General features: G+C 39.4%; 1 protein-coding gene across 3 annotated transcripts; it reads right to left on the bottom strand.

Annotated features, from left to right (window-relative positions):
* Positions 1 to 4955: 4955 nt before the first annotated feature.
* On the bottom strand, positions 4956 to 110961 carry LOC119647034 (protein dopey-1 homolog). Of its 3 annotated transcripts, none has more exons than XM_038047779.1 (19): positions 110851 to 110961; positions 60794 to 60979; positions 45397 to 45578; positions 34132 to 35041; positions 31111 to 31439; positions 30954 to 31038; positions 22300 to 23158; positions 22041 to 22149; positions 20891 to 21975; positions 20622 to 20833; positions 19907 to 20527; positions 18960 to 19817; positions 7403 to 8599; positions 7130 to 7315; positions 6772 to 7072; positions 6512 to 6707; positions 6420 to 6431; positions 5918 to 6245; positions 4956 to 5791 (listed from the first exon to the last, which is right to left on the bottom strand). In XM_038047779.1, the coding sequence occupies exons 2-19, from the start codon at positions 60944 to 60946 to the stop codon at positions 5576 to 5578; spliced, it is 7839 nt and encodes a 2612-aa protein (XP_037903707.1). In that variant the 5' UTR covers positions 60947 to 60979; positions 110851 to 110961; the 3' UTR covers positions 4956 to 5575. The 3 variants fall into 3 exon arrangements, with proteins under 3 accessions (XP_037903707.1, XP_037903704.1, XP_037903705.1); XM_038047776.1 differs by having other exon boundaries at positions 30771 to 31038; XM_038047777.1 differs by lacking the exon at positions 6420 to 6431 and having other exon boundaries at positions 30771 to 31038.
* Positions 110962 to 122757: the final 11796 nt, after the last annotated feature.

Raw genomic sequence — 122757 nt, forward strand, 5'->3', positions numbered from 1 at the left:
CTATGTAAGACAAATAAAACAACGTATGTACGCTCAATGGAATTTTTTTAAGCTTAGGCTAATTCATTCCGTAATTGATTACGCACGGCTCCTTGGAGTTTTCTTCTATTGTCAATTGCTCTATAACGAAGTCAGTAATTGCAGCAATTTTTATTTGTTCTCTTGTGCACAACTATTAGTTAACGATATCTGCCTCTGAAGCTTTCACAACAAAACTTCATAAAATCCTCTACAGTTTTGTTGAAAACAATAGTTCTACCCCTGCTAAGGGTATACATATCAGTTATGTTCCCTACGATAAAGATATATGAACATTTTTAAACAATTTCATCGACCACTATTACTAGTTTCACCAGTTCATACAAACAATTCATTTAGTTTGTTTAGTTGGGGTTTAAGAATACACTCAAAGTACAGTGGGCGACAAAAATATCGCACACCTGAGAGTCAGTAAAACGTTCTACAAAGTGGGTACGTAGACTAAAATACATATTTATTCCTGAACATACTTAAGTTTTTCCCTAAAAATTGAACTGTTAGGCCGAATTTTTAGTTGCAGCAAAAAATAGCCTTAACTAGTTTGGATTCCTGCATCATAATAATAGTAATATAATAATCATTCCCACAACATTCCATATTGGATCAGGGCCTTGAAGCTTGTTAAAGCACTTCATTCAAGACCGTAATGGTACACTACAGTACACTGACTCAGGTACTCATTCACCGCCGGGTCGACTGGTATCCGACATCCCGTCAAGATAACAAATCCCTTTGCCATCAGTGAGATTGAAACAGCGACCTTCCACTACGGTAGCCCGGCGCTCTAACCCCATCCGGACACACGGAATCAGCGTAGAGGAAAGCAGAGTGTTTAGAAAAAACAACATTTCAATATTTAGAACAAGTCGAGAAACCGGAAGCTGGACGCTTAAGGTATGAAAGGTTTTGTGTATTTCTTATATAAAGACATTTGAGTGTGCATTTGTCCCATTAGTACTTAGCACGTAATATATGCATATATTATGTGAGAGTATTGACATTCATAGTCTTGAATTTCCAAAAAAGCGAAAACTTTGACCTATTATAACTTTGTTGATATTAGTGCCATTTCGACCAAACTTGGTTGGATCATGCTCTATATTATAGCCTACATCACGGCACTGCATTTCGTGGTGCTAAGGTGAACTTAAGGGGGTTTTTTGCATCCGATTACTAAAAATTATAGTTATATACTATTATTAACTTTATTTGAACAGATATCGATGTGGAAGGTATTTCGGAGCCCCAGGCACCAGCCTCCTGATTTTTTTTCAGATTTTTCGGTTCGCAGAAACTACGCGAATGGGTTCGTTAAAGAAATGATCACCTTCGACCCCCCGCACTCCCCACCTCTACAACAAATGACCGGTTTTGGAAAGTACTAATTGAGACCTTTCATTTGATACCCCACATGACTATATTTGGTGAACAAAAGTGCACCATGCAATTGTATTTGATTTTTTAAATGCTGCTGCTTCTTCTCACAAAAATCCTCGATCCCCTCCACCCATCTGGCCAATTTTACCACGTTATCTCTTCTCACATAGGAGGAAAGCATTAAAACTATTCAGGAGCTAAGCGGTGGTCAAAGGGTAGTATAAGTCCTAGGAGGAAACGCGGATTGGTACTCAGGATGAAGCGTAAAACCTGGGAAACGCTTGCTGAACCAACACCAACAGTTTTACTACCAAACCCTATCTCGCTCCCCCCAACTGAACGTGGATGGCGGACTTTAAATTATCCTCCGTTATTGAATGCTTCCCCTCGATGATGTGTTTGGCTACTCATGATTACAAGACATGTGTCAGTCTGTTTTTCGCTTTCACCAGATTTGCTTCCCTTATATGATCGATGAAGTTCGTTGTTATTAGCCTTCTGTTTTGCCCTATATATGATTTGTCGCAATCGCTGCAGGTTAGTGATAGATTTCGCTTTTCCTGCTGTCACCTTTGGAATCCTTCACGCTTCCTAATCGTTTCTTCAGTTTATGTGGTCTGCTAGTAAATATCACTTCGATATCGTATTTTTTATAAGATTTTTAACCTGGTAACTGATTTGGGAAAGTCCTGTTTGTATGAAAAGTACGGCCAGGTTTTTTCTTTCCACTTTTTTTCCAATTTTTTTCGGACTATCCCTAGAATCGACACCCTACTGAAACAATTCTTTGTCGCTGTTTCAGTAATGTGACGCCTCTCGTTATTCAAGCTTTTCTCTGAAAATCGTCTGGTTAACATACGATGGAGCATTGCACCTTACGGTGCCATTTTTTGTAAGCAGGAGTGGTGTTATGTTGCTGGGATCGTTCTCTGCGTGGAAGATCGTTCCCGGTAAATGTCAAATTCGATTTTTCTCTCTATTGTTAATGAGTAATTTCAAGAAGGATAGTTGGGGGTTATTTTCGACTTCCATGGTGGATATTATCCTCTTGTGGATAATATTCAGTTTGTCGACTCTCGTTTCAAGCTAATTTCGTTTCCCAATTGCAAATGCCAAGTTTCTCTATAAGTTCCTCTATTCACTCCAAAAAGATGTCGCTGGAAAATGATGATATCGGATTACCTATTTTGACGCCCCCGATGGTTTTGAAATATCTATTCCTGAACATGAAGTAGCTTTGACTCATACATAGGGTAACTAACTCCATGCATTGTCATACTTCCCTTCTCCATTCCCAAGATGACTCATCGATCATTTCTAAGTATGCCAGTGCTTCCTTTACTGATATGCTAGAAAAAAGAGTTTTTATGTCGAATGATACCATACTTTCCTCATCCGAAAGTGCTGAAATTTCTGAATACGTTCTTCTCCGTTCCTTATGGTTCGTTCTCCCGTTGCTACTCCTAGTTCGTTGAATCTATACAATAGTCATCGTGCTATCTTCTATGTTGGTGAATGTCGCCGCTATGATCTCACGCATCTCAGGAGGAGGATATGCGAGGGTTTACTTTTGTTTGGCGGATTTTGGGGGTAACGTGGTATTTAACGCATTTTCAAAAAGCGAATGTTCTCACAGGTGTTGGCTATCGCCTTTTTAAGTTTTAGCAGTTGACTAAATTCCGACGTGAGCTTGGTTGCCATTACTAATTCTACTGTTATGTAAGTCGTTTTTTCCGACTTGGTTTTTAGTAAGAAAAAAAAAACAACAAACAAAAGGATATTTAGTCTTTCATTTTAGTTTTCTCTTATAAAAACAAGCCGGACAAAACTACCTACATAACAGTAGAACGATAATTCAATCTCTCGTCCGCTTCCCCAGTGGAAAGGAAACAAGAAGCGCAAACTGGAGCAATAACCTCGATACCAATTACGAAAATGACTTGAATGACACCCCTAGGAGCGCAAAACGCACGGCCGCTACCGGCAAAAATAACCCAAATGCGATCTTGAGCTTCATTCGCAACTAGAGACTTGCGCGGAAAGTTATATTTTTTAAACCTACATTGATTTGTTGATAATGAGCTTCAGAGAGCGCTAGCATCCAAATAAATTCTAAGACTTAAAGAAATGCAGGTTCCACCATTGACCCCGGTACGAGTCAAACATAAATCAGATTAGACAGTTTCACGACCTCGCCAATTCACTCATTTCAATGTCGGCGATGGTAAAATTTTCATATGCCGTATGCATCGAATCATTGCCACAAGTTCCCATTCGCCAAGCCAGAAACAAAACGTTGGGATTAAATACAATAGTATATAGCAAAGGGTCAACCATCATTTTGCAATATTAGGAAATTATTATGTTAAAATTTGAAATATTTAAATGGAAATTTGTTTTAGAATTTTAGCGAAAGGTACAAACTAGTAGAATGTTATAGATAAAATAAAATTGATCATTTTAAAAATCAAATTTGTAATATAAGTGAATGATGCTAACACGTAAGAAAACGAAGAAATGTTGCATATCAGAGAATACACTCCTTCATCAGATTATCACTGGACAAGGTGAATGAAATGTTGCACATGCTACAAAGCTGCTGACGCTACAACAGCTCTGCAGAAGCTGCGGGACTCTGTGGCGAGACCATCAAACCCAGCGGCTTTTCTTCTCTTAGGCAGTTTGATGGTTTGCAAGTTCTTTCGGGACGCGGTTTATGATACTGATATCATTGCTTTCCTGACTAGCGCAATTATAAAGTCGCGTTCAAATCGGCGCACATTACAATTTCATAAATTTCTCACACTATAGGAGTTCGAGCGCGTCCCCACCACTCCTAGCGATCAACAATCACTTTCACGATTCCACAGTCAGGCTTGGCAACCTGAATAACGCCCGAAAAAAGGTTGCGGTCGAACGCTTATCAACATTCCATCTACTTTCCGATCAGCCAAATGTTTCCGTCACTGGCGAACGACAGCTCAATCATGTAAGTGAGCGGTGTTGAACTTGAATGTGAAACTCTCCAACCTTGCGAAAGGCAGAAGCGAAGACAAGCGACTTTCCGTTGCTGATCCCTTTTGATGTCAGCGTTCTTCTTGTTAGGCACATCCAGAAGACAACTCCTAAGTAAACTGCTGATCATGTCAGATCAGATTGACTTCCCATATATTGCTGATCAGTTGAAACCCAACTGGACTACATTCGATTGCTAGCGGAAAGCGTCCTTCTCCTCTGTGTCTGTGCATCCGTGCCTGGTCCGGAGCAGCCTCTAAGTAATAAAGGTGTACCTGACTTTAGACACTATAATAGCACAATGTTACAAGAGGGAGAGGGAGAACTTAAAACGCTGGGGCTCTTGTTCTGGTTGGAGAAAGCGAGCATTGATGGGGTCCTTGACATGGCTGCATACATTCCAAAAATCAACTCGTGTTCTAGTACCATAGTTGAAAGTTGTAACTGATAAATCCATCCGTCGTCCGTCGCAGGCATGGATAACATTTGATTGCATTGACAAAAAGGAAAATAAACACCGACAGTTTAGTATGCATTATTTGTTTATTAACGCTAACCTAAAAATTATTCTTTGAAAAAGAAAAAAAAACATTTTCATTTAACATAACATATAAATATTTCTCTACGGTAAATTTACATCATATAACAAAAAATATTTGTCACTTCTCTAATTCCGATACATTTATGTACATACAACGCTCAATTGGTACGTTCTCGAAAACATAATACAAAGCAAGATCAAACTAAAACTAGAACAATGCGATAAAGGAATATCATGAGCTAATTCGTGAGAAAAAAGAACAAGTCAATTGAAAAATTCGGTCTAACTACATTTTATTTAGAATTTTCTCCAAAATGCACAAAATTCGCTTCTGCTGACACGTGACCATTCAGAAATTGAAAATTACGAAATATTTGATGTATTCAAAGAAATTGCACAGAAAATACTACTTCCGTTTCTCGAGTTGTGATTTCCACTTACTTAGAGATATCGGTTAAATTGTACAAGAATTCGTAATGTGTTGAGATGTGAGGTGAATTCGAGTGCACGCGTACCTTAAAATCACACATAATAAGGGGCCGAGGACGATGTAGATAGTGCCGATGAGCACTTCGTGGTGTTGGTTCCTCCGATTGCCGACTTTCATCTTGAAGTTGAGGTCATTTTCTCTAGAAAATCGCTGGCTAAGACGCTTTCAATTTCTGCTAAGCAATTCGCCACCTCTTTATCACAGTCGGCAAAGTTCATAGGACTAGCCGACATGACACTGAGCGTTGAGAAGAAACCGTACAGATCTTGCAAACTAGTTATTTGTTGGCAGGTGAGCACAAGGTGTGTGCCCTTCTTGTTCTCTGATTTCTGTAGGAAAAATGAAGAAGAGACAATTAGGGGATTATTTCTCCTTATAATTGAAAATATTGATGAGTTTGAAGCATCAGCAGAAATTAACCGTGCCATTTTTAATTTAACACTATTTAATCTTACCGGCGAGTGAACAGCGTATTTCAAATCCATCAACCGAGCAATTCGCCGAACATGTGGCACGTAGCCCGAACAACTGTACAACTGGACTTCTTCCATATGACCATTAGTAACTATCTTTTCTTCGGGTGCATCGAATTCGGTGCCAACAAACGCCCACCTGTACATTTGAAAGTGTGGCAAATTTGTTGCAGGCAACACGCATCCCAGCTCCAGCAACTTCGAGGCTTCTAGCTGCACGTTTCGCCAACAAGCCAGATGATTCAATGAGGAGATTCCATTTCCTGTGTTCACTGACCATGACACATCGATACCAGAGAGACGTAATTGACTAGATAAAGAAATGTATAAAATCATCTTTTCGAATCAATAAACAGAAAACATTTTGAGAATTACGAAATTGAACTTGAAAGAAAAATTTGCTTAAGTGAATTTCGACTATCCAATTATTTGTGCAAATTCTAAAGATTCAAACCAAAAAAATCTATGGCGATCAATGCCTAACCTGCCAGAATTCCTTTGGGATGTGTGTTAGGAATAAAGACAATCGATTAGCTTCCAATCTCCCACAAATTACACACGCTGCAAAACACTTACCTCAATTCATCCGATTCTGTTTTAAGCTCTTCTTCGATTGCTAGGAAAACTTGAACCATTTCAGCAATTATAATTGGCCACAATGACGTAACGTGGTCAGGCGACATTCTCAACAAAAGAACACGGAAAAACAGAAAAACTGCAGCCTGCACTGATGGAACTACTGACGGCAAGCGGAGGCTGTTAGCAAGTTGTTCTGGAGAATTAGAAGAAAATTAACAAAAACTGAGAAATTTAACATGAAAAATTTACTTCATTACCTAAAATCTCGGGCATGTACTTATGGTATTGATCCAATTCACTACAGAATATAACAAAAGCTAGTCGCTTCAAAAGCATAGCGCGTTGTTCATACTCCTGCTCCCGTGATGCGAAGATGTTCAAACTGCCTGTTTGAGCCAATGAAATTCGACTCATCAATTCTCTAAATGTGGTATTGTCATAGGTCATTAAACTATCCAAGATTTGCTTCCAAAATGGCAAGCAAGAAATGTCCATTTGAAAGAAGGAGGGATCCAAGAGCAAATCCAAGACATCTTTCCGCCATGCTTTCCGCGTGTACTGAATAAATGGCATTTATGTATATTAACTTGCAACCCAAGATAAATTTCATTTTACCTGATAACCACTCAAACTGGCCAGCAGGTTTGAACAAGCATAAAATGAGGGAATGTTGCGAATAGTATGATTCTTCAAGTAAGGCGTAATGTTGTACATCAACGTGGTGATTATAGTCACGACCTTGTCCTTCTCTTGAGAACCATACGCGACGTCCAAAAGGTTTGCTAATACCGCCGCTAGCATCTAAAATAGTGTCGAAAGGATATGTTTTCAAATGAATACAATTAATTGCTCCCCGTCTAAGCGGTTTGGTAGATTAATATAATTTACCGATTGTGCTTGCACGCAATACTGTTGATTTCCTGTTAGATCGCGTACACTTCCGTCGGGGGTTGCAGGTGAAATATCCTCTTTAACGGCTAGATTCCTTCGTAACCAAGTAGTTTGTTCTAAGCAAGCACCGGCCACATTTGACAACGCTTCCACGAGACGAGACGTCACATCATGTAAATCCTTTAGGTCCTTCTTGTCTTGGAATGGCATTTGAGGACACCGCTGCACAAATTCGTTGAGTAACATTAATAGGACGAATTGTGCGGGTGGCGGCAGACTGATACCATCTCGTAACAGGGTCAACAACGGACTCCACGAATCGGCTAACTGGGGCGCTGGGGCACTTTTCATGTAGAAATAAAACAATTCCAGTGCACTGACCTCCACACTTAATCCCGCCGGCGGGTGATGAATTGGAGGTGGCGACTTGACGACCTGATGCAAAGTTTGTACAAACGAGTCCATCGGCATTACTCGGATGCTCGATACCAATTTCACGAGACTCAGCTGTTCTGTGCTAGCGTGTGGGAGGTAGTTTTTCACATTTTGGTCTGACGAAGAATTTTTTCGTTCATTTTGTTTCCGTTCTTGTTCTCTACGGTAAATATCTCCGCGTTCTTGCCATGTGACAGAGACTGCTGCTAGGAAGTTTGCACCATGATGTAGAGAAATTGGACTGAGGAACTCCATAAGTTGCTGTTTCACCTGTCTAACTTGACCTAAGTCACTATCCCAAATTGCCGCTACGCTAGCAACTATTCTTGCTAGATGACTTAAAACGGCATTCCTGGCGGCGAGTTGTTGTGGATTTTTCGTTTGACTTTCCGTCGATGATTGAGATGATAAAAACGAATGTACAATGTTGTTCAGCAGTTGTCCGGTATTTGAACTTTGTACTGAGGCACTTGTTTGAGGGTAAGCTTGACTGAATAAATGTGAGAGCGTGGTTTGCTGCGTATTATCCAGAAGACAATAATGACACAAGGTTGTGATTGATTCTAGCAATGAGACTACATAGTCAGGTGGAAAATTACATTGTTGCTTCAGGGTAAGTCCAGATATTTTATCGATATTATTGCACAATTGATGAACTACACTTATAACTATATTGGCTAAGCTGCCAAAGCTGAAGCAATTAAGAGATGATGTTACTAAATCCGTCCAGTTACGATGTAGATGGCGTAAATGATCGGCCTGGAAAATGAAATGTCGAAAAATTAATGAAAAATTCATCATCCAAAGATTAAAGTGGTGAGCAAAATTTTGGAGCAAGTAATCATGTTGCTGCCCCTCTCAATAAGGAAAAGATGAGCAGCATCACTGTAAATGATAGCAGACCGTTTCTATTTTAATGCATTTGTATATATAAATCACTGAAATGATGATCCCATGACAACTACGGTTTCACGTTTCTCGCAAGAAATATTCTATAACGACGAACAAATGTCTCTAAATAGTATTATTCACATCGTCCAACGAAACTTCAAGTCGGTGTAATTGGTAGTTGAGATGAACCGCAAACGACTGTTATCCATTATATATTCAAACAAGTCGGAATACCGGAAGCTCGCGCTTCGGGTATAAAGGTTTTGTGTTCATCTTATGGAAGAAACTTCAACGCACATTTTTCTGTCCGTATAGCTACAAATCCAACATAATCCTTCATATTTTTCCAAACTACGAGAAATACGTACATATTGCAGCCATAGATATCACGCTCACCCTAAACAAACAAACTGCCTATTACCGAATACTGTACACATATATGCACGTATATAAATGGATCGTACCCATATTTCCGATTTACTTCTTATATCTATTTGAATTAGGCACTACCCGCAAAGTTCATTAGCACGCATATATTATATACCTACATACACACATGTCTGGCTGACAAATAACTAAAAAACTAAAACAAAATAATTCTCTGGGACCCAATTCATAAGAACTCATTTCGTTGTGGTACTGACGAATTGATATGTCATGATGACGTCATGCAGGCTGTAGAGTGCACGAAATTCACGAAAAATTGTAAAGTTTCACCCCCTATAACTTTGTTAATAATTGTTGGATTTTCTTCAAACTTGACCAAACTGTGCATTATATTCTTCGTTACAGGCATGCCAGATTTTGTACTTCTGGGATGAACATAAGGGGGGGTGCCGGGTAAATTTCTAAAATGTGGAAATATACTATTATTAACTTTATTTGTGTATATATCGGAACCGGATATATTTTGAGGCCTAGATTTCGTAGAGATGCACCATTTTGATTTTTTTCAGATTTTTCGGTTGGATAGGTTCTGAGAACGAGACCTGTTACACTCTTTGTCGGTCATATTTTGAACCCTCACTCCCCTATGTTTCATCTAATATCAAATATTGAACCAGGTTCGAAAAGTACTAATTGAGACCTTTCATTTGATACCCTACATGGCTACATTCTGTGAAAAAAAAATTTGCACCCTACATTCACATGTATGGGGAGCCCCCCCTTAAACTTAACACAAGATGGCGCCACTTACTGCATGTAAAGGGATCACCAGATTACATACTCTCACCAATTTTCGTGACAATCGGTCCAGCCGTTTCCGAATAAATCGGGTGTGACAGACAGACAGACAGACAGACAGACAGACAGACAGACAGACAGACGGACAGACGGACAGACAGACACCGTCTCGATTCTAATAAGGTTTTGTTTCACACAAAACCTTAAAAAGCATGGATGACCTTAATCTCTTAAGTGGCAATTGTTTGACTTCCAATACAATTGATTACGGTTTAGGGTATCTGCTCGATGTTTTCCTTGATTACTTGAATACTTCCATTTGCTAGCTTTCAGTAACCTCTCTCAACATCGCTATATCTTGGACATCTTTCCAAAAGCTTAGTAGGGGCCGTATGCACTGCCAGATTCAAAAATTTTATAAATAGGTCTCAGGATGAAAACGTTGATTGATACGATCGAGCGTAAAACCTAAGAAACGCCTGTTCAACCAACACCAACAGCTCCACTACCAAACCCTATCTTCACCTGCACATATTGATCGCTGGGAGTTCTTTCCTAATGAAAAACTGCGAAGAAAGGTGTCTAGTCTCACCCCCAAAAATGAGAAGGCGGCTAAAAGTATCAAGAGTCCCCTGAATGTTCGCTTTACATTCTGGGTCTAGGCGGAGTGAAATAGTGGAACTTGAGAGAGTACTCCTCTCTGTCTAACGACACTGTGCTTTTGCACCCTTGAAAGCCAAGTGGTAGCAGATCCGAATCCGATGTCGGAATGTTTCTGACGGCTACTTGGGATCGGGTTCCTCACAGGGTCTTAACTGCAAGATTCTGGTCTACAGTGCTAAAAACGGAGATTTCCGATATAATGGAGAAAGATGTTTTCTATGAGCAATTACATGCAGTTCAGGAGCTTCTAAAGGTGACATTGTGACCGTAATGTGTGAATTGAATGCTAAGCTGGACTCTAAAAATACCTTGCCCGAACATATGATGGTGACCAGTGGCGTTGCCTCATTAGAAGCAAGAAAAACATTGCTTCCAATACGTAATTAAGAAAAATACAGTGACAGAAAAATAACAGAGGAAACTACTGTAAAAATGATAATACGGCTCAAAATTGTGGTTCTTAACGGCAATTTGGCAGAACAAGAGCAAATCAACAACAGAAAATGCCCTGTTGGCAATACACATTCTTTGAGAACCATTTTAAAATCTGCCTCTATGACGGTCCATTCAAATTCATTTCGTTGTCGATCGTTCATCACAAATTCAAAAATTGTATGGAGCCAATGGAATGAACTATGATAAATTCTTATGGATATGTTTTCAGATTTGTCTCCAGAGCAGCAGAATTGGTTGCTGATGAATAGTGTAAATATTTATTTATGTATTTTATAGTATTAATCCCCCCCCCCTTGCCATAAAGTCAGTTGGGTTTAAACTGATTTAGTAGTTGTCTTTTGGGGTTGGAGAGTTGCGATCCCCCATGTCCAACAACAACCGCTTATTTGTTCCAGTTGTCGGTCGACAGTAGGAGGGTTATTTTGCCAATGTGAAGTTAGATACCCTCAGTAACTTTTCCCGGAGGATACGTAGGCTGTCGCCACGTCCAAAAGGCATCAAAAAATCTGACTGACTGTGCAAACATGTAACCGGATCAACGAACGAAAAGGATTGAAGGCTCTATTGATCGCTGCGAATAATTTAAAAATGCAGTTATCCTAACAACATCTAATTGTGACTATTCTATGCTAACGATTTTGGGATAGCACATAGAAAGTGATTACCACTGCTACACAGGAGCTCCAAGCTTCCAACACTTGTCTGCGACGTGTTAACGAGATGCCTGATATTATTTCAAACAAAGAACTTGGTCGAGGCACAGGTCAGTTACCCGTTGACGAATTGATCAGAAGGCGGCAGTTGCAGTGCATAGGCCATATATTAAGACTCCACCATACAGTGGTATCGATTCTCCCAAGATTTCCGACGAGTAGGTCACTCCAGGAGTACTTGACGCAGAACAATAGAGAAGAGGCCTATGATTTTCGAGAAGTTCTGGAAGAAGTTGAAGCGCATTTCAGCGGACTGCGCACGATGACGCGTGGGAGTAGTCGATGCGCTATACCCTACCAAAGGTAAATGGTAACCATATATTAACTTCCACACCTCTACAAAGGAGACTACAGAGCAGAAGAAGGATACCTTCTACCAGTGGAAGGAACCTTCGAAGTCTGCCAAAGGTATGATATCAAAATTATACTTAGAAATTTTAACAGCCAAGTAAAGACGGAGCCCTATTCAGGCGATAGCTTGGCTCCCACAGCTTACATAGAAAAAACAATGATAGCGACTGTAAATTATTAAATTAGTAATGTCACATGAAATGGTTGGTTGAAATACCTGATTTGCGCGGAAGGGGTCACATGAACAAACATGAGGCCATGGGGCCTGACCCGACCACTTTCAACCAAATAGCCCACGCCACATATAGGGGCAGCAATATAAACTCAGATCAGTATCTCGTTGGCATGGGCGCTTCGGGTACGAATAACAACCCCACCTCTAACCCCCTGAAAATCAATTACAGAAGGCATCTATAGCAAAACCTTTTGTAAAACATATAAGGAGGAAATGGATGCCACAATAGCCGCACCTAATAGATGTTCTGGAAAAAAAGCATCGATAAATAGTCTTCACAACCACCTGAAGAAAGTTATCGTTGGTGTGAACGCAAAAAAAGTCGAAACGACTGGTTCGACGATACATGCAAGCTAGCAACGAAATGGAAGAATCGTGCATACCGCCTAATGCAAGCCTTTCAAAAGACGCAGGCGCGCCCAGAGACCTACCATGAAACACTGTCGGACGGAAAAGTGACTTCACAGGCAGAAAAACGGAGCCAGGGACAACCAACAGGTCTTTGGACTCAAGAGATACGGGGAGCAACTGCGACAAGCGCGGAAGTTTCACCAACAACTCAGTAGAATGAAGCCATATATGTACATTTCGATGCTCATCCTACCGAGTCAAAGAGGGAAATCTAATTTCCGACTGTATCGGCATATGAGAGTGAAATGTAGAGTATTGTGTTAAAATACTGAACCACGAAAATATCGACCAGTTGGAGGTCGCGGCAATTCAATGCGACGAACGAATGCAACCACCACCAAGCACCGGTTCATCAACTTATGGCCAAGGTTTAGGACAGCAAATCAATGCCCGATGCCTGGCAACCGGGTATCAATTGTCCCATACATAAAAAGGCGGACAGCATGCAGTGCAGCAATTATAGAGCTATCACGTTATGCCGAATAAACCCATATAACCAGATCATAATTGGCTTCACTCCAGTGCGAAAATTGATGAAAAACTATTGGAATATGGCCGCCATCAGTTAAAGCAATCCTCCCTTGACTTCAAGGCCGCCAATGATAGCTTCCCCAGTGCAAAACTCTATATGCCCATGAGAGAATTCGGTATCCCAACTAAATACATAAAACTGACTAGGCTGAATCTGACCAATGTGTGAGGCTAGATAAATGCGACAGAATCACTCTAGATACTTTTCACAATCAACAATGGTTCAAGACAAGGGGATCATGCATTCTTTTTAACCTGGCCCTGGAAAAAGTGATCTGCGAGGCTGATGATAATGCGAAAGGCACCATTCCCTTTAAGGCCACCCAATTACTGGTCTATGCTTATGATATTGACAATATGGAAAGGTTAACCAAAGATGTATAATCTGGCTTCATCCAGATCGCCAAGACCACGCGAGGTCTTGGCCTGCACATAAATGAAGACAAAACGGAACGCATAGTAGCAATGTCAACACCAAAAAGGAAACAAGTCAGAATACTGAAAACTGGTGCTTCAGGTCTAAAGGGGTTTTGTTCAAAACCCAAAATATTCCTTCATATTTTTTTAAACTACAATATATTACAGACGTAAATATTATGCTCACCCTAAACAAACAAACATTACCTATTATCGGAAACTATACTTGTACATGTACGTATATAAATTGATCGTACGCATATTTCCGATTTACTTTGTGCACAAACACGTACATATGACATATACAGTACATATATTGAATACCGCTTATTCAATGTACAAAATATATCTATCTGAATTAGGCATTGATTTGTTATGATGACGTCATACACGTTTTAGAATGCACGAAATAAAGATCAAATGTAAAAGTTTTACCTTCTACAACTTTCTTAATAATAGTTGGATTTCCTTTAAACTTTGTTATTTCTTATATCACCGCCACACTGCACTTCTAGCATGAATTTAAGCGAGGTTTCCAACTAGGTTTCTAAAATATAGCAATATACTAATTATTAATTTCATTTGTGCGGATATCGGATCGAGATGTGCTTTGAGGCCTAGATTTGCCTCATTCCCCTACGTTCTACGCAATATCAAATATGGGACCAGTTTCGAAAAGTTCTAATCCAGATACCCCGCTTAAACTAAACATAAAATGGCACCACCTGCTATATGTAAAGGGATTCACAGACAACATGTTCTCACCAAATTTCGTGACAATCGGCTTAACCGTCTTCGAATAAATCGATTGCGACAGACAGACCGACGGACTGACAGACGTCAAATCGATTCTAATAAGATTTTGATTCACAAAAATGACATCAAATAGTACTGGTCAACAGAAACCAATAAAGAGAAGAGAATAAAACTTTGAAATCATTGATAACTTTTCCTATCTAGGTTTGAAAGTCACAACTGATATCAGCTATGATGACGAAATCCGCACACGGTTGTTGGCATCCAACAGAGATAATTGCAGTTTACAAAAACTATTCGGCTCACCACAGGGTCATCGAATGTCAATGGTGTAGGCCAGTACCCCAGAACGCTTTTAGGGTTATCGAATTGGTGGAGCTCGGCGCAAATCCGGGATGTCTGGAGTTTCCTTAATAAGACAGGCCTAGTCCGGGCACCGATTTTTGCGCCATTGACTTATCATCATCATGAGAGAAGATTTGAGATATGCGATGATCGCTATCTGGACAATACGGACTTGGTGTGAAGAAATTGAAGACTGGAATAGTAGGAAGCAGTAAGCTCCAATTGACACATTGGGTTGGGCGAAAAAGTTACATAGAACATTATTTGAAATACAATCGATAACCGATAGAGAGAGGGGAAAGAGGGTTAAATACATTTACGCGAAATTGATCCATAGACATGACTATGTGTCGACATGACTTTCTAGCAATGTACTTTAAATCTCCTCAAGAATCCCTGGAAAGGCTAGCCAACAACTTAACTATTCTACAAAATCCGCTGGTATTGATGGGAAAATGCCATCTTTTGCCTTTTTCACATACTTAGCATGTCCGCAGTATTTACGTCAATCGTCTTCGAAGTTTTAGGACAGGGTACCCTCATAATGTATTATTTAACAAGTCGGGAAACCGGAAATAAGACGCTTCAGGTATGAAAGGTATTGTGTATTTCTTTTATAAAGACATTTGAGTGTGCATTTGTCCCATTAGTACGTAGCACGTAATATATGTATATATTATGTGAGAATATCCACATTCAGGTAATATTGGCATTCAAAGCCTTGAAGAATATTAGTCTTGAATGCCAAACCTGGTAGGGTTATGCTCTATGTGATGGTTCGTGGTGCTGGGATGAACTTAAGGAGTGTTTTGAAGCCAATTACTAAAAATTATAGTGATATACTATTATTAACTTTATTTGAACAGATATCAATATGAAGTGTATTTCGGAGCCTAGGCGCTATATAGTGGCAGCCGATTGATTTTTTTCAAATTTTTAGGTTGGGTAGTTTCTGAGGATGGATCCGTTAAAAAACGATAACTTTCGACCCCCCGCACTCCTCACCTTTCCAACAAATGTCAAAACTAAGACTGGCTTCGGAAAGTACAAATCGAGACCATTGATTTGATGCCTCACATATTTGATGGAAAAAAAATTACACCCCCTTTTTCATTTATGGGGACCCCCTCCCCCATTAAATTCAATGTAGAGTTGTGTAACTCATTGTATGCGTGAGCGTTCACAGTTCCCACCTTTCCACTAAATTTGGTGTGAATCGCTACAACTGTCTCCGAGAAAAATACGTGTGATGGACAGACAGAAGGACAGACAGACAGTAAACCGCTTTTAATAAGATTTTGTTTCACACAAAACTTTCAACTTTCCGAAGAAGTGAAATATCTGGCAGTTATTCTAGATAAGAAACTATTTTAGAACAAATATTTAGTGGCAAAAATTAACACACAGCCTATGAGCTATGCAAATGGTCTTTGCTTCGACATGGGCAATCAGGCTTCATGTGGCAATCTGAACTTATATACATTATAAAGAAAAACAAGTGTTTTTTAATAGAAACAAATCCGGTGTAGTTACGCATATATCGATATTTTGGGAGGCAGTTGTTCCTTTCCCAGTCAGTGCTTATTACAATCTGATTGTAAAACATAAAATGTTTGGTACTCTAGTTACAGAGAGTAGCATCGCATCCATTACCGATGAATCTTTGATACATAAGCGAATCTAGTATATTCCGTTGGTCGTGGCGTCTAGTACACTAATGTCTAAATACCTAAGGGCTGATACATTCCCCCACCATACAAGCACACTCTCATAGCTTTTCGAAGACCAATGCTACCGAAACCGACGGTCTTGCACATTTTATAGTGCGGACAAATTCTCTGAACAGTTTGTGTATGGAAACATAAAATATTGATAATGAATAGCCTCGGTAACTACTTCACATATAAACCTGGCTATACCATCATTTTCGGTGACTTCAATCGTCATATTATCGAAAATTTAAACGACAACCGAAGAAATGAGTGTAAAGGGATGGCGAAAGTATCGTGAATTTTGCCGAAACTTACACATACTAAACCGGTGTCACACTTCCCCTTTTTATAGTGGAAATAGTAAGATGCAAAGCCACAATATTCTTATTAGACGCCACCACTTTCTAACAGTCTCCGCAAAATCAATGCACCTTAACATCACGATGAAAGTTTGTAGAATTCTGTAACTTTTATTGCTTCGTCATCGGTGGTACACTGTTCGAGTACAGGAGCTGCCACAAAGTCAGTTAAGTTTGGACTGACCAGCAATAAACATCTTACCAGGTGCACCGTATCACCGTCAGCAGTAGCATTTGTGCTAACATCGGCCTCGAAAGGGACTATTTCTGATGGTCATTACAATACCTGACTGACTGGAGAGAGGTGTAGGCGAATCGATCAAGGTAGGGAGCTGAGAACTCTGTTGATGGCTCCGAACAAAGGTCAATCCGCTGCGCTGGAACTCCTTTGCCCTACCAGTATACGGCTTGACAAAAGGTATTCCACCATTGTGTTCGTCAGGTGAACAAAAGCTGTCTCAAATAAAAACGATTACGCTATTGGATACTGCATCATGGGAGAGCTTGCAAGTGATTGTTGATACATTTTTCGACGATCTCGTGAAGAGAGCTGGCGGTAGGATTCTCATTCACGATGAGACGTATAACAGTCAATGAAGTTCTGTCTCTTGTAAATGACACGACAAGCCACCCTATCATGCAAATATACAGTCCCTGCTGAATACTGCTTCCACTCATTAGTAATCCCTGGGAATCTGAGATGTGAATGGAGTGGGATGGTTGTTAATATTTCGAAGAAGGACCTCTGTCCTGAAAGTGCGATAATTAGAGCACAGATAAGCACAAATATTAAATTGCTTCACGTATCAGCATAACTTGGACGAAGTGGCGTTCCACACCTGGCGTACTTCGCAGTCGGCTTCGCATCAGCGGCTGTCTCAAACTCAAAATGTATCACAGTGTCCTTCGTCCTGTCACCCCCTATAGTTCTAAGTGCTGGTTCATGTCCGTCACGACGTTATGATTACGTAGGCAATCCGCGACGACGAGAACTTACTAGCTAAGATTGGCTTGCACATCCAAATCGCTGAGAAATGACCCAATAGTAGACCCAAACAGGAATGGCTTGATATGACTCGACTTCGCTTAGAAGAAACCTACAGTTAAGAATAGTAGTAGGCAACCCGATTTAGATGAGTCGACTCCGCTATCGAACGGAAGAAAGATTGCAGAAGCAGAAAAAAACCTCGATTTGGCGTGTGTGCCGAAATTAGATTTCATCCGTTAACGCATCGGCTAACACCTAGCTTGGAAAGATTGATCATATTGAAAAGGTTACCTAACCGCCACTTGGGTTTTTGATTTTTAGGTTGTTCATCAGCTTTGGCAAGGTGCAGCTTTCAAGATATAAGTTCTTAGGAATATGCAATAGTCCTCCAAATACTGTAAAAACATGACTCCTTTTTTTCGGGACAACAACAGTCATTTCCTCTTTCACGCGTTGCAGAATGTCTCAATTTCTCACACATTCAAATTAAGTTGATGCAACAATCCTAAAGAATTCATAGGAGATATATGAAATACGTAAACATAAATGTTATAAAGATTTCGTGAAATTGGACTAGCATTAGACTCAATACGCGGCAGATTCTTTTCCTACCTCTTAAATTGTTTCATGCGGATGAGAAATTTCAATTGACTTCATTTGTAAACATTTTTTTTCTCTGTTTATTACATTGGTGAATTATTTTTTATTACGGCCCACATTGTGCTGTCATTGAGAAGGGGATGTTTCATCATTGATGAAGAACACACGAAAAACAAGGAATTGTGAAAATAAATTTAGCGCTTATTGCTTGCTTGTTCTTTGCCTGTCAGTTGAATGACTGTGCATACCATCAGAGGTGATGGATTCTAGTTGGACGTCATATGTTATCGAATATATGATTGTATTGGAACAGTGGCAAAAAATATGCTTCAGTGATAGCTGCAAACGCTTACAGAATGTCCATCATAAAGTAATACGTTAAGTTGCTGTCAGAAATTTCTTTGGAATTTGAAACTTAAATTAGGTACAATAATTTTCAAGAAGCCGTAGTTCTTTTTTCTCCCAAAAATTCATAAATATATAATAAATTAAAACTGTACACTTACCTGCAATGCACTTAATACTGCCGCCAAGAACATCGGCTGTTGACTTATCAAACTGTTAGGTAAATACTTCACATTGATGACTCCACTTGTCAGGCGCGTGGGGGAATTCGAATTCGTATTTGCTGCTGGCACATTTCCATCTGCGCCACTCTTTCCTGCGGTACTTTCATCGCTTTTCAATAATTTTACTTCGTACTCTAGTTTAATCACAGCCATAAGCAATCGCAACAATTCGACCTGCAACGTTTCCGCATGCAGATTTTCATCCCCCGGACTATTAAATGCGAGGATTTGTTCTGTTAATGTTTGACTTTTCGTTGGCGAAAATGCAAGAACCGATGAATTAACACAATGCAAGATAATTTTTTGCATTTTGCACTTAGCCATTAAATCTGCAATGTAACAAGCTAAGCCCTTCCCCATTCCGCGAACAATTTCAATAAGTTCAATACAAATGAGAGTGAGGAGTTCAATACTGGCTAATTGCACTTTACAGTTCCCTTCAATATCTGCAGAGTTTGGCAGTTTATTCATTTCATTGGAATTCTTTTGGAAGAAGCTACGAGCGTAATATAGGCAAATCGTAACTAACGCTTCCAGATACATGCAACCCCGGTAATTTTGACTGAATTCGGTATTCAAAATGCTCCCGGAGAATCCTTTGCCAAAAATGCTTTTGCGGTGTCGAATGAGTAGATGCTTCAATGTGTCATTTGGAATTGACGTAGTAATAGAGAGGCATAAGAATGTCCTCGTGTCGCAAGCGATTATATTGCGTAATGTTTGGAATGCATATAAAGTTTGTTTTGTGTCATACACATCGAAGTATAAAAGCATGTGTGTATGGAATGGATGTAACTGTAATTGAATTAAAATGAAATAGTTTAAATTAGAACATCTCAATATCATAATATAAAATATAACTAATTTTTAAGGCTGAGTTTTACCTTGTCATAATGACGTTTCCTTTCCTCGGATATTTTTCGTTTCAGATATTTTTTGCCATTCCCATCCATCGATACATTTTGTCTTAGTATCTCAACATTTTGCTTACTCTTCTCCAATGCCTCTTTATCCAATAAGCTCAGAGATTTCTTCCTCGCATCCAGCTCTTCTTTGTTCGAGATATTCTCCTCAGTTTTAGGTTTCTCATCAAACACTTCGCTTTCATTCTCGCTATTCGAATAATTAGAATCTGAAATTCCAATTCCTTCGTTGAGACTTCTATCTAAAGTTATCACACTGCCGTTGCTATCTGTCGAAGCCTTTGAAATGCAACTACTACGCTTTTTGTCATTTGACTTCTTACTTTTCTTCGTTTCCTTCAATACATTCTTGATTTTCGCTGGGAGCGGACTTTTCGATTTTAACTTTTTATCACATTTCTCAGCCGCCTGCTCTATTAAGTCGCTAACAAAATGCTCAACAGTTTCTGTGCTGGACGAAGAACTAAAGTATTCATCCGCAGGGTGTGATTCCTCAAACGTTTGAGTTGATGCTAGACTTCCATTACCTTCTAAAGATGAGAGCTCCTGTTTGTCAGTAGTTCCGTTAGATGCCCGATTTAGCTGTAGACCAAAAAAAAATATTAAAGTCAGCAGTTACAAGGAATGTTGTTTTTCAACTGAGATACATTAGAAAGAACCAAAGGTTGCAACTTACGTGGTATGTCTTTCGGTTTTTCGTTCGATCATGCTCAGATAATACCTCAGACACACGTTCGCAATCTCCAACAAACCGTTTGATATCATTTGAAGTTGATATTATTTCCTTTTCAATGCTATTTTCCCGCCTTTCAGATTCAGTTTCTGTCGAACTTTGATCTGAATCACATGATGAACAAAATTCATGCTGAGCCGTGTCTTCATGTCGGTCTAAACAAACAATCATCAAAATATATATCACCAACGATTATACTCTATAATGTATACCTTTCTCACTGTCCTCCATTGTTGGCTGTGTACTTTCGATTTTATTTGGAGCACTACTACTAAGTGACCCTAGCTCCGAATCGCCCGCTTCCACGTCAGATGACAAATCCAAAGGGTTTATTATGAGTCCAATGTTGCTGTCGCTTTCGGTAAGTGAAGCCGTTTTATCACTTACGAAATTGGAGGTTTTGTTTTTGTTTCCCAAAGTTACTCCGAAAAACTTCTTCTGAAGCGATCGAATTGGACTGCGTTTCTTATTATGGGTCGTGTCCATATGATACTTTACAGTTCCGAATTCTGAGCTGATTGCGTAAACATCTCGATCGCTGATAGTATCCATTTCATCATCTATATCGCGGCTAAGCGCTGTATCTGATTGACTTTCATCCATATCTTTCCGAATAAGATGAGCGTGAACAACACCTATTCGCTTTGTGTTTGATGATAAGAGGATTTTATTTAAAGGTTTGAGTACTCGATCTAAATCTCCCCTAAGTAATGACTCCTGCAACCATTTTGTAACAAAGGTCCGGACAGATATATAATACGGCAAGGACAGAATATCTAGTACTCTAAGCAACGTTTTTTCGAAACCTTTGGAAAACTGCTTGTCACGACCTAAATGCCAGAGTAGCTCGAACTTCTTGAAGCTCTTAGATTCGGTTTCACTTAGCTGGACGTTACACGCGATTGTTGTAGGTTCTGTACACATAACGCGAATGTCACCCAGTCGCTCTAATTTGTAACTAGGTAGACGCCTTTTAAGACCACCTGTGTTATTTTCAGAATAGTAACTAACAAGATCATCATCACAAAATTGTTTGTGAGCATTTGACATCCTATTTCCAATCACTGTTTCGACTAGTCCACTTTCGAGACAATTATGGAGTTGGTAAAGAAGTGAGCTCGTCTGCATTGGATCCAAAGTGGGATCGCCCAAGTAGTCCCAAAGAACTGAACAAATAAGTTGGAAAATCCGAGTTTTGTGTTCAATATAACTAACGTGTCCAAATTTCAGCAACGGCAGCATAACAACAAAAGTGACGCCTGGGCTGGTACTGTGCTCAAGTTGAGACTTTAGCAAACTGAAAAATAAACATTTTTGTTTGTAATTCCGTACATAGTGAAAGGGAAATAAACAAGAGTTTACCTAATCAGATCGAAAAGCGTGGATATTGAAGCGAGTTGCAGTTCTTTATCGTTGCGCGTGTAACAAGAGACGAGAGTCAATACTTTTAGCCAACTAGGAATGTCCAAATCTAGGAAAAGGGGGGTAGTCATTTTGAATTAGTACAAGTTCTTGGGGGTGATTGCAAACAATGAATATACTTCATTTCAGGTTTTCTTATATAAAATTGATTGAGGACTATTCAAATAAAAATTCGACAAAATAGAGAGACAAAACCTACCTCCGTGATGCAGAACTAGATTCTGATTGTAGTTAGGGAATGTCGACATTTCCACCAACAAGTTGGATGCGAGCTTTATGCAATTTCTCGCTTGTTCATTTAACTTTAATGACATTAACTTCCCAACTGCCTTTTCAACTGAATCGTCGAATTGTCTGATTCTCGGTTCACATGAGTCCAATCGTTCAGTGCTCGACACACAATCCTTAAACTCCAGGTCACTTAGATCACTAGTTGATTCCGCCACGATGGATTTGTTCAGCAGCGAATGTAATTGTGCTGTTCTACTCACTAAATTTATTTTTAACGTATCGAAAAGTTTGTCAATTTCTCTCAATCGCTCAATACAGCCGTTTTCATACACGGCTTCATTTTCAAAAATATTGTTAAGTTCATCGGGACTTGAGCTGTCTGACACCCGACTTACTGTTATTGAGCATGAACTTATAAATTGTGGTAAGTTGATTTGCAAGACGTGTCGTGTGAGGTAAACTTCAAAGAATATTTCATATTGTTTTATGCATTTCTCTAAAATGGAATACTCCTGCATTGAAGTTTCCCGTTGAGGAACCGTGACCTCTTTTATTTCATCATCGATTTCAGATCCATTTTCGCCGCCATCGGCTCTACTGGTGGGAGTCTCGGGGGTAAGGGGTGGCAAGGAAGAACTATCCGGTGAGTGAGGTTCACTTTGCTTTGAGTGATCTGAAGAACGCTTATTTTTATGTTCGCGTTTTGGACTAGACTTTAGCTTCATATATGGTGACGTCTTTTTATGTTTCAGCTTCTTCACATTAGTAGGGGTGTCTAGGTCGGAGGAAGATGATGGTATCGTAGGTTGTCCCGTGTCTGGAGCTATCTGAAAAAATCAGAAAACCATGTTTTGGTGTAAAAAACAGGTGCCAGCGCTTATTAGCTTCAAAAAAAGTTTGTTTTCAATTACAAAGAATGCCGATGGGGCGAGAGTGAGTGAAAATGTTTAGAGTAATATAACATATGTAAAAGAAGCTTTTATATATGCTCGGCGACAATAGTAGCACTTTTTTTTTTAATTTAACCGACTGGTATGTTTAATTTAACGTATTTTCCCTAATTACTAATAATCAAAAGCCCTTACAAATATATGCTTTTATGGCGGAGTTGGAGTTGACTGCTTGATTTTAAATCGACATTTCGTCGAAAATAAGAAAATTGCGCTATTATCGCAGAGTGAAGCTGTCTGGATTCCACATCTTATAATCTTTGTAGTTGCACAGTACACATTTTTTATGAAAATAAATTTTTAATATATGTAGTCTTTTGAACTATCAACAATCAAATAAAAAAATCGCTAGGTGTCACGGACTGAAATTAACAATAGGTAAGAGTTGCTTCAACCATCTTTGGTCAAAATCAAATTTTGGCGAGAATAACGCCGAGTAGTCAAACTTATTTTTCATTGTTTTCATTCAGTCTTACTTTGCTTGGTTTAGAATAACTATCACCATTAGGCGCCGTGGATTAAAAATTTTCCAGAGCAAGATTCGAGTAGAAATTTTATGAGCAAATTTACTTTATATATGGTTCTCATAAACCCTTACTTGAGATCCCCTACGCTTCATCTCTGTCAATTCCTGGCAAGGCGCTCAACAACAAATAACTATCGTGATAAAGTGCTCCATACACTCAGCTACTCATCGTCGTGAATGAAGACCTTGTCGTTAATGACCCTCGCGGAACCAGGCTTTCATGAGGTAGTATACGATGGAGAAATGCTATTTTCATCAATTTTTGCTCCCTTATCAATGAAACTCCGCTCGCAGTTAGCAAGGAAGCCCTCAGGCCTTTACGTCTATCGATCCGCCTCCACATTTCCGCAATCAGGCAGGTCTTGTAAAGTCCTTCTGAAACTTGCCCGACAACTCCAGAGACAAAGGTATTTTTAATGGCAGGCAGTATTCTCGGGCGGGTTGTTTAAAGTTTACGACGCCTTGGTAGCAAGAAGATTGCGGAGATGGCCTGTATAGTATTTGGAGGACCGACGCTCTTCTCTCCTGTGAGTAGATGCAGTACCGACATTCAAACGAAGGTAAACGACCATCAGAAGATGGTCCATTACGAAGCCGATGTCACCATCTCTTTCTTACGCATATTCGAAAAAGACTACTATTCATAGCGATTTGGTCGATTTGAATAGATGTTCGTTACCGATCAATCGAAAACGAACTGACTTTTGGCAGACCCCTCTATTTAAGCAGACTGCCACAGATGACGAGGTGATGAATGTTTCAGAAATTCAAAACTTTCCACCATTGCTGTTATGGTAACCAAGAGATTGTCAGAGTCCGCCATGACAATCAGATAACCCATTGTGATCACAATGTCATCCTTAGGCAACATTCTTCTCCTCTATATCGGAAGTCTTTGTTGCGTACATAGTACTATACAATTGTGATGCGTATTAACCTGATCCGGAATTTTGCAGTTAAGGTGCTTAACTGCTTCCAGATTACAAGCCGGGGCTTGTGACAGCCGTCAATGATAATCCGACGCCAGATTCGTATTTTCTACCACTACACTTACTGAAATTTTCTCCCAAGTTCGAGAAAGCAGGCATTCTGGTTGTCGAACCGAAATATTTTAACCAGAAGCTAAACGCTTCATGTATGGGTTTTGCTGTTTTTTTATCTAAGAATGTTTGGTCACAATGGTTCCACCTATATATACCTCATAATTTAGGTATATGCGTTGAATATACTCGATAGTCAATTTGATATGGTACTGACATTTTATTTCGTAGGATACTTCTCACGAGAACTGTTCTAACTTTGTTAATAGTAGGATTTCACCCAACCATTCGAGTATAATGCTTCCTATTAAAGTCTACCTCACTGCACAAATCTAAAAATGAAAGCAGTAAATTTTCAAAATATAATAATATACTATTAAATTATTATTTGAGCAGAAATCATGACAACATTTTGAAGCCTAGATACCATGTGCACGGAACACCATAATTTTTCTGATTTTCAGGTGGGGCAGTTCCTGAGAATGGCTCCTTGAAATAATTAATTCTTTTCGGGCCCTGAACTTCTCCCCTTTGCAACCAGTGGTAAAAACTAATATCTGCTTCGAAAAAAACTAGTCGAAACCTTTGATTTGAAACTCAAAATGGCTATATTCGGTGAAAAAAAAAAACATAGCACCCCTCCTTTACGTATTAGAACGATGTTACTCACTATATGCAAGAGTATCCACAGTTCCCACCTTTCCACCAAATTTCGTATCAGTAGGGATAGGGTAGGGTACAGTCGTTTCTGAGGACATGATTGTGACAGACAGACGGCCGAACAGACAGTAAACCTTAAAAAGGGCTGGGGAGAAGTAGATATCTTATTTGCACAGCTTAAGATGCAGGGAATTCGCGTGCAACTGATAAGTTTGAACTGATATAACTTTGATACTAATAGCCAAATTTCCATGAAATTTACCAGTATTATGCGCGATACCGTCCTCTATGCAATGCAAAATATAAAATAAGATAACACTGCTAGGATGAACTTACAAAAAAAAGTTACAAAGAGAAGAAAACAGGAGCCTTTCATCAGAAAGATAGCTGGCGGTAACTAGGGAAAATGGAAAATGGTTGGAAAATTTTTCAAATTTCCATGGACTTCAAATAGATATACTATACTGAGCCAGCGTCAATCGACCACTGAAGCAAAGCTGCAGAATCAGAGGACGTTTTGGAACAGATTCCGGAAGCAATGCGTTAGTCTAGCTCAAACATTATTCAACACCGCATTGAACTACTTCAACCGGAAATTGCCAGTAGACTTGAAAACAACATTGCAGTATAGATCACCCAAAATAGTGGCCTATGCGGATAATATATATCTTGGCACCGAGGAACCCTGGCAAAGATGACGAGTAGGAGAAAGGGTTCAGAATAAAAATAAACAAGGATAAGACTGAGCCTATGATACAAACCAGTAAAAGAAGCTGATTGGACAAAATGTCTTATTGAACGATTTCAACTCTTAGCAAGTGGACAATTTCGCATATTTAAGTTCGACAATTAAATAGGGCCATAATAAAATGCAGGAGGTCAACAAAAGGATCATGATTGCTTACGAAACATATTATCTCTCATTTTCAAGATTAAAAAATAAAATTGTAGACAGGAAAGCAAAACCGACAAGCTGCAAAACTGTGATTCAGACAATTATGGTACGACCAGGAGAAAAAACCGGGCCGGAAGGCGAAGCATTCCCGAAAGATTATTCAGAGGCAAGATAGAAGGCACACAACTTGAAAAGACGCAAAATAGATGGGAAGACATAATTGACGACATGGGTTATACATTGATCAGTTTAGAAATCAAAGGATGAATAAGTCCTCGCAACTCTACCAAAAAAGTGAAGACGAAGATTTCGATAGACCGACATTGGACATAGGAAAATGGTCATAGAAAAATAAATCGTAACGAGACGTCGATTGCTTCCTTTTATTAAAAACGGGCACACTCTCAAAACTCCTCAGGACAACTTCCAATTAGATGATAAAGGAATGGTCCAGTGGTTAGGTCGCTTGGCTTCCGTAGCAGAAAGTCGCGGTTCAAATCTCATTGGTGGTAGAGGGATTTGTATCGACACGCGACGGGATGCTGGATACCAGTATGCTCAGCTGTGAATGAGTATCTACATTGAATCAGTGTAATAATCGCGGGACGCAATGCTGACCACATTGCCTCCTACAGTGTACTTTAGTCCTGCAGTGTACCATTCCATTGTTGACGCGGTCTAACACGTTTCAGACCCCAGATTCAATTAGATTGTCGTACCAACAATTATAATTACTTTCAACGAGACTGTTTTTCAGGTAGTATTAACGCATCACATTATGAACAATGAAGTTTTCACACAGAAAAAACATGTCCACTAAAACTTTTTAAAGTACTCCTAAACAAGCAAATGGAAATATTAACCAAATCCGTTAGCAAAAACTGTTTAATTCGCCTTAGGGATATCTCGCAAATTCTTGAATTCAATGAACAGTTTTTGGGACGTAGACTGCAATAGCAATTGAATTGCAAAACGATAAAAATACAAATCTGAATGTAATGATGACTAACACTACTGATTCAATATGAATGCTGAACTATATTTGACATAGTTTTCACATTATACCGCATATTATTTAATAAAGAGGGAAAAGGATGACTCAATTCTGAAAATAATAATAATTCTTTTGGGACCACTTGTTGCTCTGAAAGTAATTTTTTTAAAGCATGTATGTATGTATTACTTTGTTCTGATAAAGGCGAGTAGACATCCATATCGCATTCTGCGAAAAGTCTTTGACTCAACCTCATCAGATCAAATATATTTGAAAATCAAGTTAACAATCAACCTCTTTAGGTGATGGTCTGTCCCTTCACATCTGATGGCCTAATTGCTAACAAAATATTTGTAGCGCAGTATTTCCGTGCCTTTGTAAATGTTTACTACGATCCTTTGAAATTTCTATCTTGGAAATGTGCATGTAATTCAGGACATTATGGAAAAAACTTGAAGAAACACGTACCCCAAGGCTTTTAAATGCATCTATCTTATCTTTCAGATATGATAACACTACCTGTGATATGTCGTGGTACACAAACCGGCGAACATTAATTTTCAATTATGCTGATTGTAAGTTCATCTTTTAGAGGTGTCCAAGTGAAAAAGTGATGCTATTTTGGTTTCCGAAAAAAACTACCAATATACGATGAGGGTTTAGGTGGACTCCGCTTCAATACTAATATTGATTCCAATTGCGTTGGAGAGAATATAGTTCCAATGTTGCCGCAGTACTTTGAAATAAATTTAAATGCAAAAGCAGCGGGCGGCAATCTCCTTTAATAATTACCAACACTACCGGCTGAGAAATAACCTTGAATACCTTTCGGGAAGAAAGTCAAGGGATTACAACATTTATTAGATTTCATTAACCGTGGAGATGATATTATAAGAACACAGATTACACTCAATAAACAATTAGCTCCGATGGTTTAAAAGCAGCAAATACAGGAAAGTTTTGAACTTAGGATTCCCAAAGAAGTCGTACAGGCGACCATAATTATCCATGTTCAAATAGTACATCTGCAAAAGGTAACAAGAGAGGTTCAACTTTCAAGTATTTAGTCATTGGATTATATGGACTGATTCATTTGTGGTAAACAAAACCTTATTAAAATCGATTTAAATCGATTCAATGTCTGCCCTCCTCTCTCTGCTCGGAAACGGCTGAAACTATTGTTACGAAATGTGGTAAAAACGTGTGGTCTGTGTCTTTACATAAAACAATTGGCACCATTTTCTGTTGAGTTTTAGGGAAGAGGGGGGCTTCCCCATACATGGGAGGAGGTTGCACAATTTTTTTCACAGAGTGTGGCCGTTTAGGGTATCAAATGAAAGGGCACAATTAGTATTTTTTCCAAACTGACTCTGGATGGAAAGTAGGGGAGTGAGGGGAGCCCCAAAAAATTAAAGAGGTCCGTTTCTCAGAAGTACCCAACTGGAAAATCTGAAAATAGTCACAATATTGACATATGAAATAAAATACACCTCCTTCCGATATTTACATAAATAAAATCAATAATGATATATTATCATATTTTAGAAATTAACCCGAAAACCCCACTCAAGTTCATCCTTGAAGTACAAAACGTGGCATCAGTATAAAAACTTGGTCAGCACACAGGCCTGGCACATACGTAATGTGATCGGAAGCGGAAATTACAATGGATAGATCACACGTTAAAAAGGGGCGACAAATGCATTGCTGGCAACATCATACAGAAGAATCCACTCTCCCAAGATGGCCGACCATTGGGTCGCCCCAAGGGCACTTGGCGTAGAACGCTGAAGAAGGAATGCCGGCGTCTCAGGAAGTCGTGGGGATAGCAAAGGACCTTTTAGATAATCATAGGCGCATAGGCGTGGTGGACGCGCTGAATTTTGCTTTTCGTAGCACAACTGAACAATTTTGATCAGCGTTACCTCGGTGTCAAAGTTTTCATGATGATTTGTCAAAGAAAACTGAATAAAAGTGACACGGCAGTTTGATACGAGTCATGCATAATCTGTGAAAAAACTATACTCAAAGAAATGTCCAAATGAATCACCCTAAATATAAACCGTAAAATAATAATTCAGATTCCATAAGCTGTATATGTATCTGAAATGATCGCAGGACATTACATGCTCCTTAGGAGTTTACGAGTAATTAAATAGAAAGTCGAATTTCAGGTACGGAAAAATGGTAACACAACACAAAAAAAACATTCTCTGGTTAATTGGATGTGAATATTTGCTCTTTAAAAAACACGAAAAGTCTTTATACAATTGTTTTGCAATAGTTGAAGCCGATTTCTAACTAATTTTGTGTAGAATTCATGATAATGGGTAGAGCAAAGCAGCCGACTACCAAGGAATTGAATATTACAAAAAATTACCACGACGAAGAAAAACGCATTACGAAAATTGCTCGTGTTGTGTTGCGAAGCGAATGTGTGCCTCGTAACTTTATTCCAGATCCTGGCAATTATGGCAAGAAAAGGTCAAGAGGACAACTAAGAATTGTAATTCCTGATTAGTATCTAAGGCGGACATGAGTACTAAAGATGGACATTACCGCACAAGCAAAGTATCTTATGTTAAGTGCCATATATTGCAGTGAACAACATCTTTTGAATAGTCAGAATGGTCGTTCTTAAAGGTCACTTGCGCTGGTAAAAGCGGTGTCGTGTAATTTTAATGGACGAAAAAACGTTCGATCGCGACGAGCAATCGATTTCAGTTATCATTCCCATGGTTTTAAGAAAGAAGCAAACATATCGCGCAAGAGAGCACGGTGGCGGAAGTGTAATGGTTAGGGCTGCTATAGGATACAATGAAGAGGTCTTAGCTTGAAAAAAAGCAGCTCCCGATATAAGACAATGCTTCATGAAGAGTAATGTGCTCGGCTCACGTTGCAAAGGTTTTACTCTAGTACTACTTTCAGCAGAATCAAAATGAAGTTTTCGATTTCTCAGCAAGGTCTCCAAAACCGAATATTATTGAAAGGGTCGTATAAGCCCAATCGTTTACGCTAAATCCAAAAACAAAAATCAAGACGCAAAAGAATTAGGAACAACTACTACCTCTGCACTGTGCCAGATTCCGAGAAAATATACTACGAAATTGTATGAAAGTTTACCAAAAAGAATAATAGAAATTATAAAAATTCCTTTTGCTCAATAAAATACTCAAATATAAGGAGCTGGATCTGATTGCCTAAATTCCATTGTACAATGGAACAATATACATTTTTTTACGATTTCTTTAAAAACACTCACTAAAGAAATGTTTGCCTAGTGTCTAGTGGATTCTATATTTCTTAGCCCAGTTCCTACCCACTGATGTATGCTACCACCATTTCTAGAAGCAATTTACTACAATCTAGCTTACCTCCTTATCCAACTCTAGAAGCTTTGAATATGATTTAGCTTTTTTCGTTTTCTTCGGACTTTTCTTATCGATGAATTGGTTTGAATTTGATCTCCGAATAGGCTCGTCATCAAATAAGCATTGGTTTAGCTTTGAATCCGATTTACTTTTTTCTAGCGCACTACCTGAATCGCCACCACTTACATTACTATTTTTATTGCTAATAGTGTTAATTGCTTCTTCCGCATGCTGCTTCTTGGTTGATACTTTCGCCACTTTAACTGGACTTCTATGAATTAGTAAAATATAAAAATGTTACATATATCTTCAAATCGATAATTATGACGTGTTTTGAACTTACGTAATCATCGGTTGAACTCTAGAAACAATTTTCATACATAATTTAAGCGAGGCAGTAACTTCTTCATGCGTCATATTCTCCGAATGAATTGTCAACATTTGCGTAATGGCTAAGAAAACTTTTGGCAAGTAAACACGTGTTGTTTCGGTATACATTTCTAATGAGATTGTTTCTAGCAAGAATTCAGTCAAATAGCAAATTTCAATCAGTCCCGGATCTCCACATCCAACAACAGATTGAAATTTATGACTGCTGCTGCCCGAGGAAGATAATTGTTGCTGGAATGTTCCACGAATATTCCGTGATAGTTTTGATGATGGTTCATTAGCCTATTAAAATAAACAATCAAATTAAATAGATTCCATATTTTTAGATTTCGATCTATATACTGCATTCACAAATGATACAACCCTTATAATATTTTCTAACTACCCTCAAACAAATTCAAGCCACTTGGACTTTTTGTATAAATATCTACATAGATAATGCATCTATTCTGAAAAAATTATTAACATTGGTTAATTGTATTCATTTATTCTCAACTGCTGCTTTTTAACAGTTTATACATAATAGAACTATGGAGAGACTCACCTCCCTCATTGTACCCAAACCACTTGAATTTTTTTTAACTCTAAACAAAAAAGAAAATAACAAAATGTGGTTTTTATGTTCAATTATTTTTCACCAATGCTGCGCAAGTGGTTTAATATTTAAGATGCAGCTGGAAAGCTCTGATTTAGCTCTTCAATCTGATTTTAATGGCTACAATCATCAGAAATCTTTTGAACCCCTATCCATGAGGGCCTTCTGGTCACCCATAACTTCTTAGTGATTACACAAGGGAGGGTTGCAACGAATTGTCACTGCCCGTTAAGTAAGATGTGTAAAACGAAACCTTATTAAAATCGGTTTACTGCCTATCTGTCCGTCACACGCATTTTTCTCGGAGACTGTAAGAGTGATTGACACCAAATTTGGTGGTTACGTTGAATTTAAAGCGAGGTCCCCATACATGCAAAAGGGGATGTAAATTTGTTTGACCAAATGAGTCATGTGGGGTATCAAATGAAAGGTCTCGGTTAGTGCTTTCCAAATTGGTTTTAATTTTGACGTTGGTTGGAAAGGCGGGGAATTCGGGGGGTCGAACATGATCATTTATTTAACGGATCAGAAACTGACCAACTGAAGAATCTGAAAAAAAGCAAGGGGCTGCCACTATATGGTGGTTAGGCTCCGAAATATCTTCCATACCGATATCCCTTCAAATAAAGTTAATAATAATATATTACTATAATTTTCAGTACTTGGCTGCAGAACGCCCCTTAAGTTCAACCACACCACAATGCAGTACTATGAGCTATAACATAGAGCATAATCCTGCCAAGTTTGGTGGAAATCGCACTATTACTAACAAAGTTATAATAGATCAAAGTTGTCACTTCCTTAAAAATTCAAGATTTTGAATGTCAATATCACCCGAAAGTGAATATTCTCACATAATATATGCGAATATTACGTGTTACGTACTAATGGACAAATTCACACGCAAATGTCTTTATAAAAGAAATACACAAAACCTTTCATACCTGAAGCGTCCAGCTTTCGGTTTCCCGACCTGTTAGTTTAAGTCATGAAATAGACTAAAATTTCCGTAAAATCATAAAGCAAGGTAACGGCTTTGGTGAATGCAGTCGACTACGTCATAAAAGGTATAAAATAACCCACTAAAGTGGAAAGAACCACTACGAAAGCTGGCAGTTCAACGTCATTCGCAATTCACAAAAAAGTCGGTTCAAAAACTCAACGACATTAGGACGAATCGCGACCTCGAGGTTCACTTTAGAGTGCAGTATTTTAGGTAGGAAAGTTTCACAGCCACCCAGCCAGAACAAAATCTTAATCTCCGAAAATAACCGAAAAAACTGCCTGTCTTCATGAAAAAGCGTGCTATAAAAATTTTATACTTTTAGTATTCTCAAATGTGATCTCGCAAAAGTAAATAAGTAAAATAAAATAACAGAAAGCAATATATCTACAGACAAGGCAATACGGAGTTTAAAACTGGCAACATATATACAATCGTCAAGCATGATGGCGTTAAATTGGGGCTTCAAAGCGACCACAGCGGATAGATTGTCATTTATTGATTATAACATGAAAAAGAAGTATACTTTATTGTGCTATTTTTAAATTTGCTATAAAATGTCGCCTTAGGCATATAACAATCGTTTGTTTTCCAGTGGGACAACAAACCCAAGTACACTTCCGTCTCGGCACGAGAATATTTATTGTATAATGTCCCGCACTGACTCTACATGCCTTCCCAATCGGTAAACTTTAACCTGACTGAACATCTGTAGCATGTGCTCAAACTCCAGGTCCATAGACGATATTTAAGAAGGCATCAAGTAGTTCAACTCCTGTTTATACAAAAATGACAGTGCATGCAACGGGGCCCATAATAAATTTGCTTAACACAAAAAGTACCTACTTTGGTTAACGAATCTTTTAAGGTGGGTAGAAAAAACCTTTTAACACGTTAGCACTGATGAAGGAAACAAGTGGTTCCCGAAATATCGATATTTGGAAGAATAAATATCGACACCAAGGAAAATGAAACAAGTTTTTTATTATTTCAGATAATTAATCGTTAGAAGCACCGCATAATTAAACTTAGTTTGAAATTCTTGTTTCTAATATGTTTATCAAGGGCAGTGCAAATTCAATTGAATATGAACATCATTATTTGTTTAAAGTTGAAAAAAGTCAAATAGTTCTACCTACCATTTATAAAGAATTGGAAAAACAGGCAACTGAACACAACTTTAAAAAACTGTTTAGGTAGATGCATTTCTCGTATAGGTAGGTGTATTCAAAAAAACGAACCACTTCATTGTTTTTAAGAGCAGTTAGACAAAAATTAAAACCAATTGTGATTGCCCTGTACTAACAATATAAGCTCAACATTTCAATTTATTAAAATATTATGCAATAAATATAATAACCCAGGTAGGCACTTACAGCTTTACAGGATTTCTCGAACATTATTGTCATGAAGTTCCAAATATACGCTGGGTCAAACGTAGCAAAAAGCAGGTTCGCTGACTTTGTTACTTCCATATTTCCATTCGCTAGTGACATAGTTCGGATAACATCGCACAGAACATAGTCTAGCACAACGGGACCAATTTCAGCTTTATCCAGCAACGAAACAAGTATTCTGTAGGGCTTCAAATCCACAGGTGTGTTGTTTAAACTTAGGCTTAGTGTACAAATAAGAGCCTTTATTAAGATATTCTTTGAATACTTTTCGAAATAATTTTCGGATTTTTCGTCCATTTCTAATTGCCCAGTTTTCGCCACTTCTGTACCCAGCAACCATGAATAGAGGCGTCGGTTCAATGACATGTCTCGCCGCAGTATAGTATTCAATCCATTTGTCACCAACTTAGTCAAATCCAATTCATTTAGGTATTTCGTATGCATAGGGAAGCCCAATAGTAAAAATTCTAAGGTGTTCCGCTGCACCAGGATTACAGCATCATTCAAGCATGCACAAAGTCCGCACATCATAACTTCATGATTGTGTCCCATTATATACAATTGTTCTTGCATGCCTAAACGTTTGTTGAAGTGGTCTAATAGGTATGATATTGCCGGCAAGCGAATTGATGCATTCTTAGCGACGCATTCCCATAGGCACGTGTAAAAGAAACTGGGAGTAACAGCTGTACAAACGTGCGTCAGCAAGGAGTTTGTGCGCTCGAAGTGATCCAGCCCACTTTCATAGCCAGGTAAAACTCCGCTTAAAAAGCCACTTAAGGCAGGTCGTAGTTTCTCACCCAAGGGCACGAAATACTTTTCATAGATGGCAAGTAGGGTAGGACGTACATTCATAGCCGCATAGCTCAGCAGAGGGAATAGTCCAGCACTGAAATGAAAAACATGTAATTGAAGTTATTGATTGGAATTTATTTTTAAAATTCAATTCAATATGACCGACATGTGTTCGCTCATCCCAAGGAAATTTACATCTCTAATAAGGTGAAAAAAAATGTTTCGACCTTATCTGAATAAGTTATGATACATTTATGGCGTTTTATTATAAAATGTTATGATCATTAATATTTGTTAATATATTATGTTGAATTGATTTTTTTTGGTACAATACAAAATTATGTTTGTGCAATCGTTGGCACTTCATTGGATGAGGGAAATCGGAAATGTAACCGCCAAGAAGGGTCAAGAAGTGAACAGGCAATATCAAGCGCACTTTGAGAAGACAAAGAAGGATTTTTATGGGAGGAAACTTTATAAAACAAGTCGGGATACCGGACGGACGGTTTTGTGTTCATCTAATATGAGAAACTTTCTACGCACATTTTTCCATTCGTGTATGACTAAAAATCCAAAATACACAAGAAATAAATACATATTACAGACGTAGATATTATGCTTACCCTAAACAAACAGACATTGCACATTACCGAATACTTTATTCTATATGGATATATATAAATTGATCGTACACCTATTTGCGGTTTACTTCGTGCATAAAAGTATACATACACTAATGATCAAAAAAAAGTGGCCACCCAAACTTTTTCCGAAAATCCAAACTTGAACCCTAGTTTCTCCCCAATTGATAACAATTTCAAATATCTGTTTTACAAATACTATGGTGGGAAGTGTAAAGGCTATTTATAAATAAAAAACAAATTTTGTATTATTAATAAGAGGTATGTCCTCCTTTATTTTTAATAACATTATCAATTCTGTTTGGCATAGAATTAATTAGTACTTCTAAATACTCCTCGGAGATTCTATTCCAGGCACCCAAAATAGCTTCCCATAGCTCGTTTAAGTTGTTAATTGTCTTGTCGTGAATCTCACGATCAATATGGTCCCATATATTTTCGATGGGATTTAAATCAGGGCTTTGAGCAGGCCAATCAAGAGTCCTTATATGTTTTTGGGCCAACCAATCGGATATGAGCCTTGTCTTATGGCATGGTGCATTATCTTGTTGGAAAGTTAATAGGCGAGGTGTTCTGAACCTCGCTAGAGTTGGTACCAGTGATGTTTCTAAAATATTTTTATATTCAGCTGAGTTGATTTTTGTATTCACTGGTACCCGATGCAGTACACCTACTGTTTTTGAGGAAAAACAGCCCCATACCATTATTCCAGGGTTGCCTTTCTGCGTTTCCTGGATGCAATCCTCACTGTATTCCTCGCCTGACCTACGAAGACAGCGTTGCGGCCTGTCCGATCGAAGGCAAAATCTTGATTCGTCCGACCAAATGATTTTAGTCCAGTCGGTGTTTCGATGGTCTTTGGCCCAAACCAATCTTGCAGCTTTGTGCCTCGGTTTAAGAGCCGGAACTTTTCGACAGCGCCGACTGCGAATGCCAACATCTTTCAAACGGCGTGAAATCGTGTGGCGACTTACTAAGTTTCCGCTGGCTGGCACAAAATCTTTAGATATTTGTGCGATCGACGATATCCGATTCCTCAGCGCGTGTGTTCCAACGCTCTCGTGTCTCTGCTATTCATTTTTCGTGGTCTTCCGGAGCCTTTCTTACGTACTACACTGCCGCTTGCTTGTTTACGTCGCAAAACTTGCTACACGCCGCTTCTGGAAACTTCGACATCCGATTTTTTAAAAATTCTCACGATTTCGCGTTGTGATTTGCCAGACTCGCTTAGTCCTACGATGCGTCCTTTTTCTTCCTCCGTTAATTGCCTGTAGAAAAAATGTATACACTTTTCTTGAGTTTCTTTTCAAACAAAATGATTTTTTGAAAATAATTCAAATATATAAATTTTTAATCTTCAAACTGATTTCTCCGCTTGCTTCCAGGACTCTACCAGGATTATCCTTCTGAAAAGTCCTTGAGGCAAGCCTAATTTTTGATGAGTTTTTTCTTACTATCCTTTTCTACTAAGTTAATGATAATAATTACTTACCGCTGTTTTGGAGACATTTTAATTCGACAAATTATTAAAAATGTATTTCAAGCACTATTTCCACCTTTGAATGATTTTTCACTATTTCTAAATTTTGTATCCTTGCACTTCGTCTGTTTGTTAGGAACTGATGTCCTTTGATGTTCTGATGTCCCTTTTTATACCTGCTTCATTGCAAAATTACGAAAAACCCCGAAATATTACATGCGGCGGCAATATTTGACACTCTTTCGACACCAGGTAGGTGGCCACTTTTTTTTGATCATTAGTGTATGTACATATAAAGTATACTGAATACCGCTTGTTCAATGCACAAATATATCTAAATTAGGCACTACCCCAAAGCTTAATTTACATATGCATATAAATACGTACATATGTCTGCCTTGAGTAATTGATATTGATATATAAATGATTAAGAAACTAAAACGAAATGCTTCCCTGCGACCTCCCATTCACGTGAGCTCACGTTGTGGTATTGACAAAAGGATATGTTATGATGACGTCATACACGTTTCAGAGTGCAGGAAATTCACACAAAATGTAAGTTTCATATTCTAAAATTTTGTTAATAATGGTTAGATTTCCTTCAAATTTCCCAAAGTTATGCCTTATGTTCTCCCTTAATATACTATTTTTAACTTGTGAAGCCTAGATTTTGCATAGATGCATTATTGTGTTAACAAGACCTGCTTCACTTTTTGGGGGACACATTTTGATTCTTCACTCTCTTGCGTTGCACTTAATACCAGAAATCCAAAAGTACTAATCAACTCTTTACATTTGATACCCCACATGATCATATTCTATGAAAAAAATGAGGAGTTAAAAATTCAATTCCCCGCTACTTTGTAAAGAGCCATTTACACAAATAATATGATTTGGAAGCACTACATTGATAATAGTCAACCGCATACGCTTCACACTAGGAATTCAACATTATTAGCAAATGTGTAGAAGTTCACCTACAAGAGATACGAATGTATGAAAAGTTTTGTGTATTGTGTATGGCACTCACATTAAAAGTTATAGAATGCAATGAATTCACACAAAAGTGGCAAATTTGACCTATTCTAACTCTATTAGTAATAGTGTGATTTCCGCCAAACTTGAAAGTAGTATGCTCTATAGTATAGCCTATGCCAAATTTGATGATTCTAGGACAAACTTAAGGGGGGTTCCCAATGAATTTCTTTGGAATTTCAAGAAACCATACCAATCCTCAGGTTGTATAAAAAATACAAGCCTACATAAGACGAAGAATTCGGAGAGAAATCAAGTGCTATCACGTCACTTTCACCCTGTACCGACTAAACTGCACTAAGGTCTCAATCGATGGTGTAAAAATTCTTTAGCAAAATGAGGTAAGGTTTCTCAATTTGTACCTTGCCTTTGCCTTCGCCACAATATGGAGCAAACATATTGGGATAAAGGCAATGTAAATGAAGTTGAGAACAAAAAATTCTAAATAAAAACTCTAAGCTGGGACTCGAGTACAAACGCCTACTCTACAAAGTCATCATAATGTCAATATAAACTTCCCGAATTCAGCTGTGGTGTTCCGCGTGCATATTTAACATTGAGTTGCTACTTTAAAAATTATTTTTTTTTACTTTCCTATGTATACTATTACCTGAATTCGAATCATACACATAACACCAATGAAGATGATTTGAAAGATGATGGCCCACATTGCGTAGGGCATCATACGAGGTTTTTGCCGATAATCCGTAGATGAGATATCGAGCGCAAACATTAAGTTTCTAATTTCTAAGTGACGTTTTACTAATTATTCCAACTGTTCAAAACAACGCCTCTCTTAGACAATATACTCAAAGTACTCAAAGTAGTTTTCGAACACTTTATTTTTAAGGACAAAAAAAGGAGATATTTTTATAAAATTTTGCATATATGTTACTGTTATGCTAAACTACTTTAAGAAGTACTTCTTAGACTTTCCGGAATATTTTTTACTGCTACAGATTTGTTAATAAAACATTATCTAAAAAAGATAAATTGGGGGGGTTAGGAGAATGAGCTGGAGTAAACAATTTTCGTTCTTTCGTTTCTTGTAAGAAGTATCGATTAAAGTTGTTTCGAAAATAAAGAACCTACAAACCAGCAGGATTCAATCGTTTTGTAATAGTTGTTTGTAAATAATTTAACAAAATGAAACAGATTGTTCTCGATAACCTAATATCTTAATTATATTACCGCTATTTGTTTTTTAAATTCGTTCATCTTACCATCATTATATTAACGACCAAAGCTTCCACAAGAAATACGAATATGACTTTCACTACTACTGTACTAGTACATATGTATAATATGAACTTACGACTTTTGAGTTAATGACATCATATAACAATCTAGCGATTAGTGGACAATGTAACATAAGACTAGTTGTAATTCTACACTAACTTCTATTTTAATTAGGTCATTAGAACTGTTCAAAAAGTGAACCAGCTGGAAGCAACTTATTACTATTGATGAAAACATACTAATAAATAATATACTGGCTGGGAGGCAAATCGATCAAATTTGTAACATTGACTTAAATTGTTCTAACATTTTAAATCAGCTTTAGCAATTCAAATGTTACGCTTTAATGGCCATACGTAAACGCATTTAAATTTCCATTTCCATCTGAAATCTCTCACTCTACGCTGAGTTCCCAATAATATGAGTTTTCTATCATTGCCATTGCGAAAAATCACATCTCGTGTAATGGCGTGTTTAAACTCTAGGTTAGAATCAATATTTAGGCCACACACCTTCTTTTTTAGCCTACCCGATTCCACCAAATACACATTACTACTGGTTTGTGCAACCTTATTTCGTTTTTCCAGATTTTCCGCTATATTTTCTTTTAAAGCAGTTCAATCTCCCTCCGTTTCAATGATAAACTGCAAATGGAATTTCAACACTTTGTACAGTTGATTAAAAACACATTTTTTCATCGAACCAATTTTCGTACTGAGACTTTTGCAAATGAGTTAAAACTGTGATAATGGAATAATGGAATAATGTCTCGAGTAATTGATATATAAAGATTAGAAAACTAAAACGGAATGCTTCCCTGATTCATATGAGCTCACTTTGTTGTGATATTGACGAATAGATATGTTATGAAGTCATACACATTTTAGAATGCACGAAATTCACACAAAGTGTAAAAGTTTCATCTTTTGTAACTTTGTTAATAAAAGTTAGATTTCCTTCCCAAAGTTATGCCTTATAATATCCTTTATGCTTATGCCAAATATTGTACTTCTAGCATGATCTTAAAGGGGGCTTCTGGCTAAATTTCTAAAATATACCAATATACTATTATTAGCTTTATTTGTGCAGATATCGGAACAGAATGTATTTTGAGTCCTGGATTCCGTTTAGATGCGCCACTGTGATTTTTTCAGATTTTTCAGTTGGATAGATTCTGAGAACGAGACCTGTCACACTTTTTGGAGGTCATATTTTGAGCCCTCACTCCCCTACGTTTCATTCGATATCAAATTTGGGGCCAGTTTCAGGCATAGATATTAAAAAGTACTAATTGAACCCTTTCATTTGATTCCCCACATGGCCATATTCTATGAAAAAAAATGTTGCACCCTCTTTTCGCATGTATGGTGAGCCCCCTTAAACTCAACACAAAGTGGCGCCATTACCTATGTGTAAAGAGGTTCATAGACCACACGTTTTCACTAAGTTTTTTGATAATCTAAGCAAAGATGCCCTCCTGGAGCGATGTGACGGAGGTTTTAGGCAGAACAACAATGAGAGTTCGAATCAACTTACTTTGGAAAATCTATCATCGTTGAAATTGCAGCTTATGTGGCAGTCTGTGTCTTCAATGAAGATTTTTTGCTATACTAACCTTCCTGCAAGGCATGGAAATCAGTAGTGGACCAAGCGAAAATGAATAAGCGCGATAAGCCGAGCGGTGTCGAGAGATGAAAAACAGACTAAAAACGGCAAGATACATCGCAAGGAGCAAAAATGTGCTTAAGAAATCATGGATAATATCAACATCCTTTATGGACCTAGGATTGATGATTCAGTGTGCGCTAAGCCGATAAAACTCGCATATGAACGTTTTATTCCAAATTTTTCAATGTTCAAAACTTGAAAGCGTTTTTCCTTCAACGCACTTTTTTAAAATCGGTGCCCCTCATAACTCCAAAATTACTGCACTGATCATTTTGAAACTTTGAACACAACTTACGAGGTGAACTTGATAATAGTTTTTATTTGACAATAGTAAATTAGCCAGTTTTTTCCTCAAAAATGCCGTTTTTCACTTCAAAGTGTTCCCAAAAAGTGAAAAATTTAAATTTTAAAAGCCCTGCCAACGTTAACTGAGGAAAATGATCATCTAATGAAAGAACTTTGATTTTTTTTATTTCGAATGATCCAGTACCGAGTTATAAGGAGCACCGCAATTCTACTTTTTTCCGAGAAACTTTCGAATAACTCTTGCTATTGCCATTTTAGCTGTTAGCATTAACTCGAGATATTTAAATCGGTCAGTTCTGGGCAGGTCACTGCCGCTGACAGTGGCCGTATCTGTTTCATCGGGATCGCTAGGCAAAAATTCAGTTTTATTCAGATTCAATCTGAGACCGTGTTGCATGAGGCCATCATTCCATTTTTGGACAAGTTGCTCGAGATAATTTTTGCTATTAGACGCTGGGGGCAGGAGGTTGAATGTTCCGTATGACAGTGTCCATAGCAAAAACAAGGAGGAGTGGTGAGAGGGCGCTTCCTTAATGAGCATCGACAGAGACAGGAAACAGTTTTGATGCACTCGCCACACTTCGAACTTTACTTTTCGTATCGCGGTAAAGCAATTGAACATAGCACACGAGTCCTTCTGGCACTAAGGGTTGTCGTAGAGCATACCAGATTAGTTCGTGTGGTACACGGTCAAACGCTTTCTCTAGATCCAGAAATACAATGTAAAGAGGGCGATGCTTCTCATGGTGTTTCTCCATGAGCAACCACGCAACGTGTATTGCATCAGTAATTCCGCAGTTCTTGGCAAACCCGGCTTGATTCACGGTTATTTCAACGTTTTCGCAAATACAGTTGTAAGGAATGCGTTCAAAAATATTCATGATATGGGAAAGTAACCGGATCTGAAGGTAATTTGAACATTCTGCTGGACTACCTTTTTTCCATATTGTAACAGTGGTACTTTCTTGCCAGTCAGATGGTGTTCTACCTTCTTGAATAACCCGATTAAATAATTCACAGAGTAACAGTGTTGGGTTGCAGCTCTTCGCTTCCCACAGCTCAAATGTGATGTCGTCAGGTCCTGTTGCTTTCCCCGATTTCATTTGTTTTATTGACTTCAGTTGCGCTGACAGGTGGAACTGCTCCAAATATCGACAATGATTGTAGAAGTGGAGGATGAGCAAATTCTTCAGTTGAAATCTGGTCGAAATATTCTGTTCATCTATCCAATGCGGCTCGACGGTCGGTAAGCAAAGTACCGTTCTTATTAACAGAACAACAAACAACAGAAGTGTTTACAATCTTTCGTTCGTGTCGACTTTTGGCAAGTCGATACAGATCTCTCGGGTGACAGCGATCGTTTTCCGGTTAACATTCTTATAAATTTGCCAATTGGCGAGCGTTTTATCGTCGACGAACTTGTGGCAGAGGCGTTTCTTTTCACGCACCTTCATTTTAGCATCGTCATTCCAGAGCCAAATATCTCGGTTGATGTACCGCTTACCTGGCTTGATGATGATTCTTCCACATTCGTAATGGTTTTCCCTCTTTTCCCACCTGTTAAAGTCTGCCTTTTCACCCACATGACCATTAAGGTCGACGGTAGATTGATGATACAGTCATAAGCGGGCACATCGCACTAATATACAAAAAACCAAAAAAGCTAGAGAAATAAACTAAAATATATCCTTGTGATTTACTTTAAGCTGACGATGTGCTATCTTATCACTTATGTAGATACCATGTACTTCTAAGATAAACTTAAAGGGAGTTTCTAAAATATGGTAATGTGCTATTATTAACTTATAGATGCACCGTTGTGATTTTTTTTTTCTTTAGATTTTACACTTGCGGCTCATATGTTGAGCCCTCACTCCCCTATGTTTCGTCCAATATCAAAAAAAGTTCAAATTGAGCCCTTTCATTTGATACCCTACATCACCATATCCAGTGAAAAAACAATTTACACTCCCCTTTCGCAAGTATGGGGAGCAACCTTCAAACACAACAGAAAATGGTGCCACTTCCATATGTAAAGAGATTCACAGGTAACACAAAACCTTAAAAAGAACTTTAAACCAATTTTTCATCAAAATATCTCCATTAGTATTTATTTATTTTTTTACCAATCTTGCCATACGAGCAAATAATTCTGATATGTACTCGGACATCAGTCAAAAGCTATGGGATTGAAATCGGAACACTGCGGTGGCCATACCATTTTCAACGCTCCTTCTATATATTTCTCTTGTAAGAAACGACGAGACAATCTTAAGTTGTGCTTTGGTTCACTTTCTTGTAGCAGAATAGATGCATTACTGATTAAATTAAGTTCAGAAGGATAATTCCTCAAATTTGTGACAAACTTTCAGTTCTATGAGTATAAAAACAACCCCAGGCCTAAATGTTTGACAGTTGGAGCCACCATCTTTCATCATCTTATCTTCGGCGCTGCGACGGCTTTTGATTCGAATAATTCGAATTTCTTTTTGTCACTCAAAAAAACTTTTTCAAAACTTTATCTGTCCATTCTCAATGGGTAACAGTCCATTGGATCCGTTTCTTCTTGGTTTGTGCTTTAATAAAGGTTTTTGGGCATCAATGCGATCAAAAAGGTTAGCTTCCCGCAATTGTTATATGACTGTAGTCACTGAAACGAATTTCGAACGAGATTTATTGATTTAGGCGCAAATTTCTGGCACCGTCAGTTGCACTACTTGCAGTGCAAGCACCACTCTTTTTCTTGGGTAAATACCCAATTTTCAAAAAAATGCTTGCATTGGCGAACCAAACTGCCAGCAAGCAATAACTTTCTTGAAAATTGGGTATTTGGCCAAGAAAGAGGGAACCATGGAGATGGAATAAATTACTCCTCAAAATTAGTGCTGCCCAAAGTTGATGGTGGATTCAAGACCACTCTATCCTCAAACAAAAGTAATTGTCTAGGCCCAGACCAACCACTTTTCGACGTTTCTAGGTCAATTGACTGCCAACATGGGTGTGCCTTACACCCATGTTGGTAGCCAATAAAAGTGAATGCCAGACAGTAAACGAACGCGCACGAATTTCTATCCCATTTAGCCACTTTTTTCAAACAAGGCCACGTCTACTCCCTGTGAATGAATTCCTGTGTTACATGATCATTCAGACCATAGTGACTCGTTCCCCATCCTTTTCCAAATGGGCTTGGGACATCTTTGGCAGGATAGCGAGATTAGTAAACAATAATAATTTTTGACATAACACTCAGCTTAATTTTAAACATTTTTAAAACGGCAAGGCAGTGTTGTCTGGGTAGGTACGATATTTGTAGGCAGATATGTATATGTATAATTAATGGTGAGTTGCCATAGCTTGCTCCACAGAAGCCAATAAACTAAGGAGTTTCTTAGCGAAAAAATGTAAGTTATCTTTAGTAGCACAAAAAATCAACGTCATTTGAGAGGAACTTCTGTAAAGGATAAATGAAAAGGCTTATAGATATATAGAAGGAATATCAGGAAGGGTAAAAGTAGCAATAAACTGGAAAATAAGAGATCCTCCTGAACGCATACTGAACGAGATCCTCTAAGTTATCAAATATATTGTACAACAGACAAGAGAATATATAGTGACCTTAGCAACTGATTTAGTAGTCTCCCTTTTGGTTAACCGTTATAGTGGGACACATTTTCGAATAAAGGTTACACTACGTACAAGCAACTAATACAATCGATCGTGTTCTACAATGGATGTTGAATTCCCTCATCTTATTTGCAAGAGTTTGTTTTGTAGAAATTCTTTTATAGAAGGGAATTTACAACGCCTTCGTCGACAAACCTCGCTTCTCCTCGTTGGGGATAGTGTAAAAATGAGAGCATTGTAAATATGATATGGTAGACCTTGAGAAGCCTCTTCAGTATGAATTCTTGGTCGATTCGGGTTTCCAAATAATTGTATCATACCCATTCATTATAAATAAGCAAGATCACATAAAAATATGTTACAAAACTATGAAATTCATCAGAAAGCACTATCTTCCGATATTCAGTCCAGTTTTCACCAGCACAAAACATCTTATGACTAAAAACATAAACTTACCTATAAATGAAAAGTTCCGTGGCCAACCGTTCAGGACCAGTTTTACTAAAAATAACATCATAAGTTTCCAGCGCTTTCAAATGAACTCCACTTGGCAGTGCCGGATGCATACATTGTGCTAAACGTTTTGAAATTTTAATACGTCGGGGTATTACTTGGTATTGTGTGTTACTCGATATTGCCTGAAAAAAGAAAAGGTTTAAATGAGTCAAACGTCACGAGCCAAAAACTGCATTTTTTGTCCCAAAATAGATGCAAAAATTATCTTTTTATATCAGAAATGTTTTATTGGAAAAATTTTAATTTCTGAATTGAAGCTGGAAGTGAAGGATGAAATAAATTTATAAACTATAATACATTCAGAGATTTGGAAAAATTTGCAAATATGCAAAAATGATATGATTTTTACATCGGATTGAAGTTTATTAAACGTTGGATTCCCAAGTGAAATCATAGTTGAAATTCGGAGCTTTACTTGCCAATGCTCAGCGAATAGCAAAATAGAAGAACACACAGGTTCCCGAAGTACATTTTCTTTGAAATATTGGGTTGGGGAAAAAGAACTGTCGTATTTTGTCAATAGATAGCGGCACTTAAACATATCTTGTGTTGTACTTATCGCATCGGGTCATATTATGCGGCCTTTTGAAGACGACAATCTGTGCTACAAATGACAGTGTTGGGATTGCACGTTTCAGTCTCAAGTTATAGCGCGTCAAAGATGGAGTCCACCAAGCAAGAAATTCGTCATATCTTACGTTTTTACTACCTGAGAGGTAAAAATGCAACGAAGGCGGCCGAAAAAATTTGTGGAGTTTATTGGCCCGCTACTGTAACGATTCGCACAACACAGTGTTGGCTTGATTGATTTCGCTCTGGTGTAGTGAATGTCGAAGTTACACCCCCTACTGGTAGGCCAATCGTCGTAAAAACCAATAAAATCGTCGAAATCATCCAAGTAGACCGGCACGTGAGCATTCGATCGATTGACCAAGAACTGAGTATAGACCATGAAACCGTTTGGAACCATTTGCAGAAGATTAATAATAATAATCGTTGGCGCAACAATCCATGTTGGATCAGGGCCTTGAAGTGTGGTAGACCACTCAGCTATCCGGACACAGAAGATTGGATTCCAAAAAAAGCTGGATGTTTGGGTGCCACACGAGTTGACGCAAAAAAATCTCTTGGACCGAATCAATGCCTGCGATGTACTGCTGAAACGGAACGAATTCGACCCATTTTTGAAGCGAATGGTGACTGGTGATGAAAAGTGGATCACGTACGACAACCGCAAGCGAAAAAGATCGTGATCGAAACGCGTGTGTTTGGTGTGATTGAAAGGGAACCATCCACTAAGAGCTGCTCAACAATGGCCAGACTCTCAATTCGGCACTCTGCTATGAGCAACTCGACCGTTTGAAGCAGGCGATTGACTAGAAGCGGCCAGAATTGGTCAATAGGAATGGCGTTGTGCTCCACCAGGACAGCGCTCAGCCTCACACATTTTTGATGACCCGCCAGAAGCTACGGGAGTTCGGATGGGATGTCCTATCGCACCCACCGTACAGTCCGAACCTGGCACTAAGTGATTACCATCCCTTGCGGTCCATGAAAAACGCTCTTGCTGCTACAAAAGAATGCCTCAAAAGAGGCCTGCGAAAAAGGGCTTTCTGATTTTTTTTGCAAATAAGGAGGGGATAATGAAGTGCCTTCTAAATGGCAGCAAGTTTGCGAACAAAACGGTGTATATTTGACTTAAATCGGATAATTCTAAGTATGTTAAATAAAGGGTCAAATTTCGATCAAAACTGAGACATTTCTTTTTCCCCAACCCAATACAAAATCTTTTATATTTAAAGCACCGAGCGCCCGATATTAGGTTTTGTGTAAAACCAAACATTTACATGCTGAAAAGTTTTAAAGAAATCCTACCATTATCAGTCTAGCTGTAGAAAATCAAATTTACTGTACCTTAAGACAGTATAACATTAACGTAAATAATCTGCAAAACTTAAAACGGAAATGAATACCACACATTAGGTGCTATGTCCCAATAAAGCCGTTCGTAGCTGAAACGCCGAGCTTTCAGTTTACGGCTTGTTTCAACCGTCAATAAAATCAATCGATCAGCTCGTGCATTATCATCTAACAAATGTCAACTTCCAGGTTTAAGATATCTTGACCATGCACGATAAATAAGCCTCCACTCAGCACTTTGACATTTCGTTTCGCGGTCATATTGAAAACAATACGTCTCCTCACCAATTACCATGGGTTTCCGGGAATGTGGGATGACAAAAGTCTTTTTTAATCAAGTCTCTGGAATGTTAAACTTGAAGCAATATTCATGGACGCTCAATTTGTGTGGATCAAATCGTATATATGGTTGATGGGGTAAACCGTCAGCCTCTCGTTGCTCTGAGTTCGATTCCCAGTCGTCATGGATGTCTGGGTTTGTGTCGCTGCTGTGAGCGTAAAATTTGCACAGAATTAAGTGTGATGATAATGAACTCAAGTACAGCCTCATAAGACTCGGTGTGGATGCCCTACACTCCCCACGTTATATCGGGATAGAAATCCGCTTGGTCATGGAGGTTTGTGTTTGTTTTTATGCTGTCCCGCTGCTGTAAACTTATGGCTTGCACAGGATTAAATGCGGTGACAATAAAACTGATATACAGTCTCATTGAATTCACGCAAAATTTGAACACTTTATTTGCCTGATCTCCTAATTTTAGCGTCATAGTTCAACAGTTGTGAAAGTGAAGTTGTCCTAAGTACATCTTCCGTGAGCGTGTTTCAGACTCTTTACGATTATAATGGAATTGAATTCGCAACAACTAAGATAGACACGACTTCCATAGCTGAATCTGGCTCAAAATTCATCAGACAAGTCATCACTGGAGATAGATATTTTTAAGCGAGTAAATAGCCTGCTACGAATGAACTGAAAAAAACACGTAGTTTCATTAATTGCGTGGGTTTTGTGATCATTCATTTCTGACAGTGAATAAGGAGAATGATTTGGGTAGTATGAGATGTTTACGTGATACAATTCGTGGAAAATGAAAGGATTTGTGGACAAACAACCCGTGGATTTTAGACCATAATAAGACGCGAATGCACAATGTCACCAATATCGAACACTGAACGGACACCATCCGATAGTCATAGAATGCACCTGCTGTGGCTCCCTGCGATTTTTTTATACGATGAAAGTGTTTTAGCAACCGAGAGAATATATTACCTCCTTGAAGTAGTTCTGGAGGATATAACAAACAGAGTATAAGTAATATTTCGAGAATAAATGCAGTGCAATGGATGAAGATTACTTTGAAGGGGACAATATTGATTTTGATGAATAATTTGGCATTTAAAATTTTCTGAAAGAACTCCGGAAACTTCTTGATCAAGATACGACAGTTGTATACTTTTTTTATGACTCTCCCACTTCTCAGTATTGCCGTATGATTGACATTTTGTAATTTTGTAAACTTCCGCTTTTTCGCGCAGTTCAAAGGAAAGTCATATGAGTCAAACATCAACTAGCATAATTATATGCTTTTGCGTAGGCAGATGTCTATGAAGCAAGTTTACTCTGCATCATATCGGTCGGTGAACTAATTCGATTGGGAATCACAACATTTTTATAAGTTCTCACTTTTGACTGATATTTTTATTAAAGTTTTCCGTGATAAATTGACATGATTCATTATACAATGAATGAATCGCCATAAACTTTATTAGTAATCGAGTTGATTTTCTTAGTAATTTTATTGTTAAACTTTTCCAACAGCTTTTATTTCTTTCCTATGACTTCGCTCAAGGGAGGTATCTTCTTTAGTCATTAACTCGGTTTGAATACTACCTCACAATAGTATATTCTGGTGACAAACAAATCAAAATTTGAACGTCCAACACAACTAAAATTGTCACTTTTTGTTTTTAAAAATTCTGAATGCTGATATAAGCTTAGAATTAGTTTCATAACCTTTCGAAACGAACTATGGAGCTAGAAAGATTATATGTATGTTATTCTATTGATTCGATTGTTCAAAATAGTGCAAAATCTACTAATAATAATAATAATCGTTGGCGCAACAATCCATATTGGATCAGGGCCTTGAAGTGTGTTAGAGCACTTCATTCAAGACTATCTAATGTATGCCTAAAATATTAAAACAAAAAATGTTGGAACATCCTAATGGTAGTATAATGCCGAGAAAATTCTGGAAGCATTTAAAAAATATTAAAAGAAATTAAATTAAATATCATTTCACTTCCCTTTCTATCTAGAGCTGGATAATCGATATGTGATTGTCCCATATAGGTTAAGTTAACATTGGTATTTTCCAATTTCGTTTAACTTATCAGGCGAACGATTTTATGGCATAATACACCAGGGTGTGACCACACCCATAAATAGAGACAAATCGGCTAAACACATGCTATCCGATATATTGAATTTTAATACCTTACACCATACTGGGATATTTTTTTTATGAAATATGACGTTTTGAACAACTCGATTTACAGAATAAGAAATTCTAATAGGCTGAGGAAATATGCAAAAATCGTTGCCCGACAAGAGCTAGAAGAGATCTACATATGCCCTAATAATCTGAAGACTATAATTCATATATATTGTGAAGAAATACAACACTTCAAAAAACAGCGACAGATAACAAATATTTGCTGCGACTTTTTAAATTATAAAAAAAAAACTGCAGAGAAGAGAACAGAGAACTTGACAAATGAAATACATTCAGCTTCAAACAAAGTCCACATTGGTTAGAAATTCAACAAAAATGAGTAAGAATTGCATCAAAAAAGCGATTCCCTTGCCGAGAAATGCAGCAACTCTAACACTGCACATAGTAATCTAGAAAGATTGCCCAATATATGTAGAAATCCAACAAAAAGTTATACTTTAGTGAAAAACCTCACAGACCATTCTAAATTTGAATCTTCCGCAGTTCTGATGTTGAGGCACCATCCAATATTTAACTTTCGTGCGTTCCTTACCGTACGCTTTAAAGCAAGTGCAAACCATAAGCTGGCATGATCACTCCGACTCCTTCTCTGAGAGTTTGCAAGCAACTCTGCTCACACAGGTAACAAGTAAAAAAATTAATCGAACCACTCCGGGTAGAAGCAAACTCCAACAGTGTTTCGACCCGTTAACATTTAGCAACACTTTTGTGAGTGGTTGTGTTTTGGCATGCATACTTTAAGTGCTCCATAAAGCTCAGTTTGGCGTCAATTACCAATCCCAGGTATTTTATAGCCGGCTTCAAGACGACCATATAGACGTCAGCTGAACCAAAACCAAGTGGCCGAGGAGAACCTCCATAGTGATGGCATCGGGAGACGCTGTATCGCATTGGCTTGCCGGCCGTAATGCAGTAGGCGAATGCTACAAAGGCCAAATTAGAGCGACCAGACCCGAGTCTCTACGGGGACTCATCTGAAGTGGCAATTAGTCACGAAAACCTTACCAGGGGTATACTGGTACCATGGAAACTGATATAACCCCTGGACCCACATACTTCAGGAGAATTCCTGTTGTATGTGCGTTCAGCTCGGATGTTTGCGGTTAGCCCCCTAGTGGGAGCTTCATGGGGGTTGTGGTTGCGTTCAAGCGAACAGAGACCTTCGGGTTTCAACACGGGTGACGTACTCCTTAGTTCAGTAGAGATTTAGGTAGGTCTTGTATCCACCAGTATGAATGCTAAGCCATGCATTTGGTATAGACTGGTATTGTTGTTGCTTGTCACAGCGAGGCTCTGATTGTGGTCACAAAACCAATCCGTATTTTAAGAAGACCGTGGGATTAAGTCTCCATGACAGGTACTCACGTAAAACCCCCCGAGGACTCACTGTACCAATTACAGTCAGGTTAGTATTCCCACTGTGACGATGTCTTCTTTAGGACTCTTGTCCGTCCCGCACCAGAGAATTCTCTCTGGGAAGTAATTTTCGACCAGAATCGAAAAATATATAGTAACACCTACGTCAGCCAATGCTCCATATTGGATCAGGGCCTTGAAGTGTGTTAGAGCACTTCATTCAAGACAGGCAGGAGGCAATGTGGTCAGCATTGCGCTCGCCCGAGATTATTACCCTGATTTGACTCAGGTACTCATTCACAGCTGAGTCGACTGGTATCAGACATGAAATCACGATACAAATCCCACTGCCACCAGTGAGATTTGAACCGTGACCTTCCGTACGATAGCTTTGTGCTCTAACCACTCAGTTATCCGATGCTGCGATAAAAGCTTACGTACTACGTACTTCGAAAAACTGAAGAAATTCCATCGCTTTGCCATACAAAAATAAATGAATTGAACTTCGGAGATAAATTTTGTGGTCAGACGAAAATTCTTTTTCATTGGAAATGGGAAACATTTCTATTATACCAATGACGAGAAAAGCCCATTGATAAAATTGCCCCGCGACTTTCACATAGTGGTAGAATCATGGTGTGGAGGTGATTCTCTTTCAAAGAAATTGGTTATTCAATATCCAGCCAGAATGCACAGCCGACGATATCTCCGTATGTTGAACTGGTTAGCAGTTATCCGGGCAACAGGAATGAACGCAAAATAACGAGCCTTTTATACAGATCAACATCGAATTTTTTCCCCAGATTTTGTTGAAAGACAAGATACTAATTGTTAGCTAATCATGAACTTCCCAAAGAATACCAGAATGAAATTTAATTTGATTCCAATAAAAATTAAAAGATTTATTTCGATTTTATTCATATAGCGAACCGCCGGATTTTACCTAATACTAGCACTAAGTGCCAAGCATTTAGGTTCGGACGATCATACCTACTTAAAAACTAAAGGGGCGCTGGTGGCCGGTAGTAGGTTAATAGGAGAATCCGTCAAGAAATCCCCGCAACATCGCGCACGTATGCAGAATGGTGTATTTCTGCATGGTTTGAACCAGACTGTGCGAAAGTCCCAGGATATCAAGGGAAGCCGTGAGGGATTTAGGTACAATTCCTGTAGCTGACAATATTATGGGAACTACAACCTCCCAGCCAATGCCTCATAGTTCACCTTCTTCTCCACGTATTTCCGTTCAATGTTGTTATTATGGGGGATAGCAACATCAATAATATACGCGGAGCGACCCGTCTTGCCAACTAACAGTACGTCAGGCTTGTTGTGTGGACTATGGCGATCAATTAGAACTCGCCGGTCCCAATACATGCTGTAAGTAATGCTTGCGGCTCATATCGGTAAACCGGACATGTTCCCGTGATCAGCCCATGCTTGTATGCAAGGTTTTGATGGATTAGCTTACATACAGCATTATGCCTGGTAATGTATTGCACCGGTGTCAAAACAGTACAGAGATGGTCCAACGTCTCTAACGCCGAACCACACATTCTGCACTGGTCATTCTCCACCCGTTCTTTCATGATCAGCTTTTTATAAGCTCGGATGGCGACCACGTCCCTTCCGTGTCAGCAAAGAGCTCCCCAGCACACAGCCATGTGTTCGACAAATGCATATCGACAAATGGCTGTCAAAGACAATTCACGTATTTACCGTGCATTGCCTTCGACTTCCATTCATCGATCCGCTCTTGGTCCGACTTCACCCCACTCAGAGGATTCAAGGATCGATCCTTCAAGTTAAGTGGAGTCAGTCCACAGTCTGCCAGACAGACAACCGCATGCAAGAGACTCGTCTGCTTCTTGCAATAAAAATAAGCGCGCAGCGAGTCGACTTGGCGATGATGTTGTGCCGCCACGTCAACCACGCCCCTACCTCCGATGTCACGAGGCAGGCTCATTCGCTCCACGGCAGACTTTGGATGATGCATTCGGAATTTGGACATAGTTGTCCCTATCCGTCGCTGGACGTTTTCCATATCGGTCTTCGTCCACGGCAATATTCCGAATGCATAAGCCAGTGAAGGGATAGCGAATACACTCAAAGCGCTTATTTTATTCATCCCCGAGAGATGCGATTTCAGCACCAGCGTTACACGTCGCAGGAATTCGGACAGCAGAGCATCCTTCAGATCGCCAACTCGAGCATGGGTTCCTTGCAGAATTCCTAGGTACTTGTAGAAGTCTGTCTCGGTCATAGCTTCGATGTGGAGGTCACCAATGCTATGTCCGGCATGCGGCTCGTGATGACCTTTGCGAATGGCTTGGATTCGACATTTGTCTAATCCAAACTCCATCCGAATATCACGGCTGAACATGTCTATTATTCGCAACAGACTTCTAAGATGGTTGTCAGTACCAGCATACAGCTTGATGTCATCTAAGTACATCAAGTGTGTCAGTTCGCACTTAGCACGTAGGCCATACTTTATTGCAAAACCATGCCCTCTAGCATCATTCAGTAGTACAAGACCAAAGGGGATTCAACGAATCCCCCTGGAAGATGCCCCTCCGTGTACGAATAGGCTCTGAGATTTTAGCACCCTCAGATGTACGCACTGATAAGATGGTATGCCACCCTTCAATGACTGTCGCCAACAACTTTATTAGTTTTGGATCAATGCCATACAGATGTAGGATATCGATTAGTCAGGTATGCGGAACGCTATCAAAAGCCTTGGCACAATCGATATAGCAACTAAAGAGGTTTCTTTGACCTCTAGTTGCTTGTCCTACAACTACCGAGTCGGTAATGAGTTGCTCTTTACAACCCCACTCGGCAACCCTTCTGCTCTTCGAACAGAATGTTGTTGGTCTCAAGGTGCGCATTGATCCTTCCACTAATAATGGACGTGATGAATTTGCAGAGGGTTGGTAAGCAAGTGATCGATCTTGTGTCTGCGGGGTCCTGCACCGTGTCCTTCTTAGGGATAAGGTAATCCCCGCAGTGAGGAAGGGTGGAAACTCCTCCGGGTGGCTCATGATCGCATTTATCCTGCGTGCCAACCGACTGTGTACGATGCTAAATTTCTTAAACCAGAAATTCTGCACCCGATCCAGACCTGGGCCCCTCCAGTTCTTCGAGCTGTTTATGGCTCGTCGAACTTCCTCTTTGGTAACATTCGCAAAATTCATGCCAGGCGTGCTGGCATGGCAGGTGCCTTCGGTGGTGATCCACTCAGCATGAATAGCATGCTGGGGGGTAACCCCCAAAGTCCATCCCAATATTTTTTCGCTTCCGTTACCAAAAACTACACTGTCTGGACACTCTGTTGGGATTCGTTGAGAGATTTGAAAAAGCTCCGCTGGTTCCTCGCGTATGTTGCATTCTGGACACGTCTGGAATGACTTTCGCCATACCGTCATAACCGACTGCATATGACAGAAAGTTTCTGTTTTAGTGTGTCCAGAATTTCAACTACGGGTGTCTCACTGGGGATGGCATAGTTCCGGTAAACCCTCCGCACTTTATTTGGCACCCGTCTGCTGGCATTGCCAGTGCTGATCTGAATCAGTCTAGCAATGTCCTGCGTTAGTGAATCCTGCCGACGTTCTAGACGAATTTTCCATAGTGGATCTCTTTGGTCACTCAAACCAATAACACGAAAGCGAATCTGCGAAACTGCACTACAATACACAAGTGATTGTAGTTTCAGCAGCGACATATCAGCACACAGCCGAGATGCAATCTCATCATTAATTTGAGGTAGAATTCCCGGAGTTACTGGAGATGCATAGAGCCATAATATATTATTGTTATATTTTTCAGAAGTTGCAAATTCCCTTTAGATTTATTCTAGAAACATCAAGCTTTGCAATAATATAGGCTATAATATATTATGGAAATTGCACTATTCCTAACAAAGTTATAATAGATCAAAGTGAAGGCATTTACGCAAACTTGCTACAAAATATAATAATACCTTCAATGCTAGCATCTCACTAAAGTGGATAACCTGACATAGTAATCGCGCAAACATTACGAGCTATATACAAATGGAACAAAGACTAAGAGACACACACAAAACTTTGCATACGTGAAGCGTTCCGTTCCGGTTTAAAGTGTAAAATTGCCAACGATTTAATAAAGACGAAACAGAAACTAGCTGTTACTTATGAATACATCACAATTCAAATAACTCCGGACAACAGATTAGGTTTGTAGGTTCATATATCAATTATTTGTATGATTCCTTGCCCGACATGAAGGCTTTGCTCAATAGAGACAAGTCGCAAACTGTCCTACTGTTACAGGACAACCGGATAACCTTCTGACTTAACCAAATAAATACAAGTGAACATACCAAATGAGAAAACTTTTTGAGATTTTTTTTAAAAATTCCTCTGTAAATAAATATATCAAAATATTAATCATGGTAGAGGAGAGACATTTTTCAGCAAAACAAACGAAACGTTGAATAAGTTTCTGAATAGTTCATGGAGAGTTCCATTTTGTACTTTCTGCAAAAGTACAAACCATATGACTTTTTCTGAAAACAATTTCATTTGATACTTCATGAATAACTCAGTTCAACACAAAAGCTTCTATAGATCCCTTTTAATCACTATATATAATCTAGAAAAAAATAATGGAATAAAATGGTTTTTGATTGGGTACAGTCTTCGATTAATAGCAAATGCGAACAAATCCTTATAATAAATAAGGTTTTATTTTCCACAAAAATAACGCCTATAAACACTGGTTAATCAGTCCTAAATCATACATATATGTATATGCGCATTATTTATGAGCACGAATGGCATTGTTTATATTTTCGGCACAATAATATGATGCGCACATCATGCTCAATGAAAGTCGAACAGTTATTCGAAGAATATAATAAAATTGTGGATCGTCCATGTGTGTGCAACATTCAGTCTATCATATGAATATGTGCTAATTAGCCTTTGCTTGCAATGGAAAGCTTGGAGCATTTTTTGGTAATTATTTAAATGGTAAGCAACCACCTATTCTACTGCAATGTTTCGAAACGATGCTTCTGATTAACTTAAAACTGAAGGTTAATTCAATGTAGTATAATTGATGTTTGGCCATTCACGACTGCTCGCACATGACTTCCGAAACAACATTGATATAACTGATGTTGATAAGACGTTTGTTTTCGTCAAATATCAAAATGCGGAAGTTTCTCTGAAAATAATGTCCAAGTTCAATAGCAAATTTCGAAAGTAAGCTCCATATCGCTGAAGCATGTATGTGTCACACATTTTTGGTATGTGTGTTCATACCGCGAAGCGCTTATCAACAACCAGCTTGCGAAATTCCCAATGGGTTATGAGCAGGTACTATTCCGTGATGATTCACGCCCCATGATGCCACTTTCTTATTAACGTATTTATTTAGCTCATAATCAGGCAACGTTGACAAAATGTGAATGTATGCTGAAAAATAAACAGAAGCGAGTTGTATATATGAAACTGAAAGGTTTGTAAATGTGATCAAGATATTCAATAAATACGTCCGTAAACCGGAAGCTAGACCCTGCAAGTATGAAAGGTTTTTTGTTTCCCTATGTGAGGAACTTGCGGGCATGGGAGTTGCACTTGCATTAAAGGGCCCATACACTGTCAAACAAATCGCCCAACACATGCTTTTACGCAATAACTTGCCAATGCATGGCGGTGTTTGATGTTTGAAATCTTTTGCGCAACAGAAACGCTTGCTCAACTTATTGTGCTGTGTATGACCTTGTTGCGCTTCGCTTTGCGAATTATAATTTTAGTAAAGGTAGATTTTCTAACAGAAGAGGTTGCGAATGCCGGGGTCAGCCAAAATACTTAGGTACAACCGGGTAAACTTCAAACTGGTATGGGGATGCCTTGAGCGGCTGAATACGATCAGCTCGAACAATAAGGTTTGGATACTCTAGATCTATCTGATGTGATATTAGGTTGGAATGCAATGAGGCAACGGATGAACGGGCTAAAAAGGGAGCAGGGATGTCTCTACACGCCCAGAACCCTTCTGTGGAATCGGAAGCGGCTATGACACTAAAAAATTAAAGAGGAACGACTGAGGGAACTATACTGGGCCAGCCAACCAAAAATGGAAGATTCCGGGTGCTTATGGGGAGATACGAACCCAAGCGCACAAAGGACTATTTAAATCTCACCAAGTGAGAATACTACTGGTCATTTCCGGACACTGTCTGCAGGTTCTGTGCGGAGCATTTTGAGACTCCCTCCTTTCTTCTAGCCAAGCTAAAAAATATAATAATATATTATTATTAAAAGATATTGGAGGGAAGAGTTTTTGAGACTTAGACGTAACTTAGGAAAATGACCATAATCAAATCAGTTTCACAGGTTGATACTTTTAGCCCCCCCCCCCCCTTGCCAGCAATGTCAAAAATAAAACATGCCTTTCATTTGATATCCCATATTATAGGCAAAATTGCATGTGTGGGGACCCCTCTTAAACTCACAATCTTCTTCTTTTTCTTCAGCCTTTGTCCCGTTCACAAGCGGGGTAGGCTCGTCGTGATTTGCTTCGCCATTTGGCTCTATCGAATGCCTGATCTGGGTGTAATCTCGAGACTTTCAAATCCCCATCTAGCGTATCAAGCCACCGTTGTTTAGGTCTGCCTTTTGGTCGTTTATCGTCAATTTCGATGTTCAGACCAATCTTGGCAAGTGAATTCTCGTTGGCACGAATTGCGTGACCATACCATCGAAGACGCCTCTTTCGCAACCCCATGACGATCGCGGATATCCTCATTTCGGATGTAATCTAAACGTGTGACGCCACTAGTCCAACGTAGCATCTTCGTCTCCATTACCGCAAAACGCCGTTCATTGTCTTTTATAGTCGGCCAACACTGAGAACCATAGAAAGCGACTGGACGGACGACATTCCGGTAAATTTTAGATTTGAGACGGTCCTGGATACGTCGATCACAAAGAACACCAGTTGTAGAACGCCACTTCATCCAGGTTGCGTTAATGCGTGAAACAATTTCATAACGCAGTTCTCTATTGCTGATAGCGTTGACCCGAGGTATTTAAATCGCTCAGTTCTGGGCAGATCGTTGAAACGCATAACGCAGTTCTGCATTGGCTGTTAGCATTAACTCGAGATATTTAAATGGCTTAGTTCTGGGCAGGGCACTGCCGCTGACAGAGATTGTGCCTTTTTCATGGGGATCGGTCGTCAGAAATTCAGTTTTGTTTCGGCTCAATCTGAGACCATATTGCATGAGGCGATCATTCCATTTTTGAACAAGTTGCTCGAGATCATTTTTGCTATCAGATGCTAGAAAAACATCATCTGCATAAAGCAGTATGTAGAGTGCTGGACGTTGGGTATCTCGTGTGACGGTGCCCATAACAAGAACAAAGAGGTGTGGTGAGAGGGCGCTTCCTTGATGAACACCAACAGAGACACGAAGCGATTTTGATACACCCGCCATACTTCGAACTTTACTTTTCGAATCGTGGCAGAGCAATTGAACCCAACGCACGAGTTCTTCTGGCACTAAGTGTTGTCGTAAAGCATTCCAGATGAGTTCGTGTGGCACACGGTCAAACGCTTTCTCTAGATCCAGAAATGCAATGTAAAGAGGGCGATGCTTCTCACGGTGTTTCTCTATGAGTAACCGCGCAGCATGTATTGTGTCAGTAGTTCCGCATTTCTTGACAAATCCGGCTTGATTCACGGTTATTTCAACAATTTCGCGAATAGGGTTGTCAAGAATGCGTTCAAAAATCTTCATGGTATGGGAAAGTAACCGGATCGGACGGAATTGAACATTCTGCTAGACTACCTTTCTTTTTCCATATTGGAACAGTGGTATTTTCTTGCCAGTCAGATGCTGTTCTTCCTACTTGAATAACCCGGTTAAAAAATTCACTGAGCCACAGTGTTGAGTCCCAGCTCTTCGCTTTCCAGAGCTCAGATGCGATGTCGTCAGGTCCTGTTGCTTTCCCCGACTTCATTTATTTTATTGCCTCCTCGACTTCAGTTGCGCTGACAGGTGAAACTGGTCCAAATGTCGGCAATGATTGTGGAAGTGGAGGATGAGCAAATTCTTCAGTTGAAATTTGCTCGAAGTATTCTCGCCATCTATTCGTTGCGGCTCGACGGTTGGTAAACAAAGTACCTTTCTTGTCATTCACGCAACAGAAGTGTTCGATATCCTGTGTGCGTTCATTACGGCTTTTAGCAAGTCGATACAGATCTTTCTCGCCATCCCGAGCGTTCAGTTTATCGTAAAGATTTTTGAAATGGTTCGCTCGGCTGACAGCGACCGCTTTCTTTGCTTCACGGTTGGCATTCTTATAAATTTGCCAATTAACAGACGTTTTATCGTCAAGAAATTTGTGGTAGAGGCGTTTCTTTTCACGAACCTTCATTTCAACATCATCATTCCAAAGCCAAGTATCTCGGTTGATGTACCGCTTACCCAAAACATAGAAATGGTTCCACGGCCGACGATAACCATCTCACCGACTCAGAATAAGAAACCCGAGCAACGATAGAACAATGTAATTTCTTTCATGAGCGGGAGGTTCACAATTTCAACCTTTCCACCAAATGTTTTGTCAACAGGATTAACAATTTCTGAAAAAACTGGTATGACAAACAAGAGGCTAACAGACAGACAATAAAACGATTTTAATTCCTCCTTGTGTCCCCCAAAACCTCAAAAACGAGCTTACTTGTAATAGGTAATCATTATTTTCTAAAGAAACAAAATTTGGAGTAAAATGTCTCAAATATTCATTAAAATTTCGCTAAGTTATATCCTTGTGATGGAGCTTCTACGAAAGCGCAAACATACAATAATGTCAATATTAGGGGGTGCGATATAAAATCAGCATGTTAAGGTTAACAACGACCGCGCCGTTATTATATATAAAAGAAAATTCAAAGATTTCTCTAACTTTTAACAATTACCGAAATGACTCATTTAAACTAGAAGATATATCTGATTTACAAAATGCATAATTCTTACGCAGTATAGTGCCCTGAGGGAACAGGTATTTAACTGCTTGAGTTGATCGTAAAACATTTTATGGAAAAGGCAAACCATTCAAAAAAACATTATCTTTGCTCTTGCGTATATGTATGCAATCCTCATAAAACCATTAAAATCCTGTCGCTCATAATCGTTACAAATTGAGAACCATTGGAAGTATTAAATGGACGAACGTATCTCGAGTGTAGGTGTTTATTGTGAGCGTAATGAAAACTTTTCATTCAACAAGTCTCACTTATTAATATTATGGGCGATCCATTTCATAAGTGACTTGCTGACGTAAACGTTGGTACTTCAATAATACCGCTTTAATGGCCTTCAATTGATTTACAGAGTAGCACCAATTATTTGCATACCCATATAAAAACCCAACGAAATATTTTCAACTGCACAAAGGCGTATCTTTTATGTAACAGTGACTTAATTTCGCCTTAAATGATAAAGCTCACAACTATTAATCACGATTTCAACTGTAACTCACCTTATTTAGCTTGCCAAGCGCTGATATTAAATCAGCCCATTCACTGGAATATTCAAAATTCTTTAATGCCTTATCAATGTTTGACATATAATTTCGATATTTAGCTTCGGTGAGGAGTTTTTTCTCCTCAGCTTGGCCATCAGCAGATTCCATCGTGACTGAGGATGACCCAAATTACTCCACAATCTGTAAAAAAAAAATCTTTATTTATTCCACTGTTCGATTGCTTGTTAATATAATTTTATTCGCGGAACACTTCAAATAATTTCACTTAAAAAAATTAAATCTATTGTGGTGGGTCGAGAATCTAAAATAATATAATGAAAAGCTGACATATGAAATATATTGAAAAAAGGCATTCTCGAAAAAAAAAAAAAACTTACCCGCAATGTACGAGTATAACTCTAAAACAGTAAAATCCCCTGCATACAATTTTAGAGGAGACCCGCTTTTTTCTGCGTCACAAGACATTGAAAAACAGAGACATAAAATTGCAAGTTTTTTAAGTTAGAAGAATTCCTAAATATTCGTTCCCATTTACCGACTCTCGAAACGTCGGCATTAGCCGATGATACAATACATAGACTGTTGTTAATGAATTAGGTAACTTGCGTTTAGCTTTTCTGTTTATCGTGTATACAAATTATAAATATTCCACCAATTAGAGTAATATTGTAAATTTGAGAAAATTGTAAAAGGCGTGCCAGACACTTCCAATTCAATTAAGTCTGATTGAATTAAAATGAGTGACTGTACTTCCAATTTTAGTTTATTTTTCATATAGTTAATGAAATACTACTAGCGCTGTCACAACCAAAGGATGGCATGGGGCTGATGGGAGGTCCAGGTCACTCTTTCAAATATTTCTGCCGAGCTGAAAAACGGTTACCAGAGCGCCTGTAGTTTAGTTTTATCAATAACAGAAACAAATCTTACGGATCCTGTTTGTCGTTTTCAATTGTTACGTAATAGCCATCTGTCAGCTCCAATCATAATTTAGATGAAAAAAATCCGATTTATTATACTTTCTTTTGTCATAACTATCAGTCAAGAAAACATAATAATGCGTGAAGGGTGCTATTAAGTGTAACAACTTAAGTGTGCCTACATCTTATGTCCACAAAATGCCAGCTTGTACTCAATGTGTCATCCCAACGTTCACTTATCCGTTTGTTTGCGTATGGCAGTGGACTGTACTTTAAACCAATCGATTAATTTTGCTTACAGAAATAACTTCTATGCTGAGAATCTCGGTACAATATTATAGTTTCCGGTTTTTTAAAGGATATGAAATCTCTTTCGTCGGGAGTTTGTGAATTGTAATTTACGAAAGGCCTTGAAAAATTCAGCGGACTTATCAATTAAGGAAAACCAGTAACGATAAGTTCAATTTATGGTGTCCACGTCCAACTAGATTTCGTATAACAATATATCCAGTTTTTCGGTTATACCTTGTAACTTGCCCTGGCTACGAACAATCTAAATTAGACAAGTTAGACTAGGTCAAAAACTGCCCAGGACTGGCATGAAAAACTAGGATAATATAGACTATTACCTAGGCAGATTGAAAGTGGCCAGACCAAGTAAAATGTGTTTGGTAAAAATTATCTACAGACTGACTTGAATAAACTTAGGTTCTCCACCACGTAGAAACGCTAGCTAGCAACGCATCAGACCATCTGGCCAGCCTTTAAAAAAATACAGTAAAAATTCTGCTTCATTTTCAATGATATTACTTCACCTCCATTATCATCATATTTAATACTGAACAAATCAGAAAGGAAAAGCATGATCAATCGGGTTATTCCACCGTCAGAATTAATAACGACAAACAGTGATAGACTTATTAGTTTCGAAGTTATCAGAATCTGGGCAGATGTCGAATTTTACCTAATATTAGCACTAAGTGCCAAGAATTTAGACTCGGACTACCTATTTGAATATATAGGGGCTCTGATGGTGGTGGCCGGTGGCAGGTAAATGCAAAATCCGTTGAAAGCACCCCGCAGCATCGAGCACCGAGTAGAGTTCCAGCGCATCAAGTGAAGCCATAAGGGATTTAAGTACCACACCTGTAGCTGACAATATTATAGGAATTACAACCACCCTCTCGAGACGCCAAATTTCTTTGATTTCACAAGTCGGTGGCTCAAACTTCATCTTCGTCTCCACGTTCAACGTTGCTATTATAGGGGATAGCAACGTCAATAATATACGTCGAGCAGCGTCTCGCCAACAGCACGTTAGGCTTGTTGCATGGTACATGACGATCAGTTAAAACTTGCCGGCCCCAGTACATGCCGTAAGCAGAACTATATTTCCCAAAAACGGTAATATACTATTCTTAAATAAACTTGAGTAGATATCGATATGGAGAGTATTTCGTGCCCTGGTCACCGTATGTGATTTCTGATTTTTTGGCTGGGTAGTTTCTGAGAATGGGTCTATTAAAAGAAATTATCGAGACTTTTATTTAATACGCAACATGACTATATTCAGCGAAAAAGTTTACACCCCCCTTTTGCATGTATGAAGACCCCATACCTTAAACTCAACGTAGAAAGATGTAACTTACTGCGTGCGCGGTCGTTCATAGTTCCCACCTTCTCACCGAATTTCGTGTCAATCGTTATAGCCGTTTCTGAGAAAAGTGTGTGTGACAGACAGATAGACATTAAATCCGTTTAAATAAGGCTTTGTTCTACAAATCGTTGATCGGTCTTCGTCCACGGCAATATGCTGAATGAATATGTCAGTGAATAGATACCGAATATAATCAGAGCGCTTACTTTATTCTCCCTCAAGAGATGCGATTTCAGCACCACCTTCACACGACGCAAGAAATAGGGCAACAGAGCATTCTTCAAAGTACCAACAATAGTGTGAGTTCATTGCAAAATTAGAAGTATTTTTAGAAGTGTGTTTCAATCATCGCTTGAATGTGAAGGATATCAATGCTATGTCCGGCATGAGCTTCGTGAAGTGCCCTGCGGATGGCCGCAGTTCGACATTTGTCTAATTCAAATTTTATCCGGATATATAATTATTATTTCTATAATTATTAACACAATTAAAGAAAACCCTTTTAACATCAAAGCGTCAAAACAATTGAAAGAGATAGCATGGGGGATTTTTCTAAATAGATATAAAATATGTAATGATGTAATTGTTATAACAGATAATAAAAAGATAATGACTTATGCACAAGTCATCTTTTTCATCTGTATTCATTTACATTTTGTTTTGAGGATATGAGGGAATCCTAAGTCCGCCATCCACTTAACGCGGTTCCGAACCAATTGGAAAGAAACTATTTTCTCCCGTTTCTTATCCACAGACTCCTTTGTTCTGGGCTAGCATAGACGGCTTGCGATTTACACCAGGTAAGAAGCAACTCATCAGACGCTGTTCCATCCTGTTGTTTGACCTATTGTATACAATTCAAAAATATGACATGAGTATGAATTTGATTCATAACAGAAGGAGTGAAGGTCTGATCTGCCTCTGCCCTGGACGAAAATACAACTCGTCTATTTTTGTGATAGATTTACATTTTTCTTGTGGCAATAAGTCACGAATTGACGGCATGACCAAGACTTTCTGCATAGAATATTTTCTACCGCTTCCTACCTGTGTACTGCATAGTATATTCTAACCACTCGCAGACTCGTAAGAGTGTAATAATGCCACCTAGCAACTCTTTTCTTCAGCCTTTGTCCCGTTCACAAGCGGGGTCGGCTCGTCGTGATCGCCTTCGCCATTTGACTCTATCGAAAGCCTGATCTGGGTGCAATCTCGAGGCTTTCAAATCCCCACCTAGCGTATCAAGCCACCGTTGTTTAGGTCTACCTTTTGGTCGTTTACCATCGACTTCGATGTTCACACTAATCTTGGCAAGTGAATTCTCGTTTGCACGAATTGCGTGACCATACCATCGAAGACGCCTCTCTCGCAACTTTGCCACGATTGGTGCAACCCCATAACGATCGCGGATATCCTCATTTCGGATGTGATCTAAACGTGTGACGCCGCAAGTCCAACGTAGCATCTTCGCCTCCATTACCGCAAGACGCCGTTCATTGTCTTTTATGGTCGGCCAACACTCAGAACCATAGAAAGCGACTGGACGGACGACATTGCGGTAAATTTTAGATTTGAGACGTTCGTTGATACGTCGATCACAAAGAACACCAGTTATGGAACGCCACTTCATCCAGGTTGCGTTAATGCGTAAAGCAATTTCATAACGCAGAACTCCATTGGCTGATAGCGTTGACCCGAGGTATTTAAATCGCTCAGTTCTGGGCAGATCACTGCCGCTGACAGTGATTGTGCCTGCTTCATGGGGATCGGTTGTCAAAAAATTCAGTTTTGTTTAAATTCAAGCTGAGACCGTGTTGCATGAGGCGATCATTCCGTTTTTGAACAAGTTGCTCGAGATCATTTTTGCTATCAGATGCTAGGAAAACATCATCTGCATAAAGCAGTGTGTAGGGCGCTGGACGTTGGATATCCCGTGTGACGGTGTCCATAACAAGAACAAAGAGGAGTGGTGAGAGGGCGCTTCTTTTCAACACCAACAGAGACACGAAGCGGTTTTGATACACCCGCCATACTTCGAACTTTACTTTTCGGATCGTAGTAGAGCAATTGAACTCAGCGCACGAGTTCTTATGGCACGAAGTGTTGTCGTAAAGCAAACCAGATGAGTTCGTGTGGTACACGGTCAAACGCTTTCTCTAGATCCAGAAAGGCAATGTAAAGGTGGTCAAAGGGTAGTATAGGTCCCAGGGCGAAACGCGGATTGGTACCCACGATGGAGCATAAAACCTAGGAAATGCCTGCTGAACCAACACCAACAGCTCTACTACCAAACCCTATCTCCACCTCCACGTGGTGCCCGCTGGGAGCTCTTTCTTAACGAAAAGCTGCAGACGAAGAAGGATGAAGGCGAGTCTCCCGCGCCTAAAAACGGGACAAATTGTACCAACTGGTCCTCCAGGTTCGGGGTTGGGTAGGGCTGACAACCCTACACGGAAAATAACTTGTTACGAAGCCACAACAGGAGCCTCGGACAGGACGGATTTTAAAACGACGGACCCGGCAACCAACACGGAATAACGATTTCCGCATTTTCTCATGGAACGTGCGCTCCCTGTACAGAGATGAAGCTGACGAGCAGCTAGCCGATACCCTGTCCCAATATAGGGCTGATATAACAGCGTTGCAAGAGATGCGATGGACAGGGACCGGTTTCCTGGAGAAGAGCCACTACACCATATATTATAGCGGTCAATCAGTAAACCATGTGCTCGGAGTAGGTTTCTTAGTCAGCCAAAAAATGAAACCTGCTCTTATCGGCTTTGAAAACATAAGCGAACGGCTATGCACTCTGCGCTTGCGAGGCAAGTTTAGAAATATAAGCCTCATAAACGTTCACGCCCCTACAGAGGAGACTGCAGAGTCGGAGAAGGATACCTTCTACGAGGCAGTAGAACCAACCCTCGAAGCCTGTCCCAGATATGATATCAAAATCATACTTGGGGATTTTAACAGCCAAGTAGGGAAGGAGCCCGTATTCAGGCGATACGTTGGCTCCCATAGCTTACACGAAAAAACAAATGATAACGGACTGCGGACTATTCAATTAGCAGGGTCACACGAAATGGTTGTTGGAAGTATAATACATGGTTTGCGCGGAAAGCGGTCCACAAATATACGTGGGCCTCTCCAGACGGGACCACTTTCAACCAAATTGACTACGTGTTGGTCGAACGCCGCCACCTCTCAGCCTTAATGAATGTCAGAACATATAGGGGGGCCAATATAGACTCGAATCACTATCTCGTTGGCATGGTGCTCCGAGCTCGAATAACAATACCACCTAGAATCCCCTCTGACAATCAGGTGAAAGTGAACACTGAAGCCATCCACAACACAACCCTCCGCGACACCTATAAGAGGGAAATGGATGCCGCAATAACCGCAGTCAACATAGGACCTGGAGATGAAGCATCAACAAATGATCTTCACAATTACCTGAAGAACGTTATCATGGATACGGTCACAAACATACTTGTCCCCAGCCGCAAAAGGAGTCGGAACGGCTGGTTTGACGATGAATGTAAGCTAGCAACGGAACGGAAGAATGCCGCATACCGAGTAATGTTGCATTCTCAAAGAACGCGGGCACGCGCGGAGACTTATCACGAACTCCGTCGAGCGGAGAAGCGACTTCACAGACGTAAAAAGGAAGCCTGGGAGAACCAACAAGTCTGTGAACTAGAAAAGTACAGGGAGCAACCGCACCAGGCGCGGAAGTTTTACCAACAAGTCAGCAAGATGAAACCTTATACACCTCGATGCTCATCCTGCCGAGACAAAGAGGGAAATCTGATTTCCGACAGAATGGGCATATTAGAGCGATGGGTTGAGTACTTTGATGAGCTACTGAACAACCAGAACATCGGCGAGTTGGAGGTCCCGCCAACTGAAGACGACGGAAAAATACTGTCACCACCAAGTTTAGGAGAAACAGTCCGTGCAATTCATCGGCTAAAAAATCATGAGTCGCCAGGAGCCGATGGAATTACAGCCGAATTAGTTAAATATGGAGGCGACCAGTTACACCAAGAGGTTCATCAACTTGTGCTCAAGGTATGGGACAGCGAATCAATGCCTGACGATTGGCAACGAGGCATTATCTGTCTCATACATAAAAAGGGAGATATCACACAGTGCAGCAATTATAGAGGTATCACGTTGCTGAGTACCATCTATAAGATATTCTCCACTATCTTGCTAGGCCGGATAGCCCCATACACCCAGAACATCATTGGCCCATATCAAAGAGACTTCACTCCAGGCAAATCAGCAACAGATCAGATTTTCACCCTGCGGCAAGCGATGGAAAAACTTTTGGAATATGGACAACAGTTGCACCATCTGTTCATCGACTTTAAAGTCGCCTATGATAGCATAGCCAGGGTAAAACTGTACACGGCCATGAGAGAATTCGGTATCCCGACGAAATTAATAAGACTGACTAGGCTGACCCTGACCAATGTGCGAGGCCAGATAAAAGCAGCAGGATCACTCTCAAGACCATTCGACATCAACAACGGTCTACGACAAGGGGATGCGCTATCATGCGTCCTCTTTAACCTGGCCCTCGAGAAAGTGATCCGTGATGCCGAGGTAAATGTAAGAGGTACGATCCGCTTCAAGTCCACCCAACTACTGGCCTATGCTGACGATATCGACATCATGGTTCTTCCCCCCGAGATGTACAAACTGCCTTCATCCAGATCGAGCAGGCGGCGCGAGATCTTGGGCTGCACATCAATGAAGGTAAGACAAAATATATGGTGGCAACGTCAGCACCGAAGACGAATGAACCAACAACATCAAACCGCACTGGTCAAACACAAACAAGAAGAAGGATAGGAGAATACAACTTTGAGACCGTCGACAATTTCTCCTATCTAGGGTCGAAAATCACAACCGATAACAGCTACGATCATGAAATCCGCGCACGGTTGTTGTCAGCCAACAGAGTCTATTTCAGCTTACAAAGACTGTTCCGCTCGAAACATCTCACCATAGGGTCAAAGCTCTTACTGTACAAGACTATGATCTTGCCAGTCCTCATGTATTCCTCGGAAACTTGGGTTCTTAGCAAGAAAAATTGCGAACTCTTGGCCGCGTTCGAGAGAAGAATTCTCCGAAGAATTTTTGGCCCCCTACATAAGGATGGACGATTCCGTAGCCTACACAATGACGAAATCTATGAGCGATACCATGACCGTCCGGTTGTGGATAAAATCCGACTCAATAGGTTACGGTAGGCGGGTCACTTAATCGGTATGGATGAGGATGATCCCACCCGGAAAGTCTATAAGGGCAATATCTATGGTAGAAAAAGAAGAAGATGGACAGGCCAGACAGCTGGCCAGGGATGGCAGGATGGCCAGACAGCTTTTAGGGATATCGAATTGGTGAACCTCGGCGCAAAACCGGGATGTCTGGAGTTCCTTATTAAAGCAGGCCTATACCGGTTGTTGCGCCGTGGATGATGAATGTAAAGAGGCGCAGCATGTATTGTGTCAGTAGTTCCGCAGTTCTTGACAAATCCGGCTTGATTCACGGTTATTTCAACGATTTCCCAAATACGGTTGTCAAGAATGCGTTCAAAAATCTTCATGGTATGGGAAAGTGACCGGATCGGACGATAATTGGAACATTCTGCTGGGCTACCTTTCTTTTTCCATATTGGAACAGTGGTATTTTCTTGCCAGTCAGATGGTGTTCTTCCTTCCCGAATAACCCGGTTAAAGAATTCACTGAGCCACAGTGTTGAGTCCCAGCTCTTCGCTTTTCAGAGCTCAGATGCGATGTCGTCTGGTCCTGTTGCTTTCCCCGATTTCATTTGTTTTATTGCCTCCTCGACTTCAGTTGCGCTGACTGCTGGAACTGGTCCAAATGTCGGCAATGATTGTGGAAGTGGAGGATGAGCAAATACCACCTAGCAACTACTAATTTCAAATCATCGGTTACTATGAATTCGCAAAGCAACTAATCAAGATTCCAGCAATAGAAACTGATAAATTACCTGACTAACAACGTCCTTTCATCCAAGTCATCTGAATTTTACAAAAAGGAGATTTTGTTGCTACCAGAGTGTTCACAGTATCTAATACAAATGAAACTATTTGTTACATCAAAAATGGGAGTTATGTTTTTTTAAGATTGACTAAGGCTAAAGCACATTCCAAATCTCCGTATTTCAAGTTGTTAAAATGATGCCAAATTGAAAATATGTGTCATATTTTCACTTTTTTCAAAAATAAGATTGAATTTAAAATAATGTGTTTGATTTAAATTTTTTATGTTAAAAAATCTACCATTCAACAAGAGTATCATTACTAGATTCGAAATGTGGGTTTCTGAGTACGGCACAAAATCGATATATCGTAGTTTTCAGCCGAACAGGAAGGCTTATGGTTTTTCTTCGATTTCTATAGTATTGTCTGTAATCATTTTTGCCAAGAGATTTGAGGACAATCAACTAGCGGATTTTGCACCACAAAAATTCATCGCTGGGCAGTGCCATTATCATCTGCGAATTTTTGGTCAAACGCGAAACAAATACCACCCAACTGTACCGAATTTATGTGATTTTGCTCGATAAGATTTTTTTCGGTTTGATCGAGTTAAAAAATCACTACGGAGAACACGTTTTAACAATTGAGAGGAGACAACAGAAAAATCAAAAATGATTCTGATGGACACATCAAACACTCAACAAAGAAATGTTTAGAGCAGTGGATGATCTGTTTTAAATTACTTTGATAATTCATTTACTCAATACAGAATTGTCATTTCCATTTATAAGATTTTCTGTTACGTCATTCAAAAAAAATATTCGATAACCGCCTGAGAGTATCGTCGATATTGATCACGCTCAAACTTTGTATTCATCAATAGATCATTAAACGTTTGCCGCATCACCAAGCTCTTTACCACTTCCCCACCTTCGCCGATGGCAACGTCGTACCCTACGCACAACAAATAATGCACGATTGTCAAAAAGCCCCAAAAAAGCAGACCGTAATCCAAAAAAGATTTATTTTGTGTTCTAAGCTTCAGGTTAGTCTATATATTATGTTTCTCGTGTGGACCATCCAGCAATATCTGATGAAATTAACCGCTTTCCTACAAGTAGAGCATTGTACCAGACACGAGAGTTAGCTGTCCTTCGGAAAGTGAAGACTTAACTTTGGCATATTCCCCAATGTAAGTTTTCCTTTGGGACTCTATTGGATTTTTCCTTGAAGCGAAGCATATCAACGATGTCAGAAAAGTGTTCTTTAAATCTATATTATTTATTCAACTCCTTGTGATTATTTACTTTTTCCAGCAGCACACTACAGACAGTAGAGCAGAATTTGGTTACCCATCGATTCGACTGTTATTTAACGCTATGAAGATTATGCATTTTTGGAAGCGAATCAACAATTTTACTGAAATAGCCTTCTATGAAATTGACGTTGCTGAGATTAGAGAGAGATATGTGCCTCCGAGCAATTTGCATATTCAGAATACTGAACTCCACGATGAAAAACTGATTAAGTATCGTTGATTTACCCACAGCTCCTACTCTCTAGCCAAATACTACTCTCACTTCCAGAACTCTAACCACAGAGCAACACAAAGCAGCGGTCGGAAAATAGTGTATTAAAATTTCTTGTGCAGAAAAACAAACAATGGCTGACTAATCTTTCTTATATATAAAAATCAATTGCTGTTCGTTGGTCTCGCTAAAACTCGAGAACGGCTCAACGGATTTATGTTACCTTGGCTTTGAAATGTCCGTGGAGGTCTAGGGAAGGTTTAAAAGGTGAGAAAAATTCGAATAATTGCCGGCAAAATCCTAAAAACAGCACTTTTCTTCTTCCCATATAAACGTTTTTTTCTAAATAAAATTTAGAGTCAATTTGAACTTTATTGATATTCAATAAAGTTCAATCACTCACTATGTTCATCGGACCTCATATTACAACCAAGTGACAATCTTTTATTACTAAAAAGACAAAAGAAAATAGAATTTCTGTTTTTAGTATTTTTGTTTCTCACCGTTTAAACCTTCTCTGAATTTCCATAAATATTTCAAAACAAACTAGACTACCTAGACCTAGACTAGATATCAAGTTTTGTTACAAATTAAATTTCTGAATGCAACGATAATATTTGACATTCGATTTGACAACCAACTAATATGTCAATCCATCCTCTTGCACTTTAGAACACGGAAAGAAGTATTACGATATTGTGTTACGATATCTATGAGTGCGCGAGAACTTTCTTTACTTTGGCGATCCTTTGTGATAGTGACATTCCAGTAAATGTGCTTTTTTTTGATATTTTGCGATTGTGACACTTTACTGCTAAGTGAGCGAAAAATTTTCTCACTTTGATTATTTACAATTTACGATGCCGAGGAGAAGACGACTTGACTTAGGTCGTCGCAGTCAATCAAATATGCGAAGAGCTACCTCACGTGCACAGTAGATCTACTATAGGCAGTACCCTTACAAAAATGACCCCACTTGCAAATGGGCTTGCTGAAGCTTATCTGTACACATCAGAGACGCTAAACAAGGAAAAGGCATAATCTTCGTCAAATCGTATTGGTAAGAGAGAGATCGGTAAGCTTCTGCTATTCTGATACTACGGCGTGGTCACCCATATAGCAAAAAGTTGTTTCACGTATTCACTTATACATAAGCAAAAACTTGCTGATCTCACCAATACATTGGCAAGTCCGGGCGGTATGTCAAACACAGCTGATCGGGTTTTTGGTACATCTCGCTCATGCTCAAGGGCAAAACAATTTGAAATCGTGTGTACTCGCACTGATTTCCCCCCTTGAGGGGCAAGGGGGAGTGAGGTAGCTGTCTAGTATCTAACTGTGCTCACGTGCTAACCGCACTGATGACCAGAGAGAGACAGATCAAGAAAATAGTCGTATTGCTATGTCAGAATTGTGTTATTTAGTGAGTGATAATGAAGTCGATAGGCTTAGAATGCAACGAGTTCGTGCACATCAAACATAACAACAGCAATCACGACATAATGAAATTGATCGAATGCGCAAACGGAATGCTCCTGTGATTCTCGAACGAGCTGCATTCCACTATGATCCGGCAATTGATTATAGTGCTGACAAATCGGTAGCAATTGTTGTGCTGGAGGCAAAGTAAAATTGCCACAATTGCTCCTACCACCAGATCCTTTACGATCTTTAGTTTCTGGGATTGGAAATGATTCCAAGCACTTCTTGGCCAACATTCAGAAATATAACAGCTGTTTCCAGATGATATCATTTGGCGCTACACATATTATACAGGACAATTTCATGCCCACTTTCAAGGTTCTGTTATATAATATTTTTTTATAATATTCAATATGTACTAAAATATGTATCGGAAATAATTAATCGACAAATTTTTAAAAATTACAGATACAAGGACAAATTTACCACTTATTGGGGACACTGTCACCAGTACCTGATGCAGATTATCAATTTTTACAAATTTATTTTATGGGCAATTCAGATGCGGAAGTTGATAATCGTTGTGCTCACAATCCAACAGTGAAGAGAACCATTGTCCATGAATTAAAAATGTTTCTGCACCAGAATAACAATTTAGTAAACATGTTCAAAATAGCATTGGATCGGATGCCATCTGATAGCCATAATATTATCGTTCGAGCTGACAAATCCATTGAGGCAGTTCGAAGTCTGCCGGGTCAGCTAGTCATCAATAAATATCCTCTCCTCGATCCTTTCAATCATCGGCATGGATGCTGTCACGCGAGATAACATCAAGCTGCCCTATGTAACTTATTCAACTACCTAGGGCACTGTAACTGCTTGCTTCACTATCGATGCATCTGTGACGCAGCAGGGTTAAAAACATACGAAATTTATTTCGAATGTTGTTAATTCGATTGACAGTTGCCACCACCGATGTTCTCGGTGGCGAAGTAGGCCTTGATTGGTCGAAAAAATAATGGAAAGTATGATTTGACATTTTAGATTTTCAATGAACGCGAACTTGACTCAGTCCATAAAGAACTTTTCAGTTTCATATTTTCAATTTCGTTTTTGAATAGTTTATTGCGTTCCGTTTTAGATAATAAAGTTGGAAATTGATTTCAACATTGTATTTGATTCGGAGCAACTTTCTTCCTCGAAGGAGTGAACAAGAGACGTACAACTTAAATGAAATTCGAGAGACTGCTTGGGTGAGAATTTACATCCAAAGAAGATTTTTATCTTCAATCGCATCCATCGTGAAAATATTATTATAAATGAACAGAAATATGTTATGCTTCAAATCGAAAGCAAGTGATAGTGATAGTCATATCAAAATTAAACATCAATTAACTTTGAATCAAAAAGCTGCCGCAGCGTAATTCATTCTATTACTCTGAGTGCTGGATTGTCTCCAAAGGTAACGAGCAGCCTCTCGCAGTTAAGAGGACGAACCAGGCAGTTTCAGAAAAAACAATGTAATTATTTACATCGTCGTAATTATCATGAACGTTTGCAGTGCATTAGAAAAAGACACTATATTCTCAAGAAGAATAATTCGTCGTGGCTGCCATGTGTTGTGCAATATCTGTTCATATACAGATAAAGACAAAGGTTCATACACTCCATTTGCTTCAAAATTTACTAGATTTCTGGCACTAATCCAATAGTTTTGATGCATTTGTGATTGAAATGTCTAGTTTGATGATGAAAATGAGTGTTCGTAAAGAAATCAATATGGAAATTAAAAATTTCATTCATTAACGATGTAAATTAGGGAAACTTTATTGTGAAATTGGTGGTTTAGTTGATTCAATCAAGATTCAACTACCTAACATATACCGAAATATAAAAATAAAAGGTTTGTAGTAAACGAGGTTAAAGGCGGTCGGCCATAACTTTCTAGTCGAGAATTTAGAGTCGTTTTGGGTAAGGCGAACGAAAATCAAAGAATTACTGGATGAAAGCTGCCACAATACGTGGCAAAAAAATTCGGTGGTTATAATAGTAGAATCCCTCGTATAAATTCATTTATTAGTGAAAAGGAACAGGAAGGGGGGGGGGGGCTCCCCATATATGCGAAAGGGCTCGATTAGTACTTTTGATGAGTTCATCGACACTATAAGACACAGGTCTGGAAAAATTCAACTCGATCTAATTATTATTAACACAGTTCTAGAAGGCCAGTTTCGCATTTCACATAAATTTATTGCTCTTTAAGGCATATATGACATAACCACATAAAATAAACATATAAGAACGGCGGATTTAATGGAGACATTTTAATTTTCTTTTTAGCTTTTTTTAATTATCTGTATATCATTATCAATTACTGGAGATATATACGCGTATGTACATATAGTATTTGGATGTATATATCTGTATGCGCTAATGAAGTTTGCGGATAGTGTACAATATTTAAGATAGACATGTGTGCACGTTAATACCAGCAGTATTTACTTTACGTACATGTGTACGCTTTCGAGCACTGGCACGGGCAGAAATATGTGGAGTTGCGCTAGATCAATTTACATGCGTACATACATACACATGTTCTAACATGTATATATATATTTATAACTTGAGTTTGTCAATATATGAAGAAATATTTCGTATACCTAGCTATGGAAGAATGCAAAAGAGTGTCCCACATTTTTTTTTTTTATGGATGGAGGTGGAAATCTTAGAAAGACGCTGCTGCGCCAGGTTGCAGCAGTGTGTGGGATTCACACCCACTAAAACCACCCCCACTCTTCCGCCCCTCCCCGCGGGACCACCGTGAAGTATTACTTCGCGGGGGAGGCTCTGGTTCGCTATACCAGCTCGTCCATGTCACGTCTCCGTCGCGCCGCCTTCCGAGCTCGATACAACTCCAGGAGTTTTGTCTGCACCACGGCTACTGCCTCATTTACCTCCATCCAGTTTTCCTCCGACTTCAACATCTCTTCCACCAGGTTGGAGGGCTCGATGTCCGCCCCTAAGATGCTGTTCAACCTCCTTTTCTGCTGCAGAAATCTGGGACAATGGAACATAACGTGCTCCGGGTCCTCGAGTGTAGCACCACATTCAGGACAGTTGGGAGACTCGTCCAACTCGAAGCGATGCAAGTACTTCCTATAGCCACCGTGTCCCGTAAGGAACTGTGTCAGGTGGTAATTCAATTCTCCGTGCTTTCGGTTGACCCATTTCTCGATACACGGGATCAATGTATGGGTCCACCTGCCCTTGTCGGAGTTATCCCATCGTTGTTGCCACTTGCCACACAACTCTCTCCTGATGGCTTTTCGGAAATCCGCATTCACCTCGGCTGGATTTGCCTTCCGTTTTTCGTAGAGCCAGTGTGCCTCGCTCGCTAGAAGATCTATAGGGATCATTCCTGCGATAACACACACTGCCTCCGTCGACGCCGTCCTAAATGCGCTGCACACCCTTAACGCAATTGACCGGTATGCCGAACATATCTTCCTCCGGTTGACAGCGTGGTTCAACGCTCCCGCCAGACAGGGGCCGTGTATAGCAGGATCGACCTCACCACTCCCGCGATGAGTAGCCTGCGACTATACTTCCGCCCTCCCACGTTAGGCATCATCCTTGCAAGGGATGAGCTGGCATTTGCTGCCTTCTGTCGCGCATAATCCAAGTGTCCCTTGAAACTCAGCTTGGCATCGATCATCACCCCCAGGTATTTGACAACCGATTTTGAGACGATCTCACGATTACCAATCTGGATGGTAACCGTGTTGTTGGTAATGAGGACCGCCTCCGTCTTTTCGTCCGCCAGGTCCTGCTTGGCCATTCGTAATAATGACTTGATGGTATGAATGGCTTCATTTGCATAAAGCTCCACGTCCTCGGGATGCTTTGCAATTGCAACTACCGCCAAGTCGTCCGCACAACCAATCAGCGGTGTCTCCTCCGGCACGCGAAGGCCAAGCACTCCGTCGTACATTATGTTCCACAGCAGCGGTCCCAATACAGAACCTTGAGGCACACCTGCTGTCACAATGTACTCCTTCGGCCCGTCGTCCGTCTCGTACCAGAGAAGTCGGTCTGAAAAGTAACTCTCGATGAGCCGAGCCAAGTAGCTAGGAACACCCAGTTTGGCCAAAGCGTAAGGGCGCCCATGGCCATTGCATTTCGAGCCAATTCCACGACCTTTGCTACTGCATCGACCGTAGAACGGGTTCGCCGAAACCCATATTGCCGCTCTGAAAGACCACCCGCAAGCTCGATGAACGGGAGCAGCCTGTTGTATATCACTCTCTCCAACATCTTCCCCATGGTGTCTAAGAGACAAATAGGGCGATATGAAGAGGGCACGCCGGGTGATTTTCGGGGCTTCGGTAGCAAGACCAGCTTCTGCCTCTTCCACTGGGCGGGAAACACTCCTTCCGCCATGCACGATTCGAATGTGCTTGCGAACCATCTTGGTCTGGCCTTGACCGCCACCTTCAGAGCCCTGTTCCGAATTCCGTCCAATCCCGGAGCCTTGCTGTCCCCAATACGTCTGCAGATTTCCCAAAGTTCCTTTTCGGTAACATCAGGGATCGAGAAGACGTCCTGCTGAGCTGCCAGTTGGGGTTCTCTTTCGTTCTGCTCCTGCTGCGGGAAAAGAGTTGTAATTATTTGCAACAAGAGCCGTGGGCATGTCACCTAAGGTGATTTTCGCCCGCGGATCTTCTTCATTACAACTTGGTAGGCTGTACCCCACGGATTCGTATTAGCCTCCATGCAGAGCTTCTGGTAGCATTCCCGCTTGCTTCTCCGACTGGCCTTCTTAAGGTTGCTTCGCAGATCCCTGTATTCCTCCTCACGCTCCTGGTGCTCCGGCCTTGCTCTTGTCCTGTGGGAAAGTCTCCTCGCTCGGAGACAAGAGGATCTCAAGGCAGCGATCTCCGTGTTCCACCAATAGTTTGGCGTGGTGCAAACGTTGTCGTGGCATCGTAGCGTCGCATGCTTCGGTTACACGCTGAGACAGCTGTGTGACCCTTTCCACCGCTGTTCCATCCGGATCATGGGCTCCCTCCAATGCGCCCAGGAATGTCTCCTCGTCGAAAGCTCTGATAGACCAGTCAACCGCCTTAGCCTTTCCACCTCCAGAGCATCGTTGACTGCTTCCCCGGTTCCCAATGCGGAGGAAGATGGCCTGGTGGTCACTGTGGGTGTAGTGCTCACTCACTTGCCAAGCCATCTCCCTCACCAGTGAAGTGCTAACAAATGTCAGGTCAACGATCGAACCCGACCCTCTTCCTCGAAAGGTGGGCACGCATCCAAAGTTGGCCAGCGCGATGTCCAGCTCCGCAAATGACTCCAACAGAATTTGACCTCTGGTGTTCGTCGATCGGCTTCCCCACTCCAGGGCCCACGCGTTGAAATCGGCCGCAATGATTTTAGGGCTGCGGTCTCTAGCGTTCAACACCAGACTGTCTAACATCTCCTCATATTGTGCTAAGGTTGCACTAGGAGGAGCGTAGCAGCTGTAAATATGGACACCGTTGACCTTCGTCCTTATAAAACCGGCTGCCGGGGGGGGGGCATGACTTCCTGAATGGCCTGTCTTCCGCACGCCCAGATTGCGGCGTTGCCAGTCGCATCCACCGCCCAAGTCGCACCGCCGTAGTTTCTGTACGGCTCGCAAATAACCGCGACATCGACATTCGACTCTCGAATGCTTTGCGAGAGCAGGTCCTGAGCTGCCTCACAGTGATTGAGATTGATTTGTATCAATCTCATTTGCCTGTACGGTTCAGCTCCCTCCTATATACCGGACATCTGCTGCTTCCCGCAATATGCCGTGTCCCACATAAGATTAACACAAAGCCTTTATACCCGAAACGCCGAGCTTCCGATATTCTGACTTCTTTTAGATATTTTTAAACTATTCTCAGGTATACCATCCATATTTGAGAAAAATGAAGTGTACGAACACTTTTGTCCTTAACTCGACACGATTAAACACGTAGTAGTTAACAACGCACAAAACACATTACATTGTGGTGTTGTAAGCGCCAGAATGTTACACTTAATTTTTCAATTCTAGAATTGTTGCTTTGTTATATATATATTATTTGTGGTTTTCTTATGTAAAATATTTGAGTTTACATATAGTGCAAAATGCAATTATATTATACTTTCCAGTATATAACTTTTGAACCTTTATTCTATAAAGTTTTAGAGTCCACTAAATACAATGTTTATCTGTTATAACTTTGTTCATAGCAATACAGATAATTTTCTTTGCTTCTAATATAATCTTTACCGTTTATTGGCACGAAGAATGAATTATTTACAGAGGGTGGAGCAGAATAAAGGACGATTTTGAAAAGGTTACGAAAATGCCATCAATTTATTGTTATACTGTTACTATTTTAAACTGCATAAATGAGCCTTCCATAAATTGTTACCTCCACTTAATGAAGTTAGGAACTAAAAATTACTCCAGTATGATGAGTCCAACAAGTTTGAACCACCTTTTGTTGGAGTAGTCATTAAGACAATGCTTCTCTGGTATTCTGATTCCCTCACACACAGCAGGTTCCCCTTAGGAGTTTTACAGTTTTAGATCTAAAATTTTGACTTATTACATGCAACTCAACTGATTACTATGTTTGATCCACTTAGGCGTAAGAGAAATATAGTTATAATATAACCAAGCCTCTCATTGCACTTCCAAAATTTTAGTTTCTTCACTTCACATTAACAAATTATGTGACAACCGGCTTTGTGTATTACGAGTAACAATAAATAGATTGATTTTAATAAAATTCATTTCCACAAAACATTGAAAAGGCATTAAGTCTATCCAGCCAAATTTATTTAAAAAATCAAATGTGGCGGTAATGTCACCTTCCAATAAATATACATACATGTCAGCACCCAGAGCTAGAGGAAACTGCATCGCACCACAAATCGCTTCTACGTCGTACTTCGATAACGTGTTTGTCGTCATCAAACAAACAATGATTATTTGATAGTGCCAGTTTTGATATTGAAATAATTACTCTACTCACTTTCTTTTCATTCAACTACAAGCAAAATGAGTACAATGAAAAGCTTAGAAACTATCAATTCACATCCATAAATATATTAACGATCAACGTTTATAATTGAGCCAATTTAGTTTATTGTTGAACGACTTATCAGACGAACGTCTCCCAACCAATACATGAATACACAATACAGATTTTAGATTCCATAAAAAAATAAAATTCAATTTATTTAAAAATTAAAATGTTTCAAAAGAAATTTAACTGAACGAACCAATTAATTGCTCTCAAAACAATAGTTCTATCCATTCTACCTATTCCGTTATGAATTTGTAAGTAAAAAATGAAAATAATTTGAAGTGAGCACTACCTACCCACTTTTGGATGTAAAAATGCTCTCTTTTCGAAAGCCAAAAAATATGGGTCTGTAAGACTGCGTTGGATGATCCGTCAAGTGCAACGGCCTATATCGAGATAGTCTTCACTTTTCGTATTTGAAGAAATAAAACTCTCTTGGATGAATATCTCAACACTCCATTGTTCCGTTTCATGATTCGCAATTTCATTCGAGTTTAAGAAATAGGTTAGTGTTACGCTGCACGTAAACAGTATGGTATTGCTGTTTTCGTTGCAAATTCAGGAGGCTTCAAGCAAGAAAATATCCCTGATAACATCGGTCGGTAATTGCAATCTTTCGATTAACACATTGGCTAGGTTGTTATCTGGGAATTTGGTCTATTACTCGAGTACCTTTACCATAACATATGTTCCAGATTCACCATTGCTTCTCTGATTTACCAGATTGCATTTTATGAATAAATCAAAACGAATCAAATTCATCACACGACGATATCGATGCGAAGGATAGAGGAAATGTAATTAATTTTTTCAAACGTTTTGACGTTTGATCTTTCGAGTGGGAATGTTGCTACATATTAAACGCACTTTTCAATATTTTGTTGAATCGCCTCTCGCTTTCATAACCGCGATAACTCGACGTGGCATTGAATTGATTAAATTTTTCAAGACTTCTGCTGGAATGCCTTCGTACCAAAGCTTTTGGATTATTCTCTCTAACTCTTCCAAATTAGTCCCTCTTTCGCTATCTGCACTTTCATTATGGGTCAAAGGTTCTCTATTGGGTTAAGATCCGGACTGTTGCCAGGCCATAACATACAGGAAATACCGAATTCGCGTAAATAATTCTTTGCCTATTAAAAATTAGGAAAGGTAAGACAGTTGAAATTGGGAACTATTGTTGAGGATGGAATCAGAATTGAGGAAAAAATGAGCTCGAGGACAAGGAGCAGAATCATCTTGGAAAATCATACACATGCGAAAAATGCTCTTCGAGAACAGATACCAAAATTTCTTCCAGGATCTTTTTATAATCAACAGCTTTGATTGTTCGTTCAAGCATAGCCAATCGTCCAATTTGGTTATACGAAAAGCATCCCCAGATCATTCTGCTCACTGGATGCCTTAATGTTCGTAGAATACTCTCGTCGCTATAACGGTCTTCGGTCCTTCTGCGCACATACTGCAATCCATCATTGCGAGAAATGTTGAACTTCATTTCATCTCAGAAGATCACATTCTTCCAATCATCAATAGTCCAGCTTTTGTGCTTCTTAGCTCACTCAAGGCGTCCTCTACTTCTAACTTCTAACGTCCTCAGCCATCTTGAAGCGGTCTCTAAAACTAATCCTCTTTAAGAGTCGATCTTCACTTGCAGGAGTCTTTCTGTGGGCTCCTGATCATACTTTTCGCTCAGTTGACCCAGTCTCAGCAAATTTTTTTAAAAAAGTTAATACTGCAGACTTACGGTAGCCTACCCTAGCCGAAATTTCCCGCACGCTTAAAGATTCGGTTCGCAACACCAAAATGTCCCCTTTTGCAACTTCACTCATTTTCTTCACATTCGACATCCTTTCCGTGTTAACTGTTGTCTGTCACAACAGCCTTAATAGTGCCCTTGAGAAAAGAGCATATGATAAATAGACAGACAATAAGTCCTGGGGATTTGACGTAAGCACTTGCCGTGTGATCATAATCCCACGATCCTCTTTCGATGCGGATTGACTTGGAGACCATAATCAAAGCCCCGACGTGACTAGCGCTAGGGTACTGGTTTATAGTGAGTGCAGGCTCAATAGATGTGAGGCCTATCTAACACCTCTGCTGCAACTAAGAAGTATGGCGCCCGAGATGTACAACGCAACTCCACGCCTGAGCGCACAAGGAGTTCTGACTTCGGTATGGGCGCAACTGTCATGAAACTCCCACCGGCAATAACCAGGCCGAAAATACATCCCCCATGAGTTGTCCAGTTACCATGCTACCAAATGACCTCTGGTCTGACTTCGTGTTCAGATTCTCACAAGACCCCAACTGCAAATAACCAGGCCGAGAACACATCTTCCAGAAGCTTTTGTTTTATACAAAGCCTTCATTTTTTTCCAAAATCATTTATTTAAACCTTCACCAAATAAGTAAATTAATAAATTAATTTATTATAGTTAATGACGATTAATAAGTTATATATTATTCATTTCTCAGCAATAAAACACACTCAACATCCCCATCATGGAGGTTAGATATTGTCTTCCATTTGTAGTTTGTAGCTTACCCCAAACTACAATTTGATTTTACAGTGTATATATATATTTCGTATATATATATTACTCCCTTCATCAGTACAAAGCTACCTCAGGGAGTAAGTTGCTCGCAAAATATATATATCTCACTATAAAATAAAATTATAGTTTGGAGTAAGCTACTGGTCTATCAATCCCCATCATGACTGGTGTTAACCAATATAACAAGTCAACTTCTTAATTTATTTCATAAATTAAACACATCTCTCTCGAATTTGAAAATCAGTTTTAAAAGTAGAGTTATCGGTAATTTATTTCAGATATGTTTATATGATAGCAAATCAAAAATATGTATGGAATAATGAGAAAATCCAAACTAATTTTCTGTCAAAGAATTCGTGAACAAATCAAATAAGATTATAACTTTAGGTATCAGGGGCTCAGCGCTTTCCATTAGGTATCAAACTTATAATTATAATAGATAATTTTGAATAAACGAACATTAAAATTGAAACCAATGGCATATAATTTTTAAAGATATTAATTGCAGAGACCCTTGCAAAAGAGTATTATTGAGATTTTTTGTCTTCATAGTCTTCACAAAAGAAAAGGTTAGAACATGTTTTCATCTCATTCTTTTTTAACCATGTCCGTGTATCGTGATTTGACGTCGGATACCAGTCGACTCAGCTGTGAATGAGTATCTGAGTCAAATGAAGGTAATAATCTCGGGCGAGCGCAGTGCTGGCAACATTGCCTCCTACAGTGGACTGTAGTGTGCCGTTATGGTCTTGAATGAAGTGCTCTAACACATTTCAAGGCCTTGATTCAATTGGATTGTTGCGCCAACGATTATTATTATTAAACTCTTTCATATAAATATACCTCACAATACAAGTAAGTTGCACAGACTTGACTTATTCAATCTTTTCAATCGATGCCCGATAAGTCTGTAGTTTGTAACCAAAACGTCTACATCTCTTTCCTCCAGCAACAAAACCTTTATACCCTTATACTTGGTTACTATCCTGCTTCCTCTTTCAATTTCAAAGCAGTACATATAAAGATAGAACGGCAGATGAGTAGCCATCAATAATTAATACAACTCTAGCAAATGTTTTGCAATAACTATGGATCTCTAAGAGAGTTATTTGCAATGCCACATCTGGTGACAGTAAACTATATTACTTTGCTAAAGTTATATAAATCAAGTTATCATAAAATTAACAGTAATTTCTACTTTGATTACCGCATACCGAAATTTATTAATTAGACATTACATGTTTCAGTGCATCGGAGTATTTGAACTAATTTTCGTTTCTATCGTGTTGTCATAAAGTTAATATACATGTCTAAAGCTCATAACAATTTGCTAAAATTTTCGTTTTATTTTATAGTTAACAATTTGGTATAGAAATAAACGAATCGCGTTTAAGATCTAAAAGTGTCAAAGCAGTTTCAAAAAGCGGTCAATTACGTGACGCCGGAACTAACTAAACGTAAGATCTAATTGATTAGCTCAACAGAGATCATCTAGAGGGTCTAGGAAGAAGATGGATAAATAATTCTGCCACCCAACAAAAGTGGGCACTGAGGAAACATTGACTTTGTACGACTAAGTTTAGTAAGCTCCAAACATGATGTTTCGCGTCAACTACACCTACCTGCCATGCTCGCAGTTACCTCAAATGCCTTTCAGCTCCTCAACGACTATCCGAGACGCTCGAACTTGTCCTCTACTGTTCTCCACGAACTACCCTTGGGGCGACCCAGTCGTCGGCCATCTTGGGAGAATGGATTGCACTACATGGCACAGCCCCTAATACAATTGTCGCCCGTCCTTAAATTGTAACCTATCCACTGCTACTTCCAACTTTTAATCACAGTGCATACGAGTGGCAGACCTGTATGTCGATTAAGTTCTTCGTTTGAGATATTGTCCGCGCAATGCACTCCGATGAAACGACGCGGACATATGTTGACGATAAATTGGAGCTTTTGGATAACACCGAAGTTCCCTTTCCATGCGCTTCTCCCATATAGCATTACAGAAAAAACACTAGCACCGAACAGTATCAACTTCATCTTGGTGTTGAGATAAATACAACTCCTGATTTTAGACTGGACAACGAAAGCTGATCTAGCGCTGTTAATGCGTCGGGCAACATACAGTTCGGAGCCAACATCCGCACGCTCCCTAAATATACAAATTAATTGACACTTTCAATGCTCTCTCCATTAATGCAGATAGGGAGATTACGATAATCCGTCAGACTGACACTGATTTTGTTAGTGTTTACTTTCAGTCCAACTCTACTTGCCTGTCTTTTCAGATCCAGACAAAACATGAAATAGAAGAACGTCACCAATAAGAAGAAGAAATAATGCGTTCAGGATATTTGACTGAGACGATAATTGCAGAAAACATGAAAAAAATCATTTCAAATTTTGCATGATCATCATAGATTACCTCTAAAAGACGAGGCAATTACAAGAATATATTATAATGGAATATATTAGTAGCAATTAAAAAATTTTTTCCAAGACCACATCGTTCAATCCACACCTGCAAAAAGATAATGATAAATTACAGATTGCTTTTTCATCTACCATACTGTTCCAATCTAGCTCCCAGCGGCCAGCATAAAAAGATGGTTTCAGGGAATGATAGAAACAAAGAAGAAAGAAAAGCAATAGGAAAACGAATATGTAACAGAAAAAAACACTATTGGAAAATAAAACGGATTTTTAACAGAAACTCAGTTTCAAGGCTTCATTCCATATAGTAAATTTTACATTTTTAGAAAGAATAGGATGCCTCCCCAATCAAACAGATCTGCCATTATTTACTTTGATTCGAATTTGCCACACCTTTGCGAACATTGGATTATTAAGATCTTTGGTTTTTTAAACAGAAGCAGGGAGGTTTTGGAGAGTTGACAAAGAAACTGTACAGTAGATAACTACCGGTGCAGTTGTATCTTTCTCCGACAAGCAAATGTTTAAAGCTAAATCCTCAACTCTTTCAAAACAGGAGACTTTGTAAAGAAAGGCACACTGGTATTTGTATACATCGTTACTGTTTCTTTTGAAATTTCTAAGAGACTTATCTGTTAGCACTAAAACTCATCATTTCTGAATTGAATGATGCAATACTTTCGGGTGTCTGTTGCTGATGCCTCCAAAAATGCCGCCAACTACAAAAAAAAGAGAATCATGCAAAGCCTGAAAGAGCAGGTCTGTGACGATAGCTTCCTATTGTAATATATAGCTTTTAATATTACCGAAGATATAACGCCCCAACGCAAATTACTTCACGCTAATATATTAGTCTATATTAATGCACACATTTCCGATAGAGAGTTTAACTGTGCAATAACACATTGGCTGCATAAATAAAGCAGCTAATTGAAAACGCATAAATGAGCGCACACAGTTAGAAAAATGTAAACCATATTTTATTCCGTTTATAACCAACGGACAGAGCCGAGAAATAGAAAAATACGTCATTATTTTGATATACATGCCAAACTCAAAGCAGAAAAAGTATTTATTTTTGTGATTGATTGTTTATTCAGATAATTCTATTTAGTCTTATCAAACCATGTATTTCAGCACAGTGATAATTCCGTACCAAATTTATACGTAGAAAAAATCCCACGACGACCTAATTATTAACTAGGTTATAGATAATTGGTCAGATGACGCTGGAATGTGACGTTGCAATTGGTGAACAAAGTTTGCGTACACGAAGTAGATACTTTATTTTTACATGCTCAACATTTATTTATCTACATGCTAATTAGAAGAATTATACGTTAGTATGTATATGTTGTCCACCGAGTGAAGACAAAACTTAGAAAAGAAAAATTCAAGGAGCCTAATTACAGACCGTAGTACCATCACCGTAGTCTCCGCATTAGGGAGCGGAAGAGTCATAGAACCCATTGCAAAGGGTATTGTTAAAAGAAGCGAAGCAGTCCAATAGACAAAATCAAATAAATTTCGACATTCTTACAATTAAGGAAAATTGAGAATAAGCGTGCGAATAAGGTAGACAATACAGGAAAGTTCACCTTAAAGAAAGGCAATCTAGTACTAGATTATGCAGAGGAAATGTCAAATAGCAAAGCAATACTCGAGGATGTGTAATTGAGTTAAGGTTACACCCAGATCTTAGAAAGACCTAAGATACGATAGCGACTACCAATCGAGAGATTAGGTAAAGAGAATTGAAGAAACTTCGAATGCATAATACATCGAATGGTATCTGCTAACGTTTACCGGCAACTTCTTTAGAGAACATGATTGCATCAATATTAAGTTGTAGCAAGTAAATCACACGGTTTAAGAGGACTTTCCATTTCAAAATTTTACAAAAATTCACCTTTTTAAGATCTTTGTTTTGCAAGTAATTAAAAATATCATAAAATATAAACAAGTCAGGAAACCGGAAGCTCTGCGCTTCAGGTATGAAAGGTTTTGTGTATTTCCTTTATAAAGAGATTTTAGTGTACATTTGTCTCATTAGCATGTAGCACGTAAAATATGCATATATGTATTATGTGAAAATTTCCACTTTCAAGTAATATTTACATTCATAGTCTTGAATTTGCAGAGAACGACAGTTTTGACCTAGTATAACTTTGTTAATAATAGTGTGATTTGCATATTTGGCAGGATCATGCTCTATGCTGTAGCCTACATTGCTGCAAAATTTTGTGATTCTACAGTGAACTTAAGGGGGGTTTTCCTGTCAATTACTAAAAAATCTAGTAATGTACTATTATAAACTTTATTTCAACAGGTATCGATATGGAGGGTATTTGGGAGCCTAGGCACTATATAGTGGCAGCCCCTAATTTTTTCAGATTTTTCGGTTTGGTAGTTTCTGAGAATGGGTTCGTTAAAAAAATGACCACGTTCAACCCCCCGCACTCCCCACCTTTTCAACAAATGTCGAAACTAAGACCGGCCTGGAAAAGTACTAACCGAAACCTTTAGTTTGATACCCCACATGACTATATTTGATGAAAAAAAATTTACACCCCCTTTTGCATGCATGGGGACCCCTCCTTAAATTCGACGTAAACGGATGTAACTCACTATATGCGTGAGCGTTCACAGTGTCCACCTTTCTACCAAATTTGGTGCCAAGCGCTATAACCGTCTCCGAGAAAAATGCGTGTGACGAACAGACAGACAGACGGACAGACAGACAGTAAACCGATTTTAATAAGGTTTTGTGTTTACACAAAACCTTAAAAATGCCACTGATAATTTAAGCTCTTTTTAACCACTGTAAAGGGCGTTTATCAAAAAAATACGTTTTAGATGTTGTGATACTTTGCTGACTGCGTGTAACAAATACATTGAAAATTCAAAAAGGATTGTACTCATAAGGTAGGTAGCAAACGTTTAAGAAACCCATTTGTTCATATTCTCACAGTTATATACAATTTTCTGAAAACCCCGTAAAATCACCTTTTTTGGAGCAACGCCATTAAACTTTTGGAAGTTGATTGTCTAGTTGTCCGCCGTAATAGACCAATCTAAATTTTTTGATCGAGTAGATTCCAAGAAAAACGTCGTGTCAATTTTAAAAACATAGTTTTGAACCAAACCTATCTAAAGTTTTATTTTATCAAAATTTTACTGTATAAAGCGTTAATTTTTGTGTAATCGTAATCGTCCAACCCTGATGAATACTGAGAGTTCTCACTCTCTGTCAGCAGCTGCAAATAGTTGACTAAAATTTTTTTCTTCAAAATGTATCCCCCTTTCGATTGCTTGCTGCCCCTCCTTCTTGCTTGCGTGATACGCCGCTCTTCAGTTTCCCCCGACCAGATATCAGATAAGTTCCTGACCATTCATAGAAAGCACAAGCTGGGGTCCGAGATGTTATTTCTACAACATCTTTGCCCAGCATGCGTTACTTCGATTGCCTTTAAAATTAGCACCGAATTGAGGCATATTTTACTACGATTTTTAACTAATTTTCAATAAAATCGAGCACCAGATCCTTCAGAAATATTACATAGCAACTGTTGAAAAGCGCTAGCACGTCGCGATTCGCTTTGAATAGAAACCGATTTCTATTCATGCGGAAGTACCATTAAAATTTCTTAATAAAAACGGCGCTATTATATATTTACCGAAATTCGTAGTAAATTACAAAATCACGATATATCGGATGAACTTGATGAAAGCGAAAAAACACAAGAGTTTTGAAAGTAAAACCAAACAAGTTTGGAAACTCCGCATTCCGAAACAACCTACCCGCTGACTTAATATCCTCCATGGAGCGTTTTTACCATTGATTTGACCGAGGTATGCAGTGCTTATCACCGTCGCAAAGATAATAGCTAAAAGTATCCTGGAACGTATCAAAGAAAATCTCGAATGTGGATGCTTCTGCACGGTGACGTTCTATATGTCTCTTTGTCTGGGGGACAGGAGGCTGAGAAGGAAAACCGTAGTGAAAAGGATACCTGATGGAAAGCCAGAAATGTTGTGGAAGAGCCCGAGGCCTATAGACAGCATTTTTACTGTCCCTCAAGAAGGGAGTGCCTGGACTCCAAAGCCAATGCTCCTTAACATGTTTTCAGCGATATACGGCACATTCCCATGCACTTTTTCCGTGGATAGAAGACGGTTACCTCATAGTGGGCATTTGTGTTTTTGTTCTCGCATGGTAGAAACTGTCAAGATTACAAACTACTCGTGAGTTTTTTTTTAATTGAAAAAAAAACGTAACAAATTAATAAATATTTGATACTACATTCAGGCCAACCTAATAAAACGCCTAAATTTTTCGAGCTATACTTTCCCCCAGTCTCTCAACCTAACCTAACTTAGCCTAACGGATATGACTGATATCCTTCAAACATCAATAGCCATAAAGACAATAACTAAATCAATACGGGCAAGCAATTTAAGGTCACTCTGCTTTTTCAATTATAGTGAAGTAATGCAGAGAGTACTTAAAATGATTGTCTCACATCTCAATTGACTTATATTAAAATGTATTCATTAAAGATTGTATAGGTATGTTGTCACCAATAATTCTACTTGTGATTAGTGCTGCACTTTATTTTCCTGCAGAGTAATAATAATAATCGTTGGCGCAACAATCCATATTGGATCAAGGCCTTGAAGTGTGTTAGAGCACTTCATTCAAGACCGTAACGGTACCCTACAGGATTACAGTATCCTCTAACAGGCAATGTAGTCAGTATTGCGCTCGACCGAGATTATTATTATTATTGTTGATTTGACCCAGGTACTCATTCACAGCTGAGTCGACTGGCACCAATGAGATTTGAACCGCGACCTTCCATACGACAGCCTTGTGCTCTAACCACTCAGCTATCTGGACACCTGCAGAGTAGTTAATGATAATTATGCCTTTCGCAGGAACTCCTTGGAAATTGAAGCACATAGCGAAGGACCAATAATGTTAATAGTGATCACTCGTGGTATACCACTACTGGCTGTAAAACACCATCTTTTCCCTATTACCTGCTATTGTTCCGAAATTTCATTCGATGACGATCTTTCTATTTCTAGCAAAAATAGTGCTGTCATGGAATGCGATATTGTGCCTCCACAATATGTATTATATATTATGTTAAGTTGTATTATTTTAATGCTTTCATCATACAACAATATACATTTGAATCCGCCGGTGACTGAGGCTGATGAATATTATCGCGCCTTTGAAACGTAGCCAAATACCTTAGAAGTTGCATTGCGATTGCAAACTAACATAATTTATTGGGTAAAATAAAAACATTACAAAGACGTTCGTAACTTTCAGCTCCGATTTTTGTGCGCAAGTTCAAATGTCAAAGAGTGAAAAGTCAATCCATGCAGTGGTATGATCAATCGCCAAATCGCCATCAAAATTCTCTCTATGTACTAGTGAATACTGATGTATTTTAACCCTACTCAGGACTTCCTGGGAAACTTGTACTTTTCCTTCACTGTTTAGCTCCATGCAACGACAACTGCAATGACTTGTTCTGTTGCTTTTATATCTTCTTCATGTTGTCCATGAAGGGGTCATAATACCAATTTTTTTCCAGCTGCTTTTCTAATATTTGACCAGTGTTCTGGTCGGAACATTCTCCAAGCTTCCAATTGAAGTTTATTTATTAAAAGGGGATGCTAGTATTTTAAGTTTTGCTTCAATGCGAGATTTTTGCGGAGAATTTTACAGAGAATAATTCGCTGGGATTATGTACTTTTTTGCAGTTACACAAATTGCAATTGGAATTGTCAACTGAGAACGCATGCAGAATATAAACTTTCTAGTTGGGAGCGAAATATCCTCAGCCGAGGTAAGTAATGTTTCTGTCTCGTAAGAAAGTGTACCATTAGTCTATAGTTTCGACTGCGACTGTCATCTTTAGCATTTAATGTCGTCAATATACAGTGGCTTAACGTAAACTTGGATGATATATGGTATTTCACTTCAAACCCTTATCAGTCTACATGTTAAAAAGTGCGAGAACGGTTTCAGCGCAGAAATAACAGAATAATAATAATAATCGTTGGCGCAACAATCCATATTGCATCAGGGCCTTGAAGTGTGTTAGAGCACTTCATTCAAGACCGAAACGATGCAGTACAGTATACTGTAGGAGACAATGTGGTCAGCATTGCGCTCGCCCGAGATTATTATTCTTTCACAGCTGAGTCGACTGGTATCCGACGTCAAATCACGATAACGTCAAACACGATATAAGAAATAACAAAAACAATTCAAAAAAATGCAGCGGGCTTAGATGATAGATTCAACTTCATGCTCCAATTCCTCATCACTGTTCACTCGCGATAATTTTCTAAAAGGGAAACACTTGTAGTAGCCACAAATATGGAGGGCAAAGGCCGATTTACAGTATAATTAATATTTTGTCTTTGATTTATATAGGCATACAGTGACTCAAACAATTAATCGCGATGTTTGGATTTTTGCTTTGAAATTCAATAGCACAAAAACGAGTCATGTCATTTTCTTCGAAAATCTTATATTATACAATTAATAAATTAAAATATAAAAATAAGTAGATATTCTGCTTTTAACGTTATATAAAACTTAACTAAAATAAGATAGGAACTTCATGTTTTCGATCAATTTTTTGAGGCTAATTGCTACTACTGAGTATAACCCCGCGAGGCATGCTCTCAACCATTTTTTGCAGAGCGCTTGAGGTAGTTCAGCCCATTTTTGCTCAGAAATTACCCACTTACCAATTAATGAAGGAATATTTTTCATTTTAACAATGTACGAATAATAATAGGATTGGTGAACACATCATATAGTCGCAGCCAAAGCTTAAATACCTAGGAGTCATGATTAACCAAAGATTGAAATTCAAGTCCAATTTTGAAAATTTAGCAACCAAAGATTCCGGGTTGGCTACATTGTTGGCAAGAATGTTACCAAATATAGGTGGTCCTAGGCAAAGCCGTCGGCTCCTGATCTCGAGAGTTATTAGCTCCATCTTGCTTTATGCAGCTCCAGTGTCAGAAGAAAACCCCGGCCCCATACCGATTGAGTGCATTGCATTGTACAACATCAGATGAAGCACCTGGGGTGACAGCAGGCATGATCCCCATAGACATCTTGGTGAACGAGGGTCGACGCCCCTATGACCCATCATATGCAATCGGCGAGTCCTATACCTATCGTCGGCAATTGGCACGAAGTGAATCTATTTTGGAATGGCAAAAAAGATGGGATGATTCACCGCACAGGATTATTCCAGATGTCTCTAAATGGATTAAACGAAGGCACGGTGAGGTTAGTTACTACCTAACTCAATTCCTAAGCGGACACAGATAGTACTGTGCATACCTGTATCCCTTCGGGCGTGAGGACTCCCCGTATTGCCCGACATGCGTGATGATTCCGGAGAATGCGGAGCATGTTGTTTTTAACTGCCCCCGGTTCGCCGCACAGAAAGCGAAGGCGGAAATTGACGCCAAGGCACGATTGACACCTTAAAACCTTAAACCTTAAAAATCTCCCATTTATCCAAATTGTAAGCAATTTTTACCAAATTGATGCAGATGTGAAGGTCGAATTTTTCTCACTATTCCAATGTCATTTCCAGTTTTCACCAAAGTAGTCATTTTATAGAAGGGTTCACATGAACACGGAAGATAATTGCATAAATATTGACTGCCCGCGAAGACGGATGATGGTCGCGTTATTTAGTTGCCACATGTACTATGGGGATCCACTCTAAATTCATGATACTGCAATAGGTGCGGAGATACATATATTTAAATTATATGCCGTCAAGGTCTTCCTTATTTGAAGATCAACGATTCCGTCGCAAAAAAGTGGACGAGCCAAGGATCACTCTGATTCCGTTGAGCAACTGTCAATCATTGCAGGCGATATCTTCTTATTGGCATCCCAGTTAAAACATTAAAATTAATATCCCCCCCCCTCAACCCCGAATAGCCAAAAACAACCCAGAACGGTCAAGTATCCCATTGTTATCTGCAAAGGCAGGGAAAGTATGTGGAGGATAAGGCTAAAATACAGTGTAAGCGCGCCAATTTCTCTACCCCGAAGTAATGATTTCTTTGCGATAGTTTATTGTTTCGGGGAACAAAGTGGGATAAAGGAAATTATCCTTCATAGGGACGCAATAGTATGTTATTTGAGTGTAAGTTCTACTAAAATTAACCACATAATGATCACAGTTACTTTGTTAAATAAACAGTTCGTAGCTAAATCTGTATGCAATTATTTTATTTATATAAGAGCCAAGACAGATGATCTAAATTGTTATAATGGACACCACAATTTATCAAAATATTTTCACCGCTTTTTACACAAAAAGTTACTTCCATTCAAATGTATCAAACCACTGACATATCATGATATATCTAAGAAATTTCGACACATATCCACGTAAATTTACTATCTGTTAATAGCCAATGACCTGATGAATTACTTATTGAAAGCGAATATATAAACGTTTTTAAGAATTGATAACAGCTACACAAATAAATCCAGTCATATCTAACAGCGAATTTTTTAAATTTCTTCAAAGCAAACAATTTTAAATATCGCCATAATCCTTAAACATTCGATGGATGTTTAGAGCTTTCCGCAGAAGTATGGAACAATCTTCGGGTGCATCAAATAATCTGCTGAAATATCTACTAGATATACACTATCTAGTTGGAGAAATGACATTACGTTAGCAAACAAAAGCAAATAGATAAGGTCTCTTACGTTTTGCTTCAAAAACATACGCGATAATACTGCACCACTTTGTAGATCCGCCAGGGAAAAATAATCACTTAAAATATAAAACAATAAGCAAATCCAAATGACCGATAACAACAAGCACAGAAACGACCAGCACATGACATTATCTAGTTTCAACGAACTGTTGGTGCATCGTATCTCGACTGCAAATGACTAACCACTTGGATTCAGTCAAGATCATATTACACAGAGTTGGTGCATTAAAGACAATACTTGCTGACCATTGAGCTATCGGCTATCGCTGAAAAGAGGAGCACCATTACAAAAAATAACACTTTCGTCGAACCTAGAAGAATTCTACAAAATAATGCAATGACTTGTCTAGAATATATATGGCTACAAGTAGTTAGGGATATCCGAGAAACAACAATCTAAACATTGACTACTCCCAAATCGTCGTTATCACAAACAGTCAGGGGAATATCTGCAAGAGCTAAACGAGCAAATAATATAGGAACACAACCAATAAAAGGAATGATTTATGATCAAAATGTTTCGCCTCAACTGTGCTGAAAAGCTAAGTGATTTTTTGATAATCTTTGCATGTGTATGTACAATAGCGCGACATCCACTAAACTAATCAGAGCTGCAAGCGAAAAAGGCTTAGACCAAATTGTGAAAAGATGATTTGAGTCGTTTGTAGATAGTAGAGTTTGGAAATGACTCAAAGTAAATATATGTATTAGTAATAATATTGATGACACAGAAATATAAAATAATTCAAATGTTACTACAGGCCCCTGAACAATTTGGAAAATCCGTGTAAAATGCGTCCAATGTTCTGAAAATATGGAGTATAAAAATCCTATCTATTCCGGTACATAGCACGACGCGCATGCTTAAGCTCCATCGTTCACGGTTTATTGCTTTTCAAGCTCAAGGACTTTTAGAGAAACTTCGTATTAACAAAACCTACGCTGAAAGTGTTTAGTATGTTAGTAAGTAAAAAAATCCAACGGCTTCCGTTTCCTTTACTAAATTTTGTTTCGGCGACTACTTGTCGCCTTTCTCAAATTATAGTCAAGGAAACGGAAACGGTTTGAATTTTTTATTTGTATTTGCTTGCACTCCTCCTCTACGATTCTGCACTATGTGTTTCCTTGGCGACCTACCTAGTCGCCTGATGGCCGCGCCCTTCCTTAATGTGTGACCTACCAATTGTCGCTTGCACCTTCTGATCAACAAAAATACGGGTAATTGGCCTATGCGCTAACGATTGTATCAGGCCAGACGACACAAGCAAGTGTTGACGAAGGCTTGGAACTTTCGGTTCATAGTATATGTACGTTGTTTTCCGTGTGGTATTTCTACAAAATAACACCGAAAGGACATTACCATGCAAGTCCCAACTTGATGTACGTGTTAAGATAATTGCATTTCCACATTTTGAAAAGCAGCAATGGTGGATTCAGCGGATCTAGACATTACCTAATTAGAATGCAACAGATTTAAAATAACAAAATCCTGACTAGCAACAAATGGGGATTTTCTTATTCAATCTAAATCCACTTTTTCCAGCTATTACCTAACAAAAATCTAACTAGTGCTTCCCAACCAGAATTGAATAAAGAAGTCTTTGAGATTTATTTATTCATACTAACTGCTTGTAGAATCTCGCAACGATTCTTCCAAAATATTCGTGGTCGAAAAAAATTTAAATCCGCAACTTAACGTCTATTCTATTTAATTCATTGAAAATGGCCTGAGCCTAAGCCTAATGGATTTTGAGGACAAGTATTTTAGGGCGATAAAAACGATTTGTCCGATGGCTCAGTGGCGCTCTAAGCTGTAAGCTGTCACACAAAGGGTTCAAATCTCACTGGTGGCAGAAAGATTTGTATCGTGACTGGATGTCGAGCACCGGTCGACTTAGCCCTGAATGAGTGCCTGAATCAAATCAGGGTAATACGCACAGGCGAGCGCAATACTGACTAGATTGTCTCCTCCAGGATACTGTGCTCGAACACACTTTAATGCCCTGATCCAATTAGTTTATTATTATAAAAGCGAATTCAACCTGTTACTTAGTGGAAAAAATTGTTATGGGAGGTTCTGAATGGAATTGAGGAGTTATCCCAAACATCAGGAACAGACAGTTAAACCTCGATCGTCTGGCACTAAATATATTTTTTATAAGCAAGCGATATATTATTTTATTTTCGCAAATTGTTTAGCTGAGGAGGAGCCGCTCTTTTGCGCGATAACGCAGAATAGAATATATTGTCCACGCCCAAAATAGGTAATAATTTGCTTTTTCAAGACGACAGCGAATCAAAGTACATATCGAAACTCAAACTCAAAATATGTAACGCCCAAACCACTAGAGCGAATTGAATAGCCTACTCAAAATTTGGATCAGAATCAAGAGAGCATAACTTTAAAAACCAATTATTTCCTTTTTCCGATTTAACATGCCAAAGAATTAGAAATTACTAGTTTTCGTTTCAGAACTGCCCAAATTATTTCCTACGCCCATATAATTTTAGATATTTTTCCGAAATTGACAGAAAGGATCGAACATAAAGCTATATGATACTCGGAAAACCAATATTCTATATTTTCAGAGGACCACAAACATAAATCTTTGATAAGTGTTGAATGTTTTCTGCTTGTGGAGTACAGGGCATCCGCAGGCAGTCTTTTCGTATTATTCGTGCACTTTAGCAAAAAACAAATCGGAATACCGAAAGCTGGATGCTTCGAGCATAAAAGTTCTGTGTTCATCTTATGTACAGATAGCTTAAAATTCAAAATATTCCCTGATATATCCAACCCCGTTCATATGAGGTCACTTGACATGACGACGTCATACCTGCCTTAGATTGCGATAAATTCACGTGAAATACAAAATTTAGACTTTCTATAACTTGGTTAACAATAGCCAGCTTTCCTTCAAACTTTCCAAAATTGTGTATTATATTATCACTAAACTGTACCACTTTATTTCAGCAGGTATCGGAATGGGATGCATTTTGAGGTCCAGATTTTGTATAAGTGCACCATTTTGAATTTTTTCAGATTTTTCGGTTGGATAGGCTTTGAATCTGTTACACTTTTTGGGGCATACATTTTGAGCCCTCACTCCCCTAAGTTTCATTCAATATCAGAAGTAAGTTTTCGAAAAGTACTAATCAAGTCCTTTCATTTGATACTCCACATGATTATATCCCTTAAACTCAACAGGAAATTGAGCACTACTTGCTATTTGTAAAGGCCCACATGTTCTTACCAAATTTCATAACAATGAGTTCAGCCGTCTCCGCATAAATCGGATCACAGACAGACAAATGGACATTCAATCGATTCGAACAAGATTTTGTTTCTCATAAAATCTTAAAAACTGTCATTTTAGATAATGCGCCTGCACGTCAGATTTCTTTACACGAACAGAAATTTCCTATATATGCTTTTTATAAGAAATTATAGGCAATTCAGGAGAGGCTTAGTAAAGGGAACATTGTGCTCATGATGGGCAAACACAATTTTGGCTACCTTAACGATAATAGTGAGAAGTTTCTGGATTTCTGCATCTCCCACTGCCTCGTCATTGGCGGCACATTGTTCGAGCACCAACCTTGCCATGAGGTCAGTTGGGTTTCAACTCACCGGCAATGTACAAAGGAATCAGATTGGCCACTTCACGGTCAGTAGTAAGTTTAGGAGTTATATTCGGAATGTGCGTAATAAGAGAGTTACTGACATCGCCTCGAAGGGGATCACCATCTAAATAATAATCGCTTGCGTGTTGCATCCGGCACTTCTCGCAGTGTTAGAGAACTGCGAGAGACCACTGGCAGAAGTTGTAGTAGGATCATGCCTCATTTGCAGTAAGCAACCTATTCGTAAACGAAGAAAGACCCAGGAACCCCGGATGGGTTATACGTGTACTTTTTATTACTCCAAAATTTCCTTAGTTAAAAAATGAAAGAAAACTGCTTAATGCATAATTCGATAGAAAATTTGCCCAATCGTGAAGATCCAATTAATACCCGGGTGGCAACATAAGGGTTAAACCTGCTCTTTTCTCGAAACCTAGTGGATCGAAGAACGGAAGATTTTGAATAGCTGCGAGTGATGGCAGTCCGACAAAAGCTAATTTTTTTATTGTGCTGGTCATGGAAGCAGAAGTTGCCGCAGATAGCAATGATTTTAGAACCATATTCCGCATCATGAAAGAACTTGCATGTGTTCGCAAATCTATCGGTGGATCTGTGGGGGAAGTTAATGGTCGACTCCTTACTCACACACGGCTTTTAACCATATCACATCCGGTGAAGTTCCGCCTCTTGTCAATGGATTTGAGATGAAAAGCGGCGTCCGTAACTAATACATCTTGTCACCGATATACAGTGCGGGATAGAATTGTTTAAATGTTTACTGACAGGTAATGAATATTCTTCCTTTTGCAAAACTACCAGAGATGTGATAACCTCTATTATATATGTTTTTGGTCAGTGTTAGTCAACTTTGGTAACAACGAGAAGTGTCTTGACAGATAACGATATTTTGAGATCACGTGGTCGAACCTCGGTAAGCCATTTACACCATTTTGTCGCACCAGTTAATTCAGTAGTAAAGTGAAGTAAATTTGGGCTTGTAGATTTTTTTTGGGTTCTATTCACAGTGAAAAGTGACACAAAAAGTAGAAAAAATTAATTTCAATTACGATTTTGTGGCAACGATTTCATAACCGTTCGTAGAATACTCAATGATGACAGCATTGAAGTAGAGAAATGCGTCCTAAAGGAGCTTCATGCATATATCCTGCAAATTTAATATTGGGCTGCCTACCAGTACGGGGTGAATATTCGACATCCACTACATCAGAACGAAATTAATCGAACCAACGCTGTGCTGTGCGAATCGTTACAGTATCGGGCCCATAAACTTCACAAATTTTTTCGTTGCATTTTTACCTCGCAGGTAGTAAAAATGTAAAATATGACGAATTTCTTGCTTGATGGACACCATCTTTGACGCGCTATAACTTGAGACTGAAACGTACGATCACAACACTGTCAAAGAGACACTAATAGCACAGATTGTCGTCTTCAAATCGCCGTATAGTATGACCCGATGCGATAAGTACAACACAAGATAGGTTTAAGTGTCGCCATCTATTGACAAAATACGACATTTGTTTTTTCCCAACCCAATATATCATTGAAATCTGTTGATAATATATTCCCGAAAAACGCAGTTAAACCTCCCAGTGGAAGAAAATCAACCTTGCTGGAAAGGGAAAGACGTACTGTTCAGCGTTTAATCGCTTCAGAAGAAGCAAAAAATCCTCGAGAAGTGGAATAGAAGTGCTACAACGTGAGTATCTTCAAACGTACGGTTCTTAAAGAAATCAACAGTTGCGATTTCCATGCGTGCAAACGAATACAAAAACCACGTTTGACTGAGAGACATAAGGCATTTGCCAAAAAATATGAAAACTGGATAAACCAGAATTGGAAGAAAGTTATTTGGACAGATGAGTCCAAAATCAACTTGTTTGGACCTGATAAACGATAACTAACGACGATTTTCAGGACATCCGATTTTTTCGTATGGTACCGTCTCATGTAAGGCCTTCGCGACGGAGTAGAAAAAATATTAGGCGATCCCCAAGAATAGTTCCGAAAGTATTCGTTGCTATCGGAAATGATATAGTTCAAAATTTCCCTGATAACCTCTCCGCTTTGCTGTAAACCCAGTGGATAGAAAGTCGGCAAGGTAGTGTAGAAAATAGTAGCTCTTTTAAATAGTAACTTTCTAGTTAGCAGTTAATAAAGCTAAAACTACCATTTACAGTTTAATTAGGACAAATTTGCAAAAAATATAAAAAAAATCGTAATTTATTTATTTGCATTAATAATCATAATCATCGTTGGCGCAACAACCCATATTGTATCGGGGCCTTGAAGTGTGTTAGAGCACTTCATTCAACACACTACTGGATTACAGTACCCATTAGGAGGCAATATGGTCAGTATTGCCCTCGCCCGAGATTATTACCCTGAGTTGTCTCAGGTAGTCATTCACAGCTGAGTCGACTGTTATCCAAATCACGATACAAATCCCACTGCGAACAGTGAGGTTTGAAACCGCGATCTTCTTGTGCTTTAACTACTCAGCTATCCGGACACTATTTGCATTAAATAGATCAAAAAAATCTGTCAAAAACAAAAAAAATCATGATTTTTAGCAACCCTGCAAAATGCATCCCATTCCGATACTTGCATAAATAAAGTTAATAATGGTATATGACCATATTTTCGAAATTTAGCCGAAAACAATCCCTAGTCCGTTCCAGAATCATGATATTTTGTACTAATATACTATAGTACATAATTCTGGAAAGTTTGAACGCAATATAATTATTATTAACAAAGTTATTGAAAGTCAAACTTTGACAATTCACGTATATCTATTGCACTTTAAGACGTGTATGACGTCATTACCATGTAACTTACATGAACGGCGAGGTCAATGAGGACATTTTCGTTTTTTTAGCTTTTTTTAGTTATTTGAATGTCAGTATCAATTACTGGGAACAGACATGTGTATCTATATATATTTATGTGCTAATGTAGTTTCCGACTTTACTATGTTTGTACGTTAGTACCAGCGATATTTAGTTTACATTCATACATGCTTTTGAGCACGGGATAAAGTGGAAATATATGGAGATGCATTAGATCAATTTAGATATGTACATATATATGTATGCATCAGTATAAGATAATAGAAAAGGATAGGAGGAATGGAAAAACATGCATAGAGAGTTCCTCACATACGATGAATACAAAACCTCTATACTCGCAGCGCCGAGCTCCCGGTATTCCGACTTGTTTCAATTGCAAAGCAGATCAATTTATTATTATCAGATTGTAGATAGCCGCATCGAGGAAACACATCTAGTTTCCAGAATGTCAATAAATGCATAATAAAAAATAATAGTGTCTGCCTCCTAATTTTAAAAATTTTATTTTGTGTAAAGAAAAATAATGCAAATTTTAAAAAATACAAAATTGGTTACAATATTATAAAAAATTTTAGTCGTTTATTTTTTATAGCACTACTGTAGATAATTTTGCATCAATCACCAGCATCAAATGAATTTCCCTACAATTACCTCATACTTTGTGTTGAATTGCAAAAGTCAACATAATCCGCCATCTTATCTTATCAAAATACCTCAAAGTAGAAAAGAGGTCAAGGTATTATCTTCAGCTTCATAATTCCACTGAAGTTAACCAAGTTAGACATAACAAAGAATAAATTTTCCGTTAAGCATTATCACCAAGGCGAGCGCATTGAAAAATGTAGGTACCACAAGAATATCTAAATGACGAGAACTAAAGGCCATTGTCTCAGTTTTTAATGAATCTGCTCACAGAGAAGCGAAATTCCCTTGTCCGACTCTGGTCTTTATTTTCATACCGTCATCTTTTAATCTAAAATTGTGAAGCTTTTGCATTTCATTGCCTTCTGTGCCTGCTTCTGAATTTCATTGTTTACTGTGGTAAACACAGCAAAAATCTTGTGTACGCTGTTCGGGTCAAACAAGGGTGAACAAAGTAGTTCAATGATAATTTTGTTGGTAGTACGAAGATACCGCCTCTGCCTACATTTCATTCGATACTAAATTAAGTAAGATATAAAATTTTGGTTACATATTTAAAAGAAATTGAAAAGGCATCATTATTTTTTTTCCACCAAATAGTTATTTCGAAAAGAATTTCTGATAGAGGTCTGTTAATTAAGAATACATGTAGGCCCCTAAAACCCCAACCAACTGATGCAAGCTGCATTAGATCGAGAGAGATACTATCCCCGAACTTCTGACGAACAAGGTGATACATACATCCCTTCAACAATTCTCTTTTTCACTCTAGATATAAGTATAGAATTTCCTAGCTGGCGGCTTGGAACACGCCAACAGTTAACTCTAAGTTGTGTAGCATGACCACAGCCAACCATCAAGTGACACCTACACGAATTTATAATAGGAAAGGACATGAGTAATTACATTGCTCGATGTGGCCTGAAGCAGTTTGAGGTCAGGATTCCACATGCATTCTTAATCAAATGTGCAAATCATCCACAGTAGATAGCTGCATAACCATTTTTCACTTATGAGTATGAATGAATTACAATTCAAATACCAAAACTATGTAATTTGGGGTCATGTTCTTTCCTTACATTTGACAATAGGACTACTCATCGATGAAGACAGTTTGGGCAGTTGTATTGCACAACAGAGAAAAATATGTCGGTTTTGTAGTCGTCTAAGTTAAATTTGCACTTCTTATGTCAAGGATACGGCAGCATATTTCTAGATAGCGGGCTGTAAGTTAATATTTCTATTTTTTTTTTTTGAAAGAGGATAATAAATACGACTACCGATTAAACGCTGAAAGCACAATCAATCCTCAAAAAGGAATGGTTTCCACCCTATTATTTACATACAATTTTGTTTTCTCGACTTACAAAAGAATCCAAATTTCAATCTTACTTACTTTTGTGTCTCAGTATTAAGCATATATGTATGTACTCATATTTGGGATTACGAATGGGGGAGTTGCAGATTCGGCACAAATCCTGGGTAATGGACGATAATTTAATACCTACAGCGCTACTAGCAAATCCTATCACCTTCACCTTTACGCTGATAACCCTTAGATAATGCAAAGGAGCAAATAAGAGAGGATAAACGGCGAGTTCTCTACGCCGTAAAAGAGAGATGATCCGAGTGGTTCTCCAGGTTGTGGGTTGTACAACACGCTAACAACCTGTTCACAGTAAGTTAGATGTCCTTGCGATTGGTGAAACGATTTATTAGGCAATGAGGCATTTGACTCGCGAACACAAACACAAACGGTATAGCTTTTGTCGTTCATAAGAATATCGACCACAACATCATAACCTTCAGGCAAAACAATGAAAGGATTGGTGCGTTTTGATGTGGCTAATTAAAAGTAATGTTTGGCTAATTAAAGCTCCAATATTCCAACGAAAAGCAAAGACGACTCAGTAAAAGACGAATCCCATAGGCACCTTCATTGGATTCACGTCCTCATTGAAAAACAAACTACATCTACCATCATCGGCGTACGGTCATATGGCGGGGCAAATAGTGACAACGAACAATATATCATCAAAGCGAGATATATCGACACAGACTCACCTCCGATATAAATTTCGATACTGAGAAACACCAGAAAGAAGAAATAGCATCAAAATATGCCAAAACGTTAAAAAAAACAAACCCAGCAGACGATGACTTGACACCAGGTAGTCGAAAGACGGAATCAAGACGGCTGTAGAGAAAACCATCGAATTCGAACCTGGGCGTAAAAGGAATGAATGGTTTGACGAAGAGTGCCATCTGAAGCGACCCATGAGAGCCAAAAGAGACATTGGTAGTAACTCTCCCAAAATCTGCAAAAAACAAAGAAGCTAGGCACTTCAGGTATAAAGAGTTTGTGTTCATTTTCTGTGAGAAACTCTCTATGAATGATTTTCCATTCGTCCCGAGCTAAGAATACAAAATATTCCGTCATAACTCCAAGAAACGCATATGTACATACATATCAACGACATAAATACTATGTTCATCCTAAATAAACAAACTTTGTCTATTACCGCACTACGTTGCATGCATATATATTTACTCTGTGCACAAAAGTATACATATACACTCGCTAGAAAAAATGTGCGTACACTAAGCAGTTCCTGGTTATTCGTTAGTAAAACACACGAATAAATTAGTTTTTTTAAAAATATTTTATTGTTTGCATATTGCTTGTGGCCTTGTTGCTTTGATAAAACCACTTTTACGAAATTAGAATTCAAGGAAACTGAAATAAAAAAAGGGAAATAAGAAAAGTCACAAATGTTCAGTAGAAAAAGTCTGCGTACAGCCACATAATTAGGTGATTCCCCGAAATATAAATCCTTGCCATTTGGAGTAAATTGATTGTGAGTTATTGGTTTATGGCTATGTTTGAAGTGTGAAAAATAAGGACGTTTTTTCGTTATTTTGTGTGTATAATTGTTATTATGGAATTGAAGCGAAAAGAGATTTGTGTAAGTGAAAGAAAAGTTATAATAAAATTATGGGAAGAAGGAAAAAGTTTCCGCGAAATAGCCAGGATAGTAGGAAGGCGACATTCATCTGTTCAAAGGGTAGTTAACAACTTTAAATCGACGGGAATAATAACATCGAAGCCACGATCTGGTCGCCCATCGAAGTTGTCGATTAGCGAAAGGCGAAGTATTATAGGTTCGGTGAAAAAGAATCCACGAATAACTGCACCACAAATCGCGAAAGATATTGAACTTAAGTTCAACAAAAAAATTTGTGCTGATACTGCACGGAAAATACTCAAGAGAGCTGGTTACCATGGGCGAGTTGCACGTAAGAAACCATTTATTTCATTAACTAATAGGCGAAAACGAATAAAATTTGCGAATAAGTACGTAAACCAATCAAATGAATTCTGGGAAAATGTGCTTTTCTCAGATGAAAGTAAATACTGCATTTTTGGAATAAAAGGAAGAAAAATAGTATGGAGAAAAGCATGTACAGCATTGAATAAAGAAAATTTGATGCCAACGGTAAAGCATGGTGGTGGCGGAATAATGATTTGGGGGTGTATGGCAAGTGGTGGCGTAGGAAATCTGCAATTTATAGAGTCTACCATGGACAAATATGACTACCTGAATATTTTAAAACGTAATTTAAAACAAAGTGCTGAAAATTTACGCCTGGGTGACGAATTTTATTTTATGCATGACAACGACCCTAAGCATACGGCTGAGGTTAATAAGCTGTGGCTATTATATAATGTTCCCAAACAGTTACATACACCCCCACAATCGCCAGATTTAAATCCCATAGAACATCTATGGGATTTATTAGAACGCAGAATTCGCCAATACGATATAACTTCAAAGGATATGCTGAAAAATGTATTACAAGAAGAATGGAATAAAATAAGTATTGAAGAAACATCTAAACTTGTATCTTCTATGCCGAAAAGATTAAAAGAGGTCATAAAAAGAAAAGGGTATCCTACAAGCTACTGATTTGCTTTTCCTATTTACTCAAATATAATTTTTTTTAAATATTTGTTTACTGTACGCAGACTTTTTCTACTGAATTATTGCGATTCTTTTAATTTTTGACTTTATAACCTGGTTTTTGTAAGACTTATAACTTAGTGAATTAAATACACTAAAACTACGGAACTATTTGTAATGTTTGGATAATAAATTCGCCACAAAAATTAGCTTAATTTTTTTGTTTTACTAAGGAAAAGTATCATACTACTGAGTGTACGCACACTTTTTCTGCCTAGTGTATATGTCATGTAACCAGTTACGGACATGTTCTTTATATTAGCTTTATTAGCACATGCATACTCATGTCTACTTTGAGTAATTGACACTGATATGCAAAAGCCTGGAAAAACCAAAAAGGGAAACTAAAACATCCCCATGGAATCCGCCGTTCATATAAGTTCACTTTATATGCTGATGACGTCATACGCGTCTTATGGTGCCAAAAATTTATTTGAAATGCGGAAGTTTGACCTATAACTTCGTTAATGATAGTTGGATTGCCTTCAAACTTTTCAGAATTATGTCCGATATTATCGCCTATGCTGATGTCCAAATTTTGCACTTCTGGAATGAATGAGTAAATTTCTAAAACATGGTAATAGACTATTATTAACTTTCTTTATTATCGGAATGAGGTGTGATTTAAGACCTAGATTTCATATAGATGCATCACTGTGATTTTGTTCAGATTTTTCGGATAGGTTCTGAGAACGAGACCGGTTTCACTTTTCGGGGCACACATTTTGAACCCTATCTTCCCTATGTTTCACCCAATATCAGTTTCGGAAAGTCCTAATCGAGCCCTTTCTCTTGATATCCCCCATATTTGATGAAATAAAAATTTACAGCCCTCTTCAAAGTTAACGCAAAATGGCGCCACTCGCGGCATGTATATCTTGCTATTGAGATAACTGCGTTTCCAGATTTTAGATAGGAGAGCGAAAGCAGATCTAATTCGTCAGAAGAAACCACATTTCCTAGATATACAAATTTATTGACACTTTCGATGTTCTGTCCATTAATGCACATGGGGCGAATGTGAAGACCCGTTCAACTGAGAACCTTAGTTTTGTTGGTGTTTATCTCCAGTCCAACTCTATCTGCCTCCTTCCAAATCCAGAACCATTTGGCCAAAGTCCATCACCCGGTGAGAGAGCAAACAGATATCATCAGCATAGTCGAGATGTTTGAGGAAAAATGTCGTTGTCCATTAACTTCCTCCACGTCCTCCGGACAAGGTAGCATGAAGAACGTCACCGATAACAAGAAGAAATAATATCGGTGACAGGATGCAACCCTGGCGGACTCAACTTTCGAATTCAAAATCCTTCGAGATTTTTGCCTCGATACAGCCTGTGACATTTTGCGCCATCATATGTCGCTCTGATAATAGCTATTAGTTTCAGTGGGATTTCCCTCCTACGTAGAGGGCTCCCTGTTCACGCTATCGGAAGCTTTCTCGAAATCGAAGAAAGCAAGTGCAGTGAAAATCAAAATTCGGCGCACTGTTCCAATATGATCCGTAGGGTGTTGATGTGGTCAATGCACAAGGCTCCGGAGCGAAAACCAGCCGGCTCTCTGTTCATCAAGCTTTCGAAAAGTATTTTGATGTGTTCCAAGATTATTTCAGCTGTTATCTTTGTGACCACAGGGAGCACGCAAATATCACTCTAATTGTCACATCCAAAACGGGTCTGCTTTAGGATCTTAACGATCGTCCCCTTCTTCTACTCTCTGAAAGGGTGTGGGAATCCCAAAATTTCCGTACGAGTGGAAGTAGATCTGCAGTAACTGCAGGTGCAGCGATAAATAACTCTGCGAGGGGACCATCAAGCCCAGCGATTTTGCTCCCTCCGCATTGATGGCCGAAACAATTTCTCTTGTACTTGGAGGAACAGTCCGTATCCACATGTTACGGTGGCTAGCCATTTCACCCAGAAGAGGAGGAACCTCACCGGATGTAATACGGTTAAGAACCGTGATGTAATGTTCATCGTGGATGAGAAGTCCTGCAAGATCTTTCGTGATGCGGTATACACTTTTGAAATCATTGCCATCTTCCGATTCCCTGACCAGTGTAACAGCAAATTTTTTCTTGTCACGGCATACACTACGCTGAACTTCTCAGAATTTCGCTCGGTTTTGGAGTTCACCATCACTCGCAGCGATCAGAAGAGCCTCCAATCCCTTCCGTTCATCGTTCCACTTCCACGACTCCTGTCAGCCAGGTCTTATGAGACTCCTTCGGAACGTGGCCGACGACCTATGCAGCACCCGAGAAAAGAACATTTTTGATGGCGGCCCAATGCCTATCGATATTCTCAGGCGCATTACCCAATAGTTCTGCCGTTCGACCAGCAAAATAGCTCTCCCACTGTCGAGCAACAGCTGGGTCGTACAAGCGGTCGATATTAATCTTAACGGCTCCCCACCCCTGTGAGAAATAGCAGACGCAACACGCAAGCGAACGTAAGCAAGATGGTGATCCTTTTCGAAGCCGATGTCGTACGCCTAAATCTACTGCTGATCGCGAAGTGGTCGATTTGAGTGCTCGTACAGCGTCAACAGGCTCTGTGCTTGAACAATGTGCCACCAATGACCAGGCGCTGGAAGTTGCAGAAATCCACCAACCTCCCATCATTACCGTTAGGTGCTTCTCCATCACATGCCCAAATGAACAAGGTGTTGTCGATCCCACCTTGGCATTCAGATCACCCATCACAATCACAATGTCACTTTAGGAAGCTTCTCCTGAATCGCGCATAATTGCTTGTAAAGAGCATCATTTTCCCCTATATCGGAAGTCTCCGTTGGTGGGTAGCCTTGTACAATTGTGATACTCCTTAACTTGGACCGGAATCTTGCAGTTAGAAGTCTGTCAAAAACTGAACCCGACACCGGATTCGCGACTGCTACCACTTGGCTTTCCACAGTTCAAAAGCACACTGCCGCAAGAGGGAGAGGAGCATTGAACAGAATCCCACCATTTTACTTCGCTTAGGCCCAGAATATCCAGTTTATATCGTCCGAATTTCCACTCAAGTTAGAGAAAGCGAGCATTTTGAGGACCCTCGCTACCGTTGTCGAGGAGCACATTTCAAATACCAGTCATAGTCCGTTTTCGATAGCGAAAGGTCGTTGCTGTGAGGTCAATGCCTATTCGAGGCGTTGTCGACGTTTCGGTAGCAATAAAGTTTCAAAATTTGCCTGCTTACTGGTAACGAGACATTATCTGCCCCATAACAAAAAGACTTCACTCCAGATAAATCAGCAATAGATCAGATTTTGTCTGTGCGACAAGCGATGGGAAAACTATTGAAATATGACCATGCACATCTTTTCATCGTATTCAAGAAGGCCTATGATAGCATAGTCAGGGTAAAACAGTACTGTAAGAGAATTCGATATCCCAAATAAATTGATAGGATAGATTAGACTGACCCTGAACAATGTACGAGGCCAGATAAAAACAACAGTCTACGACAAGCGGATTCCCCTTAATACATTTTTTTAACTGGGTAAGGAAAAAGCGATTCATGACCCCCAAAAGGAGGATGGGCAATTCCATAACCTATATAATAACGAAATTGATTCGCGATACTATGGCCATCTGGTTGTGGATAAAATCCGGTTCAATAGATTGCGGTGAGCGGGTCACTTAATACGTGAAGATGATCCAATCCGGAAAGTCTATAAGGGCAATGTCTACAGTGATACAAAAAGACGTGGCAAACCTTGCCTCAGATGGAGAGATATCGAATTGGTGGACTTTGGGGCAAAAACGGTACGTCGAGAAAGGCATATTTCTTCTGACAACTTCTCATCGCAGATAGTCTTAATAATCATGTGGGTAAAAAGGTAAACGAAAACAAGTGCCGTGGGGGGAAAAGGAGTTGGAACACGCAATGAGCGGGCACTCACGACCTTGTACTTGCGAATACATGGTTCATCGAGGTCAGTGAGAACAGTAAAACGCAAAACGACTTTATCCTCATAAGACGCCGACATTTTATCACCGTCATTGACTGCAAACCCATTCCCTATGAGACCTTGTGACTCAAGCCACCGATAAAACAGCGTGAGGAACGCATTGAACGCGATTGCCAACCAATCGTGGAACCCAGTTAAAGACATGATCTACAAAGCGGCTTGTGCAACCTCCGGTGCATCAACTGAAATATTTACTTTGGAACGATGATATCCAAATGAAGGACCGTGAAAAAAACGCCAACTTGGCAAATTTACGAGGATGCAAATCTGGAAGTTAAGAAAGTAATCGCTGTTACCCGAGCGATCCATCAAAATATCTACGATAAATTGGACACTCGGGATGGCGAGAGAAATCTGTATTGACTTGTCTTTTGCATTAATAACAGGAGCGGTACTTTGCTTACCGATCGATGAGCCGCGAGTTGCTCAATTTTGGTCCCGTTGAACTTGCAAATGTTTTCCTCAAGAAATGCGGGCAATACATTCACTTCCCGGATTTTACAAGAAAGCTCGAATTGGTCCCATACGAAAAATAATTAGGTTAGACTAGCCGAAAACCATCGCCCATTTTCAATTCATTCATCGTGCACATATCTAAAAGTACGAAAAGCACTACCTTTCGCCCGAATTTAGATGTTATTCTCAAGCAGGGACAACTTGACTTGCAATGTGTGGCACCCTATGTGAAGCAAAGCACGCTATCGTTGCTGTTTTGTGATAATATGTTTAAATCTCCCCCAAAAACTTTCAAGAAGCTTGTGCTCCTCCTTCATTGTTCCGCTCCACGAAGCTCTAGGGCCTGGTAATCTTCTACCCTGAGATAGTGGATCAGGATTACATTGCTGTCCATTATAAATGCGTGACATATCCATTGCTACTTCTGCTTTCTGATCAACACGTCTGCGGGTATCCAACCCATACGCCGATAAAGTTTTTCATTTATTATTACCTCAGGCCCAAATACACCAATGACACACGCAGGCTTGAGTTGATAAAAACATGGAGCTTCCGAGGACCAGTAACGCTCACTTTCCTTGTGCTACTCTATGTAGCAAAACGTTTGAAGATTTACGAAGAGCAGCAGTAACTTGATGTTGATGGCTTCTAGTAACAGTGTTTGATTTCAGAAACTTTTCAGACCATTCATTGACCCTCCAATACAGAGTTAATAGCAAACTTCGATTTAGTCTGTGAGCTATCAGAAAGGCTGACTACATTACTAATGGAGTTCTTTATTACTTCAACCCACTTCTGCTTAGAATGTTGAGAAGCTATAATCGTGTACAGTTTACTGAATGAATGTCTCTAGTGCTCTGCAATCAATCCCCAGTCTGTTGAAAGTATGATTTTAGAAATGATGAACATTTAATCTGGGCAAGACGGCTGTTGCTTATCTTGGAACCTATTCAAAAACCACGAGGAAACCACTCAATGATCCTAAACTGAAAATACTGAGAAGGATCGTAGAAGAGTTTGGTGGATAAGCTATGACAGAGAATTGAAGGATATATAATTTGTAATGCAAATCCTCCTTTGAGGATGACATATAGAATTACATGAAGGAGGGACTTTTAGAAATTGTATTGGAACGGGAACGATTGCGTTAGACCAGGCAGCCATTCGTGGAAAGCATTGACGAGGACAACACATTATTATTAAAAAAAATAGACCGCCAAATGCGATGCGAGGGGAGAGGTTTGATAGCAGCATTTTGGCAAAAAGTGCAACGCTACGCAGTAGGAAGAAAAAAATGATTTACTCATAATGCGTAGTTTCTATCAATACTGCAAAACACGATACCGTTACCATACGGAAATAGCTCTTTTGTCTCAGGGGTCTTAATGTGTTGTTATCGCAGTAATAAAACCAAATTGAGGGCTTTCGATGCAGATAAAAAAAATAAAATAAAATAGTCAAAACAAAATAGCCGCAAAGGACCACTTTTCCAGCGTTTCGGCATCCTCTGCCCATCTACCGTTTGCCTTAACGTTGTTAGTCAACAATTGACTCTATTTGACCTAAGTGTAATCAGTTTTACCATGAACGGTTTGAGCTATAAATAAATGGCTCCTTGGCTCATAGCTCGTTCATTAAATTCAAAAATCTACTACTAGAAAAGTACGCGCAGAGGAAGAAAGACGCTATTCACAGGAGCATTCGATGGTCAGATGCGAATTTTCGATCTCCAGATGCCGGTGGAAAGACAATCACAAGCGACTATTTTGGTCAGCTAAACAGGTCTGGCTGATGCCTACATTTGATAAACTAAATTTGCGGGAGAACCCGCTGTGGAAAAAACCACTGATACCCCGGACTTGACACCACAAACAGTCCGCTAATGGGGAGTCCCAACAGTCCATTGAGGACGACCCCGGACGAGTGTGAATGTGTTCATAGCCAAGTGAGAGCAAAATACGATGCAGCAATGAAAATTACTCGAGCAACATATGAATTACGAGTTGAGCACTTACGGCAATATCGCACCAATTATACGGCCCCGTTAAGCATTTGGAGCGACCCACTGGTGCGTGGGATGTACTTCTTTCGCCACCGCGCCACGGCAACAGCGACTCGAGCTCGCGCTCCGCCACCACTTGCAGTCGAGCACTGATCGCCTTTTCACTCCACTGCTCTCGTTGCACAACACCAGGCCAACGGACTTTCGCGGAACAAATCACCAAAGGCTAGAACGTATTTCGCAGGATCCCTGCTGCACCAGAAACCCCCGACAAAATGGCAATCACTCGACCCCGTCTCGCGAACTTCAAGGCCAGAATCGATGACAGCAGCGCACAAACAACTTTTCAATTTTCACTCCAGACCCTGGGCACTGGAGCATCGAATTTCACGCGCGCTTCTGGCACCAGCGGCACTCCGCACATCCAATTGATTTCCGTTCGGATCGAATTTTCCAATTTTTCACAATGCACTCACTCGAAATCGTCGCTTTCCACGCAATTTGCGTTTCCCGCACGCTACGCAAACGACACAATCCGCTTCCACTTCTGCTCCGTGTCTCGCGAAGTCAGCTGACATTTCGACGTAGCCGTTCGTACGCGGTCGCCCGCTACTCGCTACTCCCCCGAGCAAGGTTCGCGGCAAACGTCAAATTTCGCACAATTTCGTCATTTCTTGCTGCCACCGCAGAATCTGGCACACGATTAGGTCACAGAACAAAAGATTTCTACGCCACTCGGCCAACAGACGCACAACTCGCGATTCTACAGTTCCCGCAAGTAATTTACCCAAGCCAAAGAGGTTCCCGTTATATGAGTGATTAAGACCTCGCAATTTCCGAAAGCAAAAGATTGATAAGAAGAACAAAGAGATTTATTCATAAACAAGAACGCAATTGACACTTCTGATCTGCCACTTGCCTGACACGAAAGTGAATTCGTGACGGAACCAGCGACTTTGTCCCACACGGCCACAGTAGAACGACGGAATTCGGGCATCAGCTGCACACAAACACATATTTGGAATGCGATTTCTGGCAGTGGGGGACGTCAATGTCACAAATAAACAACATGTTTACAAGCGAAGTTGGCTTCAACTGATTGGGAAAGCCCCGAAGCAAATCAGCTGGAAGTACACTTTCTGCGAAAAATCCCAATAGGTTGTTATAAACTGAGCCATCTTGAGTGAGTTTCCGTTAAATATTCAGTAAATTTCAAAATACTGAAAATACTTCCGGTAAAATAAGATCCGACGGGAAGGAAGGTTCATATGTGAACGAATTCAACTATTTATTTAAATGAGAGAAAACGTGGTCTTGATATGGAGCAAATTCACTCAAATATGGCAGTTTTAAATACGAACAATGGAAAACTAATGCGCGACAACACTAGAGCTAACCATATTTAAGTGAATTTGCTCCACATCAACACCACGTTTTCTCCCATTTAATGCGTAATATTCCTAAATTTTCCATAATTAAACCCACCATTTTTGCATGTCATTTGAAAGTCAACATAATGAGGCCACTTTTCTAAACTTAGTCGGTTTGCTAGTTAAAGTATTCCTACAATAATGCATATTGAAATTTAGAAAAAAATTGATTTTGAAATTCCTTTAAAATTTAAACAGTTATACCTTCGTAGTGATGATAATCTTTGTAGTTAAGAAAATATCCGTTTATAAGAAACTTTGTAGTTTCCGAAAATGGTATCAAATCTGGGATTAAATGGTTGAGGGTGTGAAAATTGTAATTTTTTGCGAAAGTCAAACTTTTTGATGTTATTCACAAAAAACGCTATAATTCCGTAACGGTAAAAGAATGCCCATTCCGCGGTCCAATCTTCCTTAACCAAGTCTGCATCAACTTAATGCCGGACCGGACCAAATGGAGAGCAACTTACTCCGTTTTTTTGGTTCACGGCCCCTCGTTTAGGGAATAGCACCCAAACTTTAAAAAAATGTACGGCGATGACGGTTTTATGGTTTCTTACCAGGGCAGAGGCAAATCGCCAGACGCTGCCTCACCTCTGCCCTGGGAGCAGCGTGACCGAAGTGAGGCAGCGTCTGACTATTTGCCTCTACCCTGGTAAGAAACCGTAAAGCCGTCATCACCTGACATTTTTTCAAAGTGTTACTATTCACCGTTAAAATTTGTGTCATCTTAAACAAAACACAGGACACTGATGGTGTCCACTTCCTCTTTATTTATGTTTAAAGGTATCGTTTTCTAGTTGAATAAATCATCATCATCATCAACGGCACAACAACCGGTATCCGGTCTAGGTCTGCCTTAATTAGGAACCCCAGAGGCACCGGTCTTGCGCCGAGGTCCATCAATTCGATAAAATGCAGGTTTTTGTACGGTTATTCACATAAACCTGAAAAACCGTGTCTTTTCATGTATAAATACCATATTTAGGTCCACACAATAAGTTATGCAAATTTGAGGGATTTAAGGTAGTAGTACAGTGTGACGCTCGAAATTTCAACTTTATTTCATAATTTTTGTTACTTGATTTTGCATTAATCAATTGTTGTGTCCATTGCTTTGCGATATAGGCAGCATTTTCCTTAGCTTGTCCGGAGCGATCTGATGGGAAAATGCATTCAATGAAATCCAATGTCTCTTCGTTTTCTCTCGTCCTGAGAGCCCTTCGCTTCCCCAATTTACACCGTTCAATTTATCAATTCCATTCCTTTCCGGCACCTCTACTGAATTGGGAAGTTGAAGCCGGAGTCGGCAGAATCACCATTAGCGAGATCGGCTAACTGGAGAGACAGCTGATCCGCTGGATAAGCAGGAGCTCGATCCCAATTTTTCCGGGAACAATTCCTTGGATTCATCTGTTGGGGCCCAGACAGCGACTCCGGGCGAACTACCGCAATCCGTCGTCGAAGGAGGCAAAGTCATCAAGTGAACTAAAGAAAGGAGAAGGTTTTTGTTTTTTCTTTGTTTTGTGAGAAAAGTTCTGGGAACGATTGTGAATAAAACTAAAATACTTAAGAAATTTTATGAATTTTTTCTTTAAAACTTTATATATTCCTTCTGTTGGAGTTTGAAAAAGCTTTAGTGGTGACAGATTAAGATTTCATCGTTTCAAGTCGCTGATAGTGTACGAGTAGCTGCGGTGTTTCTATCTTTATATTGTAACTAATTTCAATTTAAAAGCTGGCTGTGAGATGTAGATGATAATTTCACGGAAATTAAGAATGAACCCGATTTTCTCGGCTGGGATTCAAACCCAGAACAGTGAAATTGGGGGGCTGACGCCCTACCCCCTCAAAAATCGCGCCGACCTATTCTATAGACTCGTCGAAATATGCAAATATATCTCAAAAATAACATAATGGCGAACTGTGAAATTTCTTTTCAAAATTGTTATATTTTTTTATGGGAAATTGTTAAAAAAATATTTACTATTAAAAAATTAAATATTTTTTAGATTCTGCACACCAACATGGATGTGTAAAATAAGAGAATCAAATTTCAACTGAATCGGCTAAGTAATTTTTTGTGAGTACTTCCACGAAAATTTGAAAAGTGGCTTCGAGTAAAACTCGTTTAAAGTTTTGACAATAGATTTTTTGTAACAAAACTTATTAATGCGATATTCCAAAATTCCGGAATTTCGGAAAAAGTATGATTTACACCAACAAAAAAATATTTTTTAGAAAAAAAGTGGAACATTTAGGAAATTTGTTCATGGGAGGAATTTCTATAGCAAGACCACTTTTTATCCCTTCTAATACGTAATATTCCTAAATTTTCCACAATTAAGCCCATCGTCAGCTTCGGTGGATTGCAGGCTAGGCTGGGCGAAATAAAGCCTTCTGGGAGTCTATCCAGCCACCTCCTCTAGACCGAGGATTCGAAAACCACCTCCCCCCATCCAAGGTGTTATGGGAACCGTGCTCTTTGGATAGTTTGTAGTCCAGGGTAATTAACTGTATTCGAACGAAGCTCACTGATACCTGGTCGCCTCAGTGAATAAATCTGATCTTACCGCGCTATGATGGATTTAAATGTATAAACAAAAACACTAAAAAATCCAACAATACACAAGCGGGATCTCGTACCGCACATAAACTAGCCCATAAGACGGGGCATATCTCCGCAACACTTACACCAAGTGATTACGCGTAAGAAAGGAGAAGTTGGGCAGTCAAGCAGTGCAACCACGTTTAACATTTGCCTACTGCGCAGATCGCAATCAACAAAAGTCCCCGCTCAAAGAGCAGGGGTGAGCAAGGCTACGTCTGAGGTCAGTATATCAGATATATAAGACAGGCGTCAGTGGTGCAGGTGCTAAACGCTATCTGCGCTATCTGAAGGAAAGCCTGAAACCAGAAGAGATCCTTAAGAACGACAAACCTAAGCCTTCAACATCGGAGCCAAGAAAGCGGGGAGCAGCGAAAATTAGGCCGCAAAAGAGGAATGCTTTCAAGAAACCTAAACCCGATCCCAAGAGAGGAGAAATCTCGGGAGCGGCGAAGGGTGGACGCAGGAGCCAGGAGACCCATCGTTATCTCCTCTTTTCCTCTTTTGGAAAACCAAGAACTCGCATCATTGTTAAAAGAAACTTAAAGTATATATGTCTTTCAGAGCCTCTAACTGGAGAGTTTGTAGCTATCCACTGGAAGCCGATGGAAGAATTCGAGAAACAGTCGTGGTATCTGAATACTTCCCAGGAGACAACGTCCGGATCTCTCCGGAATTAGTCGTTAGCCAGAGGAAGATGAGGAAGGGGAGAGAGGACTTTTTCTCGACTGCCCACGTTGAGGCCTGGGGAAGCAAAAACATTAATGGAAGAGATAAGTACCTCCTGGAATTCATCCTCAGTAATAAGTTAGAAATACATAATGTAGGGAATACACCAATATTCGTGATCAGTACTAGGTAAGAAGTACTGAAAATAACTCTATAGAATACTCTGAATAGTGGCTTGATCAAGAATTGGAGGGTGTCGGATGAGCCCTCTATGTCGGATCACAGAATAATCAGATTCGATATTGAGGGCAGCTCGGAAGTAAATAGAATAATAAGAAATCCTTAGAGAACAGACTGAGACATCTACACAAGACACCTGAGTGTCAATATGGCGCATCTACAGGCGATCGGTATCATGAGGAGTGAAATAGAGCTGAAGACAGTGAGTCAAGGCCTCAGTAGAGTTGTCATTGAAGCATATGATTTCAGCTGTCCGGCTAAGACAATCGAGCCATCAAGAGACGAACCCGGATGGAACAGAAACGTAAGCAGAATGAGAAAGGAGGTGTGAAAACCTCCAACCAGGATAGAAGTACAAAAGAGGAAAGGCAACCAGAGAAGCAGCTCCAGAGAATTCTGTGAAGGGATAGAACAAACCACAGAAGCATCCCGGCTATACAAAGCTATAGCCAAAGACAGGGCCATATCTTTTGTCTGTCTGAAGAAGATGGAACATTTACCGAGAATGAGGAGGTGAGGGTACATCTGGTTCTCAGAATTCATTTTCCAGGGTTCTGTCCTACAAAGCCAAGCAATACCATTCTGCCTGACACCCCACAATAACGGAAGAGAAAGAAGGTGAGTTGGAAGCTACCGAAAGAGGTATACTTGGAAACTAGCAAGATAGGCAGTGGGAACCTTTGAACCACTGAAATCACCCGGGGTAGGTGGCATTTTCCCAGCACTACCCCAGAGAGGCCTAGAACTCATCTTAAGATCTCTCCTAAGAATTGGAAGGGACAGTATGACCCTTTAGATATATACCAAGGACATAGAAGCGGGGAAAGTAGTCTTCATTCCGTAAGCGAGTAAAAAGGATCTCTTTCACCCTAAATCTTTCAGACCAATCTCCCTGACATCATTTGTACTCAAAACGGTGCAGAAGATCATAGACAACTATATTAGAACTAATGTTCCAATACGTAATCCTCTACATCCATGCCAATATGCTTATCGGATGGATGAGCTGATGCATGTACTATGAGATACCATAGGAACCCAAAGAAGTATCGTTTTTGGTGATCGACGGAGGGTTCGATAACACATCGAACACAGAGGTGCGAGATGCCCTGGTCCCCAAGGGAGTGGGAAACACCCTAGCCTTCTGGGTGGGCTGGATGTTATAAAGTAGGTAACTCCACGAAGAGCGAACAAACACTCAATTGTAGGTCCAGGGTTAAGTTGATGACATTCTTTTCTTTTCTAGGGGACATATGAAGGATACCCTATAAGACAGAATTCAATCTGGAATAGGAATCACTAGTATATAGTGAAGGAAGGGTAATATAGTATAGTAGCAACACTAGGAAGCGTAAGCTTGATCACTTGAGAACCATTAGATTACATGGCAGTGAGGTGAAATGAATAACAGAAGTCAAATATTTGGGAATCATACCAAACCAAAAACTACTCTGGAATACACATGTTGAAAACATACATATGTTGGAAACCTACAAGGGCCCTGATGGATTGTAAGTCCATAGCTGGAAAAAATGAGAATACACCCCGAAAATACTGCATTGGATATACACTAGCCTAGGGTTATTTAGGCCAATAATTATTTACCGGGAGGCAATCTGGGCAGACAGAACTAATCTCAGCACAACAGCCAGTGAGTTAGAGAAACTTCAAAGACGGCCTTGGGTGAGCATCCCTAGAGGCCCTCCTAGGACATACTATTCTCCATCTGTACAAACAGATGCAGGCAAGGGGGGCGATCTTCAGGATAATGAGGTTTCATTTCGATGAGAAGTTAGAAACACGTTGGAGCAACAGCGTAAACTGGGAAATCGTTGCAGTACCCTTCGGCTCAAGTCAGTAACTAATTAGCCGGTACTCTGATGGATCCCTCACTACAGAGGGAGCGGGCGCCAAGGTCCAAGGAAAACGTACTTTGAACAAATGAGTAAGCACAATAGCATACTCCAGACAGCATTATACGCCATAGATAGATGTGTCCCCTTCAACCTCAAAAAGAACTGCAGGGAGCAGAACATTGCTAGTGACATCCAAGTCACTATTAAGGTACCAGGTGAATTCCAAACTGGTAGAGGAATGTCTTAACAGACTGAATATGCTCGGCTTGCTCAATAAGATCTGGATTCCAAGTCACATTGGATTAGGAAGCAACTAGCTGGCCAGGAAAGAAGAAGTTACGTCGCTACATGAATCACAACCCTTCTGTGGAGTAGGAAATGAGTTCATGATTACGACGCCGAAAAACGAAATGGAACGGCTAAGTGAACTGTACAGGGCGAACTTACCGTGAATGAAACAGTCGAAGGATTTCATGTGGAGATATGAGCCCAAGCGCTCGAAAGATTGCTTGAATGTCGCCAAGAAGAGCCTTCGGATCATAGTATCCTGAGGGATAATTCATGGGAAACCTTTGAATCAAATTTCACAGCAGGAATCAAATTCATTTTCCTATGCTGGTACGGTGTACGCATAATCTTTCGATACTTCAGCAACAGTTATTAGAATTCATCCTTCTCCTCAAATGCCAGTAACAATTCATAGCTTTCAAGTCTTGGAAGAACCGAAAAAACTTATGCATACACCCAATACAACTGCAATAAACCCAATAGACTGCATTATGTAGATACCAAAAATGGCTGTCTCGAGTAATTGATATTGATATACAACATGTTCCCATGGTCCTCAAGTCCGTGTGAGTGCAATTTATATGATAATGACGTTATAAACGTCATAAAATACAAAACTTTGACCGCCAATAACTTTATTAGGAGCATTAAATTGCCTTCAAACTTTTACAGACCTGCGAGGATTTGTCAGATCTCTTATGAAGCCGATCCCGAGTGACGGATAGAGGCATACCTATTGATGTGTAAATATGTGTTCATGCTCTTCCCTAGATTGCGAATGGGCAAGTGTTTGTTCACCTGTAGTGCGTGAACCAAAATGATCATCTGAAGGATAGCCACAACATAAACCCTCTATGGAAGACGAGAGGAGTAAATTTACAATACATGGGTTTGGAACGCCAATACCGGCGGCTTTGGGAGTGAGCATGCGAACAGAATTCTTTATAGCAGATCGCAGGAGGAGGAAAGGAATCTCAAGGAGACGGCGAAACCTACTACCCCAATAACACGTAACTGCACTTCCATCAAATAAAAGAGCACGGGTAAATGAGGGGATTCTCTTCGGAATCAACAGCTCCCTAAAAAGAAAAAGAGCATACAGGCGAAAACAATGGATGGATAAAGGTAATCAGCAAAAAACAAAAAGATAATCAAAAGAGCAAATTGTTGCAATTTGTCCTACGCGGTGATACTCAAAAGTGTCGAAGATGATTCCGACCTAAAAGAGCGGAAATGTCAACAGAATCCGAAGAACCCAAAAATGGGAAAAATGGGACCAGCGTGGACAAAAATGATGGCTTCATGTTGAAAACTTGCTTGGAGAGAACGTCACAGTACGTGCCCAAAAACATGAGTTTTACATGCAGTGTAAAGATCTTGACGAAGTGACATCGAAAGGAGAAGTCTACAGTGCCTTAAAAGAACAATTCAATTTGGAGGAACTTGCGGATGTGAGCTTGAGAAAAGCCTATGGTGGTACTCAAACGGCCACAAAACGATTACCAGCAATGCAGCGTAGAAATTGAAGGCGGCCGGAAAAGTTCGAATTATATGGGTAGTTTGCCGTTTAAGAGAACAGATATCACTAAAGAGGTGCTACAAAGACTTCATGTTTGGACACTTCCCGAAAGTATACACTAGTGACATTGATCGATCTGATCGATGTAGAAGGTGTTGGGAGAAACATCATATTACCAGGAAATTCTATAAAGATAACGAGTGGATCACCTACGAATCTGGGATGAAAATAACCATTATAAGCGAGCCATACAGTAACCGTCCCGGTGGCGACTTTATGTCGGCGAAGTGGGTGAAACCGGTGGTGTGTTTGTGCACAGCTGTTACGACCTGCCAAGTCTGATACTGTCTGAATTTGAGCAAGTGCTTGACAATCTTGTTCTCACCGCAAACGAGATTTAGTTCAAAGTGATTGCCAGTGACTTAGTATGACCTGGTAAGTCAGCGAATCCTACGCCCACATTGATCATCAGGCAATTTTATTTGAAATATGGGTAGAGTCATAGGGCAGAGCACCACCGAAAAGGAGAAAGATTTCAGGTTGGTCTGCAAAAACTTTTGAACAAATGGACCTTCATAGAGGTGTGGTTAGACCAAACAACCAATAAAGCAGGCGTCTCTAAAGAAAGAGTTGTTCATGTGACATAATGTATCCTCCTAGGATGTTTCGCGTTCATGCTTAGGAGATGTTCATTCCCGAGTATAAAATCCAACTACTGGTGGAGTAGTGAATTGGCCAGCCAAACGGACGGCTCAGAGGGTGGTAGGTAGGATTGATCAGAGAGACCAGATTGAGAGCCAAGGAGGACTCTCAGATCGGCAGTATGGGTTCCATAAAGCCAGATCAACCATTGATGCCATCAGATTGATAACTGACTTCGGCGAAGATGCAATTCACGGACAGGGTAGTACCAGCAAATATTGCGTAATGGTGACTCTGAAAGTGTGAAATGCATTCAACTTGGGCAATTGGAAGCTAATTCGAGAATCCCTGGCGAAGATTGATATTTTCGCCTATCTCACAGCTATTTAAAAGAATGGATGCTCTGCTATGGCAGCGATGACGTATGCCGGGAGTGCGTTGCCTCCGCGGGTGCCCGCTAGGGGGTGGAGTCGTGGTTTGTTTTGGTGGGTGAAAATCCGACACACTAACGTGTCTAAGAGTGCGTATTTTGAAGATTTCCAGCTCTTAAAAATACACGAACAGATAAACATTCCATCGATTTTAATAAGATTTTGTTTTACATAAAACCTTAAAAAGGGGTCACCTTGAAAATTCAAAAATTACCTTTGTTTGATTCGGATCGCAGATTGTATGCATTTGTTTTCACAGATGTGCCTAGTGGTTACAATGGGACCTAATAGGTCTTTACATTCAAATTTGGAATTTATTCTAAAAATGCGTTGCTTAAGCCTTTGTAATAAGTGATATCGTTATATCCGACGTGCGCCACAGAGAAATTCTATGGATCTTGGCTGTATGTTGAAATATATACATATGTATATGGTTGCCACTTACTCCTTGGAGCGGTATAGCACGTCAACTACACCCAAGCGCCATCATTCGTGGTTACCCAAAATGCGCTATAGCTTCCCCCACGATTTACTAAGCGGCCTGTACTTTTTTCTTATACGCCGTTCCCATTGGGGCGATCCACCCGTCGGCTATCTTCGGTGAGTGGAAACCACTCCATGATATAGCCAGCAATGTTATTGTCGGCCCTTCTTAATGTGTGACCTATCCACTGCCACTTCCGTTCTTCGTTTGGGATAGTGCCAGGCCAGCGTACTCCTATGATACGTCGAAGGCACGTGTTGGCGAAGGCTTGGAGCTTTTGAATAACAGTGGGGGTCGCTTTCTATGTGCCTTCCATATATATAGCAACACAGAAAGAAGACTAGCACAGAATAGTCCCAACCTGATCTTGGTGTTGAGAAAACTACATTTCCACATTTTAGACAAGACAGTGAAAGCGAATTGAAGGCTTTTAATGCATCGGGCAACATCCAATTCAGTGCCACCGTGCTTCCTAGATGTACAAATGCCTCGACCATTAACCCTTAACTGGACTCTCCTGGTTTTTGAATTTAAAAATATTATTTTGGTTTTTTTTCTTCATTAAATTAAGAGAAAAATTTCTGGAAGATAAGTTTGATTTCGAAAGCGATAATGTTCTCGGTGGAAGGGGATTATATGACAATGAACGATGATAGACAAGAAGTGAAGAATGTTAGGTACTCGGAAGACGGTGTAATTATTCATGTGGATAGCGTTTAGAGTACAATTACCTCTGGGGAAAAGGAAATTACACGTGAAGTCGGTTTGGGGTATTTTTGAGGCAAGAATTGACACAAATGGTTGGTTTTGCAAAAAGTTTCTAATTTAGAAAATTCTCTGAAATGCAATTAGTATATCAATGTTAATATATACATAGAATCGCTAACACCTTTTGTTCACGAAAAACATAAACAAGTCGGTATACAGGAAGCTGGGCGCTTCGGGTAAAAGGTTTTGCGTTCATATTATGTGAGGAACCCCTATGCATAGTTTTCTATACGTACATAGCTAAATATGCACAATATTCCTTCATTAATTGCTAAACTGCTGATATACATATGTACATTCATATCAAAGGCATCAATATTGTGCTAATCATAAATAAACAAATATTGCCCGCCCATCCAAATGGATCTAGCGCATCTCTCACGCATTTGCATTTTACCACGTATACAAAAGCATACAAATATGTACTTAAAGTAATTACTTACCACTGGTACTAATGTACACACCTGTCTATCTTATTGAACACTATACGCAAACCTAATTAGCACATGCGTATACATACACATGTTTGTCTCGAGTAATTGATACTGATATACAAATAACAAAAAAAAACTAAAAAAGGAAAACTAAAATGTCCCCATGGTCCCCTCCGTTCATATAACTTCACTTTACATGATGATGATGTCATATACCTCTTAAGGTGCAATCAATTTTCGTGAAATGCAAAAGTTTCAACGGCGATAACTTTGTTAACAATAATTGCATTTAATTCAAACTTCCTAAAGTTACGTCTTATATAATCTCTTATATTAGTGTCAAATCTTCGGGTGAATTTCTCAAATATATATAATATGCTGTTATTAATTGTATTTGAATACATATCGGAATGGGATGAATTTTGAGGCTTAGATTTCGCATAGATGCACCATTGTGATTTTTTTTCAAAATCTCGGCTGGATAGATTCTGAGAACGAGACCCGTTCCACTTTTTTCGGGCAAACATTTTGAGCGCTCACTCCTCTATGTT

The sequence above is a fragment of the Hermetia illucens genome, chromosome 1 (assembly GCF_905115235.1).
Source record: "Hermetia illucens chromosome 1, iHerIll2.2.curated.20191125, whole genome shotgun sequence".
Lineage (NCBI taxonomy): Eukaryota > Metazoa > Arthropoda > Insecta > Diptera > Stratiomyidae > Hermetia > Hermetia illucens.

Coding starts and splice junctions, on each gene's coding strand:
- LOC119647034 (XM_038047776.1), bottom strand. CDS start 60,946: ATGGAATCTGCTGATGGCCAAGCTGAGGAGAAAAAACTCCTCACCGAA. Junction 22,150..22,299: donor TCTAGTTCTGCATCACGGAG/GTAGGTTTTGTC, acceptor CCCTTTTCCTAG/ATTTGGACATTCCTAGTTGG. Junction 20,528..20,621: donor AAAACCGAAAGACATACCAC/GTAAGTTGCAAC, acceptor TTTGGTCTACAG/CTAAATCGGGCATCTAACGG.